At 40.0% G+C, this 144179-nt stretch overlaps 1 protein-coding gene across 1 annotated transcript; it reads left to right on the top strand.

Moving 5' to 3' along the window:
* Nucleotides 1-28525: 28525 nt before the first annotated feature.
* Nucleotides 28526-106299, top strand: vstm2a (V-set and transmembrane domain containing 2A). Its single transcript, XM_058060047.1, has 5 exons — nt 28526-28860; nt 29582-29748; nt 78439-78483; nt 87846-88182; nt 105369-106299. Exons 1-5 carry the CDS (start codon nt 28785-28787, stop codon nt 105443-105445), a joined length of 702 nt encoding a protein of 233 aa, XP_057916030.1. The 5' UTR covers nt 28526-28784; the 3' UTR covers nt 105446-106299.
* The last annotated feature ends 37880 nt before the right edge of the window (nt 106300-144179 follow it).

Raw genomic sequence — 144179 nt, forward strand, 5'->3', positions numbered from 1 at the left:
GACTATGTTATTTCATGTCTAGAGGGCTCTAATAATGTTAAAAAAAACATATTTAGAAGGTTGTCTGTCACATTTATTCATAATTTGTGGTCTTGTTTTGTCTGATTGGTGTATGGAGTGTATATATGTCCTTCTCCAAGTTATGATACTTTGTTGTAAAAGTTTGTCCACCCATCTTGCAATTGAATTAAACGGGCTGCACCAGCCTTGTATGATTCTTAAAACTACCAACTAAGGTACGACACACTTGCAACTCCTTTGACCAAACTACTTCTTCTACATGCTGGCCATGGCCGATAAATTTCCTAAAAATTGCAGAGCTCTTGTGTGTGGTTACATGTATGTCAGGATATAAGTCCCACTTAAGCTATGTGCATGACAAGTTTGGTACCCACAGTGTCAAAATATAGCACCACATGGCTAACAGCACTGCTTCCCATATGATGAAAAAAGTGCTTACATAATGTATGTGGTGAAAGGTCTGGTTTAACTGCACGTGAATTTAAATCTTTGTAGTTAATATATTAAAACGTGAATAGAAAGGCATTGAGTCATTAAGTAATAAATCATTAAGTGCATTTTTTTTTTCACATTGTGCCAAATCTGTTGAAAGCATCGCTCTAATGGCCAGCATGGCTGCCTCACTTGTACCGCTGACAGTCTTCCATCTGTTTATCTAACCCTGTGATAGATGGGCTGTGGAAATGTCCTCTCCCTTGTGAAGCTGCAATCAGTCGGCCCATCACTACTGATAACGCAACATGCCAAAAACACAACCTCACCATGTGGCAGGGCCTCACAACAAACTGGGTTAATGATGCAGGGGGACTGGGGGTCACCCTCTGGACTTGCAAGCGTCCTGTGGTGTTTTTTTTCTATCTATCTGAAGAAATTGTTTTTCTAATCCATTAGTCATTTGGTCTTACAAACGAACATTATAGCTAATCAAAATAAAATGACTGACTTTCCATTGTATAGGTTCATGGTCTACTATCTGGGATATGCACATTATATGTTGCTGTGAGTATTGTTTTGTACCAGTATAAACATATTTAGATGTCCCAAAATCTTAAGACTGTCCCCAGGTAAAAGCTAGTTTGTAATTATGAAGAGAGCTCAAGTCTCTTAATAAAATCTTTCTTTTTGAAAGCATCTCTCAAAGGATAATTTTAGTAGGGAAAAATCAGAATATTTGTTGAAGTAATGAGGTTAATGTCTTCATTAGAACTCGAGAGACTTGTAGAATCTATGTCAAGGAGACCTAATGCTGTTCTATATTTTTGACCTGAGTGCCGCATGAACAAACATACATACAACCCGTGAACAGAAACTCAGTTTGTCAGGTTGATATGAGTTATTTTGTAAATAGTTTTCCGAGTGAGATCCGGGGGACCCTATCAGGGGACGTTCTTTTAATTTTTGGGCAATTATGGTTTATTGCAAGGAGATTTAAAACTCTCCTTCATTCTGTAATTAAAGTGGGTGGACCATGCCGTAAAAGTGATGATTTGGGGTTGTCGGAGGGTGTGTTCCGGGGTTGGCTTAGGGATTTGCTGTAGCTGTTCAAAAATTGATTTAGAATAGCCTATTTGGCAAAGGGCTCCAAATAGGGCTTGGGTGGCCAAATTTTGGGTAGCCAAATTTACACAGGAGTTATGAGAAAACCTGAGATCCCTCAAAATCCATGGTTAGGGTTGAAGCTGAACCTGTACAGAAGGGCATGTGTGTTGGTGGGTTTGTCGGTCGATGTCCATGGTGCCCTTGCTCGGGAAATCAAGTCCCTTACACACTGTAGTGTTCAAGAAGTAGATTTCTTTTCCCCTCAATTTTGACTCCTGACATGGAGGGGTGGGGATCAGTAATTTTTATAAATACAGGTTTGAATAAATCCAGAAGCAAAATCTTTATCCATCCCAGAAAGACCTTGCCATCATTCAGTGCCAGGCTTTTCATGATATTGTGGTCTGGATATTCCTCAGATGGATTTTTCTCAAAGAACTTTGATGTTTTATGGCTAAACCCAATGGGATTTTTGTATATCTACATAAGTGTCTATCTATCTTAAGTGTCCAATAACAGTCTGTGTGTCCTGAATGCAACCAGGGTGACCGGTTGATTTGGTGGTCAGGAAATGGATAAAAACTCTCAACGACCTAATAGCTCTCACAGCTAAAGTCTGGGACTACCGAGCCAACGGATGTTTGGGAAGCGGTGGGAGAGTGTCCACTTCTCATCAAACCTCCAAAATGAAGGGAGAGTCCCCTCACCCACAAGAGTTTTGGGGTGCCCAAATTTTGTTGCAAGTGTATGGCACTTTATGGTACTCATTGTAAGGATTTTTGTTGGGTCCTGTTTTTTTTTTTTGTAAAAGGCAGAGGTGGAAGGAGTACTGAAAAGTTTCACTCAAGTAAAAGTACTTGTACTTTGATTAAATGTAAGTCGAGGACATCAGCCTCTCACAGGCAGACCTGTGTTGAGGTGTTTCCTCTGTCAACAAAGTATCAGAAAAATAATCATAATACAACCCTGTCCCAAAACAGCTCAACTTTTACATTTTATGATATGATTGTATTTGAAGTCATATCCCTAGTTATATTCAAACCGATTGTAATGTTCATTTCCCAATAAAATTTTCATTGAGCAGTTAATTTTATATGACACAGAGCTGAGCCATAGAATTGTATTTTGCTTGTCATACATTTGGTACATAAACACACTGCAAATGTGCTTTTCTGTTTAGCATTATTTTATTGCCCTGATGTATGAAGTATGTAAATTAACTCTGACATGTACTGCAATTAGATGTAGGGATGCTACCTTTTCATCATGTCAGGTATCAGATGTTAGCATGATCAATGATTCATCACATTCATCAACATTCACAGCGGTATGCACCTCGTTAGTGCAAACTCTCTAAATTATGAAAACTTCATGAAACCATCCAAGAATTATTAAACTTATCTTTACTTGTTCAACAGGTTCCATGTGACATTTGTATATGCTGCTTGTTTGGTCTGTCTGGGCAATCTCAAATTCACACTAAAACCAGTCTCTTAGGGTGGCAATTCCTTCTATTCGAGTTTCTGCACAATTCACCAAGTTTGCTATTTTGGTGGGTCAACACTGCTGCTGTCTGACATGTCTGTCTTCATCTTTAATGTCATTTTAATGTCAGGCAGATTCTCCTACCCATCATTCACGGAAAGTGATGGGTTCAGATCATTTTCCCCTTACTATTTTTGCATTGAGATTTTTACTCGGTAACAGATTTGATAGTACAATACTTTACTAAGAAAACATACCGACGTAAAAAAAATAAAAAAATTAAACAAACAGCTACTCAATTACGGTAACGTGACTAAATCTACAGCTTAATCACCTCATGTCTTGGCTGTGCCTTATGCACTTTGGCCCTACTCAGACTAGAAAAAAATGGTGTCTCATCGGGGTTGGTGGTGAAGCAATGGGTGGGGGGGGGGGTCTTGGGAGGTGTTTCCCAGTTTTACAGATAAAGCAATTAAGAAGTTTGATGTTTGCCCTGAAGCGGTCTCGTAATTGGCGTTGATTATCAGGAGCCTGAGGGAACCTGTGGGATGTTGCTGTTAACAGTTCCTGGACTTGCCTTCGGAAATAAGTGGAATTTCCCTGCTTCCTGTCATTCAGCCCAAAGTTAAAGATAACCCTAACCACATTTAGGGACTCAAGGACTTTTCTTCAAAGTGTGGGCATTGATTGATTATGGGTTGTTGTGGTATCAAGGAGCAATTGCTCAGAGTTTGCCAATGGTGTTCATGATGCTACAACAGTGCAGTCTACATTAAGAGTTGTTCCTGGTTGGGTGGGATGGTTTGGGGCTTTTTCAGTCTTCTAGCCTGGGAGGTGGTGTTTTGACAGTCCCATCGATCCTCCTGGTGGAAGGTAAGCCTTCCTTGTCTTTCTTACCCTTCAAAAACCTGGGTTGGGACTGGAATCGGATCGTTCTAGTAGGAAGAAAAGGTCCCAGAGGTTGTCCAGCTCTGGGCGCCTTATGGGGGTTTTGTTTCCAATGCACCTAAAATTGCTGCCGGGGCCCTTGTGATAGTTGGGGCCATATTGGAATCCCTGATGATAACTATGGGCTGTTGTGGTCTGAAGGACTAGTTGTTCAGTTTCCGCCTATGGTGTTCATGGTGCGAAAACAGTGCTGTCTGCACTAAGAGTTGTTCCTGGTTGGAAGGGAGGGTTTAGGGCTCTTTTCAGGTCTTTTGGCCAGGGCAAAAAAAACCTGGTCCTGTTGTCAGCATGTCACCAGCATTACATCACCTGGTGGAAGATTTATTCCTCTTTGTTCCCTTGGATTTGGGGTTAGAATCGGATCATTCAAAAAGGAAGAAAAGGTCCCAGAGGTTGTCCAGCTCTGGGCGCCTTATGGGGGTTTTGTTTCCAATGCACCTAAAATTGCTGCCGGGGCCCTTGTGATAGTTGGGGCGATATTGGAATCCCTGATGATAACTATGGGCCGTTGTGGTCTCAAAGACTAGTTGTTCAGTTTTCGCCTATGGTGTTCATGGTGTGAAAACAGTGCCATCTGCATTAAGAGTTGTTCCTGGTTGGGAGGGAGGGTTTAGGGCTCTTTTCAGGTCTTTTGGTCAGGGCAAAAAAAACCTGGTCCTGTTGTCAGCATGTCACCAGCATTACACCTTCTGGTGGAAGATTTAATCCTCTTTGTTCTCTTGGATTTGGGGTTGGAACCGGATCATTCAAAAAGGAAGAAAATGTCCCAGAGGTTGTTCAACTCTGGGAGCCTATTTGGGGTTTTGTTTTTCCAATGCACATAAAATCACTGCCTCAGCCCTCATGATAGTTGGTAAATCCCGTTTGACTCATTTTCTTGGCCACTTCCCAGGCCCTTCACATGTCTTCTGATTTTGCCAGGCTATTACATTTTGACAGGTCCTTCCTAAGGGCCTTATAATGGTCATGTACTGTATGTTTTCCATGGTGGTTATGTGGAAAAACCCCAGAGTTAGTGCTGCTTTATATGGCTCGGGTTAAAATTAGGGCTAGGGTCATTAGGTTCAGAATCATGGTTAGGTGTTAGGATAGGGTTAAGACGTATGTTAGGTTTAAATTTTAGTAATTTTCCCAATACTAATGATAACCCATTATGAACACATTCAGAGCTATAGGATTGGGTGGAGTTTATTGGTTAAATGGCCGACTTTTGGGTTTCAGAGCACAAAGAATAACACAAGAAACCATTGGTCTCCTGCAAGTGCAAACTAAATTGTGTCGAGGTCAAGAGCCACATGCTGGTCATGTTGTACAGGAAGGAAGAACAAAGAACAACACCTCATTATCCCTGTCTTCCTTCCAGAGTCTGTGATGAGTGTGGTCCTCTATTTTTAAAGAAAATTCTCATTAAAAAATCAGTTATATTGACTTTATTCCAAGAATAACAATAATCTTACATGAAGTATTCACAACAGAAATCTCACCAGTCTGGATTTCAGCTGCATGAGTTAAGACAGTCCTTGGACCAATTGGCTTTTTGTTCCAGCACAGTGCTGCCTAATGACTGAAAGCTGTTTTTCTCTAATTGTATTTCAATCTGGGTGCACTGCGGAATAAGCGCAGGTCTGGTCTCTGACGGACGTGTCCTGTTTTCAGCTGCCAACTGTGTTCCCGCTGCAGAGGCCGCCCCCAGCTGCAGGGGAACGGACTGGTGAGCGGGCCAGCAGCCAGGCTGTTGATGAAGCTACAGCTGGGACACAGATAACACCAATGAAGATGGTGGATTGGCATATAAAATTGTCTTAATGACTATAATTGTCAGTGAAGTGTCTTTAAGTGTTGCGTTCTTCATTGTGACATTTTTTAGCCGTGACATACCCACCACTGTTGTTGGCTAGTAGACAAACAAATATAAATTGCGCCAATATTTAATTCAAATGTACTTCGAGAGAGTGTAAAAATAGTTGCAAAAAAAAAAGATATATTTTTTTGTCTTTCACTGGACAACTCTAATGACTGGATTTTGGGGTCCTAACTGGAAATTGAACATGTGCTGACTGCCCAAAATGTAGCAGTGTGTACCATTACACCACCAGAGCTATTGACAGTATCAATAATTCTGATAAATCACTTGTAGCTGCAGGCAAACGAAAAGAAACCAAATGAAAACAAATGTCCTATCTCCCGCCAACTAACAAGACCTCTCAGAAGTTTTTCAAAAGTAGGTTTTAAGGATGTTGTGGCCAGTTTGAACAAAAAGCAAGACTGCATAGAAAAATCAGCTTTTTAAGATGTTCGTATAGCTATGGTCCAAGAGTTGTCTAGGCTGCATTTGGGAGGAGCACCACCTTATAAGTGCGGAGAACTGTCACAATTAATGACACCAAAACAACACAATTAATTCATAAATGATTGATGTTTAGTGGTTGACTATGGCCTATTATTAGGAAAACAAATATTGAAAGTCAAGTTATATGTAGGGCTGCACAGCGACCGAGTGGTTAGCGCAGGCCACACAGCTAGGACACCCGAGTTCCATTCCACCATCAGGCATATCTGTGTGGAGTTTGCATGTTCTCCCCGTGCATGCGTGGGTTTTCTCCGGGTACTCCGGTTTCCTCCTACATTCCACAAACATGCTAGGCTAATTGTTGACTCCACATTGTCCAAAAAGGTATGAATGTGAGTGTGGTGTGAATGGTTTCTACCGCTTATCCTCACTAGGGTCGTGGGTGTGCTGGTGCCAAGCCCAGCTGTCTTCATGTGAGACACATACACCCTGGACTGGTCGCCAGCCAATCACATATAGACAAACAACCATTCACACCACATTCATACCTATGGTGCCAATTAACATAGCATGCAAACCCACACGTGCACGGGGAAAACATGCAAACTCCACACAGAGTTGGCCCAGGGTGGAATCGAACTTGGGTAGCTGTGTGGCCTGCATGCTAACCACTTGCCCGTCGCGATAGAAAATGAATTTATGATATGAATAAGGAAAAGTTAGGCATCAGTAATGTTATGAGACTAGATTACACTACCTTTCACACTGCATGGCGACATGCCAGTATAGCGGACATGCCATGGCTAAGAGTGAATACAAAAAATAGTTCTCCTCTCATTCTGTGTGGAAGTGGTAAGTTTTTGGCTCCTTTGCTCTTCATCCCTACTCCATTTGAAACACAAGGTGGCTAACTAGTTAGCTTGGTACCTTGCTATGGTAGGGGCGGTCATCTATTATGTGACTGCGTTGATTCTGTAGAACAATGTGATGCAAACAAAGAATAACAAAAATGTATAAGTGACTATTGGAGTGTTATTTCATGTCTACAGGGCTGTTACAATGTTAAAACGCATATTTAGAAAATTATAAACAGGTTTTTGATGCTCTAACTAGGAAAATATTCCACTTATTAACATTGAATCCTAATTCGAGTCTGGAACCAATTAACCACAATGAACAAGGGTTGACTCTATTAGCCAAGATAGCATAGACGTTTTAATGAATTAATTCATCTCTCCGGAAAGGGGAAATAATAAATGAAAGCTTGAAGTTAAACCTTTCATTTTTTTAATTCTCAGTATTCTCGGTGCAATGAAACACATTTGTTGAAAACATGGAAACCATGCTAACCTCTTCACATTTTTCCAAGGTCACCAGCTTATTGTGCATGTATACATTCAAAAGTTCAGACGCATTGAAAAGGTCCGCTCTTGGCATATGCTACATTTATGGGTGCATTATAAGATAATTAGACGGAGATGTTAAAGTTGTGAATGGAGTCCTGCTTCACGGTCTTTCTTGCTTGCTCACTGTTTCTGCAAATAGATGCTTTATGATAAGCTCACATTATTCTCTTTAAATAGAAAGAGAAAAAACACACACAAAAAAAAAAACAATTTCAGTGTAGAATTACTTTTAAATGTAGCACAGCAATGGAAGACATTACAAATTGCTTTCCCATCATATTAAACCATTCCAATCTCAGTCACATGCATTACGGAGTCATGTTCGTGTCACGGCCATGATATTTTCTTTTTTGTTGTAGCTTGTATTGCAGTTTAACGGCCCATACTGTGAAAGAGGCTCAACAAAACCGGGCTTTGTGCTAATTATGCAGCTCAACAAAACCTAAATTCCCCAACTCAACTGCGACATTTACTTTATCAAGTCCAGTTCTCAGCTTTGTGCTAAGTGCATGTTCACATAAAAGCCACTGTTTCATGTCATACTATTACTTTTGCACAAAAAAAAACAAGATAAGACAGTAATTATTATGGAGCGCATTTAAAAAGATTATCACTGCCAAAAATAACATCAGCGAGGGAATACCGATTGCAGAATATTGCGTTTATAGAGTATAAATGTGGGCTCTAATACTGGGCTCTAATTTCGTAGACCTGCCTTGCGCCACGGCGCACCAATAGAGTGTGGCCAGCGCAAATTTCACGAGCAGTGCAGTCTGGTGCAGCACTGCGCACCCACATCTCCGTCCCTCTCATCAGCAAGTGGCAAAAAGGGAGGAAAGAAGGCGTGAGAGGGTTTAAAACAGCCGAGTGTAATCCTAACCAATCAAATGAACGTCTCTCATTGCCTTTAAATGCACCGGCCTGGACTACGCATCAGAGACCACCATGCGTGTCATATGCTACCTTGTGGGACACGTCATCTGTTCCTGACAGTTACATTAAACACAGCATCAGGCTAATCCAAGCATCTTACTTGTTTTCCACCAGCATTCCTGCTCTACATCGCCAAATAGAAGAACCTTTGATTATATAATTGCGGTATCTTTTCATCCTCCTTGAGAAAAAATGAACAGTAAAAAAATATATCATACAGCCAGATTTGAACAGCCAACTTCATATTCATATTTGTTCTTAGTTGTTGTTAATTATTAGTTGTCTAATGGGTCATTTTCTCTGTTTCCACAAAGTTGGCTCATTTCTGATTGGATGGTTATTAAGGGGAGGGGCAATCTGGCGTTCATCCAGCACAACCACAGAGATGAGCGATGAGTGGTGGAGCTATCTTTTGCTGTTTTTTTTCTGGCTGAGTTTTCACTTCTAAAATGTTTATTTCTGGGGACAAGCCATTTATTTAAGCTCTTTCCCCCAATTAAACTAAACACAGTGTACAGTCGGCGCCGGTTGGCATCATACTTTCAGCTGCCATCAGGCTAAGTTCTTATGATGCATTGCGTCTCAGACGTGATGGGATAATTAATCCAATTACATGTTGGTTCAGATGCTTATATTAAATAGTGGTTGCTGTCATAGTTTTTTTCCAATTTACCATTGTACAGGCTGCGCTTCGCCTGCGCCCCCCAATAGACCAGGTCAGAGTTGGCAAGCTTTCTCTGCACCGTTGCCACATTGTTTTGTCACGAAATTGTCACTCCGCCAATCTGAAAATGTGGACTCCTCCCCTGGTGCGCCGCCACACCCATCTCGGCGTAGTCCAGTCTACCAAATTAAATTTACCCCAATTAAACTACATACACAGTGTACAGTCGGCGCTGGTTGGCATCATACTTTCAGTTGCCATCAGGCTAAGTTCTTATAATGCGTTGCGTCTCAGACGTGATGGGACAATTAATCCAATTACATGTTGGTTCAGATGCTTACATTAAATAGTGGTTGCTGTCATAGTTTTTTCCAATTTACCATTGTACAGGCTGCGCTTCGCCTGCGCCCCGCAATAGACTAGGTCAGAGCTGGCAAACTTTCTCCGCACCGTTGGCGCACTGTTTTGTCACAAAATCGTCACTGCGCCAAGCTGAAAATGTGGACTCCTCCCCTGGTGCGCCGCCACGCCCATCTTGACGCAGTCCAGTCTACCAAATTGGCTGCGCACAGTGATGCACTGGACCAAATTACCACTGCGTGGGCTGCACCATGCTTTGCCGCTCTGTGCCACGAATTTCCAGCCCACTGTATTTATAAAATTTACACATAAAAAAAAATAAGCTGGAGCAACATCTTTTTTCATCTTTTAAATGTCTATTTTATATATTCTTTATATTTATTTATTTATATTTATTATATATGTAATTTTTTTATATTGTTTTCATATTTTATATTGTGCTGAATAGTGACCACTGTGTGCCTGTTCCTCCAGCAAATATTGTAATATAAAAAGTAGTCACACAGAAACTGCTATGACATATAATTCTGTTACTTTGGCAGAATTAATATTTCACATTGCATTTTATTCCTGATGCTCAGCTCAAAAAGTGACCAAATCCCACGTATTCCCTTGGCTGAAAACCAATACCTCTTATGCAGAGTAATCACAGAACGCTCAGTGATCTTGAAGTAGCCGCTCCCATCGCAGGGCTACCTGGATTAGTCTTGCTCCCAGGTCCACCGGGTTCCCAATAAATGGTGACAACATCCCCGAATCAGTTACACAGTGAAACAGCGGCATACTGCTATCACCGCAGTACACCCCCTAAATTTTGGCTTAGGATGTTATACTGGCTGTTGTTTCCATGGAATCTTCCTGAATTGCCTTGTTACTCTGTTCCTAGGAAGTGCTTTTCCCTTACTTTCACTGTCTCTTATTCAGTTATTTATTATTCGGCTTCTGCATTTCTCAGTGCTGCTGTCCGTTTTTGTTTTCTGCATTTTTTAAAAAATATTGTTGTAGACTTTTGTAGTTTTTTTTCAATATATATATATATATATATATATTTATATCCTTGACTCCATGGGTCCAAAACCTAATCCGACAAACATATGGCAACTTTTATTGGTCGATCAGTATAGCAGCACCACTGATTGGAAAACTGACTGAGTGTACATGTTAATGATTAAATGCAACAATAATGATCACCACGAGACATGTTCATAGTAGCGCCCAACTAACAAAAAGTATCATTTATATTGAGGAGGACGATGGTGCCCTATAGGTTTTGGACAATTTATTTGAAAGATACAAAACTACAAAAGTCTAAGGAAATATGCAACACAAAAATTTTTATTCATCACTCAGCGTCACTCAATGGATATCTAACTCTCAATTTGGCTACGAAGACTCAACGAGATGTTTGACCTGAGGACTGGAACAAACGTCTTTGTGCCCCATGAGAGCGGACATTGTAAGTGTCATCACTGTTTTTTTTATGTAACAGTATAAAGCAATTTATTCAACAAGGTTGGATTCTAATGACAATGCAAGTCACAACAATATAATGGAAAATATGCAGGCTGATGATTTTTATAACATTTTATAGGATACTATATGATTCTTTCAGGAGACTGCATGATTAGACATTTATTGTACTATTGCACGTATAATTATATGTGTTCCAGGAATGTGAGGCGCTAATGGTGAGACTTCCACAACAGCCTGAACCAGGGGCGCCGTGAAGGGGGTGGAGTTTGGACAGTACTATATTACAGTATACAGTATTTAGTATACATTTAATACATTAATACATTTAGTATTAATTTAGCTATTTGGTTGTTGTTATTTTCTCAAACAGTCAGAAAACGATTAAAACAATTTATTGTAGGGCCACACGGTGGACAAGTGATTAGCATGGTTATCCCAGTATGGTGGAGCCTACTCCAGCGTACCCCCGCAACCCTAATGACGATAAGCGGCATAGAAAATGGATGGATGGACAATCTCCTGTATTTGGTTGGAACAGTAAAATATCCACATTGACCAAAAGTAAACTGCCATTTTGACTGGTCACCCCCATTGTAGCTACATGAAATGGTTTGGTCCACGACTACATTGTAGCCTGTAGCTGCAGCGTGTTGCAATCCAATTCCATCCAATCCATTTTATTTATATAGCACATTTTATAAACACTTCCAAAGTGCTGCACATACTCGTAAAACAATGTACAAGAAGTAAAAGTACAAATTACTACAGTAAAAACTAATAAATGAAATACATTTAAAACATAAAGAGAAGATTGAAACTATGCTGATAGTGCCCATAAAATAAAGTGACATTACAAGGTGATGGACCCAAGGTTATGTTTTTCATGGGGCCCAGAATTCCTGACCGCACCCCCTGGCCTGAAATAGAAGGATCTCATGAGACTCTCAGTTCACAAGATGAGATGATACTCGAGATTAAGTCTACAAGACAAAATTTTATGTATTTTAATTAAAGTTTAAATTAAAAGTGTATTTAAATTTGAGTTATAGCTGCTATTTACAGGCTGTCAATGTGATGACCGTGGCTGAGGTCGAGTGCTAGCTTTAGCCATTTAGCATCAAACTAGCTAGGGAAAGATTTTCAACACCTCAGTAAAACATACATACATTATAGCTATCAGATTGAAATTATTTATTATGTATTGTGTAAAAATATAGCAGGAACAGAGCCACTGTCCTGCTTGGTGGACTTTGTTTTTTCAGGCTGTGTACCATAAATATGCACGTTAGCACTCAAAAAATCATCTAGTCTTACTTTTATGCATTCCCACTTTGTATCACAGCATTGTAGAACTGTAGATGTTGCTTTCAAGGACCGCCAACAAAGTAGGACAAATTGGAATGGAATGGCCTTTATTGTCATTATACAAGATGTACAACGAGATTGGAGAGCTTCTCCTTTCAGTGCAGTCGTCAAGTTTAAAAAAAAGTATATAAAAGTAGAGTAAAAAAGACAATTTATCAAAATATATACAAGATATCCAAAATATACACATAGTATACACATAGTATACACATAGTATTGCACAGGAGCATATTGGCACTCGCATTGAACATTAAAAAACTGGGGGATTTCTAACTAATAGTTAGTGTTGCGATAAAGTAATATTTACTCTAATAATTATTATGAATATCTATGTATTTTAATGACTGTGTTTTAAAAGAGACATTGGTTTGTAATTTACACCAAATGTTTTATTACTGGGCTGCATGTTGTCAAGTGGCTAGCACGCAGACCTCACAGCTAGGAGACCAGGGTTCAATTCCACCCTTGGCCATCTCTGTGTGGAGTTTGTATGTTCTCCCCATGCATGGATGTGTTTTCTCCGGGTACTCCAGTTTCCTCCCACATTCCAAAAACATGCTAGGTTAATTGGTGACTCCAAATTGTCCATAGGTATGAATGTGAGTGTGAATGGTTGTTTGTCAATATGTGCCCTGTGATTGGCTGGCGACCAGTCCAGGGTGTACCCCGCCTCTCGCCCGAAGAACGCTGGGATAGGTTCCTCACCTCCTGTGACCCTCATGAGGAAAAGCAGTAGAAAATGAATGAATGTTTTATTACTATTGTCCTGCTCACTCTGTTCGTCCCGTTGTTCTATGGAACAAATTAAAGTACTGAATCCAATGCACAGAGTGAACTCTCTTCCTGCCTTTTTGGATGTGGGAGACAAGAAAAACACACACACATGCACATAGCAATATATGGAGGTCGACAAAATTATTCGGTTATCCCGTCTAAGGACTAGCGTCCATAAGACAGATTTTTCTCTTTTTTTTGTCAAGTCCAGCCATTGGGACAGATAGTATTATTGATCTAAATACACTACATGCTAAACAGATTTGCTCTGCCAGAAATACCGAAAACCTAATAAAGTGGAGGCAGTGTGACCAACGCAACACAAGCTGTTTTTAACTTGCCAATTGCGGCGTGTATGCGAATGAGGCACCGCTCAGCTCCATCTCGGGGAGGCGGTTGCTGTGTGACTGTCCAATCACAGAGCATGAAGAGTGAATAAATGATGAGCATTTTCTTGCAACACAAATACGGATAATGATGTAATATTCATGTTTCATACTCATATCCGTCAAAAATGCATTATCTGTAACGGATACTCATTTATAACCCTAATATCATCCCTAATATCGAACACGTAAAAACCTAGAAACAATCCATCCTGTGAGACAAGGGACAAGCACACAGCAAACAAGGGAACATGAAAGCTGTGGCAAACAACAGAGCTCAGGAAACCATCCATCCATCTTCTATTGCTTATCCCAAGTCAGGTCACAGGGGCAGCAGCCTAAGCAACTCAGACATTGTCCAGCTCCTCCCGGCAGATCCAAGGCCAGTTGAGGGACATAGTCTCCCCAGCGTGTCCTGTCTTCTCCCAGGTCGGACATGAGCTGAAAACCTCTCCAGGGATGGCCGGATGACAGTTATCTCACCTTCCTAGTATAGATGTAGGGCTTATCAATGACGTTAATTAATTGCTGATTGTCCAAGACCCAGTCCCCGGACCAACTCAAGCAAAACGCCAGAAACAGACAGCAGGAAGTGATCAAATTAGAGGTTTGTTCGGGATGCAGATCATTCAGACTGAAAGTGACAGTAAAGACAGGCTCCAATGTATTTTCCTGCTGCCGCCTTTGAGACACAAATGGAGTTTGGTTTGCAGCAGAAAGATGACATAAATATAAAGGACTTATGGAAATACTCCATGGTGGGGCAGGTAATTATCATTAACAAAGAAACTGTGTTCAGATTGTCATGCTGCTACCATTTTCCTCCTCAAGTCACACACTGCCAACGTATCCCTCCAACTTTTGCTGAAGATGCTGTTTATCATCACGGGTTGTAATTATACCTGAGGTTTGACACATTTAAATTGATTGACTGGGGAGTTGATAGTTTAAATATTTGATTAGACATCTTCATTGATGTGTGACTGGCTTTGCATTATAGCCTGAGAGAGGCTTACAGATTCCTCTCACCGCTGATTGTGTTTGCTTCAGTCATTGTTGATAAGATCAAGGACCGGTCACAGCGAATGTCGCACATCACACTGAGGAAAACAAGTATGTCATTTGTCAAGGGTTTCCAATGTGAAACATGGGGCAAAATATTGACTCTTGAATTTAATACATGAAAACATTTTCATGTCTGGATTCCATGATATTGGTGGTCACTTCCAATAGTTTGGAAGTCATTTTGTTCAGGAGATTCCTAACCCGCTACTTCCACTTACTTTGAAGTTAAGTCAGAAAACTTCAAATGTGGTAAAATGTGCCTGCTACAACTTTGTGGTTGAGTTTTGTGGTGCAAAACATTTGGAATCAGCCTTAAAATTTATATGGAAAGCCTGCCGTGATGTACCGTAAATTATAAGCTGCACTAGTGTGTAAACAACATGTGTCCATGTTGTAAAATTATTGCTTGTGACGCGCACGAGTCCGCTGAGTGCAAAGTATGAAACTCATTCATTAATTCATTTTCTACCGCTTTTCCTCACGAGGGTCACAGGAGTGCTGGAGCCTATCCCAGCCGTCTTCAGGCGAGAGGCGGGGTACACCCTGGACTGGTGGCCAGCCAATCACAGGGCACATATTGACAAACAACCATTCACACTCACATTCATACCTATGGACAATTTGGAGTAACCAAGCATGTTTTTGGAATGTGGGAGGAAACCGGAGTACCCGAAGGGAGAACATGCAAACTCCACACACAGATGGCAGAGGGTGGAATTGAACCCTGGTCTCATAGCTGTGAGGTCTGCGCACTAACCACTGGACCGCCGTTTATCCAAACTCATACAATGAAAATTACAAACAGGGCTCATTAAGCATGTTACTCATGATGGCCGCATTAATGAAAAAAAAAAAAATTAAAGGAAGATGCCTTACACCACCTTTGCATGACCCATGCTTTCATTGCATATTTTTAATCCAACAGAAAAGCTCGGAAATAATTCCAGACCAAGTGACTCAGCATTTTGGGTTTATTGTTTGATCATTTGCCAAATATCATAGGGCATCAAAACAACGGCTGAAATGAAATGGCTGCCTTTTAGATTTGCGTCTGAGACCTGAAGGATATCTGCAAAGCGACTGAACTGTAAACGGAGAGAGATTCACCCCATCAATATCAACCTGAGGGCTTCTTAAATCGGCAATCAATGACGGAATCACCAGCATATCTACCAAAAAAAGACACACCAAAATGGAGTGCAATCATCTGTAATAAACCAAAACTACTGGGAAATCATAGCCCATTAAATACAGTACTTCAATGAAGGGGTCCCCAACAACCGGGCCGATACCAGTCCATGAGCGGGACCAAACTGTACAGCTTTCAGGTGCACAAAACACAAAAAATACTGTAAATAAGTACATTGACATTATGGAAATTCATATACACTTGGGAAATATAGATCATTATTAGATCCTTATTAGATCTAATAATAATGAATAATAATAAGGAAATAATATATCTTTATTAGATCATTATTAAGACTAGTAATATACAGTTTTACTTTCAGTCCCATAATTTTACTTTCTTAGATGGTCCTTGAATGCACAACATATATCGGTCAGAAAAGTGGAAAAAAGTATAATATGCACCCTTTAACACTATACATAATAAAAATAGACACATTCACTATAGACACACTAAACTACACAAATAAAAAAAAAAAGAAAAAAAGTTGAAAAAATTCTGCCCCAAAAAATCAGAAGAATAAGGCTGTAATATTATTCTAGTAGCCCATCATCTTTTTATATGCTGCTTATCCTCACTAGGGTCGCGGGTGTATGCTGGACCCTATCCCAGCCATCTTCGAGAGAGGGGGGACTAATAATAGACCATAGACAACCACCAATTATTATTTTTTTAAATGTGATGTGGTGAGGGAGCAATATTGAAATTGTGATATAGTGAGGAACGATTGTATATATCGATTGTTGATTGTATCTCTGCTTCTTGAGCACAAGATACCCATCAGTTCAGGGGTTGTCGATGTCCAATTCACTGTTGTACACTTATCTAACAATGTGATTGAGCAAAAGGTATAAATACAATCTCGAGGAGGCAGACAATCTCGGTGAAAAGACTCCCTCACATTCTGACTCCCAGATATAGCTGGGCTATGCTCCAACAGGTTAGAGTTATCCTTTGATCTTTCCCCTGGTCTCGGCTCCCGGTGGCAGCTTGACCTCTTTCAATTTGCAGCTTGACCTCATCCATTTCTATCATGTCTGCCTGATTCTTATCTTGAATAAACAAACTTTTTATGGTCCAATGCTTGTAAGATGTACTACCTAAAATATATGGGCTACTTTTCAATTTAGAGGTAGTCATTGGCTTATGTACGAGTTCCGTTGTCGAGTTTTTGATGCAAGTCGGATCTACAAACAAAGTAACAAAATACAAAATCAAACAATAGTAAAAAAATAAAAGCCAAGCACTAGATATTGTTCCACATCAATAGTCATTACTGTTATGTTACGTTGCATCACTGCATCAGACAGATCAGTTTGTGGATGCAAAACAACTTTCTCCAACTAAATTCAGACAAATCTGAAATAATTTCTTTGGCCCACAGAAACAAAGAAACTGTCATTTGTCACCATGAGAATCTTTCTCCAAGACCTAATCATCAGGTTAGAAATCTTGGGGCAGTAATGGACTCAGACATCCACATTAAATCAATAACATCATCAGCTTTTTACCACCTAAAGAAAATTGCCAAAACCAAGGAAATAATGTCTAAGCCAGATTTAGAGAGACTAATCCATGCCAGGATGGACTAATGTAATGGCCTTCTCACCGTGGTCCTTAAGCTGTAAAACAGCTGCAGCACATCCAGAGTCTTCCAGAGTATGACAATACTAAACTTTGGAATTATTTTATCTGCACATATTTTTGTTTGATGGAATGGTTTATGGAGTTTGATGTAATGAATTTAGAATGATTGTATGTTTTAATGTAATGATTTTATGAAGTGATTTTACCATTTTTCCGTAAAGCATTTTGCACACCTTGGTTATGAATTGTGAATTATGTATGAATTGTGCTTCCACTTTCATTGGATCAGTTGCCCGGCAGTTATGTGTAATGATAAAGCGAACCTATTATGCTTTTTCCATTTTTCTGACCGATACATATAGTTAGAATGTTGTATTCTCATGTTAAACGATGCCAAAGTTTCAGGTAATGAGGTTTGCGCGTTTGGAAGTGAGCCCCGAAGAAGTTTGCAATGGCTCAAAACGCTTGATTTCAAAAGGTGTGGTAAAACTGCCCCTTTGTGATGTCACAGAGGGGGGGACTTCCTTATATGTAAACTCTCTGCCCTTCACCAAGCTCTGCTTCCGCTGTTTACTTGCTCGCAATGCCTCACAAGGGAAAGCCACATTTGTGTACAAAACCACAAAATACAGCTGAATAGGTGCAGATTCTGGAAGAACTATCAAGCGTTGTGTTCTGGTTATCGTGTGCAGCTGCCCTATAGGAGTCCACAACTCAATACAAAGGGCTGAAAAATTTGCATAATAGGTCCCCTTCAAAGAGTTGTGTGGTTTCTGAAAAGCTGTGAATGCGCCATGGGTCCAGACTGTGTGTGTGGCTGCGTGCAGAGAAGACAGTTGAGTTTGCCGACAGTGTTGATCGACCAATAGAAGTGAATAAACCAAAACTAAACAACATTCCTTCTAATTGCAAGAAGACGTCTGCCATTTTTTTCAAATAAACTTTGATGTTATTATGCAGCAAGCAGCTTTGGTATCAAGGGTAGTTTGGGAGTTTGTCGATTTGAGGAACGGAAACAAAGTTTAAAAAAAAGGCAAGAATGCTGACTAAAACACAGAAAACTAGACTTCCCTTGTTACTTGGCTTGTCTGTCTCAGTGATCCACAAGAAGACAACACAACTAGGATTGTCAAATTAAAAGATTAATTGTGTAATTGCAATTAATGAATTACAATCAGATTGGCTGGCGACCAGTCCAGGGTGTACCCCGCCTCTCGCCCGCGGACAGCTGGGATAGGCTCCGGCACCCCCCGCGACCCTCGTGAGGAAAAAGCGGTAGAAAATGAATGAATGAATGAATGAATTACAATCATATCTGATGTGTTTTACAAAAATGTCATTGTTAATCTATAACTTTACTGTTTCTGTAATCGAGTTGCTGTTTTAGAAAATAATTTTTTTATACCTTGGGCTTCTTGTACTTGAGTTTTTGGGGTGGAAAACGATGGTCAGCTACAACCTTTAGTGGACATTGATTGATTGATTGAAGTGGACATTGGATCTTGATTGGGATCAGCTGATAGGTTCCGATTGTCATTGGGAGGGCAAGGTGAGTAGCTGGGAGGCAACAAGGGAGAGTTGTTCTAAGAATGGGAAATTTACATTTCAAAAACTCCCCAGTGATTGATAAAGATAAAGTGATATGTCTTTTTTGTAAATGTGTTGCAGCTCAAGTTTAGCCCTCAAAGTCACAAGTGCAGCCACAGCTAATGTCAGCAGGCAAGACATATGAACAAATCTGCACCCGAATGTCTTGACAAGTGGACAGCGATGAACAGCACAGCCAGGAACATATTTAGGGGAGATTAAAAAAGATTAATTAGATCAATTAATTATAGATAATAATTAATTGCTCCCCCTGACAGCACTAATCACAACCACAAAACTTTGGTAGGCACAAGACGATGAGAGTTTGGCGGAAAGCAATATTATTGTGGCAGTCACATTAATGAACATTGCTGAATTGCATGGCAATTAATTATTGCTTGCATCATCACCCTGTAAAAAGTGTTTAATTATTTTTTGTTGCACTCTGTTGCACCCGGCGAGCATCATAGTGTGTGCTCAGGCTTACAAAATGGATGCTGGCAGGGAACCAGCTAAACTGTGGTTTCTCTGCCTAATGGCCATTGTACTGGCAGGCCAGATGGTCTTCATTTTGAGCTAAGATCTGCTGCATCACATCAATGGTGACTCACTATCACCCTCATTTTTATGTCTTAAATTGAAATATCCTGAAAAAGAGGAAGACGAATGTTGTGCATTGAGAGTGGTGCTGTCCTGTTATATCGACCTCAGCGTCGATTTTAAACTTGGGTTAGGTATTAGCAAGCACTTCACAATACAATACAAATCACAATACCTGAGTCACGACATGATAGAGTATTGCGATATAACTGATATATTGTGATGAATGAATAAATTTCGATTTTCAATTCTATGTATATTTTGAAATTGGTAGTCCAGGAGCATCACTCAGTCATTAAGTCATTAAGTCATTTATTGCGGTTAGTAGTAGTTAGCGCATAAAACCTGTTAATGACCTTCTTAATACAAATCGTTACAAACAGTGCAGTGCTTGTTTTTTTTTTTTTTTCCTTATCCATACATAATTAATGTAAGAACTATAACAACTAATATAATTAATGTAAGAACTATAAAAACATACAATTTTGTTACTTGGACACTTGAAACTGTCCATACTTGAATGTTATGATAATAATAAGGGCTGAGCCATGGTAAAATGACAGTATATTCTTTGGGAAATAGATCAGTTGGAAGCAAGTGGAGGTTTGGCAGGACATGGCTGATGTCGTCAAGGGCATGCGTGAGTTAGACTTTTAAATATATTCTACTTTGTACAAGGATTTGGATGAAGAGTCATTGAGGAGACACTTGGAGTGTCAAGGTGATGAATGTCTTACGGAGGGGATAACTACTGAAATAATGAACATGAACAACAGTAATTCAATTATTTGATATATAGTGAGTGACAACACGAGTTGCCTATGTGATAATCTATCCATAATCCCATTTATACTTTATGTCACAGGAGATTAGAGCCCGACTAACAATACACCCCTCATTGCTATCTCATACACATATACACATATTTTCTAGATAAGACACTTGCCTGTCTGGAGAGTGCGCAGCTACCCTACCAAGACTGGTTGGAACCAGATTAAACTATAAGAAACGATGTAAAGCCAATTAATCAATTCCTACACCCAAAACTATTAACAAAAATGCATTTTATTTATAATATTAATAATAATAATTGTAGTATAATTTAACATGCAGAACACAATGCAAAACATATCATTTCATTTGTAAGGAATTTTTTTGTCCTATTGTATTATTGGACGGCTGCACGGCAATCGTGTGGTTAGCGCGCAGACCTCACACAGCTAGGAGACTGGGGTTCAATTCCTCCCTCGGCCATCTCTGTGTGGAGTTTGCATGTTCTCCCCGTGCATGCGTGGGTTTTCTCCGGGTACTCCGGTTTCCTCCCACATTCCAAAAACATGCTAGGTTAATTGGCGACTCCAAATTGTCCATAGGTATGAATGCAAGTGTGAATGGTTGTTTGTATATATGAGCACTGTGATTGGCTGGCGACCAGTCCAGGGTGTGCCCCGCCTCTCGCCGGAAGACGGCTGGCATAGGCTCCGGCACCCTGCGCGACCCTCATGAGGATAAGCAGTATAAAATGAATAAATGAATGAATGTATTATTGGACTCAACCTACTGGAAAATGGCATACTAATTGCCAACTGAAATGATCTCCAAAATATTTGTATGTTCAGAGCTTTTTCCGCCTTCCGTTACGGGGAGGATTTGGTTGCCCTTATCTACTATTGTTTCTCCAGCATCTTCCTGGATTACCTCATTACTCAGTCAGTCAGTTTCTTTGTGCGTGTTGTTTCCTGGCCTTATGCCGAAGTATCTGCCGTTTTGGACACCAATTTTCTCTGTAGCTCATCCTTCCGCTTTTGTTTGCACTTTTGTGTTCTGTATTGTTCACATTGCCGCAGATGTTGGTACCTGTGTTTATCATTCAAATAAATTGGGTCGTACAACACTGTCTGCGTCTGGCTCCAAAACCTAGCTTGACTGTCACACAAGCAGCACAAACTCTCATCTGGATGAATGGAAAAACAACAACACGGACCCGTTCCAAAATTGCTGCAAAAGTTTTCCTAACAGCATGCGTGTTCCATTTTCACTTCATGAAGGTGTAACGTTCAGGTGTCCCATTTCGGAAAAAAAAGTATCCTAATGTGTTGTTTAGATGTAGCTACTGATGGAGGAAGAGTGATCTGTCGGGTACGGGTACAGATGGATGCACTGCATACCTGCAATGCTTTTACTTTAATGTGTTTAATACGGTAGCAAATCAATTAATTTTAAAAACAACTTTTTTGGTCAGTGCCAGTTGACTATAACATCAATAGGTTTAAAATTTGCATTTGAACCTGTAAAGGATGAAAAAATATGACTGGACACACATTCGTAGATTTGTATTTAACCGATTTTGGATCTTTTTTTTCACCTAATTTCTACAACATTACTTTGGAATTGCTGCACCGGTTTGTGTGTATGCTAGCGATCCCATCTCCCCACACAGAGACAAAGCGATTGTAGGACGGACAAGCGGTGTAATTCCATTGTACTATGGACGGCTGTTGTTCTATGACGTGTCTTACTGCTCAAACATTGCGCAGAGTGAATGCTCTTCCTGCATCCTTTTGAAGATGTGGAACAAAGACGTACGTACATGCACATGGCGATATATGGAGGATGGCAAAATTATGGATTATGCATTTTTATTTATTTTCTTTTCTGAACGAGAAATCTTCAGATTTTAATCTTATGACACCCCTAGCCTTAAGTATGAATATTGTGACCACAGTCATAATTTTCTGCTGCCTTACTATTCATTCATTCATTCATTCATTCATTCTCTACCGCTTATCCTTCGGGCGAGAGGCGGGATACACCCTGGACTGGTCACCAGCCAATCACAGGGCACATGTAGACAAACAACCATTCACACTCACATTCATACCTTCAATTTGGACGATTTGGAGTCACCATATAAACCAGCATGTTTTTGGAATATAGCAGGAAACTGGAGTACCCGGATAAAACCGTTTCATACACAGGGAGAACATGCAAACACCACACAAAAATGGCCGAGAGTGGAATTTAATTTGGGTCTCCTAGCTGTGAGGCCTGTGCACTAACCACTCATCCGCTATGTAGCCTGCCTTACTATAGCCGAAAAAATTGCTAAATCTCATTTGAAAACTTTTTGAACATTCTGCTTTTATGTCCTGCCTTTTATTTTGTATTGTTTCCCACTACTGGTTCATTTCCTTTTCCACTTCAACCGCAGGGTAACAAGACCAGAAAACACTTCCCAATTGGTGGTGCTGTGGCAGGAAGACAAAAATTGTGAGCTCTTCCTGTTCTCTTCAAGTTTCTTCTATTATGATTTTGTATTTTTATGCCAATTTTTGTAGCTCTTCCTCCCAGAGATTCCGCATCTTCCTGCCATTCTTGTTGCTCCACTTCTGATGCAGCTTTTTACCAAGCAATTGTTAGTTCTTTCACAGTGTCTGCCATGCACCAGCTGTGCACGTCTGCCCCGACTCAGGGTTTACCCTGTGCTCATCAGCTCTTTATTGTTTCTATACGCAACTCTCTCTCTCACTTCAGAGCCTTGGTACTTGTGCGTTCAGCCTATTGAAGTCCCAGCTTATCATGAGTGGCTCCTCGCTATAGGGTATAGGCTTTGTTAACCCTCGTCCATCTTTTTTGGTGGTGGGCTCAGACTCCATATTTTTGAATCAACCTCTATGTAAAGTAAATAATAATTTGAATTGGTTATTAGTTGTGTCCCTTTTTTATGTTACCCGTCCATTAACCGAGATGACTGCCACAGGAACCATTGCAGTGTCTCACTTTTGGTTATTTCCTGGAACCATCATTTTTCCATTCCTATCTACCTGATTTTTTTCGTGGACTCCTGCACTCTGTTCATTAAAGATTGTACTTTTCCCAATTCTCCCACTGTCTCTGCATCCCAAGGTCCAATACTGCACAATATTACAACTTTTTGTCCAGAAATAAATCTATGAAAGTGTGTGCTCCTGAGGCCCTCCATAAAAACGTACGCTGTCAAAAAAAAACAAAAAAAAACACCTTGGAATCTGCGCCTGTGGACTTCACATGACCACATCTTACAGTCAGTTTTGTTACTAAAGGAATAAAGGTGATTTATCCAGATGGATGCTCCCAGATTGTACTCTGAATAGATTTCCACAAATCGAAGTAGCGGTACAGTGTGTGCATAATGCAAAAGGACGCCGCGTTCTCCGTCTGCCCGTGAGACTAATAACATTCCAGCAGGATCCTTTCTATCCTAATGACTCATGACTTGCTTGCTGCACTTGCCCCTGCTGGTCGAGACCCCATCCCCAGTTAATGCAACAGGGCTGGCTTCAAGAAAGACTTGAACAGTTCAAGTATCCTGAACCATTAAGAACCCAGGCCGAGTTGTGCTTTCATGAAAATGATTGAATTTAACCACAGTGAACACACATAGAAACAAATGTACACAATAACTGAACAGTGAGTTATTGAGTGGATTGTTGCCATTTTTTTTCAATTGTGTCAACCCTTACTGGAAAACTACCGCATTTTGCCCTCCCATTTTAATAATTTTCCCAAAGTTAGCCCAAAGCATAAGTCCCCCATTTCATACAGCTATGAGCTATTAGAATAAGTCGTAATGTTACCAGAATAAAAGTTTGTGACGGGCATTCCCATTAGTGAGCTATGAAAAGGAAAGCCTTGGTCAAGGGTCATGACACCTCCCAAAAAATCTGATCCAGCCAATATAATCACATCATTCCGATTTAATGAAAATATGCATTACATTCTTACATTAATATCTTGATTTGCTTTTTCTATATCGGGGGTCGGCAACCCACGGCTCTAGAGCCACATACGGCTGTTTAGCGCCACCCTAGTGGCTCGCTGGAGCTTTTAGAAAAACGTTTGAAAATGGAAAAAGATGGGGGAGAGAAATATATTTTTTGTTTTAATATGGTTTCTGTAGAAGGACAAACATTCTTAACGTTTTCCAATGCTGAGTAAATATTAAACATTTCTGTCAACGAAGATTTGCGTCATAGCCTGCGACACATGTTTCTATTAGCAGGGCGGGATCACAGAAATAGAAAGACAACATAAGCTCACACCCGGACACAACACACAGAGTGCGGTGTCACCGCTGCACAGTGCTTTAGTTGACACGCGGTCATCTTGTGTAGCACAACTTGGCAGCTCAGCATGCACAGTATAGGCATCTATAGGTAGTTTACAGCCGCACAATAGAGCATTTTAATGCCTTATCGTGTCCAGAATTTCAGAAACCATCAGTAAAAATGTTGAAAGTCGCAAACGAACAAAGGCTGCTCTTACGGACTCGCGGCGACAAAAACGTACGGCTCATGAGTTTTCTACGTCATGTAGTTCTGTGGGCAGGATGCCAGGCAGGTGGCTGTTGCAAACAAACTGGCGGCTGTGTGATGGGCCATGGGCAAAGGGAAAAAAAGAAAAATAACTGAGGAGAACAGAGGATTCAACGTTTCTTGGACCGAATCATTTGCATTCATTGCATTCATCTTACATTCCCGATGTTGAGAAGCTGACCAGTCATGTCAGAAAACAGAAGTCACATTAAACGGGTAAGAGCACAATCCTGTCATAGGCACATATTTAGTAAGTGACTGTTTTTATCAAGTGATTTCTGATGTTTGTCAGTACATATTTGGAATGACACTTAGGGATATTATTGTGTTTTTTGATGGGGTTCGAGTGTTACAGGCATTTGCCTTGGACAGCTATGTAGGGTGAACTTGCATGACCTTTGAACCAGGAAGTTTGTCCGGCGTGAAATGCCTCGGGGCTGGAATGTTAAAATAAAGTTGGTTGGAAGCAACAAGTAACATTTTCCTTCTCTGCTGAAGTTAGGCCGTCCTTACTACGGTTCGGAGCTGAATAATACTGACAAGTTAACACGAGGATAGCTACGTTGGTTGCGTGTCAAAAGAGCAGAGGACAGCTGCTGCGTTTTACCCTTGCACTGACTTGCTTGGCATTTGCACTGAAATCAAACTTAAACTGTATTAATTTGATTTTATATACTTTACCTTCTCAAAAGGCTGCTGTTTTATTTTTATAAATGCAGGCTGTGTTTTATTGCACTCTGTTTGTTGCACGGGCAGGGGCACATTATGCACGTTCAATTTTGCTGTTTGCTGTTTCCTCAAAATAAAAATGATGTCAAAATCGGATTTCTTCAACTCATCAAAGCAATGAAACATTATTTATTAATATTGTAATGAAGTTGAACTTGAGGCGGCATCGTACAACAGAGTAGTCACATGGTGCATCATTCCCTACAGGATGCGCTGCAGGGTGTCAACGATGTGGGCGTTACCCCCTCGTGACACCTCTTTTAGTTCCTTCTTTGCCTCTGTTCCTAGTTCATACCCTTATTTTGTATTAACTTCCTGTGTTGCTCTGTTCTGTTTTCAGTTGATTTCCATTATCTCTCACACCTGTTTCCCATTATTTGTGATTCCTATTTAGTTCAGGTGCACGCTCCTTTCTTTGTCGGGTCATTGCCATGTTTGAGTTGGTCATGCTAGTGCATTGTTCTGCTGCATAGACTCAATAAAGACATTTTTACCTGCAATTGGGTTCTCCTCTCTGCATCCTGGGGTCGAACCATAAAGCTCCTAAGCTGGAACGTGACACAGGGAACATAAACATTTAGTCATGAATGCTCATTATGTATTTGTAGCCAACAGGGCTCGACAATAACGATGTACCGATGGCCCGGGGCAAGTTAAAACAAAATTCGGGCAAGTAAATCTAATCATCGATATTCCCGTCGGGCAAGTGCACTTTAGCATGCCATACTGCCAAGAGTTTTTTTTAAAGCGGTTCTTGTTGGGTGTTGGTAAAACACGGACTGCGTAATTCCGGTGGTAATTTGCAAACCAATCCTTGCAAATCTTGAAATGGACCAATCAGAATCGTTTATTTAGACCGCGGTCCGTAATCCACAGTCCGCGTTTTACCCACACCCGTTGTTCGCGATCAACCAATCAGCGATCGTTTGACCACGAAAACATCCATCATGGCGTCGCTGCCAACATCGTCTATTTCTGAAGGAAAACACCAAAAAGTGATTAAACAGTGCCTCCTAAACAAGTATTTTATTAGCGGCAGCAAATCAAATGATGGCACAGGTGAGTGAATCACATTGCTGTGACAATTTGAAGTGGTCACAATGAAACACCACTGATTAGATCCAATACCAAATGTTGATTTTGCACAAGCTACAAAATCTAGCGCTTCCATTTCTCTGTGTATTTTTCTCACCTTTGCTTCACAAATTATTGTTTGACCATTGAGCATTTTTTCTGGATTAAAAACACTTTACTAGTACACAAATGTGTCTATTCAATAATGTTTCATTGTGGTGCACAACTTATAAATATCACTGCTTACTACGACTACCATGTGTAAGGTATTATTTATTTCATTATTTTATTTATTTGAGATTCTCATGTGATGCCACAAAAAATTACATGATATCATTATGGCAGTCTTTTCATTTTACATGGGGCAGGTTCGGGCAAGTAGTTCTCACCTAAAGGATTCCCTATGGGCAAGTCATTTTGGTTTTTAATGTAGAGCCCTGAGCCAACTTAGTCATTTTGATAGTAGGCTAATATAGCTAATATAGATACATACAGCATGTGTTGCCTTCATTACAAGGCTTATATAAGGCTTTTAATTTTTTGCGGCTCCAGACAAAATGGCTCTTTCAACATTATGGGTTGCCGACCCCTGGTCTATATCATTTGCACTACATTAGGAGTTTAACTACATTTCACGGTAGACTGATGCTAACATGGCTGTTTTCCTTCAATTCTGCTCTGACGTCACTTTAGGGCTTTTAGCACAGTGTAGTACGGGGTGGGCAAACTTTTTGACTCGCGGGTTGCATTGCTTTAACATAATTGATGGGGGGCCCGTCTATATATTTTACACACACACGGGCGGGCCGCATTCAAACACTTAGCCGGCCGGATGTGGCCCCCGGGCCGTAGTTTGCCCACCCCTGGTATAGTAAGTTGATGTCTAATATGTTGTAACATACATTAATATGTTTTTTACTGTTGTATTTTCATGCTTTTGTTCATTTGAACTAATTACTAATTGACACAAACACACAGTCTTGCTAGCTAACACAATATGAATGAACTGGTGTGTCATTGTGACGTAAATAGTAAAGGACACTGCTGCAACAAAATTACTCAGAGAACTCAATGAGTCAATAAATAAATAAATATGCAACGATTTTAACCAACCCCCCCCCCTCCCCCGCATCCCCCCACTCACCTACGGTAGACTCAAAGTTAGCCCCCTCCAACAAAAGGGTGAGGAATTATTGTTTGCTAAAAGAACAACACAAGCTTACCTTTTGAAAGTTCGCTAGCTACGAGTCACATTTTAGCACGTTTAAACATGTTCGAGTTCACCAATATTTCACTTTTATGACATTATTCTCCAGGTGTGCATATTTTTTGCGTCACTGCAGATACCTACGCTCAGCTTTACTGACAACCTTTGCATCTATTAGCAACTTTCTCGTAGTTTCGAGCGCTTCTACACTTCCTGGTTCTCCACCAATCACACCCATGCCAAGGTGCATTCATGAACACCGGAATTACGAAAAAATTAAATGTGCATGACCAGGTCGTTACATTATTGTGCATGGAGGCGAATATATATATTTGTAAAATGTTACATATGATAGTATAGGTATGCAGCTATTTGAATGTTACTTATTCTGATTAAAAACACAGCGGAAAGAGTAGAAGCATCAGTAAAAGGTGCATGAACGCCGCACAGTGATTCACCAGACTGACTGACGTCTCTCCGGCGCTGCACACACTCAAGTCCCCCCAGCCCGCTTCTTATTTTGCAGACTTGAGTCGAGCCAAAGCAGTCGACAGTCTCCGCTGCAGCGGACGCACAGAAAAGACGCACAAGAGGAGGAAAGGAACTTCAGCAACGACTGCTTTTGCGGCATGTTCAACCTGCGGCAGCCGCCGTCTAAACGCACCGACGCAGAAACCGTTTGATTTTTGCTCCCTCCCCCTCCCCCCCAAAGCCATTTGCATGTAAAGAAACCTTCAACATTGCAACCATGTGGACGTCTCATGATACCGCTGGATTTATCGTCTTGGCTGGTTTTTTTGTGCATTTTGGATTCTCCTTTGAAGGTAAGAATTCCGTGAGAAAGTGAAAGAAAAAAGTGCGCAGTGTTTTTTGGCTTTTTTTTAAATACAAAACGGGCGAGGAAAGCTTTAAATCTCACAAGTGAGGTAATATAATAATCACATTAACACGAATAATACAACGCCATTAGGATGAAAAACGCTTTTTTATGGAATAGTACGAAAAATGCAACTGGTGATCACTTGAAGTCGAGCATGTGAACGCACCACGCAGTCTTTAGCTTTATAAGATGATGTGGTCATTCTGAATTTGTTGCTCACAAAACAATTGCGCCTTGTGTTTCAAAAGAGGAGCGTTCAGCACCACTGATGTCACTGTCCGAGGTTCTGGAATGCATCAACATGCAGACTTTCTACTCAGACTGTTTGTGTGTGTGTGAAATCATTTTGTTTGTCATATAGGCTGCTGTAGCAACTATAGGTGCTGCAATTATTTATTGCATGCTGCAGTATGCATGGATTAAATGAACAGTGTGTGATGTGTTTGGATGAATATGAACACTTTTTTTTATTTTATCACGTATTTATTTATGTTTTTAATTGTATTTCTCTATTACATTTCTTAATGAATACAATCACTTTATTCTTGTGTGTATTTGCATGCAAACTATACCCACAAAATGCTTTATTTTTTTACCCTCCCCTTCACTCGTTATCTCCGCAACTCCCACACTCCCCGCTCATCTCCCCTCCATCTTCCCTGCAGGTCGCTTCACCGATCTGCCCTCCAACATGACGGTTAAAGAGGGACAAAACATAGAAATGGCGTGCGCCTTCCAGAGCGGAACCACATCAGTTTATTTGGAAATCCAATGGTGGTTCGTGAAAGCGCCGGAACCCACCGAGACGGCAGAGGATGTCGATGCCGAAGAGGTAAAGAAAACAGGAGATGTTTTGATGAAGCAGACTGTCATGTAGGACTGATGAGGAAAATAAGGGGAAAAAAGAAAGTTTTTGTTGTGATAAATAAATCACAGCAATCGTTAAATGGGTTAACCCAAAAGAATCCAACGCTTTCAATGTGTCCAAAACACTTTTTTGAAGCCCCTAAGTGAGTGGTTATGAGTGGTTGTCATGTGACCATCCCTTCCCTAATATTATTACATATATTTTTGCCATTAATGCCATTAAAAATGTTACAGTCCAATTGTTATTACTAAACTTCTTCAATAAATTAATATAAAACAAGATAGGCAAGAAAATTATGGCTTTTCGCCTTAATATTGCTATGGGAAGCTTGAAAATATCAAAAATGTTAACGAGCCACTCAATGAATATCACTTTTGAATTCATATTTTAGTTTTGGTTCAATGCAAAGTGCTTAAAATTTCCACAGTTCCAAAATATTCATCAATCAATCATGGTGTTTCGTGGTTGAATACAGTCAAAAATATGTATAGTTCAGCACATTTTATATATTTCTTGCCCAAATTAAGTATTTTCACATGTAAAAATTCACTAAAATATAAACAAGGCATTCAGAAAACACATTCAAAGGCATTCTACACTGGTCACTAGGTGTCAGTAATGTTACTTTAATGTTCAATGAGATACACAAGCAGCAGGCATTTATTGTGGGTTTGCTGTGTTATCTCACAGCAGACACAATAATAATCCCTAACATGGGCTACTGTTGCGGTCGTAACCCAAGTTAAGTCAAGTTAAAACTAAACTCTGAACCCCCGATGTCACTCCTTGTCCGCCCCCACACTCAGCTCCCCAAGCACCGGAACACATTTACAGCAACACACACATCATTTTATGTCTTAAATGGCTTATTCTCGCTTATTTTATTGATTACATTGGGTAATATGCGTATAAATATGACTATAGGGGTGTTACGTCATGTCTAGAGGGCTCTTATAATGTTACAAACATATTCAGAAGGTGTAAAACAAGTGTTTGATGCTATAACTACAGAAATATTGGCATACGTTTGCTCATCACGGTCGGATCGGAAACCAATGAACAGCAATAAACGACGGATCACTTTATACACATATTCCTTTAATCAAAAATCAGCTAGATCTCTTTAACACGTATGATCAGATCAGTAGCCCTATTGGCATTGGATATTCAACTCTCATACTGAATGAATTGGCACGAATTGTCTCTCAAACTGATGATAATCCATCTCCACACTGGGCATGATTAAAGCCATGAAGGAAATATACAGGGAAATAATTCATCAAGGACTCAAGTGGCAAAAGAAAAGAAGAAAAAGATCATTCTAGACATTAATTACATGATAACTAAAGAGGATGGATGAAGTGCCAAAGTCAGTCCAGCATGAGGCATATTCTCACGTTTGCCTTGTTAAATTGTGCATTTTGAAACCATTTCCCTGTTTTGTGTTTGCTGCTGGTTGATCTTGAGCCAACAAGCTGCTGCTGAGCGGATGAGAGTGTTTTAAATATGTTAACTGCAAATGGACTGAGATGGCGGCTTACATATTGTATGGCAGGTAGCTTGCGTGTCAAGATTTAGAGCAGTTGGCGTATTGTCGTGACAAACATCAAGCTGAGCTCTTTCAATCTCCATGACTAGAGGGAGTGATATACAGTGTGTGTGTGTGTGTGTGTGTGTGTGTGTGTGTGTGTGACTGTGGTGGAAATCCACAAGGCTTTAATTATTGTTCTATTGTTGCTCAGTTCTTATAGTATCATTGGCCGGGCTTTCATGTGGGTTTGATCCTATATGACTCTTGGGTGTTAGGCTGAAGAGGCCTATTGACGCAGACATTACATTGTTACCCACGTTTATTACTTGGAAGGCTGCCGTGTGAGAGACATGGAGGGGGAAAAAAAACAACCTGGAAGCAAATGTGTGGTTGGACATTCTGGGCAATTACTGCAACGAAAGGTTATTTTGATAGTCCGCTAGACATAGACAGTCGGAATGGTTAATTGACTCTACATTACTGAGGGCCAAAACTCTTATTTAGCCCTCAGTAATGAAGTTCGATAATGTTTTTTGAGGACACACTTCTCCATTGAAAAATAGGCTATTTATTTAACATTGCTGCAAGACACGTGAAATCCAAGGACAGCCATTTGATTCTTATTATATATAATAATATATATAATATTATATATAACTACAAAATAACTCAGAGAGCGCAGATGTTGTGATTTGCACCATAAATATTAGTCCTACATTGATTGTATCTATATATTTAGATTTCTTGACCATGAAAACATACCATTGAAGGGTTTGAATGACTTAAACAATGCTAACAATGCTAACATTACCATGGAAACACCTAACATAATACTGCTGAGTGTTTGTAGAGATTTTAGTATAATTATGTTAGCATGCTAATGTTAGTGTGCTAACACCTTGCATGATATCACAAACTATTTGCTTAAATTCATATTTATGAAGATCTAAAAAAATTATAGTATGCTATCGTTAGCATGCTAGCAATGCTAATGGGCTAATAAAAAGTATAATAGTGTCTACCTTTGAATATCGATAAAATTCTACTATGCTAATGTGGGCATGCTAGTTTAGCAATGCTAACATACTAATGTTAGCATGCTAACATCTAGCATGATAGTGTTAGAAGTCTTTAAATATGTGTTTACCCACGAAAATAGCAAAAAAATTGTATGCTAACATCCAACATAATTTTACAATAATAATTTAAGTAATATGAGGAAAAATAAAAATAGAGTTGAAATATTAAAGAAACAAGATGCTTTTTCAAGTTGTAATATTATGAGAACTAAAAAAAGTTGTAATTTTTTGAAGATTAGGGAAAAAGCTTTCCAGTTGTTCCTTGAAATATTGTAATTCAATTATTGCTCCCTTGCTATACAGTGGCTCGTCAGCAATTAATTAATAAATTATTGCTGTTGTGGTAGATTATTGTCTATTATTAGTCAAAACCTTTGGGAATACAAGTGATATGTAGTATTCATGTCACTAAGCGGCACTGAGACATTACCTTACGTTACATTACCTTAACACTGCATGAAGTCATGAAGTCAGACATGGCATGTCCGAAATGATAGAGTGAAAAAAGTTCTCTCTGTGGAAGTGGTAAGTTTTTGGCTTATTAAGATTAGAAAAAAATATATTTGAGCTTGCTAGTCCGTGCAGCATACAAGTTGCTATGTGGTGTGAACAATTAATAATAGGAGTATAAAGTTGACTATAGGCTACTAATATAGGCTTCATGTCTGCAGGTCGCTAATAATTTTTCTTTAATTTAATTTAATTTAATTTATTTCTTTTCTTTCCAATGATGATATTTCAAAATAACACTTTTTATAGCTGTAATTATGAGACTGTGAAACAGTGATATTTTTATCCTACCATCAGACTCTCATACTGACCCATGTCTACTGCTTAGAGTAACCATTAATCATTTGTGGACTAATGCATTATTTATTTATGAAAAGTTCAAATCTTTAGCATGCTATTCGACTATTTAACAGCAACATGTGTGTCACTACACACGCATATGCAAACCTCCTGCAATGATTCTCTCGCAATGCACATGAAATATGGAAACATAATTCTGCCTTAATGCAGTAGATCTTCGCTATTTGTGAGGGCGGCATGTGAGATTACCCCAATAGCAAAGCATGCTGGGAGGTTACCCAGCATTTGGGTTATTTGGGTTAGTATTATTTTGAGAGTATTTTAAGAGTAAGAGTGTTAATATCAAGCTACCCCCTACCCCCCAAGTGAATATTCTCGTTCATCCATGTCACTAGCCACGTTTACATGAGGAGTTTTTTTCTTTCCGAATGGAGTCTTTCCGAATGACCTTTCCGAAAGCAATGGTATACATGAAAAGGAATATTCTAATCGTGTGTCTACATGCGCCGCTATAATCAACCAGAATAGTCAATGGGGCATGCACAGTAAAACGTAAACACCAACATCACGTGATACCGACTTCCTCCAGTTTTTCTTTCACTTGTTGGAATAACTCCGTATTGCTAGTTTTTCGTTCATCCAGTCTTGAAATTTAGTTTGAATCAAAAACAAACTTTCCTTAGCAGTCCAGTGCCAATTGCTCGTCTCCATTTTTTTAAATCGAAGAACGTCTCGAGCTGCGTGTTACGTCATATCTCAGCATTCGCTGAAAGAACGCACCCGGGAACAGGAAAAGATAAAGTTCAATCTTGCTAATATTTTATAATTAAGCTGGTCACATGTTTTTTTTTAATAAAACTGGACTTGTGAATGGCGTATAGAAGGGTTTAGATTCTGTTCATTCGGATTGGCACTTTTCTTTCGGAATGAGGTGTATACAAAGGTTAGATTCTTTCCGTTTGAGCAAATAACCCAAATGGAATTGGAATATTTGGGTCCATGTAAACATGGCTATTGTCAGGGCATTGAAGATTGTCAAGGGATTCAATCGATCAGAACTGGACCAATCAGGTGTCTTAAGACGTTTTGCCTCTCATCCAATTGGTTCTCAAAGACTAGGTGGGACACACACCAGTCAGACTTGGTGCAAGATTCAATCTATCTAAGTAGGAGGCAGTTCCAGACAGGAACAGTTAGCTCTTTAGTGGTGTCAAATGCCGATTGTTACGATACAGTGTTCGCCAGTGATGGTCATTTGGGTGGTATCACCTTCGTTAGCATCCCATTCCAGTGTAATGATGGTCATGGACCCACATGAAACCAAGGTGGCTGTGTCTTGTTTATTTGTTAGAGACTAAATTACTGAGTCTTTTAGGAAGAGATGAAAGGACGGCATTGTATGTGGGAGAAAGGTGGTGTCGTAGACCTCCCCCTCTGTTCGGCTTTTCAACCTTAATGTAGATGGTTTCGCTCACTCCTCTTTCAAACCATCATTCTTCTCTGTCAAGAATGTGTACATTTTTGTCATCAAAAGAGTCCTCTCTCCCTTTGAGGTACAGAATGACCGGAGAGTCTTGAACTGAAGAGTTAGCCCGTCTTGTTGTTGTGTTGTGCCATGCATAAAATGGCAGCGGTGACAGTGGCGCAGTATGTATGGAGCAGGTCATCCAGGAGGGTTAGCATTTAGATTCTCGCTCCAATGTTGTGTACAATCTGTTCTTTTGAACCACCATTGGTAACATATGCTAGCCACTGGTGGTATTTTTGTTTTGGTTGAAAAATTGTTTATCTTGAGGTAGCTTTCACTCTGTCTCTTTAAATCATAACAGATTGATAAAATTCATTCATTCATTTTCTACCGCTTATCCTCACGAGGGACGTGGGGGTGCTGGAGCCTATCCCAGCTGTCTTCGGGCAAGAGGTACACCCTGGACTGGTCGCCAGCCAATCACAAGGCACATATAGACAAACAACCATTCACACTCACATTCATACCTATGGACAATTTGGAGTCACCAATTAACCTAGCATGTTTTTGGAATGTGGAAGGAAACTGAAGTACCCAGAGAAAACCCATGCATGCACGGGGAAAACATGCAAAGTCCACAAAGAGATGGCAGATAGTGGAACTGAACCCGGGTCTCCCAGCTGTGAGGTCTGCGCGCTAACCACTCGACCGCCATTCAGCCCAGATTGATAAAATTATTACATTTAATTACATTACATGTCAAATAGTCTGGCACTGCTCATGAGAAAACGTTCACGTGTCTGCGTGTGAATACTGAACCGAAATGCTGTACAGAAAATGTACGGGGATGTGGAAAATTGCCATTAATTTCAATGAGAATTTCCAGGCCAGAAAATTCCAGGAAAAGCAAACATTTTGGTTAAGATTATGGGCTAGGGTTTAGTGTGGATGTGGAAAATAGAATGAGCTGAACGTTTTTATGTCGGAATGTTATGAATCTTTGTCCATTCATTTTCAATGGGAATGTTGAAGCATTGGCGATTTTATTTTAGAATGTGTCGATAGATCGGCATCATGTTGCAAATAACCTGAACACTTACAATTATTTTAATGGTTGGGAAATGTGGAATAGTTGAGCATCAAAAAATGCGACGGAATAAGAATAATAGTCATCCCTCTGCACTTTGCGCTTAGCGTTTTGCCGCTACACCCTGATACATTTTTCGAAAAATACTGTATATTCATTTGTAAATCATCAGTATTTTGTGGTTAAAATATGGCATTTTAGTAAAAAAAAGTGCACATTTAAACTAATTGTTTGAATTATTTGCTTCAATTAGGCATTTTCAAGCATTAAAATAGTTAAATAAACTAAAATACAAATTGAAAACATTCAGAAGACTAGAACTGCAACTAATGATTATTTTAATAATAATTAATCAATCCGTGGGCTGCACGGTGCTCCAGTGGTTAGCACGCCGACCTCACAGCTAGGAGACCCGAGTTCAATCCCACCCTCGGCCATCTCTGTGTGGAGTTTGCATGTTCTCCCCGTGCATGTGTGGGTTTTTAGGTATGAATGTGAGTGTGAATGGTTGTTTGTCTATATGTGCCCTGTGATTGGCTGGGGACCAGTCCAGGGTGTACCCCGCCTCTGGCCCGAAGACAGCTGGGATAGGCTCCAGCACCCCCGCAAACCTCATGAGGATAAGCGGTAGAAAATGAATGAATGAATGAATAATCAATCAGTTTTTTTTTTTTTTTTGATTAACACACACATTAATTTCCGCCTTTTAGCAATCCATTTAAGGATGCATGAATGGACTTTTTCCTCCTCCAAAATTCAAAAAAAGAGGGCAAGGAAGAGGAATTTCTTCAACACCAAATTTGAAGTAGAGAAGTATAAACTGACGAACATCACACTCCACACACTTAGTATAGACTGCTACATGTGTATCACTAATAAATGGATAAGGAATAACAAATAAACTTGTGTGTACATACACATCTCTGCAGTGGTTTGCTTTACAAAACATCAGAAAGAGGCATAAATGTGATTACTCTTCTCCAAAGCCAAAGCTGATGTATGTGATTATCTTGTTTTGACTGAAACACAAAGACAATGTCTCCTTTCATGGATGACTACGGAAATTAAAAAGGCTGCAAGTCAGGACAATCAGTTATAGTCAATTTTTAAATGAAATGATTAATCGATTAGCAAAATAGTTGTTGATTAATTGGTTAACTGATTAATCATCAGTTCATTGCAGCTCTACAAAAGACGCATTCAAATTTGTGATGATATATAGTTTTTCACACTGGTCGCCGGGTGTAATTAATCTTACATTGATTAATCAACAGCCACTGCAGAAAGTACTACACAGAAACTGGACATTCCAAAAAAGAACAAGGAACACACCCAATCTGTATTATGTCTTATTGATGTCTAACATTTTATCTTATTATGTCGACTGTATTGGGTAATACGAGTGGAATGGTGACTATAGGGGTGTTATTTCATGTTGAGAGGGCTCTAATAATGTAAAAAAAAATATTAAGGTCATAAACAGATCTAAGCTCCAATTATGAACATATTTCATTTCTAAATAAGGAATCCTACTTTGCAAAAAATCACTGATCACAGTCGGGTCTGGAACCAATTAACTACGATAAAAAAGGGATTACTGTAATAAATAGATGGTTTTAGTGTGGCTACACGTCAGGCTGTCAATAGCTGATGCCCTCGTGCTGTTTAAACAAAATTCCTACTCTGCGATTAAATCTTGGTGACATTTTTGCTGAGCCATGTTGACATTTTTGCTGAGCAATGTGGGCCTGACCCTTTTTAGGAAGGAGTGGCATGTGCTTTTTCTCCTTAAATGTCTTAGTCCATTAGATGTGTTTTTTTAATGCAATGCTACGTGCCCTGCGATTGACTGTCTACCAGTTCAGGGTGTGCCCCGCCCCTTGAAGCCATCAGCTGGGATAGGCTCTAGCTCTCATGTGACCTTGATAAGGACAAGCGGTCTTGAAAAAAGACCTTAGGGACCCCCTGTAGAATAACGGGGAGCCGGTCATTTCTGTATGAGGAGACAACTCATTTGGCACAGCCTTACTGAATGTACACCATTTTGGGCCTGTTTGGGAACGATAACACATCAGAAGAGCGGTTGCTAACCTAAGGGGTTGTGGAAAGGACGGGGACTCATGATAAATAAAATAATATATAATTACCTCTCGAAAAATGAACATATTGTCCTCGACTGTCCGGGACTGTTCCTTTTCAGCCTTTAGATTAAGCCATTTACTTGATGCAGGTCCAGCCACAATCAGCCATGGCATATTGTTTATTTGCAGCTTTGTATGTATTGTATATTATGTATATATTAATACTTGTGTGTTAAAAATGTGACACACAAACATTACCTTTGATATTCTTTTGCTTTTACCTACTTATTTAACACACAAAAACCCACGCACGTACATGTTGGTGTGTTGAGACCGGGAAAATTTCGTTTAATGTATGGCTACTAAAAATGTAGTCATATTATAAATTTAAAAACATATTATTTCGATGTAAAACAAACATTGTTGTTTATGTGGCGAGTTGTTTCGATATTTGGGTTAAATATAAATAGCTAAATTTGTGTCAAAGTGGAAGTTATGCTTGAAATGTACTATATCTTTTTACAAAAAGCTGTTTTTCTGCTTTTTATGTTGGGAACTGATATTTTGCAGAATTTTTGAGTACTAGAATACTTTAATTAGCCATACAGTAATTTCTCGTCCGCCATCAAAGACGTATTTATATGTGTTTTGCAACCTGAACAACCTGTTCCGAAGACGTAGTTATACATCTTTTATGTTTTTTTGTGGAAGAGGCAACACAACTGCAGAAGAGAGCCATAAAAAGGCCTAAAGGTGGTAGACGTGCTTTTTAATAAGCACTAAGTCTTTAATAAGTATTTCTCATGTAATAGAGCTTCACAGCAAGTAGGAAGTCAAAAAGCATGGAGCCGTGTGGCGTGCAAAAGGTTAGGCATCAAAGGGAAATTTTACACAGACTTTAGTTCCAAATGTGAAAATTGTAATTGAAATGTATTGTTTTTTTACTGATCAAAATTTTCATTATTTTCCATGTCACCATATTAGATATAAAAAATAAATACTCACAAGAATGCAAAGCAGCCACCCTGCTGAAGAGATTTTCTCTAACTGTGATGTCATAGAATCAAGTGAAAGATACAAAGAAGAAGGGAACGGGAGAGGTGAGTAAGTGTTACAGAACACACGCTGCTTCATCACTTATGGAATGACAACGGCGGCTATTTTTCAAGCCTACACTAAATCAGTCTACTCACGAGTATATACTCCTTATCCCCCTTTTATTTGAACAGCATGCATATTGATAGAAAGGCCGAAGGGCCATTAAAAAGAATATATAATGTACTGCATTCTGGCCGCTTCCTATATTTTAATGTCTCAGCAATGCGACAGTTAAATGGAGGGTGCATAAGAAAATGCCCTTCATGATAGTAAAGTGCATGGATGAGAAGAGTCAGGAGTCATTTCATTTTAATCAATATAAACACTGATGCTTGCCACTTATTTGTCTTGTAATGTGAAGAACAGATTTAATCAGTGGACCCTGTAGGTGCAATCTGTTAACATTGCATATGTATAAATAATTGATATGCTCTATCATTATATATGCATGTAGCATATAGCATGTTTTTTCACTCTGCTTTAAACACCATGAAACATATGACCTGGTAAGGTACTCAGCGATATATATATTTTTTTAAAAGAGGAATAACACGGAAAATTCTGCTTCTCGGAGTAGAGTTATGGTGCATACTGCAAAAGAACTAACCAAAAGCTCCAAAATTGGCAGGCAACAGAAACAGAGCAACGCGGATGACAGAAAGACGAGTAATCAGTGTGATAATTAAGCTTAGCAAACACAAATACTGGACCATTATAGCAGAATCTGGGGGAGGATGAGAAAGAGATACAAAGCCGACAGTACTTGGCATGGTTATGTTAAGCATGGAAGATGAACAATCCAGCGTCTTGCTAACATAGCTGCTGTGCTTTTGAAGAACATGAATTGACGAGCGGCTGCAACTGAAGGTGTGTTTCGTTGCTCCGCCTCGAACCGAAAGCAAAGGGATTTGCAGAGGAAGGAAGGGGGAAACAATAAAAATGGCCTCTTATTGGGATATTTATAATGGGCTTCTTGGATGATCAACAAGTGTTTTAACAAATACAGTCATCCTCACCATGTGGCGCTTTGATTTTCGTGACTTCACTCTATCAGGTTTTTCAAAAATATATTGATTATTAAATCATGCGGTTTGGTGGTTGAATATAGCCCATTATTAATCAAAAGTATTCATATTTAATTCAGTAAATGTGATTCATTTTTTGGACTAAATTCAATATTTTTCAAGGATTCAAATGAACTTTCAATTCCACCCTCGGCCATCTCTGTGTGGAGTTTGCATGTTCTCCCCGTGCATATGTGGGTTTTCTCCGGGTACTCCGGTTTCCTCCCACATTCCAAAAACATGCTAGGTTAATTGGCGACTCCAAATTGTCCATAGGTATGAATGTGAGTGTGAATGGTTGTTTGTCTATATGTGCCCTGTGATTGGCTGGCGACCAGTCCAGGGTGTACCCTGCCTCTCGCCCGAAGACAGCTGGGATAGGCTCCAGCACCCCCGCGACCCTCGTGAGGAAAAAGCGGTAGAAAATGAATGAATGAATGAATGAATATTGATTATTAAATCATGCGGTTTGGTGGTTGAATATAGCCTATTATTAATCAAAAGTATTCATATTTAATTCAGTAAATGTGATTCATTTTTTGGACTAAATTCAATATTTTTCAAGGATTCAAATGAGCATTCAAGTTCATCTTCGGCCATCTCTGTGTGGAGTTTGCATGTTTTTCCCGTGCATGCGTGGGTTTTCTCCGCCTACTCCGGTTTCCTCCCACATACCAAAAACATGCTAGGTTAATTGGCGACTCCAAATTGTCCATAAGTATGAATGTGAGTGTGAATGGTTGTTTGTCTATATGTGCCCTGTGATTGGCTGGCGACCAGTCCAGGGTGTACCCCGCCTCTCGCCTGAAGACAGCTGGGATAGTTCCAGCACCCCCCGCAACCCTTGTGAGGATAAGCGGTAGAAAATGAATGAATAAATGAATAAAGTGAGTATTCTACACTGGTCACTAGGTGTCAGTAATGTTTCTGTAATGTTCGGTGAAACAGAAGCACCAGTCTTAGTCAGCCGTGGTTACCATGGGGATTGGATGCTGAAAAAGACGTATGCATGTAAAGGCATATTTGAATTTGACTGCATTTATTTCTGGTGCAAAAGATGCACCTGTGTTTGATGCGAGGAGTCCACTGGGTCGGCGCCAGTTGGTGTCAGTTCGCGCCAAAGATTATGTGATTGGCGCATAGTGGCTTGCTGTGTGACAAGTGAACATTTAATCCCCACAGACTAAATTTAGAGAGGAAAACAAGAAGAAACATTCACCTTCACATTCATACATATGGGCAAAATGGAGTCGCCAATTAACCTAGCATGTTTTTGGAATATGGGAGGAAACCGGAGTACCCGGAGAAAACCCATGCATGCACGGGGAGAACATGCAAACTCCACACAGAGATGCCCGAGGGTGGAATCGAACTTGAGTCTCCTAGCTGTGAGGCTGCCGTGCATCCTCATCTTAAATAGAAGGCTAAAATCATCACACAGTCACTTAACACTCACAAGGTAGCTAAGAAATGGCTACCGGGTAAGAAGGAGCTCATGAGCTTGAGAGCTCATGAAATGGCTAAGAAATCGCCCTGGCGGCTGTAACCCATGTCAAGCTAAAAGTAATCTATGAACTCCCAACGTCACTTCCTGTTCGGCCTCCCAGTCTAGCACTGGAACATATTTACAGAAACACACAGAAGCACAAATGTTATTTATTAAGTCTTACATGGCATATTGTTCTCATACTATGTCTACTTTATTGAGTAATATACGTGTAAAGGTAACGATAGGGGTGTTATTTCATGCCTAGACAGCTCTAATAATGTTAAAAACGGCATTTAGAAGGTGTTAAACAGGTTTTGTATGCTCTAACCACAAACATATTCCATTTATAATCCTATTTCAACTTAATTCACTTATCACTGTCGGGTTTGTGAAAGAATTTTGACATTCACTCTTAACAACGTTTTTGTAGGGTTTTGGTAATACGTAGACAGAGATGTTTTGGTTTTTTTTTAATCTCAAAGAGCACAAAAGTTCAGAGGCAACCATACAAAACAGGTAAACTGCAGAAAACTTGGAACGAGGGGGAAAAAAACGTACAGCTTAAATAAAAATCCACAACAAAAAAAGAAAGCTTTGACAAAAGGGCAGCAGGTGTGGAGCAACGAGAATTGTGCGAAGATGAGTATAAAAAGAGAAGCTATGCATGAGACAATGACTACAAAAACATACGAGGCTGTGATAGCGGCTTTCAAAAGGTGCCATCACAAGACTGTGATAGCAGCTCCTGGGGAAGGACGAGGGAGGAATGCAGTACTGGAAGTTCGAGCCGTTGAACAGAGGATTATGGATACCTGAAGAGCATGAGTCTGCTGTTGTCTGCAACCACAACTACTGAGGGAGGAAATGTAACTTATTCGGTACTAAAAAACGTAGTCATACGTTTTGTTCAACCAGAACACTCGATCCCAAATATGTATTTATACGTCCATGTTTTTTTGCGCGAGAGGAAAGAGTTCACAGGATCACACCAATCACAGGACACATATAGACAAACAACCATTCACACTCACATTCATACCTATGGACAATTTGGAGTCACCAATTAACCTAGCATGTTTTTGGAATGTGGGAGGAAACCGGAGTACCCGGAGAAAACCCACGCATGCACTAACATACAAACTCCACACAGTGATGGCCGAGGGTGGAATTGAACTCTCCTAGCTGTGAGGTCTGCGTGCTAACCACTAGACCGCCGTGCAGCAATATTTGAATTAATTAGTGGTATTTTATTTGGAAATAAATTGTTATTTTGATTTAAAACAACCATTGTGGTGTAGTTTTTTAAATATTTGGGCTAAACTGTTGGCAAATTATATTTTGCAGAAACTTACCGATGTTCTACTGCTGTTTACTAAAGAACATTTTTGCTCCAAATGTACATAACAAAAACATCAAATAACGGCAAATAAAATTTCATAGTACAGGGAAGTTGTAGCTTACACCTTTCCTAACACAGAGCAAATCTGTTTAGCATGTCAGGGCATTTAGATGAACAACACTATCTGCCCCAATGGCTGGACGGGACACACAGACACAAAAAAGGAAAGTTTTTGCTGTTTTTCCGTCTGAGTTATAGAGGAAATCCCCCAAAAAGAGTATAAGGCAATAATAAAAAAATGAAAAAGCCATGTAACATTGTGACTTTATTCCTGTGAATTTGCTTTAATTTTTCATTTCAGTTTAGCCTTAATAGTCTTGGTAATAAGACAAATATACAACCTTTTGATTTTCAATGGTCTGTATTCCGGTGGTGTGGATTCACTCGACGCCAAAGTTGATCACCCTTCTTCATGCAGCTAATCTGCCCCTGCTGTTTGCCATGAAGTCGATACACTGAGTAAACCTTTCCAGCCCCCGTCTACAGCTAATTCTATTTGAGTTAGGATTATGCTTGGATGTAAGGCAAAAAAAAGGAGAAAAGCCGAGTTATGTAGGTAGGTAGCAATCCTGATCCTGTCAAATAGTACTTGTAGAGCGTGGAAAGATATATTTAGATTTATTTCCAAGCTTGACAATAAGTACACAATGAAGGGAAAAAAATCAATATAAAGCTTCATGCGTGTGGGGAAAAAAAAATATATTGGTAGAAATAGAATGAAGGCAAGTATACAATAAAGCGGTAGGCCTTACGTAGGGTGTGTATTGAAAAAAACAACAAGATGCAAATGTGCGCATTTTTCATGTTAAATTTGTATTGAATTATTATCCACATTGAGTATACTAACAATTTAAACATACAGTATGCATTTTAACTTTTCAGCATCTTTACATGGACAAAACAGGACTTCAGTTGTGTTTACCCGATGTGGGCTACGTTAAACTACAATAATATTCAAGACATGTAAAAATCTGATCAACTGGGCCCTGTGGTCAAATATACCTATAATGGACGTATTACCGAAAAGATCCACTAGCTGTTGTGCATTTTATGCGAGGGAGTTAGTAAATCCAACGGGTGTAACAATAAGGAATAATTGAATCCACTGAATGCTGTGCTCTCTGAGTAACCTTACTGTCTGCCTCGCCGCGCTAACTGAGATAACGCCACCTGGAGTCATGATGTACTATGCATCATTCTGGTAACTACTGCTATCAGCCTCATAGCCCACACAGGTAATGATTGTAATGGTTTCCAAATGGTTTGCAGTGAACATGAGCTCGCCACAGGATAGCTGCAGTTTGTGTTACTGCACACACACACACACACACACACACACACACACACACACACAGGTGCCTGCTGTTCTCATTTTTGACTATTGGACGGCTTGAAATTCATTGTCGGAGTCTGGCTTAGCCATCAGTCATGGAAGCAATTGTTCTTTTACAATCAATGGCAGCCGCTCTGTCACCACATTGTGTCGCTAATGTGCTTTAGGAGGACAAGGGATGGAAATTTCGGCATCCCATCAACTTCTTAGCTTATTCTTTCACAGCTTCACTCTTAATGGCTTTTCAAAAATATATTAATAAATCATTACCGCTCTTTTGGGTTGACTACTATTAGCCATGAATATTTAAGCAAAGTTTACATATTTTTGGATTAATTTAAGCCCTTTCAAGAAGAAAATGAACTAAAATAAAAATATCAGGCAGTCAAAGACATACAAAGTGTGTATCTAAGTAACATCTTCATAGAAAACATTGCAGTATTTTCACAGGTTAGTGGTTATGTTAAGATAGGTACTTTATTCATCGCCAGGGGAAATTCACAATATGCATTTATAATTTACAAGTACATACTGTGTGAAAAAGTGTTTACCCCCTTCCTGAGTTTCAGCTCATCAACACAACCCCCCCTAAACTATCAACCTAACAGTGTAGAAACTGTTATGAAGCTATTTCTAAAGTTTTGGGACTCCAGTGAACCACAGTGAGAGCCATTATCCACAAATGGTAAAAACATGGTGGTGAACCTTCCAAGGGGTGGCCGGACAACAAAAAGTACAAGCACTGCAACGAGTCATCCAAGAGGTCACAAAAGACCCCACAACAACAGCCAAAGGGCTCCATGCCTAATTTGCTTCAGTAAGGTCAGTGTTCATGACTTCACCAGGAGAAAGACATTGGGCAAAAAAACACTGCTGAACAAAAAGAACATTAAGGTTCATCTGAATTCTTCCAGAAAACTTCTTGATGATCCCTAAGACCTTTGTGGTAGGACAGGCCGAAAGGTGTGTATATCATTGCATCTAGCATCATGTTTCAGAAAAACAGCATCATACCAACAGTAAAATACCCCACAATCCTGAAGTAGAATGTCCAGCAATTTGTTGGTGACCTCAAGCTGAAAGTACCTCAAGCTGCAGTAGGACAACGATCCAAAACACACCAGCAAGCCCACATCTGAATGGCTGAAGAAAAAACAAATTACGACTTTGGAGTGGCCTCGTCAAAGTCCTGACCTGAATCCTATTGAGATGCTGTGGCATGACTTTAAAAAGGCGCTTCATGCTGGAAAACCTTCCAATGTGACTGAATTGCAACAATTCTGCAAAGATTAGTGGGCCAAAATTCATGTAAGAGACTCATTGCAAGTGATCATAAACACTTGATTGCAGTTGTTGCTGAACAACAACTAGGTCTGTACTACAAGTTCAGCTTTCTCCCACATCCCAAAACCATGTTTGGTCAAATGGCATCTTTACATTGTCCATAGACATGAATGAGAGTGTGAATGTTTGTTCAACTGTCTTGTTCAACAACAACTTTATTGTTTCACTGTTTCTTAAAGAACCAAACAACTCGAAAAAAAAATCTGTATTGATGTGTTCTACATTTTCTACAGAAATGATTTGGTTATGCAAACCAATTGTTGCATGAGCTGCCAAGGTTGCTTGTCTCAAATGTCAGCTGAAAGATAATTCCTGGTTCCTGGGCTAAATTTGGTTACATGTGGTTGTGATTGGCTGATTGGATATCCTGCCTAATTCTCTGAAACGCCTTTGGAGTATATGGTTGACAAATGAATATCCAATTTCCCAACAACACCTCTGGTGGACATTTTGGCAGTCAGCATGCCAATTGCACGTTCCTGCAGCACTTCTGTGGTATTGTACCGTGTGATAAAACTGCACATTTCAGAGTGGTCTTTTATTGTCTAATCAGCTTCTTGATAAGCCATGCCTGTGAGGTGGATGGATTATCTCGGCAAAGGAGAAGTGCTCACTAACACAGATTTCTGAACAATATTTGAGAGAAATAGAGAAATACTGTTGAACTGCATATTCTGGAGTGGCTTTTTATTGTGGCCAAACTTCCGGATGGTGCTGGTAGGGCTATGCTATGGACAGGCGTGTTTTACAGACGGGTCTAATGATGGCATTTTGAATGCACAGAGGTGCTGTGATGAGGTCCTGAGGCCCATTGTTATGCCATTCATCATTCATCACCTGATGTTGCAGATTGAAAATGCATGGCCCGGTGTTGCAAGGATCTGTAGACAATTCCTGGAAGCTGAAAACATCCTGGCGGATCAAAAGCATAGGCTATTCTTACAGCTATGAAGAAAATAATTGAGGGCTAAAAGCAAGATAGCCACAACTGGGGGAAAGGAGTCCAATGTTGGGTGCTTGGACAACATGCTGCCAAGAGTCTTGTCAATGGTGTAGTAGTTGTTGTCTAGCCGTTTTAGTCTCCCAGGTATGATCTGTATTCAGTTATGGAGCTGAATAACTGTAAATGTGTCATGTTAACAAACCAGACATGTATTCAGTCTGTTGTTGTGAAGTTGAATAGCTTGTCTTTTCAGATTATATGTCTGTTCTTGGTCATTGCTTTCTCAAGTATTCCACAATAATGTGACATACAGTATGTTTTTGGGGTTATTGACTGATGTGACTCCGAATGAACATCATTTTTCAATCAAGCTAACCAGCCATTAATCCGTTTTCTATATCATTTGTGTTCGGAGTGTCCATGAATGCACCTCGAGAATGTGGAAGCGTTGTTCCCAGGGTGATCGGACGAGACACATGCTTGCGAGTTGGAGATACATATATGGTTTTGGAAGGAGGGGCACACCCATTACAATTTTGTGGCCGATCGCCGATCTTTAAAAAATGCTGATTATGATTTTCCAGGGTACCAAGTTTTTCATTTATACATAGTAGGGGTGTTCTTGCGAGATTGAAACATCCTTGTGGACATTCGGCCTGGGATGATACCAAAAATAAAAGGCACAGTAACCAAAAATGTCATGTCATACAATGCCATGAACCCTGCTAGCTTTAACATTATATTGCCCCTCAACAACCTGGAGAGGGGTCTGCATTGAAAATCCTGTCGTACAAGGAAGACAATCCAAGATGACTTGACGTATATTCACCTTCAGAATTTATTCTTCCTCTCAAAAATAACAACACTTCAGATATCATAAGATGATTATGTCACCAATTACCCATTTGTTTCCAGACACATTTCACATATTTCAATTAGCCTGCTTCATGCTATCAGCTGTACATTAAGGCTTGCTAGCATTAGCCATTTTGCTTATGTTCAAATGCTCAACAACACGTTGTGTAACAAACATTTAGCAGTCAGCTGTTTACTCTAGCAACTTTCTAAACTCTTTGCAGCCGTTAAAATATAAATTATCTCTACTTTGTACTAACCTGTGGTACAGAATAAGGAAAACAATCCAAGATGACCTGACGTATATTCTTCCTCTGTCGTTTTGTCACCTTCTCTATATCACCATCGTTGCTAGCACCGCCTTGTGGACCTTGCGGTATTACACCCAAACGGCAACAATGGAGGTTTGGTTATTTTAGAAACAAACATATGTCTTTTTTCCTTTTACAACTGAATTTTATATGAAGGTCACGAACTATTACTACTCTTAAATGCTCTAAACATATTTATGCATTTCTTTAGTAACAGTTTTTTTTTTAAAACCATATTACCTTATCTTTTATGTACCTTACACTTAGCTTGATTGCTAGCTGTACTGTGGCAGAGCAAAGGGGACGGAGGCTGACTTTCAGACCTTTGCATTGGCAGATAAGACCGGTGGAGAAGTTATGCTGGATGATGGTGCAATTGCCAATCGCCCCCAAATTAAGGAAATCAGAGTCATGTTTAGTTGGAGTTACACTGCAGTTGATGTGTTCAGATCAGAATAGAGTTAGGAAGGAACAGCAGAATCCGCCTCCATCTGCCCTCGTAAGAGGTTTGTCATTAAATAATGTCGTTGCCACTGTTATTTTAATGTGTTATTTTGGACAGCCCTTTTATATATATTGCTTTGTTTTTGACTGCAAATTCTTGAACTCTGTTTCATGTCCAATGTTTGTCCCTGATTACTCAATTATTTAATTGGAAAATGAGAAGCAACATGAAAATATACTGTACATATTCAACCCAGTGCCATTTTGTCATCTCGCTTCCTTCCCTGCTTGATCCACTGCGTGCAGATTGATGTGGCCTCCATGGAATAATAGCCACGGCCCCTTTGCAGAGCAGCAGAGTGGATATCTGCTGCTTCATCTGCAATGCACTGCAGCACTCCTGGTGAAGTCACAATGATTTTCTTGTGTTAGCATGATTGGCACCATGCCCGAGCCGCAGTGTGTCACGGCTTGACCCAGTGGGATCAAAGCTCTATTAGCATCATCATGTCACATTAAGAGCCGGTTACCAAGCATCACTTTTTGATGAGTTGAGAGAAAACTGGTGGTGTCAACTACGCTCGGACATCAGTGCAGGGCTTAGCAATAAGATGACTCTTTGAACAATGAAGTTTGATTGTTGCATATGCATGCATGCATGTATTAACCTTAAAATTTGACTCTAATTCTACCATCCAAACAAAACCCTCATTGAGAACTTTAAATGCCATTCTCGCTGAGCAGAGTATGATTATGTTCATCTGCTTGTGGAGGAATAAGGCGGTAGAGTTGAGGGATGAAGGTCTGGGCAGATGGAAAAAACATATGGGAGGTGTGGTGCAATAGGGATACATGAAGCCCCGAGGGTAATACAGTATGTGGAGGAGATTCATGCGTGCGTGAATTTATGTATGTGAACACAACACAGATGAATCGGACAGATGAATTGAACACATTGGACTGGAAGCATGAACTTTGATGGAGGAGACACAGGGAGTGCATCTGATTTGAAAAACATCTTTGTTGAGGCGCTGACAAAGTAAATAGATCAGTGTTGATTCTACATTAGGGTAATTGGCCAATAAGATCCAATGGGTGGCGCTGTTTTACTCGCAACTGAGTTTTTTTCCCCTCATATTTCACCTTTTAAAAACCGCAGGATACACGTACTTCAAGTACTATTGCTCAATAACAATAAACACATGTCCATGAGCTTTATATCAAGCTCGGACCAATGCATGACGAAGATTGAGACTTGCAACACAGCACATACAGTATATGCTTTCCTTAGAACAGGTGGATGTGAATAAGAGCCAAGTATTTGTAGCAGGAATAAACATATATACATGTGTAGGACTTTTTTCATATATGTCAAGGCATGTTTGTTTGTACCGTGCATTCTGTGTGTAGCTTTCCTGCATAAACAGTCGACTAATGGGACAAACTTGGCCATCCATGAAAGCTAACACTTTCCAACTGTATCATTCCCCTACCACTTAAACTCAATGCAAATATTTATATCTGCAATAGGTATTCTCAGGGCACTAAATCGACTGAACTGAACTGGATTGTTCAGGTTGCCTTAGAAGAAGTTTTGCTTCTCATCCAAGCAGGATGATGACTAGGTCAGACAAATTCTCACACGGTAGGGCAGCTCTCGTCTGAGGATCGTAGTCCTCAGATCTTAGGATCTTAAGATAAGATAAGATATGCCTTTATTCGTCCCTCAGTGGGGAAATTTGCATTGCACAGCAGCAAGAGTTCAGAATCAGTTAAGCAGTACAAAAATACACAATATAAAAAAAATAAACAATATAAACAACCCAGTATTAACAAATCAACAGTTTTACCCAGAGTTATATACAACTACAGTATGCAGATACAGTACACTATCAGATCTTGCTAGTGTGTTAATATGAGGCATACTCAGTTTTAGTACTTAGTACTCAGACTAGTCGTTGAACATGAACTAATGAAGCCTGCCCAGATAAGACAGCAGCAACAGTGTTTTTACAATTGATTCAATTGAATGAGAATATTCACAGGTATGCAGTAAGCATTAACGCCTGCCCTTTATTTCGATAAGGAGATGATCCATGTAGACCTTGTAGATGCAGAGGAAAAATTGGATATATTTCAGATGTGTATTTTTCAGTCAGTTATTCTGTCTTGAAATGTCAATCAGCCTGGGGCTCATAATTACAGAATTATCTTCACGTGAGCCAAGGAGCAAACGACTGAACATCTGTTGATATCGCTCCTACCGCGCTAGTGTTTGTAAGTCTATAAGTGCAATCACATCGAAAGAGAAATTCAAGTGTTTTCATGCAAGTCCAATTCTGGTGTCAAATCACTACGGTCATAGTCTTGTCTTGTCACCCTCGTTTAGGCAGGTTCTTGTTCTTGTTCTAGTGTTTCTTGTTCTGGCTTTGCCCAAAAAACAAACTAAATCACGAGCAGAGTTCATCCTTTGATGATAATGGGACTCTGCTCTTATGAGGTCTTGCCAGATTTTTTTCCACTGACCATTCCAATTTTGAGTTACTGTCCTGGAGTCGGGCGGCACGGCGGTCGAGTGGTTAGCGCACAGACCTCACTGCTAGGAGACCAGGGTTCAATTCCACCCTCGGCCATCTCTGTGTGGAGTTTGCATGTTCTCCCCGTGCATGTGTGGGTTTTCTCCGGGTACTCCGGTTTCCTCCCACATTCCAAAAACATGCTAGGTTAATTGGCATCTCCAAATTGTCCATAGGTATGAATGTGAGTGTGAATGGTTGTTTGTCTATATGTGCGACCAGTCCAGGGCGTACCCCGCCTCTCGCCCAAAGACAGCTGGGATAGGCTCCAGCACCCCCCACGACCCTCGTGATGAAAAGCGGTAGAAAATGAATGAGTGTCTTGGAGTCATCCTGGTATGTACAGTTACCTAAGTTTGTGAAAGAATATGACGGTGGCATTAATTATTGACTAATTACGTCCTCAGTGAATACGGCCAGTGTGATTAAGCGGTTAGGGCGTCTACAGAACATGGAAGGTTATCGGTTCAACCTTCCTTTCCTCCAGAGTCTGTGAATAAGACACAGAGCCACTAATAGGCCCTGATAAGCTAGTTGGCACGCTGCATGGCAAACACCACAACCATGTTGGATTGGATGAAAACAAGGTCCCATTGCAACAAAGGCAATAATAGCATTTGATTAGTCTCTTCAGTTGTGCGCACAATCAGCTAAAAAAAGTATATGATATGTGTCCCAAAGGGTCTTCACAGCATAATCATGTTCAGTGACGTGTCTGGCTTTTTAATAAAGACACTTTCTGTTTAAATCTCTAAATAAGCATGTACATTCACTGTGCATTAGGAGATTGGAATACTTTCAGCTGTGCCCCAAGCCCATGCTTAACACTAATTCAAGCCTCTATTGAGCATGTAATGTGTTAATAATGAAAATGGAGCAGAAAATATACACCTAAGTGGAGAGTGGAGTACAAAAGTTCATTTTATCCTCAGTTGCTCTGTGGTAACATTGCATTTAACCCATAAGAAGCCATGAGGATGTGCATCTAACACACCATTACTTTAAATGTAGTAAAATGGGCCATATATAGCTTTATGCTAGACTTGAACTCATTAGGTCCCTAAGTAATACGTAGGGTGACCTGTTTTCACGTCCTTACATGGCCTTTTTTTATTCATTCAGTAATTTTCTACTGCTTATCCTCACAAGGGGGTGCTGGAGCCTATACCAGCTGTCTTTATGTACACCCTGGACTGGTCGCCAGCCAATCACAGGGCACATATAGACAAACAACCATTCACACTCACATTCATATCTATGGACAATTTGGAGTCGCCAATTAACCTAGTATGTTTTTGGAATGTGGGAGGAAACCGGAGTACCCGGAGAAAACAACATGCAAACTCCACACAGAGAGGGCCGAGGGTGGGATTGAACTCAGGTCTCCTAGCTGTGGGGCCTGCGTGCAAACCACTCGTGCAGCTGGCCTTTTTTTTAATTAATGTAAATGTCCTGTTTTTGGGCCATAGAACCGCATTTGGGGACTCTGCTGCATATGACGTATTCCTTGAGAGGCTGTCATGAGAGCAGCTTTTTGTACTTCTGAAACCTAAAGAAAAAGCAAAACATATGCAGATACATCTGTGGTGCTTGCAGAGTTGAAGTCTTGTGAAATTGGGGACTATTCAAGAAATTCCCACTTTCTTGTGACTTCACACTGCGCATTCCCAAACTTAACATGTTTTTTTCTTTTGCTTTTGGAGCCATTTATGTTTAAAAGTTATTTCTTTGGAATTTGTATCTTCTTTGAGTAAACTGTATTATTTGAGTTCTTGTGAGTGAGTGTCCTGATTTTTGGAAACCAAAATATGGTCAGCCTAGATTGTAAAACCTTTTAGAGTGGTTGTCATGTGACTATCCCAGGATATGGCTACCCCAAAATGTATGTGTGTCGGTAGTCACGGAAAACTTGCTTCCTTTTATGGTAATGGTAATGGTTTTATTTCACTTGAACATGCATCAGATTACAATTGAATGCATCACATAATCAGTTCACAGTTCCACATGTCCAAAAGGAGTAGGAAGAAGCAAAGCTTATTAAATCCTACCCCTCCATCTGGTACTTTTACTATCAGTAACTGCTACATTTGTTCCCTTCCTGCTTTCCATAATACAGTTTAAGGTTTTATTTTTAATGTATTTATGTTTTTATAATGTATCAAAGTACGAGGTGATATGACCATACAATGACATAATGGGTACCATAGTAAGTGTCAATATAGTGATATATATAGCACATCATGACTGGTTGAAGACTCTCCATCCTTGTATTTAGCAAACATCAACTGCTTGTATTGTTTCTTGAATTGGCTCATCGTTGTGCATTGTTTGAGTTCCTTACTCAATCCATTCCATAGTTTGATTCCACATACTGAAATGCTATGGCTTTTTAACGTAGTCCTAGCATATAAGTGTTTCAAATGTAGTTATTCGCTGAGATCATATTTCTCCTCTCTTGTAGAGAAGTATTGGATGACATTTTTAGCTAATTGGTTATTTTTAGAGACCAGGGTTCAATTCCACCCTCGGCCATCTCTGTGTGGAGTTTGCATGTTCTCCCCGTGCATGTGTGGGTTTTCTCCGGGTACTCCGGTTTCCTCCCACATTCCAAAAACATGCTAGGTTAATTGGCGACTCCAAATTGTCCATAGGTATGAATGTGAGTGTGAATGGTTGTTTGTCTATATGTGCCCTGTGATTGGCTGGCGACCAGTCCAGGGTGTACCCCGCCTCTCGCCCGAAGACAAAGCTGTTTGAAGATTAACTATATCAGCAAGTTTACGTATTTGTGATTTTAGAAATAAGGAGTTAGTAAAGTATACTGACTCGAGTGACTCATGTACTTCATTCACTTGAGTCACCAGTCACAAATACAAAACAAGATCCCTCATGTAATCAATCCTTGATAAAGATATCTGGTTTCCATTTTAAACATTGTAACCCTCAAGTAAAAAAAAAAGTTTGCCCACCCTTGATCTTGTCCTAAAGTTGTCGGAGTCTGACTTGTTTGTAATGATGAAATCTAAAATCTCGGTTCCCTGTTTTGACATTCTCCAGCAGACGCTCAATTTTCCCACAGTGCAGTAAAAACCCTTGAATGGTTTTATGGATAAAGCCTTCCCATCGTTATAATACAATGCACACCATGGTACAGATTAAAATAGAGCCATGAAGAATGGCTCTATTTCCACAAGAGCTTCGCAGATTCATTGAAACCTGCTGCCAGCCATCAGACATCAATGCTATGATGTAACCTGTTCTTCATTTTATCCCTCATCGTTCCAACTTATTAACCTGTCCATGGTACTCTGTGTCGACTTATAGCAATGTCAGTAGGGAAGTCCAGACTTCACTGTTTGGTGGGGGGAGGCACCAAAGCGTTCCCTGGTTAGCTATGAAATCCATCCAGGTAGTAGGTCTACCATGGGTCTCCATGGGTCTCCATGGGTCTAGCTCAGGGGTGGGCAAACTACGGCCCGGGGGCCACATGCGGCCCACCAAGCGTTTGAATCCGGCCCGCCAGTTGCTTTTAAGTATTTCAACTTTTAACATACCAGCTGGCAACATAACTTTCAAGTCGGATGTCTTATAAAAAAAGAAAAGAAAAAAAACTGTAAAATTCAATTTTGTAGTTTGATGTGGTGTGATGTTTAAAGTGCTCCTGAAAAAAGGGAAATGAGAACATATAGCCGATAGTATTTACTTAAAATTAGACAAATAATTCAAGGCGGACTGTTAGAATTACAAGTGTAAAATTCATTCATTCATTCATTCATTTTCTACTGCTTATCCTCACGAGGGTCGCGGGGGTGCTGGAGCCTATCCCAGCTGTCTTCGGGCGAGAGGCGGGGTACACCCTGGACTGGTCACCAGCCAGTCACAGGGCACATATAGACAAACAACCATTCACACTCACATTCATACCTATGGACAATTTGGAGTCACCAATTAACCTAGCATGTTTTTGGAATGTGGGAGGAAACCGGAGTACCCGGAGAAAGCCCACGCATGCACGGGGAGAACATGCAAACTCCACACAGAGATGGCCGAGGGTGGAATTGAACCCTGGTCTCCTAGCCGTGAGGTCTGCCCGCCGTGCCGCCAAGTGTAAAATTGTGTGTGTTAAATATATGTTCTGGCCCCCCGCACAATTTCGTTAACTCAATGCGGCCCATGAGTCAAAAAGTTTGCCCACCTCTGGTCTAGCTCGATCTGTAACTCCAGAGCTTTGCCTTCTGGCTCAGCTCTTGTTTCACCACAATGGTCCAGTACTGAGACCACATGGCTCCAGATTTGGTCTCACACTCCAGCCTTGCCTCCATGCTGAGGTACTGGAACTCCTCCACCTGAATCAAGATCTCACTGTTTTTAATTGTGGCATGTTGGTAGACAATTGGTTAAATAGTCGTGTGTTGGGTTCATGCATTTGGCTTTTTGAACTGAAAGTGAAAGGCAAAACGTGTTAAGCTTTGCCAAGGCAGAATGAAAATGTTTACCGAGGTAATAGTCACCCCAGGCTCATTCGGCCCCCCATCAGTCTTCCTCCAAACTGCCCACATTATTTGGCTTTTTTACTTAATTTTGTCTTTCATTAAATTCCATGTCAGTCCATGACATGTCATTCCACTCTGAGACTGATGACTAATTATGAGCATGCACTGTTGGTTTTTTAGCTCTAAACTCATATTAAAAGGATAAAGTGAGCCGTTATTATGTGTTAATGAGTCAATCATCAGACCTGCCAAAAAGTGTTTTAACACAATATTTAATATACAGTGGATCTTCACAGATTTGTGATTTTTGCATATTTGTGATGAAAACATCATTCTTTATATGCAGTGAATCAGTTCGATATTTACATTCTTACTCACACATTACTGATGTGTAGATCGATACTGAACTATTGATGCAGGTCTTTATGCTGTTAAAATTGATTTTCAATGCAAAAATATTTACTTCTGATACTTCAATCATTTGAGATAATGTCTGTCTGTCGAAACAAATACATTGAGCCATGTGTGGATTGTAAATAAAGTTTTCATTTTTATAAGTGGTTTTATTATTTTCAATATTTCATTCTTACTTAAAAATAAATCATTAAAATTAATAATTTGTGTAATTAATACATGATTTAAAGTCAATTGTATTATTTATGCTTTGATATGAAATTAAATTACAATTTACCAGACACAAATTTGCACAGTATTGGTAACGCATCAGTATTACCGATACCAGCCTGAATTTCACTCAGTATGGAATCGGAAACTAAATCAGTGGTATGACACATCTCTATCACACATAAACTAACAGGAAGTCAGCAACCCAAATGCCAACCTAAGTCACAGTTCAACCGAAAATATGTAACTACAAAGTTTGTTGTGCTTTTTTAAAAAGTGTATGAAAGTTGTAACGTCAAAAATAATTGCATTGCGGGAAGTTGAGTATGTCTCTCTTCCTTGTCAATCAATCGCCTTTGTGCCGCCCTGCCATGTGTCTTGTGTCATCGCTGGCTTGCTTTCTAGCTTGCAGTCTTTGTATGTTGTAAGTTTCTCCCTCGACAAAAGATTGGACTTCTGAACATGTTGAAGGAATGTAGTAGTTGTAGGGCGCCATTACGGAATAAATGAATTTTAGTGATATGTTTAACAAGGATACAAAAATGCTACAGACAAAAAGGCCTGGTCAGAGGGGGGTAATCTACGTCACTTAATTTCTTGTGTCCAACCTCATTGGTTGATCATGAAAATTCTGACAAAGGTTAACATTTTGAGAGTGTTTAAAAAACAGAGAAATGTCAGAAAATGTTAATGTCTGTTTTAGAAAAGTGTATAAGGTGCATAGCGAGGTTTTTTTTTATCATTGTATTTGCTACTTTTACTAATTGCGTGCTATTTTGGGAACCTGCAAATTTCATAATATTTGCTTATGCACATATACATTACTACATTACTACATACATAATTTTATATGCATCTATAATCTCAAAGGCATTCTGGGAGGCTCATGGGTCCAGTTTCACAACAAGAAGTAACCAATAAATTAATATTGTTTTGTATGTATATTAGTGTGGAAGTGTTTATTTCGTTACCCGCATAGTCGATGTGGAGCCGATGCAGTCCCGCCTTATGCAACTCAACAAACCGTGCGCATTCAAAGAGAGAAGGCTTTTTTGCCTTTGCCATCAAGAGATCACCACAGTGTGAATATTTGAAAGAAAATCAAATTGAACAACTCCAAATTGCCGTTACATGAATGTGAGTGTGATTGGCTGGGGACCAGTCCAAGGTGTACCCCGCCTCTCGCCTGAAGACAGCTGTGATAGACTCCAGCATCTTGTATCACTCCCATTTCTCCTTTTCGCATTTGCATTTTCCTCTAGATCCAAAAATTCATATCGTAAATTCTTAAAATTGTAATCAGGAGTGTATTTGTATTTACATTATCAACCAGAAGTATAAGTTGGAAGGCAAGATGGTTTCTCAATGTAAGAAGGAGAAAGGTAATTGCCCTTAGATTCTTTATTGCAAGCTGTCCCTTGCCTGAGGAAGTGCAGAGGATGATTTGTTGGCACTTCCAAGAGTCACGGCCCATAATAATGCTTTGCCAGTGGAGGCTAGCTCTAATGTAGAGGGTTTTCATTGGCAATCCAGATTCATTTCTCTAATGATCTGCAGTCTTCTTATTCATTTTTGCATATAATTAAATCACCACTGTTTGATATAAAGTATGAATTTCATTGTATTATTCTGTGCAAATAATTATATTTCGAATTTTCAGAACCTTCTGAAGAATACAACATTTATGTGATTGCAGCAAAATTGACTATGCTGAATAAATTTCCAAGGAAGTAAGTTGGCTGGATTTAATTTTTTTCAAGAAAATGTAAGCAATTTGCTGCGGTAATTTCAGCTCAATTTTAAAAGCAACGAGCAAAATTGGGTTTGACAAAAAAGACACAAGATTAACAATAGACTAGATCTGCAGCCGCTGCTGAGTGATTTTGAGGGAAGCTGAGGACAGAGCTGACGTGACTGATCAGCCTGAAACATCTTTCTCCTTGTGCTCGTCCCCAAAGTCACAACATACTTTTTACACTTTCAACTAACTGTGTCTGATACCAGCTAATCCTCATTATAAGTATGTATGCATTGTAGTAAAATGATGGGGGATGTATCACACCAAGTGGAACACATTTGCGTTTTTTCGAAAAATACTCAACTCATTCAATTCCAGCCATTTTTCAAAAGACGACCACTTTAGTAATGGCCATTTTAGACAATTTTCACTGATCTTTTAAGGCACACAGAATATTGTGTTCTATGGTTATATAAACATGGAACTTACCAAAAGAAAGGTTAGACTCTCGTCTTTCGTCATAAGAAAAAGTTTGTTTCTACCTTTTCCCGTTCTTTAGTAATCAGCAGTGGAACATATATAAGTTTCATGAAAATATCTGTTACTGACTAGAAAAGGGAGAAAAACAGGTTTTTGTGAAAAAAATAATTTCAATTTTTTTGGACGCAAATATTTTTTTTGCTTTTGTGACAGTTCAAAACCACTCTGACAACACAAACAACAAAAATATATGTAATTTTACATCAAAATAACAATTTACCAATATAACACCATGAAGTATTTACAATTTTCACATTTGGAATTGTGTACACGTGCGTCTGCGCTTGTCCATCTGTTTCCCAACAATGCGTAACCTTCTGCACGCTACACTCCTCCACGCTCTCGCACTTCCTCCTTCCTGTCATGTGTGATCCTTCCTTCCACATGATCAAAATTGTCCTTGTTAGCATCCTATTAGCTTGTCACTACAAACAGAAACTGGAACTGTTGATCTAACTGACACAGATATGCTCCAAGTCTCAAAACTCTTAACTTTTTTAAAATACTTTTTAAACTCAAACTTTACATGGAAAAAACAAGTCTAACTGCATAATAAATGAAAAGATAAATGAATAAATAAACCTTCACTGAAGACATGATTTTTGACAAAGGCAGGATGCAGAAGCAAGATCAAGACAAACACAACCTTAGTGTTGAGTTCTGAGTTATTTCTTGAATTCAGTCGTGTTTCTCACCTTTTTCATCAAATGCTGACACTCTCAACTTTGTTTGACTCGATTTGGGTTATTTTGCAGTCTTGGTCTAAAGAAAAGTTAAGCCAACTTGATTTCATATCCCAACAGTGAATTTTAATGCAAGCAATGAGGCTTCTAACTGAGCGATTTGGCAAGTTGTCGTTTTTTTCATTTTCTATATGTACCAGTCTGGTGCGTGCTGACGGCAACTTTGTTTTGTTTTTGTTTGTCTTGCTTTCTGTGTCACTAATTACTGAATTACTATTACCGCCACTGTTGTTGCATACCAACCACGATTATTTGTCTGAGTGTTTTAGACTGTTTCTTTGAGGAGGAAAAAAATCACAAATGAGGTCTGTTAATTTATTGGGATGCCATTAGCACTACTCGCACTACTCTACAACAAACAAAAAACTAAAAAAAGGTTTACTATTAATTGAATATGGACAAAATCCAAGGAATCAGATCAAAAGAAGACAGCTTGAATTTATACAGAGGTGTGAATAAAGTGTATGATTTATTATTTCTTAAATGTTTCAGATCATCAAACATATTTAAATATCCGTCAATGACAACACAACTGAACACCAAATTTTTTATTAAAATGTTTTATTACTGACATGGCCCTGTGGTTGTCCCGCTGTTCAAACATAATTTAACTGACATTAATTGAGATCTATCAGTCTGGAAAAGATTATAAAGTCATTTCTAAAGCTGTGGGACTCTAGCAAACCACAGTGAGAGCCATTATCCACACATGACGATAACCAACCGATATTACCCCAAGAGCACTGCATCCAAGAGGTCACAAAAGACCCCACTGCATCCAAAGAACTGCAAGCCTCACTTACCTCAGTTCAGGTCATTGTTCATGACTCCACCATAAGAAATACACTATGCAAAAACTGCCTGCATGGCAGAGTTCCAAGACCAAAACCACTTCTGAATAAAATGACCACTAAGGCTCATCTCAATTTTGCCAGAAAACATCTTGATGATCCCAAGACATTTGGGAAAAAGGTGAACTTTTGGAAAGTGTGGCGTAAAAGTAACACAGTTTTCTAAGTGAATGATCAAAACAACAGTAAAATGTGGTAGGGGTGGTAGTGTGGTGGTTTGGGGCTATTGTGCAAAGATGAGAGGGCCAAAATTCCTCATAACACTGAGACTCATTGCAAGTTATCGCAAATGCTTGATTGCAATTGTTGGTGCTAAGGGTGGCCCAACCAGTTATTAGCTTTGGTGGTGTTGTCATTGATTAATATTTAAATTATTTTGATGATTTCAAATATTTAAGTGTGACAAAAATGCAAAAAAGTAAATCAGGAAATAGGTCAACACTTTTTGCACTACTGTATATATTGTATAAAAGCTAAGCAGTTTTTTGTTATGCATTTTGTTCCCTTACTGTGGCGAGTCGTTACATCCCATCCATTCAAACAAAGATTATTCTGTGTGCTGCCTTCGTGCACATTCATGTCATTTGAGCGATAAAGAAGAGGTTACATGGACTTCACTTTGGAATTGGACATGTTTGATTTATGATACCTGAGTTAATTGTTTTTATTTAAATAACACTGTTGTGGTTTCAGTTTTGCACCGTGAATTACAATTCTACCTCCCTTCTATAAGTTGTATTGAGGTCATCAAACATTACAATCTTCCTGGTCTGTGCTTGTCAGTGTTTAGCAGCAGTTCAATTAAATTGCATGGAAGCTGCACATCCTGAGATAACCGCTTTTTTCTAGTGAATCTCAGTTTGGCCTGACTTTTGTGCCCTCACCCAATGATAGTATGGATTTGAGTATGAATGGCTGTCAGTCTATGTGTGCCCTGTGATTGACTGGTGACCTGTCCAGGCTGTTTGCTATTCAGCCCAAAGTGAGCTGGGATTGGCCTGCGATCCTGAACAAGATAACTGGAAAATAAAATGGACATATGAATAACGGAACCGGTGACAGGACAGTAATACTGAACAGTCTGAAGAATCTAAGTTGGTAGAAAAAGACCATGTTTTTTTTTTTTTTATTCTAAAACTCTTCTCAACAGAAGCTGGCTCTGAATGAGCATGTTTTATACGATCTCAAACAGAATGATACATAGCCTGTCACAATAACCCATGAGATGGCTTGGAAGTTTGCAGGACTTAATGGAACTGTATCTAATCCTCCCCGAGCGGGTGACATCAAAATGATTTAAAACAAACGAGTCATAAGAGGATGCATCAACTTTGCATTTTCAGGATTCATTTCGTGGTGTGCGATGACATAAATGTCACACGCAGTTTAATATTCCTGGCTAACAGAGCGCAAGGAATGTAAATACTTGACAGGGAACAAAAAACAACAACAGTCATGTAGACTTTATGCATGGAAAGTATCCCCATCAATCAGCAAAGTCTCTTTCCAGCAGGAATGTGGTGGAGGAAAGGTTTAATGGAAACTTTTCCTAATTTCCCATACAGGCCGGCTAGGTTTTTAGAAACAAAAGCTGTCCAAATCAATGTATACATCATCAAGAATACTGTTACTGTAATGTTTCATTGAGACACACAAGCACCAGACTTGATCACCCGAAAAAAAGTTTTTTATTATTAGTTTGAATTATCTCATCACAAGCAGAATAATTCCTACAAGCTACTTTTGCAACTATGACTCAACTCTGAACTCCCCACGTCACTTCCTGTTTGCACCAGTCAGCTTCCCTAGCACCAGAACAAATGAACGCGAGTCTTATTTATGTCTTAAATGGGTTAATTCTTCTTATCATTTTGGGTAATGCAAGTGTAAAGAGGACTATAGGGGTGTTATTTCATGTCAAGAGGGCTCTAATGATGTTTAAAAAACACATTTATAATAATTCTACTTCACTGAAGTTCACTTATCACGATCAGGTCTACAACCAATGAACAGCGATAAACAAGAAATGACTGTAAAGTCATTCAATCAAGCTTATGAAATGGTAACATGTTCATATATGATTAATATATTCGTTCATGGTCCAATACACTAATTCGGTAAATGGGTCACTAAAAATGACTCTCTGTTCGCTGAAGTTTTGGTTGGCTTATTAAGAACGTCACGGTAAATTTAACTCCCAAAATGTGAGCCAGACATCATATAGAGAGGTTTATTTCTTTTCATTTAGAGCCCTGTGTAGCTTCACGAGGTCAATGAAGCAAAGGATTATGTGTCAGAATGAACAAATGCAGGCAAAACCGGATTTTCACCTGTGGTTCCTTGGAGGACGAGATGAGCTGCAGCACATTAAAGAGTGCGATTAGATGAAAGCGCTGTCAAGGCTGATGTGCGCCTGACATTGATGGGCTGGGCTTCAACAGCAAAAGACTGATGCTGACAGACAGGGAGAGGGAAGTAATGAAGGAAATAGTAAGATTGTTGACGAAGGAAGGAAAATGTCCCTGTGATGGCTCAGAGTTATATTTAGTCTGCTGCCATTACTCAAAAATTGATAATACTTCATAATGTGGGGACATCTTAGTTCAAAGACACTCGTCAGCCTCTAATTTGTCATTATTTCAGAAAAAATGTTCTTACAGGAATCAATGTCAATCAACATCAACATAGGCAACTGTCGACATCGTCGAAATCGAAATCGAAACAAATCATTGCTTGCACATTTACTTCTGACGGCAGCTTATTGATAATTTATAATTTCTCTGTATCAGTCCTTCATACAATATCGTGGCAGAGGGGGTGTTATATATTGTTATGTACTGCAATTCCGGCGTTGGGCTATAGGGGGCAGTGATGCACGCCTGTTAGTTAAAGCCTGTGAAAGAGAGAAGAAGAATTATGAAGTGCGTCTTGATGAAATTGAAATCAGTAGGAAACACTTGTCCCTTAAACGTAATGGTCCTATGTTTAGAAACAAATGTCCAATATTGAGCTGAAAAGGGACACACTTTGTCTCGTATTACTGTGAGCATCAGCCAATCGCAAGGGACACGTTAATTATGTCTTGTCCTCAAAACACTAGTTGCATGTGTAGGTAATATAAACACATAATATTGTCATTCATCCAGGTCTTATGTAATGTTTCATCAATGTAACACATGGGTGTGTTACCAAAACTCAAAGCCTACTTTAGGTTGTGGGCTGAACTGGACATTTGGTGTGGTTGTCCACTTCGATAAAATGATTTTTGATGTCTGGGCAAAAACTACAGTATTTTATTTTTTATTTTTATCAACACAAAAACACCACAACCCCTGAGCTGTGGAATTGGCAGATAATGTATTTCCCACCATGCTTTGCTGAAGTTAAAATGAGGACTCTTCAAAGGTGCTATTTTGTAGGGTGCAATAGTTAGAAAGAAGTACAAACACACTTAAGTACCGTATTTTCTGGACTATAAGTCGCACAAGGCAAAAAATGCATAATTAGGTTGAAAAATAAGTTGCACTGGAGTAAAGTCACATCTTTTGCAGGTAATTTATTTTACAAACTGTTTAACCAAAACAGACATTACGTCCTCTTGGAAGGCAAGTTCTAACAATAAAAGAATAGAGAGCAGGCTGAATAGATGTAAGATATGCTAACACAATGCTTATTCAGCTACACAAAAAATAAACATGAACAGAAAAGGTGTGCAGTGTTTATGTAACATAAATAGTTTTTATAAATTTATAAGTCGCTCTGGAGTATAAGTTGCAGGAACAGCCAACCTATGAAAAAAAAGTGTGACTTATAGTTCGGAAAATACAGTAGTAATTAGAGTAATTAAAGTTGTGTACAGTTAAATTATTGACTTGTGGTCTGAATCTGGCACCCTTATCAGAAATGCTTGTGAATTTCATACTATGCATAATATTGGATAACATTTAAAAGTTTGACGTATCTGATGTAATATTTCTAATGCTGGTCACGCTCCGGCTTGACAGCTTTACGGTTCGACCCCAGGATGCAGAGATGAGGACCCAATAGCAGGTAAAAAGGTATTTATTGTTGATACTATACAGCAGACCAACGCACTAGCATGTCCAACAAAAAGAACAACAATGACCCGACAAAGAAAGGAGCGCGCACCTGAACTAAATAGGCATCACAAATAATGAGAAACAGGTGTGGGAGATAATGGAAATCAACTGAAAACAGAACAGAGCAACACAGGAAGTAAATACAAAATAAGGGCATGAACGAGGAAAAAGAGTAAAACTAAGAGAGCTGTCACGAGGGGGTGAAGCCCGATCGTGACATGGTGACCAGAATACTACATATGACTTGTCTTTCAATATTTGTTTTACTAGAACTGGCCAAAGTCAACCAGGAAACAGCAATCATGTATAAAGGTAATTCATTCCAAAATGTTGAAAACCAAAAGCAATTTTTCAAATCGGAGATCCGTTTCCTGACATCCTTGGTTTGAGTAGTATCTGGGATGAGGAGCTACAGTAAATCCTTGGGAAACAAAAGAGTTACAATTGCCTATATTCTCTAGAAAGACAAGATTGTCCATCAGTATGAGGAGGACTTAGAAGACACCCAGAGAGAAACATAACATAATACAGTAAACCTCGGATATATCGGACTCGGATATATCGGAAATTCGCTCACAACGGACAGATAAAAAAGAACCGATTTTTCTGTAATGCATTTCCAATAACAATTCATTGCATATATCAGATTTTTTATAACGGATTTCGCTTATTTCGGACAAAATCTCCAGTCCCGTTCCAATGCATTTCCATTAAATTTCCCTCGCATATATCGGATGGCCGCATCGTGGCGCTCCGATTCGCCGAATCGTGACAGGCCGCTCGCTATACGGCGTCATTTGCAGCGTTGCCTGCGCGTCCAGGTACATTGGAAACATAGTCAAGGAAGTGCCTTTTTATAACGGATAAAATTCTAATTAAGCATATACCGGATATAAATCCGATATATGCGTAAAACGGACATTTTCCGGTATACACATATAATAGATTTCGCTTATATCGGACAAAACCAGTGGGAACAATTGAATCCGATATATCCGAGGTTTACTGTACATTTCACTTGTATTATCATTTATTAAATTAGTACTAATGTATGGTGAATGACATGGTTTTTTTTTTGTTTTTGTTTTTTTTTACCAAAACTCTACAAATGTCTGGTGCGCTGAATGCTGAATCCCAACTGTGCATCCGTCGACATCTGAAAATTGAAGGCCTTTAATTTTATTTGAAGTATATGACAGCTGCACCTAATGCTACAAGTGACATTATGAGATATGCAGGAAGTGTGTGTATGTGTGTGTGTGTGTAGCGACACAGAAAAATGGGGCCCCACAAGGCCTCCTACATCCAGGGATAATGGAGCTGTCACAGTGTTTTGAGTCGGGGTATTGATTCTGCTGTTAATTGCTTTCGGGCCCGCTGGCTGGACAGCAGTCCAAAGATATTAAATGTAATGTATTGTTGCACTCCAACGGTTATAAAACTGATCATACACTGATATGTGCCCACCGACATATTAGATCAATTGGGACCGCCCCCCATGCATCTCACTACATTCAGCTCCCTTCATTGTTCTGATTCAATATGCCGATTTGATTTCTTCTTTCCTATCAGTCCTGCATGCGCTTATTAGACTGATTTCTGAAATACCTAAAATGGGGTCTGTCATTGATTCTGAGTGGGAAGTGAATGCACACCACCTGCACCAAAGTCTGGAGCGTCAATGAAAAAAGTAATTGATGATTTTCAAGCGGGTAGAACACGACGCCGTATGCTGGTACAACTGTTGGCAAAACCTTTGTTCAGATTTCCGCGTTGAGCTTCAAAAGCAGCAATATTTTTACATCCAGGATCTTAGATTATGCTCGCTGTGATCCTTGCTGGGATAACCTCCTGCTGTTATGAACTGAATTTGGGCTGGGAGTAATGTGTAAAATAGTCCCGCATCTAGACAGTGAGGAAATTGCTCATCTCCTTCATTGATATATTATGTTTTTTTTCCTCACCTTTATTTACAAACATCTATCACAACTGTTACACCAGTTCCATCATGAAAGTCTCCTATTTGGGAACACTGGGGCCTTTTTTGTAAAAAACATCAAAAGACAAAGTGGATACGACAAAAGCATTGTGTGGAATGGGGCTACAATCTGTAACTAAGAGATGCTCGCAGAAGTCTCATTTTAGGTTTCTGTTCTGTATTTGATCAGGATATTTGCAATCGAGCAATTTTTCCTGAAGAATGTGTCAAACATGTTTGGAATCATACAGAAAATATGAAAAAATGTCTTCAATTTTGTCATGCTTGAACGATGATGATGCCACCAACTATACTGGTTTGTATAAATAAATGCATTAATATCACATGCTTACAGAAGTATAACCACAGATGTGACATCATTAACTCATCAATCAATAATATTTTAGACAATTTTGACTGACTTTTCAAGGCACACAGAATATTGAAAACACATTATTTACAAATATAACCATTTACTGTTTATGAACTGTTTGTAATTTTCATATTTAGAACTGAATTGTGTGTGTGCACGTGTGCATGCATTAAAATGTAATCTAAATTAACATGCCTGGGTTTTTTCCGGGTACTCCTGTCTCCTCCCACATTCCAAAAACATGCTAGGTTAATTGGCGACTCCAAATTGTCCATAGGTATGAATGTGAGTGTGAATGGTTGTTTGTCTATATGTGCCCTGTGATTGGCTGGCCACCAGTCCAGGGTGTACCCCGCCTCTTGCCCGAAGACAGCTGGGATAGGCTCCAGCAACGTATAAATACATCTTTAGTATTGAACGAGTTAGTGACAACACAATTAATTTACATTTACATACAACACAATGCTTTTACATTTGTCTTTTGGGAGTGAGCATATTTTAAATACTTTTTTACAACATCTAATCCACTCCTCTACGACACCAATTAGTTTTACCTTTTTTTGTTTGTTTACTTTTTCATTATCATTGAACCCTGACAACGGGTTTGTGATTAATGAAATACCTGTGTTGCGATGCCTGCGACACAACCATATAACATTATCAGGGATATAAAAAAAAAATAAACAATGTGAGTGCAGACTGCAGCGGCAGGTGCAAAATTAAAAATGCATGACATCAAATATTCAATTAAGTTTACCGAGCAAAACAAATGTGCAATATGTACAACAACTCACAAATCAAATAAACAACATTGTTGATTATAATTTGGAAGGGCAACAGTGTTCTGATTTTTTGAGTGTTGTTACCACACATCTACCAGTTAAGTTACGTGTATAAATTGGTAGTATTTAGACGGATAGTTCAGTTTTCATTCATTTTACCATGATCTTAAACCTTTCCAAATAACCAACTGAAATACTTTCAGTCAACCAATTGACTGGGACGCAGCAGTAATGTGAAGGCGATACAAAGCAGAGTGGGGGTTCTTGTATGAAGACGATGGGTGGGGAGACAAGCGTTATATGACGAAATTTTGTAGAACGATGATATTTTATTTTTATTTTGATGTTTTCTTACGGTTGTTTTGTTTTTATATTGCTATATTCATGAAATCATGAAAGTGTTTATGCGTTCTGATTTGGAGGTCAAGATGATTTGACCACACAAATCAGTATAGAAAATAGATGGATAGTTGTCATTATAAGAGCATCTATATATTATTTTCTTGTCATACTTGCTGGAAAGTCTAAGAAATCACAACACAGAAGCTTTTTTTTTTTCAACTTTGTATAATTTGGCTAGTTCGTAATCCACCGGTGTCAAGCCAGATTTGGCTTACTCCATATTTCTTTTTTGGAAATAAATGTCAAAAATTTGTTCCATCATTTTTGATTAAAAAATTTTGAGTTGTTTATTTCTTTGGTGGGGTGGTTTGGGTGGAATCACCCTCGTTTCACCAAAATGAGACTAGAGTGAAGAGTGAAAGAGTGAAACCAGTCTTAGAGAATACATGTTTGGATCTTGCATCCTCCTCTCGAACTAGAGCTGTCCTATCTAGTGTTTGAACCCTGCTTGTCTTTAAAACCATTTGTGTTTCACCTTTCAACCACGTTGTCCATGAAATCTAAACTCATGAGAATATAAAACAAACTTCCACTGTGTGTTTCAGTATGAATTTTCTGCAGGTTCTCCAACTCATTCCATCAGATCAAAAACATTACTTCAGGTTAATTGGAGTTCCTGGATTGCCTCCAGGGATGAATATTAAGCTGCATGTGTCAGTCTGTCGCAACCCTTGATATAACCAGAGTCTACCCCCTCTTTTGCAAAGTGTCACATAGGATAACATTCAGCTCACCACAGTATGCACCCATGTGTGAATAGGTGATGTATGCTTGGTTGGATAGATGGAAGGAATGCCTGCCAATTTGAACTTTTTAGTGTCCCAAGCGTGGGGAAGATGGGTCACTTTGATGTCACCACTCTCCACATATGTTTTATAAAATGAAAATAACTGGAAAAAGCAATTTCAGCGGAAATGCAAGTGAAAATGCAAAGCTGAACTGAATTGTACGATTATCCGAGAAATGTGTATCTATTCACTGATTGAGGATTGAACCAGCAAACAGGTTGAGAGATGACCACCCTACGTCTTGAGTCATACCACCGTGCACAGACTTAAGGTCCTTTAAATGTCTTGATTTTTGAAATGCTGATTTTTCAAAGCACACAGTATTATGATCTTGGGCTATGTTCTTCTCAGCTTCTCAATGCTTCCCACCGATTTGAAATATGAGAGAAACTGACAATATTTATTAATTTATCAGTACTGTACAGACTGAACCAAGAAAATGTAACAAAATAGAGGGCATATCAGAATATTCAAGAGTCAAATTGCATGTTGAGTACTATAAATTTGTACATGATGGCAGGTCTGCATTGAAATGAAAGCCTCTCACGCCCGGCCCTGACGATTTCACTTCAATGTGTAACCCTTTTCTGGCTTTAAACTGCATTGAACATGCTCTCTTCCATTGTGGAGTTACATCATCCCTTTTTGTACCGCTCATGAAAAAAAACGTATAAATACATCCTTGGGAGCAAGCATACGGGTTGAAAAAAACATATAAATAGATAGAAAAGACAGATAACAGATGGAAAAAAGACAATGCCATCCATATTTTTAAGAAAATTTTGAGATATGAAGTGGAAAATAACTGGAAAAAGCAATTTCAGTGGAAATGCGAGTGAAAATGCTAAACCTGAACTGAATTGTATGATTATCCTAGAAGACTTAAGGTACTTGAAATGTTTGACAGGCCGGATTGAATAACGTAATGGGCCGCATATGGCCCGCGGGCCGTAGTTCCCCCATGTGAGCAAGCGATGTGAGGCAAACAGACATAAATACCGAGTTAATTTGAAGTAAGACATTGGTGTAATGGTCCAAATATTGACGTAAGTGTAGATTACATGAATCATGATACAAAGCAGGAAAAGGAAAGAGCCTCTCTTTAATTAGAGTGTTGTACTTTTACCCAATTGTCCAATTTAAAAGCTATTCTCTTAGTTGCCTCTGATAAAATTCTTTAATTAACCCTCCTGCAAATACATTTTCTACCAAGCAACGGTTAGTCCATATTCGACTAAGTAAGAGAGCGCTGTTGCTTAGGTCACCTCGAGATCATGAAGTTGTTGACTAATCTTGGCTGAACTGCGACCTCTGTGTCAGGGAATAAAAACACAATTTTACTTTGTATTTTTCAATCAGTTGCAGCCTCCAACTATATATTTCACAATTTTGTATTCTGTTAAAATTCCACCTCTTTGTCCTTATTAGGCATTCCATTTTTAAGGTCTAAATATTCACAGAGTCGATGACTTGAATTGACATTTCACTCAATGTCTCGATTTCAATCAGTATTCTTCTGAAACTGCTTTAACCTCCCCCCCACCCTCATTTCCCGCCATGCCTTTTCACCTTTTTGTACTCCTGGAAATTGATTAGCTAGCCAGGACACAAATTAAGGTGAGCAATCTTTATTGCTTTTCATTGGTTCAGGGTCATTTCATGCTTGTTCATCATGCCCTTTCCAAAGCTCGCCACTTTCCATGCTTTTGATTATTGGCTTTCACTGTTCTTTGTGCAACATGTTGCAGATGGAGACAATAAGGGAGCAGAGTAGATATGGTGCTCATAAATATAAATAATAATGAAATAAATGACCAAAACCTTTTATGCAGGCTATAAAAAACTGTAAAACAGTTTGGGACATATTTTTTTTTTTTTTAGCTCTCATACATTCATATCCTTTCGGAATTCAGACAGGGCTTAAAACTGCACAGGATAATTTCAGTCACCTCAGATGAGCTAAAATGGTTTGCTTTAAAAAAAACAGACAGTGAAAATGTAATTGCTGTAATGGGGTCTTACAGCACTCGTATCCTCTCCTTCAAACATGGGCATATTTACTGATGTGATGTTCTGGCCTTGCTCGCCTTGGACAGATAATTACAAGTTATATTGTCTTTTGTCTCGTACGATAATAAAGCTGCCAGCAGGAGTGAAGTACAAAAAGGCAAGTGCTCTTAAAGAGAGGATATAAGATAAGATAAGATAAGATATCAACAATTTGTTGGGGAATTTTTCCCATTATTTACAGTCCTTATGTGAAACATGAACATGTATTTATTTCCCTTTTCTGTGAATAACGTCAGAAAATTAGTAGGTATAAGCTAGCTAACAATTCACATCATTGGGACACACCTATTTTGACTACAAAGTCCTCTAAAAACAACCTCTAACAGCGTTTTATCATTTTATATACATGCTGTGATCATGCAAGAACAAGTACATTGATGATAAAATGTAACACTTAATTAAGCACCCAAGCATGAGACGTGTGGTCCAGTCTTCAGGCAAAACCGCTGACCGCAAACAAGCATCTTTTTGAGTCTTCATAGCGAAATTGAGAGCTAGGTATCTACTCCACTCTACACTTTACTACTTCGATGTACACAAAAAGCCAATCACGCTCAAATATAGTTAACAAATCGGTCTAAAGTGTATTATTTGGCAAAAACATGCACATTTAAGTGAATGTTGGCCAAAATTAAGCAAAAATACAAATATAAGGCATTCAGATGACGCAATCAAGAATGTCAGATATACTGTAATATTGTACACTGGTCTGTTCACTAGGTGTCAGTAATATTACATTGATGAGAGAATAGCTACTGGGAAGTACACTATTACAGTATACGTATGTATTATATTAGGGAATATGAGTATAAGTTCACTATCAGGTGTTATTTTATGTCATTTTTTTACAATATTCCATTTATAAATAAGGACTCCTACTTTGTAGAAATTCACTCTTCACCGTTGAATGTGGAACCAATTAACCACGATAAACCAGGGATTCTACTCCAGTGTTTATTTAGTCTTCAGGATATTCCAACTGGTTGAACTGGTGATGGCCAATGCTGTGCAGTGACTGATTGATTTCCCATCTTCTCTCAGATTCAAATGTGTTTTTTACTCATAAACAGCCATCTTATTTTCATGTTTTCACCTCTAAATGCAGTATAGTATAGGCATTCAGTTCTATTTACTGATTGAAGAAGCAATATTCTGATGATTATAGTGATGCAGTTATTGTGACTGTTCATTCAAACATTGCAATAAAAGTGTGTTTTTCCGGTGATCAAGTCTGATTCCTTTCTCACCGAACAATTACTGAAACCTACTGACCAATGCAAAATACTACATTCACTATTTGAATTTCCTGTGTTTGTATTTGTATTGGAGTTCACTGTTATGCCATCGTTATGCTTGAAAATGCTTAATTTAGGCAACAAATATGTAACATTTACTTCAATATGCATGTTTTTGGACTAATAATAGGCTCAACTGCGAAATGGCATGAATTATTAATTCACTCAATCCCAGCTTTTTTTCAGCCATTCCTCTTGGTACCAGACATTTTGCAAGATTTTGACTGATTTTTCAAGGCACACGGAGTATTATGATCTCGGGCTATGTTCTTCTCAGCTTCTCAATGCTTCCCAACGATTTGAAATGTAAGATAAACTGATAATATTTATTCATTTATCTGTACTGTACAGACTGAACCAAGAAAATGTAACAAAATGGAGGGCAAACCAGTATATAGTACTATAAATTTGTACACGTTGGCAGGTCTGCATTGAAATGAAAGCCTCCCACGCCCGGCCCATTTCCCTCCAATGTGTGACCTCCTTTGCACAACACTGCGAGATGTGTTTTCTGGCTTAAAACTGCATTGAACATGCTCTCTTCCATTGTGGAGTTGCAGCATCCCTTTTTTGTACCTCTCACGAACAAAAACATCCTTGGGAGCAAGCAGTCGGGTTGAAAAAAAAATGTATAAATCGAAGGAAAAGAAAGATAAAAGATGGAAAAAAGACAATAGCATCCATATCTGAAAGAAAATGTTGAGATATGAAGTGCTCCACTCAATTTGCAAGCCACAATGAACCACTCAACATTTTTGACCAAGGTCCAGAAGTTTTCTCGTCAGACACTACGTGTGCTTGATACTATCGTAAAATGAAATGAACTTCATTCTGTCTCCCAAATAATAAAATATATTTTTGCTTTCAACTCATTCAATCAGAGTCTGGACGTTTTAAAACTGATCAAAGTTGCGCCATCACCTCTTTTTGTCTCGTAAGAGGCTTATAGATAAGTCTTCGGGATCGGGCGTTCGTGTTTATAAAATCCTGCAGGATACAATTTTTGAAAATCCATCAGGTGTCTGCAGGCGCCTAACCCATTGCAGGACTCCATCTTGAATTCTGTAATGGTATTGCATAGGCAGGATGGAATGCTCCGGGCGTGATCTGCTTTATACTGCTGGTCCAAATGCAGAATTGCCAGGATTATGCATGATTACACATTTGACTTGGAAAGTAATATTTAAGTGTCAATATGTGTAGTCACGTCCTACGAGACTTTGAACCATCATGCAGTTCATTCCAAGCCTTGATTTAGTCTTCCCCTAACATTTTACTTGTCAGGGGAACATTTTCCCTTCACTGGATAAAGCAATGGAGCTCTTTCATGTTTTACATGCACAATTGAAGGCTTTACATGTAATTAACATAGCCCTTGTCATAACCCAATGGGCTGTGAAGGGGATTAGTGTTTGCGTGTGAAAGGAACCCATGTCATCTGTGGGATGTAATTAGGGTTAACAACTGTAGTTTAGACCCCAAAACATCTTCACGCAAAAGTCAGCGAGCACTGTAATTAGGAATGTCTTTACAGTTCACTACAACTGTGATTTATGTTCGTTAGAACATCACACTTACTCAAACGCCCATTGTTATGAAAAGGGCTGTGTTTTTTTTTTTTTTGTGCCTGCATTACAAGTTAGGAAAAAGTATATTTGCTGACACGGCAGCGGAATAGAAAACCGCCCTTTATTTACTACTTTTTAAAAAGACCATAGTTTTTACATTACTTTTATTTCACAGAGGGTTTATTCTTACTTTGTTCACAGCCGTCCATAAATGCACCATAATTGTGTTCTCCAAGACAAAGTGAAAGTTACTCCAATGCTGCCACAAATAGACATATTTTCCAGTTCTTGTTACCTCTTCAGTGTTCCCAAATTCTGATGCTGTGTGTGAACGCATAAAAGTGAGTTTTGATGACTTAGTGTGTCTGAGTGCTAATGTTTGTATTTGGTGTCACGTTAATTCCCCACACATCAAACAATGACGTGATAATCTTGTACCAATGTTGCGTTCGGATTCATTAGGTGTACAGTGGTACAGGTGACCCATGGTTTGGTAATGGTAATGGTTTAATTTCATTTGAACATGCATCAGATTACAATTGAATGCATCACATAATCAGTTCACAGTTCCACATGTCCAAAAGGAGAAGGAAGAAGCAAAGCTTATTAAATCCTACCCCTCCATCTGGTACTTTTACAATCAGTAACTAATACATTTGTTCACTTCCTGCTTTCCTAATATAGTCCAAGTTCTTTTTTTTTTGTTTTTGTTTTTGTTTTTTTTTGTCACGTACCGTTTGGGCTACGGTTTTGATCCAGGTCCGGTAGCCTATTTTTATTTATTAAAGAGAGCAACATTTTCTTCCTTTCTGCCTTTTATTTATTTAGTTATGAAGCATGAAAAATGAAATTGCAATCTGACAAATTTCCAAGAAATACAGAGAAATTTCAAATTTTAATCAGTAAAGATACAACTAGATTTTCATGAAATCTAATTATATTGGATTTAGTTATAACAACAAAAAATTGGCAAAAACAAGTCAAATGTTTTGGCAGTACAATGTCATTGATATTGACATAAGAACTTAATTGATTTGGTTATTGTAAAGAACGCCACAGGAATGGTTAGATATCAGTTCCAAACTTTCACGAGCCATTTTTGTCATTATTATCTTTATACAAACAATTGTATCTTTAGTTGCACCAGGCATTAAAATGAACAGGAAACTGTAGAAACAAAGTGGTCTAATAATGTTTTCCATGGCTGCACTTGCTGTGTACAGCACACTGCTTTCACCTTAAGCATTCATCTTTGTTGGTTTACGGAGGTTAAGTGTTCAAAAAACAGGAGCACCGCACCTCAACATCGGGGCCACATAGCTGAGGATATTCTACGAGGTGGAAATAGTTCTCATGCATCGCTGACAGAGACAGGCAAGAGCAAGCTGTTGTTGTTGCCTATACTCTCTGATATATACTATACCAATATTGTCACCAAATTCCTCGTCTTTTGTACCTCTTTTAGGCCAACAGTCGCACACTGTACACTGTACACTGTACGCACACATGTACAGTTTGTGAAATGAGACATTACATTGCGGACAGAGCTTTTCGTCAAGCTGGACACACAAAGTGCAAAATGTATTTAAAAAAAAACAAAAAAAACAACGCGTTTTACCAAATGAAGAAGACATTGATAAATGATACACCATCCCGGTCACTTACTTGTGTCGGATGTTCAGAACTCTAGTGTTTGTGAATGCGCCTCGCTCACGACCAGTGTGATTGATGGATAATGAAATGTTGTGTTGTGTGCAAAAAAATGCGTGCAAGTTGACGTGTTGGACTTGAGCACTGCTGTTGGCATGTTGTGGTCGGCAAATCAGTTTTTAAAAAGCATCAGACGTAATCCTTTGTTCTCACGTTGCATTACTTACAAGTCTTTAATTGCACAATATCAATCACTTGTTGGGGCCCGCTGTGGTGTAGTGGTTAGCTTTCTGGCCTTTGGACCGGACACCTCAGGTTCAAATCTCCACTCGTAAGCACCATTGGTATTCGTCAGGAAGGGAATCCGGAAAATAAAAGGCACTTCAAGCACTTGTTGCAGGTGGTTGAATCTGCATTAATTTAACACCGAATTTAACACTGAGGCACGGATCCCTACTTAGTTTTTCAGTCTGGTTCTGTATAAGGCACTCGTGGTCATGTCACAAGCAACATTAAACTCATGACACAGCAACTTAACACTCAAAAGCTATAACCTCAGAAACACAAAAAGTACCAATATTCATTCATTCATTTTCTACTTATCCTCATGAGGGTTGCAGGGGTGCTGGAGCCTATCCCAGCTGTCTTTGGGCAGGAGTCGGGGTACACCCTGGACTGGTCGCCAGCCAACCACAGGGCACATATAGACAAACAACCATTCACACTCACATTCATACCGATGGACAACTTGGAGTCACCAATTAACCTAGCATGTTTTTGGAATGTGGGAGGAAACCGGAGTACCCGGAGAAAACCCACATATGCACGGGGAGAACATGCAAACTCCGCACAGAAATACCCGAGGGTGGAATCGAGATCGGGTCTCCTAGCTGTGTGGCCTGCGTGCTAACCACTCGCGACGTACCAATATGAATTTAGCAAATTATAATGTTTTCCTATAATTCATTTTGTTTGGAAAAAACATTTCATCAGAGGAGCATAGACAGCATAGAAATTGGTGGAAGGTGCCTCAGTCCACCAGAGGGAGCCCAGAGGGAAGCTGACATCACCGCAGCATCCCAATGATTGCATTGTTCAGACACAATGCCTTATGGGAAAACTTTAAAGGTTTTTTTTTTTCTTTTAAAGTAAAAACACACTGGGACAAGTTTATATATTTATGAAGTATACCTTAGAAGTGTTCAGCTGCTGTGTGTTTTATGTATTGTTGTTAGTAAAGTGTTTTTTGAAAGATGAGACAGTGAGTCAGTCTGTTTTGTTGTAACATCTAATTACCTGTGGTTTGCAATAGGTTGACGAGCCCGTTCCGAGTGCACTGATAGCTCGTAATTGGCTCCTGCCAAAGAAAGAACTATCATTTCCTCACTGACTCGCAAACGGCACAGTATTTAAATAATTAGTAGTAGTTCTGAACTAAAGGAGATGGCAAGATTAGAATTTAGCCATAAATCAGTCACACTGCTGTATAATACACAAGGTGATTTTTTATTTTTATTTTTTTTAAGTAGCGGAAGGTACAGCACTTCACATAGAAATTGTGTTATGAAAGATTTCCAGTCATGCAGCATCCTCATGTTTTGGCAAGTAGAACCAGTGAAAATCTCTCATATTAGCGTTCATCAGGTGACAAATATATGCTGCAGAGCTAGCCAATAAAACCGCTGTGAAGTTTGTAAAAGGGGATCCCGAAATTAATGACATGAAACCAGCAGTTAATTCTGCCTTATCATTGCAGACGGCTCTTCAGCACAACAGAGTATGTCAGGTCCATCTGCAAGATCAAGATGTAAGAGTCACGCATACATGTGGACAGAGACAGCAACGGGTCCAGCAGTAATTCTGCTCATTAATCACCTGTCTGCAGAGTATCCTCCAGAGAAAAGCACTGGTTTCTCCATGCTAATTAGATCTCTTGAAGGAGTGCTCTCTGCAGGAAATGCTCATAAGTAGCCATCTTATCCTTCTATTGCCCTTCTCTTTTTATCTCAGTTATGGAAGCCATTAGCTTGTCCTCATGTCCTCCTCCCAAGCTTGTTCTGCCTCCTCGTTTGCTTTTTCATAGCTCGGAAGACATCCATTTGGTATCCAGTGTCACACAAATAGGAAATTGTAGCCTCTAAAATCAATGTTGAGTCAATGATATGGGCCTATGGCTGGAAGGTGCTATATTTATGCTTTTGTATGTGGTGTTTTCCACCTTCCTTCTATTTTACTATGTCATAATCTATAATGGTAGAAATGCTTTTACTGCAGAAACCAACAGGGGTGGGTTGTTGTTTTTTTGGTCTAGAAGTTTCTTATGGCCTAAGATCCTGCTTTGAAGCAGTTCTTTTGATGTTTCTGCAGTGTGTATATTGCGCTTGTCTTAAATCTGTTGGAGTAATTTGACTGAAATGACATATTTCCATATAGAAAGGTCTATATCAGGGGTGTCAAACTCCTTTTCTCTGTGGGCTGTATCACAATTATGGTTGCCCCTGGAACCTGGAAACCATATGAATGTATCAACTCATGGCATTACACATTTGATTATTAGAATTTCTATTTTGTTTGTATTGTTTTACCAACAAACTTACATTGAAACTGGAAGTCAAGGTGCCATACAGTTGTTTATGAATCATTTTAAATGGAGTTTGACAATAAAAAACACGAAATTTCAACTGCAACAAAAAACATTATTGTGATATCAAAATGCTAAGGATGCGGTCAATTCTGATACCAATTATCCAGGATTGAAAATGTGAATTACAAATTTTATTAAGAATAAATAATTTTCCTGACTAAAAGCACTCATTATAAACAAAGGGGAAAATTCAGGACAATTCCAAGGTCCCTGGACTGCCAGGGGGCCCAAAAAATCTGGTTAGTGGCCGAACTAGCGGAGCATCCTTCAAAAAATACAGTGCCCTTGCAACCGGAAAACATTACACATTTGATTATTAGAATTTCTATTTTGTTTTGTATTGTTTTACCAACAAACGTACATTGAAACTGGAAGTCAAGGTGCCATACGGTTGTTTATGAATCATTTTAAATTGAGTTTGACAATAAAAAATATGAAATATCAACTGCAACCAAAAAGATTATTCTGATATCAAAATGTTACAGATACGGTCAATTCTGATACCGATCATCCAGGACTGAAAATGTCAGTTACAGATACTATTCACATAGCGTAATTATCCATTTATCAATTGATTGTAATGAATTACTAATTTTATTAAGAATTACAGATTTTCTTTTCCTCTTTATCCGGTACCCTGACCAAAAGCACTCATTATAAACAAAGAGGAAAATTCAGGACAATTCCAAGGTCTCTGGACTGCCAGGGGGCCCAAAAAATCTGGTTAGTGGCCGAACTAGCGGAGCATCCCGTCTTTGCAACCGTAAAAGAGCAAATGAAGCTGCTATCAGTGGGTTTTAGTTGTAGAGGAATTATACTTTCAACATTGAAGTGCTTTCAAGTGAACAAATAAACACACAAAAACAAGCAACATGACAACACTGAAGTAGATGGTCAACGCAGTAACACCATGAGGTATAATTTGTGGACATGGGCTCATGCATCAGGCTAATTGCCAATTGCGTCCACCTGCCTCATTGCTCCGCCCCCAGACAACACTGTCTGCAAAACAAAGCATAAACAGGAAAAGGAGGCAGACACACAGCATGGCTGTCATGCACAGCACGACAATAACTGATAATTTGTCTTTCTGTTTTTTCCAGATGGAGATAACGCCAGAGCCCGATGATGAGGGGACAAAAATAAGTGTAAGTCCATTTCATGTCAAGATTATAATTTCTTTCAGAGTGGCAATTGACAGAAAGTTGGAGAGTAATTTAGAAACACTTGGCGTTAAATGGTTGTGAAATTTTTATCACCATTTTACTAGCCATAAATGTATTTGTTTTTATGGCTAAGATGGGATAACTGCTTTTTCAAGAAGCAGTGCAGTTCATTTAGTCGTGTTGTGGCATGGCTTTGACGCTACTGTGGTAAGCTGAGGTTGCGTAGGCAGGATGGTTACATGTCAGCTAACAGAACGCCATGACATGATACCAGCACAACAGTGTAAAGTGCCAATTAATAGAGCACAGACGAATGCAATGCAGTTAACTAAAGGCAGTGTTTTGTTGCTGGCATGTAGTTATTAGAAGCAGAATGTTGTTTCGGGAAAGGCACATTGTGTTCTGCCATTGGCATTGTTGCTGAGAATTAACAGTTCTCTGGTGACCAAACAACGGATTGATGCCTGCTTCCTGCACCACTATAGTTTGTACTGCAACAGACAGTACAAATAATTGGTAGTATTTGGTGTATTTTGGTGTGGCCAACATGCTAACCACGAGGCCACCGTGCTGCCAATTATTAATGATTTTTATAATAACTATATATATTTTTTCATTTAATGAAAAGGCTCAACAATATTAGACAAAGTAGTAAACAATGTTGTGTTCATTCATTCATTTTCTACCGCTTTTCCTCACGAGGGTTGCGGGGGGTGCTGGAGCCTATCCCAGCTGTCTTTGGGCGAGAGGCGGGGTACACCCTGGACTGGTCGCCAGCCAATCACAGGGCACATATAGACAAACAACCATTCACACTCACATTCATACCTATGGACAATTTGGAGTCGCCAATTAACCTAGCATGTTTTTGGAATGTGGGAGGAAACCGGAGTACCCGGAGAAAACCCACGCATGCACGGGGAGAACATGCAAACTCCACACAGAGCTGGCCGAGGGTGGGATTGAACCCTGGTCTCCTAGCTGTGAGGTCTGCGTGCTAACCACTCGGCCGCTGTGCCGCCCCCAATGTTGTGTTATTTGTGCAAATTTGAACCACATGATGTTCCCTAATCGGAAACAAATACCATACCAGCAGGTGCCATGTACTTGAATGTACTGACATTTCAGTTAACATTTGGCATGGATGAATGGGATGACTCCACCATCGGGGAACTGTAAAACATGCAGCAATAGCGTTAATGGCACAACTTTGCTGAGACCAATAAACCTGGGAAGCAGCTTGTGTGACGGCGTTCCAATGACTCCAGTCCTGAGGTGAAGCGCCCAATTTACCAAGAGCATACACCCAATGAGGTAGAATGGTAGAGAATCAAAGTGGATAGAAATTGTCAACCAAATGTAATGTAATATATATTGAAAATAATTCTTCTTGTAATGAAAAAAAAACAGATTTAATATTCAGCAAATCACCTCGAGGCACCGCCCTGAAATGGGCAGGGCTCGACAATAACGATGTACCGATGGCCCGGGGCAAGTTAAAACAAAGTAAATCCAATCATTAATATTCCCGTCGGGCATGCTAAAGTGCACTTTAGCATGCCGTACTGCCAAGAGTTTTTTTTAAAGCGGTTCTTGTTGGGTGTTGGTAAAACACGGACTGCGTAATTCCGGTGGTAATTTGCAAAGCAATCCTTGCAAATCTTGAAATGGACCAATCAGAATCGTTTATTTAGACCGCGGTCCGTAATCCACAATCCGCGTTTTACCCACACCCGTTCTTGTTCGCGATCAACCAATCAGCGATCGTTTTACTAGGAAAACATCTATCATGGCGTCCCTGCCAACATCGTCTAATTCTTCAACAACTTCTGAAGGAAAACACCAAAAAGTGATGAACCAGTGCCTCCTAAACAAGTATTTTATTAGCGGCAGAAAATCTAATGATGGCACAGGTGAGTGAATCACATTGCTGTGACAATTTGAAGTGGTCACAATGAAACACCACCGATTAGATCCAATACCAAGTGCTGATTTTGCACAAGATACAAAATCTAGCGGTTCAATTTCTCTGTGGATTTTTCTCACCTTTGCTTCACAAATTATTGTTTGACCATTGAGCATTTTTTTCTGGATTAAAAACACTTTACTAGTACACAAATGTGTCTATTCAATAATGTTTCATTGTGGTGCACAACTTATAAATATCACTGCTTACTACGACTACCATGTGTAAGGTAGCATGTCTGAAAATTTGTGGAGATTATGTTAAATACATTTCCACAAATTTTCAGACATTCCTCCAAATACAATGCATCAGTACTATTATCTGATGAATTATCAGCATATATTGATATATGATATCATTATGGCACTTTTCATTTTACATGGGGCAAGTTCGGGCAAGTAGTTCTCACCTTAAGGATTCCCCATGGGCAAGTCATTTTTGTTTTTAACGTAGAGCCCTGAATGGGGACTATTCAATTCACCGATTTGTTATATGGTTTCATAAACTTGGAACCTATTGTCCTTTTTCCACTTTTCTGACCTGTAAATATAGATGGAATGTTTTATTTTTGTGTTAAACGATGGCAAAGGTGCAGATAATGAGGTTTTCACATGTGGAAGTGAGCCCTGAAAGAATTTTGGCATGGCTCAAAATGCTCGGTTTCCGAGGGCGTTGCAAAACCATTCTTTTCTGATGTCACAGAGAGGCAATCTTCCTTATGGACATCGCTGTTGACCAGACACTCTCTACCCCCCCCCCCCCCCCACACACACACACACTCTGTTTACAAGGCAAGCTCAGGCTTACGAGGCTTACGTGGAACCAGCAGTGCCTCTGACAAAGTGTGTGCGACAATGTGTGCTCCTCCTCGAGCAGGCGAAGTGGATGCAGTGACATCCCATCCCGGTTCTCCTGAGCTCCACGACACCAGTGGTGGTTCAGACAAAATGTGTGTGACAATGAGTTCCCCTCCTCGGGCAGGCAAGGTTGGAAGAGCACCAGCGGTGCCAGAAGGCTCTAGACAGTAGCTCCTAAACACTTTTCAATTAGCTCTCCAAAGACTTTATTTATTTATTATCAACTCTTATACCCACTAAAATTAAAGATTGTTTGGAGTTACCAGTGACCACCAGTGGAGTGCTTATGGCTGGAGGTGGGTGTGTGTGGAATAAATTAAATCAGACCATTTTGGCGGGAAACACAAATTGTAGGAAATGCGACTGGAATAGGTGCAGATTCTGGCAGATCTAAAAAAAATTCTGTACGGGTCATTGTGTGTAGCTGCTCTATAGGAGTCCACAGGTCAATACAAAGTGTTGAAAAATGTGCATAATAGGTCCCCTTTAACAACATATCATTTTGATAACCCTTTGGAGTCCAGGATAAATTTTAGCGTTTTACGTACTTTTGTGGGGTGGCACGGCGGTCGAGTGGTTAGACCTCACAGCTAGGAGACCAGGGTTCAATTCCACCCTCGGCCATCTCTGTGTGGAGTTTGCATGTTCTCCCCATGCGTGGGTTTTCTCCGGGTACTCTGGTTTCCTCCCACATTCCAAAAACATGCTAGGTTAATTAGCGACTCCAAATTGTCCATAGGTATGAATGTGAGTGTGAATGGTTGTTTGTCTATATGTGCCCTGTGATTGGCTGGCGACCAGTCCAGGGTGTACCCCGTCTCTCGCCCAAAGACAGCTGGGATAGGCCCCAGCACTTCCGCGACCCCTCGTGAAGAAAAGCGGTAGAAAATGAATGAATGAATGAACATACTTTTGTGCTTACCCCTTTATCTCGTGACTGTGCAGTTATTTTATGTTACATTTTAACAGAGTGGACATTATCAACCCAAACCCCCAAACTATAGGGAAAAGCCAGACCTTTCAAAGTCATGATGTGTATCTGTGTGTCAGTTGACCTTTGGAACCGAACTTCGGTTCATGCTTTGATTGACTGATGACAACCTTTGTCACGTTCGCTTTGCTTGTTTACTTTTGCTTTGAAAGCTTTGTGCCGAAAGCGCTTGACAATGATGACATCATGGTGAACATTGTTGATCATAAATCTAATTTTACCTGACCAATTTTCCACATCTGAAGACTTAGCGGTAGTTTGAAGCCACAATCAAGCACATTCAAGTTAGTTTTATTTTACAGAATTTTCCATGCCTGCAACATCACCCATTGCCATTTTGATCTTGATCAGAACAGTCCTCTGAGATGTCTTCCCGCTAAAAAAAAGATTAAGCCTCAACATTATTTACCACACGACCCAGCATGCATCAGCTCCAGAGTCCACCAACATCTATGTGCAAAGAGAGTCCTATTACATAAACTTACTGTACAGAATATCAGTCAATGGCTGTGTGATGTGCAAGGATGAATTTGTAAGGCTTACCAGAATCTTATCCCTACACTAATTCCTCGCTAGGCAATGAGCCATAATATATCTCAAATGGTCAGAGCACATAGAGTCCCCGTCTTGCATGTGTCAATGTTCTGGAGTTAAGCAGGCATAACCTACTTGCATTAGTGCCTCAGCAGAAGGTGGGGCAGGCCGTGGAAGTTTAGATTCACCAGTTAGTGCTATATTTTTGCTATATTTTTGACAAAAGAATTTGAATCTTGAATTGCACTGATATGGTGCCTTCCCTAACATAAAAATCCATTATTCAATGCCACCACAACACTGCACCCCACACTCAACAATGACATGGCACTTTTTAAGAAAGCTGCATTTTTTTATTTTACCCAACATCCACAGTCCTCGTGTGGGACATGAACACACGTCTTTCTCTTTTCTGTGTGTTTTAAAGATGTAAAAAAAAAAAACAATAAACAAAGAGGCAGCTCATTACTGCATGTAATTGGATAGGCCTAATATATACAGTATGCACAGGTACATTCATGATAAGTAATACTTGTTACATACAGTACAGTATTTTATGCAGTATTTTATCATATTTTGGTACTTTTAACTCATTCAGTCCCAGCCATTATTCAGTAGAAAATAGGTAAGTTTCAGGAAAATATAAAAAATAATGAAAAAAGGGAGAAAAACAGTTTTTTTTTTTTTAAAATATACATTTCAAGTTCGACACACATTGTCTGCTTTTGTGACAGCTGTGACACATTACATGCAAATTGAGCGTTCTTGCTGCTTTTTTGAGTTGTTTTTTAGAAGGCTTCTGATTTTTATCTGTTTGTATATCTTTAGAACTCACAGAAAAGATAAATACATATGTGGTTATGTCTCACATAAGGATTGTGGATGATGGGCAAAATTTCAAAAAGAATGCAGAGACATTTGCTGCATGTGGCCACCAAACTGCTAATGGTAAACCTGAAACTTTCTTGCAGGTTAAGAAAGCCAGTTTGTTTAATCCTTTAACTCAGGGTCCATTACACAAAAAGGCAATCAGCAAGGCAAACAAACCAAAATGCCTGAGGCTAAGTCCCAATCACCACAGGATGAATCACGGCGGGCAAGAAGACTCAAGATGAATGTTAGAAGTAAAAAAAAAAAAAAAAAAACAACAAAAAAAAACCAACTTGCAACTTGCGATCTCAAGAGATAATAGGAGGCAAAACAGTGTTTCACTGACAGGAAGAGGAAAGCAGAAGTCAAATTAAAGCGGAGAGGGATAGTTCCAATTTCCCTAGAGGAAAAACCTACCTATGTCTCTCTTCTATTGTTAATTCCCTTTTTTCTTGCCGTTTTTGTAGCAACAAATTCATTTCTTCAATATAATGCTGTTCAGGGCTGCACGGCGGACAAGTGGTTAGCGCGCAGGCCACACAGCTAGGAGACCCAAGTTGGATTCCATCCTCTGACATCTCTGTGTGGAGTTTGTTGTTCTCCCCGTGCATGCGTGGGGAGTCCGGCTTCCTCCCACATTCCAAAAACATGCATGCTGGGTTCATTGGCAACTCCAAATTGTCCATAGGTATGAATGTGAGTGTGAATGGTTGTTTGTCTATATGTGCCCTGTGATTGGCTGGCGCCCAGTCCAGGGTGTACCCCGACTGCAACCCTCGTGAGGATAAGCAGTAGAAAATGAATGAATGAATTATGCTGTTCGACTGATGTTCATGAGGGTATAGTACCACAATGGGTTCTGAACACTATTTTTATGCAGACAGAGGAGGTAGTAAGTACTTCAGAAATCGGAACACCTATAGGAATTAGTATCACCAACTGCCAAGGTTTTAATCAACAGAACAGCTTAAAATTGTTGACTCATTTTTTGGTCCCTGAAACAGGCCTTTTTGTGTAATTCAGAAATACACATTATTTTTCACTCTTGGGTAACCTTACTTTTTTTTAACATCTGGCACTTTACGACTTTACCTTTGACTTGAATGTCAATAGACAACTTGAAAAATTGGGGTATTCTAAAATTTGTATTTGTATTTGTAATTTCCATGTATTTACTGTATCTATTTACTGGAAAAGACAGGAAGCAGAACTAGAGGTAGCAGAGATGCGGATGCCGAGGTTCACATTGGGAGTGACCAGGATGGATAGGATCAGGAACGAGTACATCAGAGGGACATTACATGTTAGAGGCCTTGGAGATAAAGTCAGAGAGGCCAGACTGAGATGGTTGGGACATGTCCAGAGGAGAGATTATATATATATATATATATATATATATATATATAGGTAGAAGGATGTTGCATTTAGAGCTGCCAGGTAGGAGGCGTAGTTGGTTTGAGAGAGACAGATGCAGAAGACAGGGTTGGATGGAGGAGATTGATTTGCTGTGGCGAAGCCAAAAGAGAAGGAATAAAAATATTTAAATTTCTATATACCAGGCCCCCTGTTTCCTGGCCCCAAAGATGAGGTGCAGTGCACTTGATTTTGAACACTTCACCTGAGTAAATGAACAAATATGAAAGCAGAGTGCTCATTTAATATGTTCAATTAATACAAATATTTTGTTTTGCACTATTCTGTGTTATTTTATGTATTCATTTGCTGCTTTTTTGAGCCCAAGTAATATAACTGTGTTCTATTGCAGATGCAAATTTGACCGACAAATAAACTCTGTCTCAATCTAAAACGTGGTTTACGGATGCCAAGAATTTGGTGTGTAGTGTTTGGGAACCAGAAGTGTGGTTGAAATACCGATACCAACACACGGCAGGAAGGAATCAAAGTCATGTCAAACCAATGAAATACTCAGGAAGTGGGATCAACATGGCACAACCGGAAAACAGAAATGATGACGGAAGTGAAGACAAATCAAAATAAAGTATTTACAGTACGTTAATGGTGGGACGCCATTGGATGGTGAATCTATGGTGTGTATATACTGTAGACAAACATTTCCGTCTTGTGGAGAATTAACTGCAGGAGTTACTTTCATGCACAGTCGGAGCGTGTGGGGACCGGGCGGTGTAATGATGCGATGAGGACAATCCCTCATGGCAGTCTGATGCCGAGGTGAAGGAAAGGAGAAAAGACAGGAAATGGGCATCTTCAGCTTTTGTTAACACAAATGAGATGACACAAAATGACAGGTGAAGGGAGTATATTCAAGAAAACAGAATAACATTTGTTGTACGAATAGTGCAGTGAAAATGTACATGTACTTTAAAATAATAACCTTGAATAATAACCATCATAATGTTTTCTCTAAAACAAACTGGGAATTTGTGTTGTACTTCTCATTGGTGTGAGAATCACAGAAACCCAAGGCTGTTGTTGTAGTTATAGTTATTTTTGGTTCTTACCCTTGAACAGAGGATTTTAATCTTGTCCTCAATGCCCTATTGGAGGTTGTAATTTACCTTTGCTGCCTCAAAATGATTTCCCATTTCCCTGGGGAATTGTCACTTTGACCATGGTCTTTCACAATCCTGAAAGCATTCAAGAAAAGCACGGTATGTGGTCCTTAATCACCAGGGGAAGTGAGACGGCCATGAGAGCGCCGTCATTTTTTTTTCTTTTAAATCTGACAGTCCATCTCCATCCTTCAAACAAGAAAGTAAAAAAAAATGTAAGCTGTAATGTAATCCAACCATCTTTAATAGTGAACAGAATGGAAAATACACAATGGAAATCCACATGGTTTTGAATTTCAATGAGATTTAGTGAAATAGCTAACCTATTAACCGTTCTTCTCGCCAACATTCATTCAACGGATTCGGTGTTCTATGCATCTGTGCAGGAAATACTATACAGTAGCAGTATAAGTACCTCAAGATGTCTTTCATGCACGCCGCGAAGACACAATAGCAGCTGATTTCTTGATGCCTTCCTCCTGAGAAGCTAATCAGCAATACAGAGGCAGGGTATTATTTGCATCAAAGGGCCTCCATTCATTCATCCGTTTCTTACTAACTAACAACCTTTTTTTCTAGTAAAGACGACTGTGTCACACAGTCCTCCAAAGAATGGACATATTGGAGGCTAAATATAGTCAAATGTCTACAGTATGTGCAGGAGATACGGTATTCCGTGTATAGGTACAGATGTACAGTACTGTACATGAATATCAGGTGTCACCAACCCGTCAATCGCAATCAACCAGTCAATCTTTTCAATTGTTCGGTCAATCACTGTTGTAATTGTCCTAATTATACATATACGTTATATTTAGTGGAAGCACTGTTCAGGGCGGACTTTTTTATGCAGGGCAGCTACGGTTCCTTCTTCGGACCAATGGCACACTTAAGCCGTCCAGCTGCTGTTGGTGATAAAATATACCAGACCAGGTCTCATGTTACAGTAAGATACACAACAATACAGTAGTTACTCGCCCATCGTGCGGTTAAGGAGTGAACCAAAACACTAAAATAGGGATGTTCCTATCAGAAGCACCAATCTAAAGCTTTTTAAAGCGCCACCCTGGTGAGACATTTCTGGACATCCAGACTACATGCCACTTCAACTGGCTCCTTTTTTCATGTACTGCATGCGTTTGAAAAATTACATTCCTACTGAGCATCTTTCAAAAGCAGAATCTTTGGTGTTTGAAGTATTTTTTTCCCTTTTTTGTGTGTGTAACGATTGTATATTGACATTCTTTGTGGAACTCTAAGCATTGGTTATCGAAGATGAAATTCTAAGTATAGTTCAAATCAGATTTTTTTAAAAATCAAAGCATAAGAAGGTTTTCTTTTTCTTCTTTTCTATCCCCTCTTGCTCCGGTCTGGTCGCCCAAACAACAAAACATAAAATAAAGTCAAATAATAATCTATATACTGTAACAGGGAAGGTGTAGCTTCCAGTTTTTCCCGTCTATTTAGCATGTAAGGACATTTAGAACAATAACAACATCCGCCCCAATGGTTGTACAGGACAAAAAAAGATTCCTGAACTGGACCTTGTGATGGCAATTTTATGACACTGTGGTCTCTTGTTATTCTTCTTACAGACAGTTAAAGTCCAGGGCAACGACATCTCCCACAAGCTACAAATCTCCAGAGTCAGCAAGAGTGATGAGGGTTTGTACGAGTGCCGCGTGACACAAGCTAACTACGGGGAGATTGTGGATTACAAAGCCCAAGCTTGGTTGAGGGTTAACGCCACCGCCAGACCACGACGTCCACTGCAGCCTCCCAAGAAGAGCTCTCCATTACACCTGACGGACAAGAAGCCAAGAAAGTCCACCTCGTCTTTGGGCCAAGACAACATGAGTTCAGACCAAAGGGTGGATTCTTCGTCTACTTCTCACACATCATCGAATACAGCCAAACACAACACCAGCTCAGGTACTGTATATAAATACAACCATTCATGATTAGTTATTGTACACATTGTAGACATCTGAATATGAATGTACATGAAAAATAATTCATACATAAAGGTAAACTAAGGCTTGAAGTATTTTTATTACAGTATTTTTTTGGTCCCATTATTACTGACAATCCCATCTTTCATTAACTGAACACAAACAACCGGAACAATCAAATATTGTTCACAAATCGTTCTAAATCTGTCTTAGGGACTTCTCCTGTGCTGAGATAATCCACCATTATTGCACAGGTATGCCATACGCTGGCCACAATAAAAGGCCACTCAAATGTGCACATGGTCAAAAACCAGTTAGTATCTGGCATGACCACCACTTGTAGGATATTGGCTGGAACTGTAAGGATTTTGGTAAGTGTATCTCTCTGAGGTTCAGGACTGATAATTAAACATCAGGACTGAGTTGAGCTGTAAAATCTGCTTAAAAAATTGTCTAAACTACAATTAAAAATATGAATTGCCCTTTTGGTCACCAGGAGTAGAGTATTATCAGCATAACAGTGAAAATGTATGAAATGTTTCCTGATGCCCTTGCCCAAGTGGCAGCATATACATTACACATTAAAAAGTGCTGGACCTAAAACAGAACCTTGCGGAACACCACACCACAACGCTACATTTAGACTGTATTGTGTGACCTGCATATTAACCACATTGTTATTATTGTTGCTATTAACATTGTTATGCCAAAGAACTGTGTTACTGGCATAGTGACACCTCGACACACCACACCGACTTGTGGGGTTGGGCAGTGTAGACATTTTTTCTAGTAATGCAAAATAGGGCAAAATACTACAGGGATTACATGTTATGTGCCTGTTACTATTGGTTAGAGTATATATATATAAAATCACGAAACTTTATTGGAAGTTTTTGGAGGCGTTTAAATTGCAGGCTTTGTAGTTGGAATAGGTGTGTCCCTTTACGTGAATTTATTACCTGCCTCTTTTTAGCTATTTTCATATGTTTAGAACCCACAGAAAGGAGAACAACATGTGTTTTTGTCTCATTGTAGATGATGATCAAAATTCCAAAAAAGTGTAGCTTTCCTGTAAAGCAGTGCCCGTGAGGCCGATTATGTAGTGATGTCTGTTTGAAAGAATACTACTTCTACTTCAGATGTGACTGCAGCTGGTTTTTCATTGGCACTGGACATTTTGTATTATTACATAAATTTGCTCTGACGCTGATAACACAAAGCTAAAATGTGTATGTTTAGATAGACAGTGGATTGGGTTGAGAATCATTAATGTACAAACTATATAAAAGTGGCACCCACATCCTTAAATTTGATGTGCTTGGTGGAAAAAAAAGTGGGGCGGGGATCTGCCGGTACGACCTCAAAGCGACACTGAGATTCTTCATCAAGCTGAAGGGATAGTTTGCATACGTAGGTGCTGAAAATACGAACAAGGGCAGCTCTGTGTGATCTGATTAATGCAGGTCTCACGCTTGAGTGTGTGGGGATGGATACATTTGCAAAATGATAATGTGTAACTGCTGAGAGATTTCACACTTCAGTGTTCCAAATAAACTCAAGATTATTGCACAATATTGTTGTATATACAGTACAAGAATAAAAATGAACTGAAACACCAATAAAACAATACAGAGATTCTCCACTTTGGGCCATCTTTGTTTAGGGTAAAGACACAAGAATCAATTCCTTGTATTTTCTGAACTATACCTGGCAATAAAACTGATTCTGATCGGTGCATTGTAAACAAACTCCAGATTTAACCCAAAAGAACTAGCAGTGCAACAATACAGAAAATTCACGATCCAATTCAATATTTTTTTCAATGCCAAAATTAAATGTTCATGCCTTTTTTAAACTTGTATTTTATTAAAATTACCAACATTAATTTCAACTCAAGAATAGAGTTCTAAAATTAAATTCAATCGATCTGGTGCAGCTATACCTGCCTCATTTGCTGTTGTGCATGCATAGAAAAAACATCTAAAACAAAAACAAAAATATGAATTGAATATAAAAATAAAAACAAAAAATAATGATAATGTATATTTAAAATGATAGTAGTTAATAGTTAATACTAACTATTGAGCCGCACCCACCACAATTAAAGACGAAAACAAGTGTACATATATATAGGCAACACTTGTCTACAAGTCACAGGCATCCACATGGGTTATTTACACAGAAAGACACACTATAAACCTTGCAATCCCATACACCCTTGGTCTTCCCCAGCTCCGATGACTGAATTCAACAGCTGCCGCAGTCCAAGCAATCCAAACAGAAGCTGTTGTAATTCTAAAGTTGATCAAACTTACTTAATATTTGTATTAAGATCGAAACAAGGTCACTGCATGAGACTACAAAATGTTATATCCAAAACATGACGACCCCAATTCGCTACTTCCTGCACTCTAAGCATCATGTGCTGAGTACATCGTTATTTAAGATGAAGGGTTCAAAGCATATTAAAAGGTATCCATTTATAGTCCGGAATTTACAGATAATTAATCAAAATGTCTGTACATAGATTCTATAGTATTTCATTCAAATGATGTTCCGTTCATTATTTCCACAGATCATCTACACATCCTTTGCTTTTAACTTTTTCACTGCCAAATATGTCGAAAGACTTATTTTCAAAAAATAATGTAAACTATAACACCAAAGATGTCAAGCGACATCTTTTGCTTTTTTTCCCAAGAGAGCCACAAATCAATGTCTTATGCATATTGTGTGTGAATTTCAGACAAGGCAATGTAATTCTGTCCCAGTAGGGGGCAACAGTTATATTTTCATCTGGTCGGCAGCAAGGATATGAATAAAATAGAAAAGTTGGTGAATTGGGTGCTGACAGAGGGAAATGGTGGCTAGAGTTTATCTGGCTGTGGATCTGTCACGATAGCGAAGGATAGGCGTTACGTTCGTGATGCCGTTGTTGTTGTCTGTCTATAGTTGGCACACACACACATAAATAGTAAATAGTTCAAACACATGCAAACATCTGTAAATAGTTGTGGTGTGTGATACCGCTGGATTTGGTATCACTCCTCTTTCCTTTCTGCCATCTTCCTGCTCTCTCCGTGGTATGTCTGGGCTTCCCTGCCTGCCGACCGGGCCTGTCGCTACTGAGTCACTTGATGGTAAATCAAACACAAAAGGGGAAGTGGGGAGCAAAGGGAGCTTTCTCGACGTTGTGACAGACAGCAGAGACACACTGCCACGTTGCATCTTGCAGTCAGACAGGAAATCAACTGAAGCCCAAGTATTGAACCTTTGATTTTGGTATTGATCAATATTGATAACAACATTGGGATTGCTATTGTTGATATTTGGCTCGATCCAACCACCACTACTAAATAGACGATTACTCTGTGTTAAATTTTGTGGTATGCTCTAAATCAGTGATTAATGGAGTTATTTTGCCATCAAAATATGTTTTTTTTTTCATTTTTGTCGTTTCATAGAACTAAACTGTTCACATGTGTGATGTGTCAAAACGTTCTGCTTGTGTTTGCTTCTCTGCAGAAAAAGCTCATTTTCTATGGTTTTATGGTCAAAATCAGGTGCTGAAACCATCATATGTTCTACTGCCGATTCACAGAGACCCAAAAAGACTAGAAACTAGGGATGAGCGACTCCACTATCTGTTGCCCATCTAAATTATCTGTATTAGTATCCATACTCAGACTGGGTGGGTGTGGTTTAACCAGACATGGGCGGAGCTTAAAGCTGTACATTATTTTAAGTCTGCAATTGATTTGGATTGATCAGTAGTTGCTATGTGTATTGTTTATTATTCAGCTATATGTGTACCGTGTATGTGTGTAAGTGATCCTTGAGACTTTATTCTTTAATTATTTATATACATTATAATTATTTAATATTCTGTATCTGTATCTGCCTTTCTGTATGCTGTAGGAGATGATATTATATTGCGGCTTTTAAATGGTGTGACTCATGTAAACTGTGAAGAGGAGGTTGAAAACGGGCAAACAACTTGTGTAGACTCGGGGCAAGATAATCTGTCTCACAATTAGATAGCAACAGTCTGATATGAAAACGTTAGCGTTTCTTATTCAGGGTTCCGGCAACAGAAAGAACCAACACAAGAAACGGCAGCTTCAACCAAGTCGAAGTTTGAATAGTAACATTCAGATTCAGCAAAATAGTTTTCATCAAGTCACATAGTCAGCAGGCGGGTTTTGTGCTGGCATTTAAATTAGCAAAAAGGTTAGCAAGCCTTTCACCGAAGGCCAGTTTTTGAAAGAATGCATGTAAGCTTAGTTGCGTTTGTCATACAGAACAGTGGAGCTGATTGATGAAGATATAGCCAAGGGAAGTCCTTTCAGTTTTGTTCACTAGACAACATAAAAGAAACTGCTCCGCTCTTATTTTTTTTTTGTCAGGGGGATCAACAGCAGTTTTGAGATAACAGAGGACTTTTTGACTCCTGGAGTCTCTGAAAGGAAAAACACAGAAAGAGGACTTGTATTACCGTCTGTCTGCTGTCATTGAGAAAACAAAGCAAACTTAGAGAACTGGATGGATCAAACTGGGGAAAATATTGAACTGCTAAAAAAAAAAGTGAAAGAAAAACCTGGTTGTTCTTTTCTTTGACTGTATAGTTCCTGAGGAATACAAATGGGTGCATTGGAGCTTAATCATGGGGTTGATGTCAGTTTATTATTTCTTATTATTATTAAAAATAAAACATATTTATTTCATTTCTATGGTAGAATAAAGATGCATTAAATAATTTATTTACACAATAATCCTTGAATATTTATACTTTGCTCATGTAAAAGCCCAACCATTTTATGCAATGGTTTATACTATGATGGCCAACTAGGTTTTGGAACTCGACAAAAACACAAGAGTACAAAAAGTTCGATATTATTACACCTATAAATATGTCTAATAGTGTCATGCCTGTCACCTTCTACCCCGCCTTCACCTTGGAGCTCCCGCCCCCTGCCTAATTGCCCTCAGGTGTTCTTCATCACCCGATTTCCTGCTCCCTATTTATTCCGTCTGGTTCCTCCTGCTAGCTGCAAGTTTGTTGTACTCCCATGTCTTGTTCTAGCATTCTAGCGTTATTACCTCGCCTGGTTTTTGATCATCATCTGTTTTTCTCCTTCTGTTACCCCTTCTTCTGCCTGGCGTTCTTGGATACCTTTGCCTTATTGGACTGACTTCTCGTGTACCAACCCTCACTTTCGTGTTGAACCTTACCTTGTGTGGTGCCTGCCAATTCTGCCTTTTTGTCCTCCTTTCCACGTCCCGTCACGACAGAATGAACTTGCCCTTTTTCTTTACAAAAAAGAAACCAGCTCCAGCAGGAGACGAGGAAGGCCTGATAGTCCCTGCTGTGAGCGACTCCTGGATGTACTTATTCATTGCATGACATTCGGGGGGGGTAAGGAAAAGAGTTTTCCCTGTGGGGGTGTAGTTCCTGGCAACAGGTCAATAGCGCAGTCGTGGACCCGACAGGGAGGCAGGACTTTAGGTGCCTCGACCCCCTAACTGCCCTCCAGTTAAGTTGTTTGTTGTGGAAGCCATGACGGGTCCGGTCATTCATTGGGTTCGCACGAATAAGACCTCCTGTTGCCCTGGGGTGAAAAAGACTGGGTTTGTAACCCTGCAACACTTTTGGTGGCCCAACATGACTAAGGATGATTCTGAATATGTTGCTGCCTTTCCTGTTTGGGCTGCTAACAAATCTTCCTCACAGAGACCCGTAGGAGAACTCTTGTCTATTCCCCACCGGCCCTGGTCCCTTATCTCATTGGATTTTGTTTGTGGACTCCCCCCATTGGAGAAGACAGTCATACTCACAGTTGTGGACAGATTTTCTAAGAGGTCAAGGTTCATTCCCTCAATTTGTCTCCTTGAAATTTTGTGGCTTGCTGGAATCCATCGTCAGTCTCTCGTCTGGATTTCACCCCCACTCTAATGGACAAGCAGAGAGGATCAACCAAGTGCTAGAGACAAAGTTGTGGTGCCTCACCTATCAAAACCTATCTTCTTGGGTTAAACAGCTCTTGTCGGTGGAGTTGGCCCACAATACCTTGCCGAGTGCATCTACCGGTATGTCTCTGCGTGGTATTTGGTCACCAACCCTTCGTGTTCCCTTCGCTTGTCAAGGATTCCGCGGTTCACTCCGCCTTGGCCTTGGTGGGGCGTATTAAGAGAGTTTACGAGCGGGATCGCAAAACTCTTCAATGGCAGTCGGATATCTACAAGGTGGCAGCGGACCATAAAATAATTCTTGCTCCTGCCTATAAGATGGGCCAAAGAGTTTGGTTATCCTCCAAGAACATTCCTCTGAGAGTGGACTCTAAGAAGCTTGCCCCCAGGTTCGTGGGCCCATTTCATATTTCCAAAGTTATTGATCCTGTCTCAATTCATCTGAAATTACCTAAGTCCATGCAAGGCTATCCATCTTTTCATGTAAGTCAGATCAAGCCTGCAAAAACCAGCACCCTGGTCCCACCAGCCAGCCACCCGCCACCCGGCCAAATCCTTGATGGGGGTCCTGTTTACACGGTCAGGAAATTGTTGGCTGCTCGATGCTGGGGCCGAGGTTGGCAGTATCTAGTCGACTGGGAGGGGTATAGACCTGAAGAACGCCCTCCCTGGATCCCTCCCTCATCAACGACTTTCACTTAGATCACCCTGAGATTCCTGGGCTGTCAGGAGCCGGTCACTGGGGGGGTTCTGTCATGCCTGTCACCTTCTACCCCGGCTTCACCTTGGAGCGCCCGCCTCCTGCCTGATTGCGCTCAGGTGTTCTGCATCACCTGATTTCCTGCACCCTATTTATTCCCTCTGGTTCCTCCTGCTAGCTGCAAGAGGAGACAAAATGCCGGCACTCGACCGTCAGCTTGGCACCACTTCTGAATTCACGTGTTCCAAGTGTGGCACAAACGCTCACTTATCACAGTCCACATGAGCTGTACTCGGTCATTGGACAGCCGAACTGGGCAAGTGCTGAGTCTGATGTACACCCAACTGTGCTCACGGAGTTGGAAGTCATTGCAGTGGGCACGCGCATCACACATCATCCATAGCTACCTACACACGCATATTACCCAATATAGTACACAAAACAGAGTGTACTAGACACCATTGACAGCACTGATCAATGTAACGATAGCAAGTGACCAGTTTGGACTACTACTATAATGGCCGTTTGTCGTTAAGGAGAGACTCACTATGCACTTTACTCACTTTATTAACAAGAGAACACCTAAAGTATTCAGTGAATATCCACAACTAATACTAATACACACCAGTGTATATATTTTATATGTGTTCCCACCAATGTTTACCACAAATTGAACGTCTTTAAATGTCATTAGATTCACATCAGTTCAAGTCCAGAAACTTTCTGAAAGCTGTGAAGCACAAAAGCCAACCACTCATCGACTGTGCTGCCCTTGTTACTTTAAAGAAATTTCTTCTTTTTTTCACTGTAGTCGTTGGGGGCGTGAAAAGCCTCACCCCCAGCCTTCAAACACCAATGAAAAAGGTGCCCTTGTGTGTCTGAATGAGATGCGGTGAGCTTTTAATTCACACTTACGTAAAATCTATTTGCATCAATGTGATATGCTAAAGGAGAGAGCTCTGAATTGAGAGTTGAGAGCAAAGGCGATCTGTTGTAAGTGAGAAACTTGTGATGGTATACGAGAATTGAAAAGATGTTGAATTATTTTGTGTACGGGCCATTCTCCTGAAAGGGGTACCAAAAGTGTGACATGGCAAGGAAAGATTTCAGTTATTTTGTAGTATTACTTGTTCTGTTGCAGTTTATGATGTAAAGCTTGCAGGAAAATATCACATTTTGGAATATGTATTTTTTTATCGATTTTGTGTGCCCCTCCTGCCTGAGAGTCTGCGCTGGCCAACTGACCCCCATCTTCACCCAGATCTTTAACCATTCACTGGAACTGTGAATCCCAGAGAAAGACCAGTAGCCCTGACATCTGTGCTCATGAAATCCTTTGAGCGACCGGTGTTGAACCGCCTGAAGGACATCACAGCCCCCCCTGTTGGACCTCCTGCAGTCTGCCTACACTGCAAACAGGTCGATGGATGATGTAGCCTTCAATTGACTGCACTACATCCTGCAACACCTCGACTCCCCCCGGGAGCCATGCAAGGATCCTGTTTGTGGACTTCAGCTCGCCATTCAATACCATCATCCTTGAGATCCTCCACCAGAAGCTCCCTAGATCACTGTGCCAGTCTCCAACCTGTCACTTGACAAGAGCCAGCAGGTGAATGAGGCTCTGGGGCATCATATCCAGCACCCGGACCACCAACACTGGCGTCCCCCAAGGGTGTGTTCTCTATCCATTGCTTTTCTCCCTCTATACTAATGACTGCACCTCAGGGGACCCTCCTGAAGTTTGCAGACGACACAACAATCGTCAGTCTCAACACCCACCCCTCCCCCAATAATCTTCAACAGCACAGTGACTAATTTGGACACCATCAGGTTCAGGAAACCGCAATTTCTCTGGACCTGAAGTGATCCTCCCAAATAGTTACTGTACGTAAAAAGGCCCGGCAGAGGTTGTACTTCTTATGACAACTCGGGAAGTTCTGCTGATCCAGTTCTACACTGCAATAACTGCAAACACACCCCAAGGACCATCAGAAAAAAAATGGAGCTGACCTTCCCTGCATATGTGACCTGTATCGGTCCAGGACCAGGAAGTGGGCAGGTAACATCACTGCAGGCCCCTGACATCTCGGACAAAAACTGTTCAAACTCCTTGTGGGCACAACAGAGCACTGAATGCCAAAACTTCCATGCACAGAGGACAGTTTCTTCCCAGGCCGTCACTCTGATCAACACCTGAACATGTCAGTGTAAATTGGAAAAAAAATCATGTAAAAATGGCATTTCAGTTAGTGTGGATTATATAGTTTGTGTAATTGATTGGCAAGTTTTACACTGTCCTGCTATTATGTTTGGACAGTATATGCGGGAATGCTGGTGGAAACACAAACCTATGACCATACTGTAGCTATTAGTTGCAGTTATTTCCAAATTTTAATGATATAATTAACTTTTGACTTATCATGCTTGCCGTAGAAATGTCTTGTTCAGCTTGTACCCGTAGAGTGTACCATAATAGTCTGCATTTTACCCGCAGGTGATTAAATTGTCATTACGTCAGTATTTTTCCTTCATCTCCCTTCCAAAGTAATTTCAATCATAATTTTGCTGGCCCACCTATAAATGCCAATCATTTTCCTAGCGGTCAGACAGTTCAAACATTATGTCAGTCCTGCTCTGGGCTTGGATCACCTGTACCCGAAGCAAAACACGGATAGGTACTATTACGGAATGAGGAGAAGAAAAAATTTTCAGTCAATCCCAAAACTGCAGTGTTGGAGATAATGAGACAAATAACAATTCATGGTGACAGCTATGTTTCAACAAGAAATGAAAAAAGGTTTTGCATACATTCAATCTGAAAAATATAGCAAGAACAAAGTGTAATGGGGAAAATTATTTTGAAACATAGACTGGTTTTAACAGCATGTCTAGAGAAAGAGCACCTATCCTCTTTCAAGTAAAGATAAAATACTACTCTTTTGCAGAATTGTGCTTCTCCATCCCTCTGCATTGTAAACAAACCCCCACTCCTGTTGTTGGTGACAGTTTCGATATCAAAGGGTTTTAATAAAATAATTTGGAAAGATCGGGCATGATGGATCAAAACTTTTCATTCATTCATTTTCTACCGCTTATCCTCACGGGGGGTCCTATCCCAGCTGTCTTCGGGCGAGAGGCGGGGTACCCCTGGTCACCAGCCAATCACAGGGCACATATAGACAAACAACCATTCACACTCACATTCATATCTATGGACAATTTGGAGTCGCCAATTAACCTAGCATGTTTTTGGAATGTGGGAGGAAACTGGAGTACCCGGAGAAAAAGCACGCATGCATGGGGAGAACATGCAAACTCCACACAGAGATGGTTGAGGGTGGAATTGAACTCGGGTCTCCTAGCTGTGTAGCCTGAACGCTAACCACTCGTCCGCCGTGCAGCCCAAAACTTGTCAATATATGGCAATAGCTTGCCCATGCCTGATCTAGTGCAGCCATTTTCAGCCTTAGTTATGCTTGCAGACTTGGCAACTTAAAAACAATATATGAGCATTCCACACTTACAGCAACAACACTTCCTCCTTATACACCAATGACATTCATAGCGAGGTGCATTGTGATAAAATGTGGTGTTATTACATAATGGAGTGAAAATGTATTACAATGTTAGCTACTGGCTAAAAATGCCCCTGGTTTACAATGTTTCTTTTTAAGAAAGTGTAACAATGCGGACAACTGAAACAGTAAAGCCTGAATTATGCTTCAGTGTCGTCACTACGTTGTTCCTTCTGATAGCATCTTGACTTCTAGCTTTTCGGTGGGTACCGTGACTTGCAATTCTCCACCTATTTAGATATTTATTTGCACGCTTCCTTTTTTTCAAGCAATGTGTTCCGTGTGGGAAATCAGTAGACATCTATATCGAAAAGATCTGTGCTAAAAATCTGATTCAGAATACGTAATCAGTGAAATGTCTGATTGTGACATTGCTTATTTTATTTCAGTGGGAAATGCATAATGAAAAGCCTAACATTGTCAAATCATAACCATCTACAAGTGCCCGTGCCTATCTCCTGTCCAAAGTAATAAACCACTTCTGTCTAATTATATTACAACAACAAAATGGAACGATTTCATTGAGGCAACTGGCCTAATTATCTTACAAAACATGCACTTGCCTCAGTCTCAGTAGACACACTAATTTCCTCAGACATGAAATGGGTTTGTGCAGTTTACCTTCAACTTTTTCTAAGCAGCAAAAAATGAAGAAATGACCCAGCCAACGAGACAGACGTCAAACAAACCAGACAACATGTTTTTTCAGGGCGGTGCCCAGGAGGCTTATTTCATTGACAACAATCTTGGGGTCTTGTTCTGGGCTGGGGAGTGAGAGAAGCCTGGGGCGTGAGATCAACAGGCGAATCAGTGCAGTGTCTGCAGTAATGCGGTTGTATATTTCCAGCAGCTGGCCTGGGAGCGTCTCTAGAGGTGGTGGCCGGAGACTAGGAAGTCTGGGCTTCCCTACTGAGAGTGATGCCTCTGCAACCTGGATAAGTGGAAGAAAATGTATAAAAGGATGGATGGCTTGGTTGCAGTTTCCCTGCCAGGAGCACTGTACTTTAAAACACCAGATGCATGCTAATGGACAGCAAAAGTGCTTCACCAATTAATTCTATCATTATAAAAATTAGACGGTTATGTCGGTTGATAAGCAGGTCAGAGTGAAGAGGAGAAAATGTTAGCCCCTGGATGCAGGAGAGCTGAACTTCATTGGCCTCTAAAATAAATCAAATTAAATAATGTGAAAAGGTTAGGAACAAGTGGTTTAGATAATCAGGCTTGGCATGATTCCACCATTTGCCCACATCTAAACCCAAATCCTTTCCTGCAAAGGTTCGATTTTAGTTCATAAAACTTTTACCGTTGCTTCTCTTAAGAGGACGTAAGAGACTTGCTTGAGACAGACATATCTAAAATAAATACAAATGTCATCTGCAACAAGGAGAGGAAGGAAGATTAGCCGCAGCAAGACAGAGTATATGTGTGTGAAACAGAGGGACCTAAGTGGAAGAGTGAGGTTACAGGGAAAAGAGAAACAGAAGGTGGAGGATTTTAAGTACCTGGGGTCAACAGTCCAGACCAATGGAGATTATGAAAAGGAGGTGAAGAAGTGTGTGCAGGCAGGATGGAACAGGTGGAGAAAGTGTCAGGCGTGATGTGTGATAGAAGATTTTCAGCTAAAATGAAAGGAAAGGCATACAAGACTGTGGTGAGACCAGCCATGTTGTTTGGTCTAGAGACAGTACAACTGAGGAAAAGACAGGAAGCAGAACTGGAGGTAGCAGAGATGAGGATGCTGAGGTTCTCATTGGGAGTGACCAGGATGGATAGGATCAGGAACAAGTACATCAGACGGACATTACTTTAGTCACAGACTAATATACCAGACTGATTTAGTTCAGACATGTCCAGAGGAGAGATAGTGAGTACGTTGGTAGAAGGATGTCGTGTTTAGAGCTGCCAGGTAGGAGGAGTAATGGGAGGAGTAATGGAAGGCCAAAGATGTAGTGAAGGAGGACATGAGGGGAGTTGGTGTGAGAGAGACAGATGCAGAAGACAGGATTGGAAGGAGGCGGTTGATTTGTTGTGGCGATTGCCCTCTTATATCCAGTGGTTGTCCATCAAGATTGGTCTGGAAATTTGCAGACTCGCTTACACTTAGGGCAGTGTAGAGGGACCCCCTTGCCCGAATTATATTTTCAAGTCCTTGTCTGGACCACGTCACCTCCAAATTGCTCTGTGTCGGCACAAGTGTGCACAGAGCAGGAGACAATGTGGTCCATGTTCAGCAATGCTGCCAAGTCCAGGGCCTCGTTGCTCTTTTGGTCAAACTTTGACAAGGATAACAACAGTGTGGTGTTGTCACTAATGTCTGCAGCTTTAATGGCCTTGCTGAGAAGGCGTAGCACAAACTGTTGGTCCTGTTGCAGTACGTTGAATTTTGCAGGATTTGCCAGGCTGTTCTTCTGGATAGAAGCCCTCGCCATACCTTTGTCGTCCAATCCCCTGAGAATGCTGATGAATGCTTTCCGGATCATGTTGACCTGGTCAAGATTTGTTTTTTGTAAAATCACATATCTTTGCTATTGGAAAAGACTAAAGTAAGTGGTAGCGGGATGATACCACTTCCATTGGAAGGGCTTTGTTAGCTTTCAAATGGTGCTATGTTGTCACATTACAATTATATTTTGTGAAATTATACAGGACATTGGGAGTTTTGGCCATTTAAGTGTTGGTTTTATGGGTTTTAATTTCTAAAATTGGTTTGGCTGAGCTTTGACTGGACGTTCTTACGAACACATATATAGCATATGTATATTGATACAAGTGTCACATACTAGTTACCAGTAACACAAATGCAGTAACCAGTGGTTGTCGAGATGTAGAACACACCCAGAGAACATGTCCACACTGGAACGGATCACTGGGTGAAAACTATGTAATACAAACACAGAAGAAAGAATACACAGGCACAATATCTTGCAGAAGTAGAAGTACTTGTCCTTGTCTGAATGTGCAATTACTTTGGAGGATATCAGGAGAATGTCGACTGGAAGTCAAGAAAGTGGAAATATTCAGATATTATGTTGGCTTTTTGGCAGCAGTATACAACCGGTCACTTCTGGTCAAGTGACGGTGATGGTGAGGTGACATCATAATTTGGAGAAAGTAGTGGTTTTCTTGTCTATATGTCAACCACAAAGTGGCTTTATTAGAAGAAGCACAAAATACTGTGTCAGGGCACAGAGAAGACCATGTGGTGAGGCAAAACATCTTCTGAAACAACCTGTTAAGTACAGTAGGTGGCTGTCAACTTGACTTGATGGCTCACCATTACTGAAATTAGTGTAAAGGGTAATAATCTTGACCATTTATGTAGGTATGGCTTCAAGAGGTAGCCAGGTAACAGCAAGGACGTTGTGGGCTCAAACTGGCCTTGGAACGTTCTGTATGGAGTTTACATGTTATCTCCACACTTTTTTTTTTTCTCTCAGTGTCCAAAACATTCATGTTAGGTTAATGTTCCACTCTAAATTGGTCAGGGGTGTGAATGCTAGTGAGTTAATGGCCGCCTACAGCATATGTGTCCTGTGATTGACTGCCGACTTTGTACAGTTGTCTGCTGGGCTGGGCTCCAGCTCACCCGTGACCCTGAACAGGATAAGCGATAGAAAATGAAGATAAAGAAATGCTTGTTCAACTCTTTTTTGGCCTTTCATCCGTGGTTCTGATGGCCTTTTTCAATCACTTACTGAAAGACCTCCATATTAACAAAGGTAAAAAACATAATTTGTCCAAATTCCTATTGACAAGATAGAAAAGCTTCTGGGAGACAAGCTTTTTGGCAAGTAACATCAGCTTACTGTTTACAGTAGCAAAAATGAAACATACAGAGAAACGAACACCGCTGCAAAAACATGGAGGAGACTTGATTATCTTCCAAGGGTGCTTGTGAATATTCTCACTCTTTGTATTCTCAGGGCATTGAAACGATCACAACTGGACTCTTCAGGTTGTCTGAGAGGGCTTAATTCGTTTATGCTAAAAACTAGATAGGAGAAGTCTGGTCTGAGGGGATGGTGCAGCATCCAAAGTATGGTAGAGGAACACCCAAACAAAGAACAGTTTCAGTCATTAAAATACGTCTGGAGTGGCTGTCTACCAGTTGAAAATGTCACACTTGAAAACGTTTGAAGGCTGCAACCGAGACAAGGTAGTCTTTAATCTGTGCAGAGTGCAATCAAGTCTCAAGTAGTTGTGGGCAGATTGAGCCAAATATCGATATCATTGATTCCAACGTTCATATCAATGTTGATCGATACCTATGCACAGAATACAGCACAGAGAGGGCACCCGCCAATTAACCTAACATGCTTGGGGAGAACATGCAAACTCAAAACAGAGATGCTCAACAGAGATTCGAACCCAGGTCTTCCCGATCTCCTAACTCGGAGAGTACTTGGTATCGCACACCACTAGTCTCAAGACTATCAAGGCAGTCTGGAGCAAAATGAGTCCGAAAGCTTGGTTTCAGGCCCAAGCCATGGGTCCTCCAACAGGACACTGACCCCAAACCCACAGCCAAAAACACTCAAGAATGACTAGGGGCGTACATTGAACTATTTCTGAAGTGGTCATCAATAAGCCCTGATTTAAATCCATACTGCTGATCCTATAGACTTATTTTCCATAAAGAAAATGGATGGATGAACTGTGCTTTAATTCTTGTAAAAAGAATTGAATTAGAGTACAGTTTTGCAGCAAATGTTTGACGTCTCATTACATCTGTGTTAGACTCTGCCTCCTTGCTGAAGGCAAATTAATTATTCTCTGTGGGAAGGATGTTTTTTTGTGTCTGAGTGTTTGTAGCTCCTCTGTGGCACTCCTGGTTCACAGATCACCTGAAGCAAATCGAAAAGTAGTGTGTGTGTGTGTGTGTGTGTGTGTGTGTGTGTGTACATGTGTGTACGTTTACATACACTAAAACAGCTGCAGTCCTGAAAGTAATTAGTCTATCTATTGTCACATTTCTATGTGCGTTGGTAAACCTCACTACCTGACATTTTATGAGTCACGCTGGATGTTGGGTTTACAGTCCTGGCTTTTAGCTCCACATTCTTGCCGAACCAGGCAGGTCACACATGCGCCTTCTAATTTGGCCATCATGGTGATAGCTTGTTTAGGCCGACAATTTCAAAACAAAATTTACATTATTTAGTGTACTGGTCTAATGTAGGCCATGTTTAATTTGATCTGTACTGTAGAATATGTCAATGGCCATTTTTTAAGTAGCTCCACAGACACATTTTAGACATTGTAGTGGAGATTATCAGTGTGTCAACTGATAAAATCAGAAATTGTTAATGTTACGTGACTACGCAATGTCTGATTTCAGTCATGCCTTGAAATTCTTATGTTTAAATGTCAGGTAACCCAGGTAACACCTAAGTTTTGACTGATATTCTGTGAGTAAAAAAGTACTAACCTACTAATAACATAAATATAGGTCGTAGCCCAATTTACATCCACTTCTAATACTGATTGGTAATATGCTGGTTGATGGGTGGCCTTATCATATAAGCAAGGAACTCCTGCCTAATGGAGCAACTGTATTCCAAGACATGTCCACAAAACTAGTTAGTGAAGACCCTGACCTTGTGTGACCAAGGTTTCCAAATGGCATGCCTGTTAACTTTATAAAAACCTGTGTAATCATTTTTAATCTTTTTTTCAGTTTATGCCTCCATCTTAAAATGGAACCTTGGTCCAACTGGCATGCTTGATGTTAACTTTATAAAAACATGTGTATATCAATTTTTTTTAATCTTTTTTTTTCAGTTTATGCCTCCAGGCTAAAGTGGAACCTTGGTTAGCGTTCTTAATCCCTTCCAGAAGATTTGAATCTAACCAAAAACATTTTTTCAATACGAAATAATGAAAATCCATCTGTTCAGATTCAAATTCAGGCAAATGTGTTTTTATACTTTTACAATTATGGTTTTGCAGGGAAAAAAAATCTAAATTTGTTTAAATACATAAGATTTGAATGAAAAGGATGAATTAATATTTAGGGTTACTTTCACCTTCACTGAAGACGTGTTGTTGGCAGTGAGATCAACATGGACACAACCTTGATGTTTTGCTTCATGTGTTATTTACTGAATTCAATAGTGTTTCTCACCTCCATAACCCAAAATGGAGCCAAAAATAGTTTCAAGTGCCGACATTTTTACAAATAAATAAGTAACATAATGTATTCAAGGGCTGCATGGCGCAGAGTGGTTAGCGCCCAGGCCACACAGCTAGGAGACCCGAGTTTGATTCTACTCTCGGCCATCTCTGTGTGGAGTTTGCATGTTCTCCCCGTGCATGCGTGGGTTTTCTCCGGGTACTCCGGTTTCCTCTCACATTCCAAAAACATGCTAGGTTAATTGGTGACTCCAAATTGTCATACGTATAAATGTGAGTGTGAATGGTTGTTTGTCTATATGTGCCCTGTGATTGGCTGGCGACCAGTCCAGGGTGTACCCTGATTCTCGTTCGAGGACAGCTGGGATAGGCTCCAGCACCAACGCGATCCCAGTAAGGATAAGTGGTAGAAAATGAATGAATGTTTGTGGGGGGAAAAATTGGCTAATATAAAAAATAATAACACAAACTTATTGTGTATTCAAACTCCTATTGTCGGTGTCAGTATCACTTAAACTGGTTCTAGTTGTTGGGGACAAAATACGGCTTGTCAGCTTTCAAAAGGGCATAAATCGATGCCTCAGGAGAAAATGGTTAAATGACATTTACTATGTGCATGACTTTTTTTAGGCATTGCAGCCCCTCAAAAATCCTGGAATTACAAGGGTTTAATGGACTGGGGCTTCTCCAAATACTACTTGAGCTACTCTGTCTTAACCTGAAAACATTCAGAATGTGTGTGAAAGTGTGGGCAATGTAACTTACTTTCCCCTTTCTTCTTTTCAGGTACAAGAATATCAACCTACTATCGATTCGCTATCGTCCTGCTGGCTTGTGGTCTGGTGAGGGAGGCCTTGTTATAATAAGCAGAGGGGATACGGCTGAAGAACTGACTTGGTTTGTCTCTGTTTGCTCTTAAAGTGAACACGAGATTTGCTTGTTTTATGTCCCCCCTCCCCAACCACGACCATGCAGACTGCACAGTATAAGCTTCATTCCCCTGCCAATACTACCGCTCTTGCACCCAGCACATTAGCAAAGTCACCTTAAAATCAGATGGAAACAGCTTTTGTAAAAAAAAAATAAAAAAAAAAGTCCAAGGTGCAATGCTCCGATGTGAAAATGGACTCTGTTGTTAGATAACTCACATGGAGGAATCACTTTCTTATAGTTTTGCTGTTCAAGGTCACGTGTTCATTTGTCAAAATGGACAAGAAAAAAGAATCTATATTTGTGTTATAAATATATAAATATATATTAAATTATCTGTTTTATTTTAAACACCTAGATTTAATGTATGTGCTGTATACATAGCTAACACCATTTTATTGTGAATAGATCAAGACTAAAAAGAGATCATTTCATTTTTGACTGTTAACATGAGACTTCTTTTTGTTTTCATTTGTCTTGAAGCTGTTCAAATGATCCAGTGTGCATACTTTTACATCTCGTTTGTGATACAAATGTGCATGCTTAATGATCAAGGCTTAAAGGAGCGGAGTGTACTACGATATTTGAACAACACGAGTCACCACTTGGAGTTCAGTGTTTTCAGTATTTCAGATTTAGCTTTATTTTCAATGTGCTAGTTTTGATGTGGAGAAAAAAAAAAATGTCCGTGTCATTTTAATTTGTATTGCACCCTCTTAATGAATAAAATGGATGTCACAATTCATGAATAATTCCAATATGTGACAACTGGAGAATCCATTTAATCATTCTGTTTGTATGCCTTTGCTGTTTTGTCTTCTCTCATTAAGAATCATTTGGTTATTTAACCAGAAGGAATAAAAGAGTTGCTATATTTATATTATGCTGACACACATATTGCATAATGTCGACATTTTCATTTTGGGAAGCAACTTTTTAATTGGCCATCTCATACTATTAGACTGAACTTTATTTTCCGACGAGACATTGTTCTACAAATAGAGCATTCACAAACTGGAAAAGACTTTGACAATCTGTAAGAAATAATTAAGACAAAAAATTCATGATGTAGTAAGATCCTTGACAAAGGATGCTCTGATCAGGGATTCTATGCTTTCGATACCAATCATCCATCAGTGAGATCAGCTGATACCGATCACCCTGATTAACCCTTGAGGTGCCGGAGTTTTTTTCAAGGTACACTAGTGTACCTTGAGAAACCGTCAGGTGTGCCGTGAGGAATTATCCAATATCACTTCTTCCAATTAACATTGATTAATCATCATTTGCAAATATTATGTCAATAGCCATTATGTCAATAGTATACATGGACCCAAATATTCCAATTGCATTTGGTTTATTTGCTCAAACGGAAAGAATTGAACAGGGATGGAATATTCCTTTAACCAATCCGATTGAGGTATCTTGTACACGCTCAAACGGAAAGTTGTCAGGGTGCCGCCTTCTTCTGTGGTTTATTGGCGGTTGGCAAGCAGCTTTTGTATGCATTACCGCCATCTGTGAAACAGAATGCTTCCGGGTGCGTTCTTTCAGCGCATGCTCAGATATGACGTAACACGCAGATCCAGACGTTCTTCACTTTTAAAAATGGAGGCCAGCAATCGGCACTGGACTAAGCAAAGTTTGTTTTTGATCCAAACTAAATTTCAAGACTGGACAGACGAAAAACTGACAATACGGAGTTATTCCAACAAGTGAAAGAAAAACTTGGGAAAGCCGGTATCATGTGATGTTGATGTTTACGTTTTACTGGGCATGCCCTATTGACTATTCTGGTTGATTTTCACGGCGCATGTATACAAGAGATTGGAATATTCCTTTCTATGGATATCATTGTTTCCCAAAAGGTCATTCGGAAGAGAAAAACTGGTCATGTAAAAACGTGGCTACTGTGGAGTGTCTGTGGTGTAAAGACTGGCAGAGCAATGGTCCGTGTGGCAACACCTACCTTGTTCCTCCGATAGACTTATTGATGCACGTGTAAGGTTGTGGTGACATTTTGTAACATTTTTGGTTAGTGGTGTGCCACAAGATTTTTCCAATCTAAAAAACGTGCCGTGGCTCAAAAAAGGTTGAAAAACACTGTTTTGTGTTACACTTTCAAAAGGTTGTAGCTCGAAAATGGTTAGAAATAATCTAATAATCATCGTCTAACGTGGATATTGTGATATCACCAGGATCAAAATTTGACAGATTCCTGTCATCTCCACGGTACCAGCTCATCAAAATGTCTGATCAACTTGTGATACTCTTCCTCATCTGTCAAGCAAACCCAGCCATCATCATCATTAGTTACAGTGGAATCTTGAACACCACTGTTGCCATTATAGCCGAGGACTCTCCCATTGGTACTACTAAGAATGCTGCTATTCCCGCAGGTTTTTTGATTTTATTACATGACCTACCTCGCTCACAATCGGCGGTGTTTCATCCACCCACCACGTCCCTTCCTGCCACTCCAAACATGGTTAAGCAAAACAATAGCAAAAGTATATGCTGCTTGTGGACTGTCACAGGCGGACTCGCTGTCGCTTGTAAACAGTGGTTGAAAGTTTATAAACGCCAACACTTTGCATGATGTTGCTCAGATTAGAGTTATATACACTACTCACAAAAAGTTAGGGATATTGGGCTTTCAGGTGAGATTTATGGTAATAATCATGCTACAGTGATATCATATCATGAAAGCAAGACATTTAAGTAAAAGGATGCACTAGTGATTTCCTCATCTCAAAAAATGTACTGAAACAAAAGGTAACAACAATTGTAGTTAGACTGCAACAATAAATTCCAAGGTCTCCATATCTTGTCATGTGACCTTGAGCATCAATTACAGGTTGACAACAACGTCTCATGCTGTTCACAAGGCAATATATTGTCTGCTGAGGCATGGCATCCCACTCTTCTTGAAGGGCAGCGCTCAGGTCTTTGAGGTTCTGGGGTGCAGGGTTTCCAGCCTCCACACGGCGACTCAGCTGGTCCTACAAGTTTTCAATAGGATTCTGGTACACTAGTCTCCAACAGCCGTTCCCTGATGATGCGACCTCGATGAGCAGCAGCATTGTCGCCCCTGCAAATGAAATTAGGCCTGTGTTGTTCATGAAAGGGTACAACCACTGGATACATTTTGTTATTCAGTCAGTATGCTTGTCACAAAGTATAGGCCAGTCCTGTACCAACTGGACAACCCTGCCCACACTGTAACACCGCCACCACCAAAAAAACAGTGGCTGATGCACAGTGATCTCCCTGACATCTCTAATATTGTTGTGGCCATAATTTCTTCTCAGTATGAATCAACTTTCATCAGAGAACAGCACTGAGGCCCACTGGTTCCCCGTCCAGCGTAAATGCTCCCAGGCCCATGCAAGACGATGATGCCTGTGCCTGGTGGTGTGGTCAGGTACCCGTGCAGGTCGTCTAGCGCAGACCATGCTTGGTTTCAAATGGTCTGACGTGAAACCTGAGTGCCTCCCAGCTCCCTTACACGTGCCCGGAGTTGAGTGACTTTCATCATGCGGTTTCTCAGGGCAGTTTTCACAATGTAGCGGTCATCAGCACGGGATGTGGCCAACGGACGTCCACTTCTACGACTTTCTGCGACTATTCCAGTCTCTCGATACCTCTGTTGCAACCTGCTGATGACACTCTGTGACACTTCAAGCTCAGCGGCCACTTCCATCTGAGAACGTCCTGTTTGAAGCATCCCAATGGCAAGGGACTGTTGATCCGTTGTTAGGTGTCGTCTTGGTCTCATGATGACTGTTTAAACACCGGCTCTACTTGAACCAGGACATTTATTGGCCAATTCAAGGATCAAACACTGTGATTTTTGCTGTTAAGCTCTTTGTTAGAGAACAGTAACTTGTGCAAAAAATACTGAAGCATTTAACAGTTGGACATTCACAAGCTTAGAAAAGGTCACATTAAGTTCACCTGTAAAGGTTTGAATGCATTTTAGGCTCGTCCTGAAATTTCACCGAAAAGCTGAATACCCCTAACTTTTTGTGAGTACTGTATGTTTGCCATCTCATCGTGTTAAGTATTAACTACATATGACACCATATTTGCAGGAAAATGGCTTGCTAAATTCATCAATGTTGCTCGTCACAATGATGTGACTTAAAGGGCTATTTGTACATTTTGCAATTTATTTATGAAGACTGGTATTTGTCAGGTCACAAACCTGGATTTAATTTGATGCAGGTTTTAGAGTAATACAAATACATGTGAACTGTTCCAAAATTATTTTTTAGCTCAAGACAAAAAAATTAACACAATGAAATAATGCAAATTTGTTAAATACATTCAGTGTCCAGGTTGCAGGGGTCTCCGGGGTCTATTTGACCTATCAACGATTTGTATTTTGTTTATGACTGGCAACATTTGAATTGAACCCTACTTTATTCACCGAACATGCACTCAAACAGTGTGGCCATTGTCTTTATGCTATTTTGTGGTCATTTGACCATTGTGACTTCAACAATTATGATTTTAAAAAACTATGAAGAGTTGAAACAAATATTGACCATTTGAGCTACACAGAATCAGCTGGTGAGATAGGAGACCCCTGTCCGAGTACTGCCATCATAAGGCTGGACACTCTATGTGTTTATGTTCATTAAAGAACCACACACAAATAGTTGGGAGGACAAGACATAATTAGCATAATGACAACAAGATAGTAAAGATAAAACTAGTATACTGTACATACCCCATGAATGTGGCATCCCAAAAACCAAAAAATAAACCCAAGCCCCGAACTAACCACATTGCCTCTTTGTTTAAAAAACAAAATGGCACTGTGGTAAGTCCCATTTGGAGTCTGAAGACCAGAAGCTAGGTGAATAGGCAAAGTACAGCCAGTGACAGACGGGCAAAAATGTGTAAACAAAGATGCAAGAATAGAGTAGCTGCAATAGGTTTGTTAAGGGAGTGATCAAACATGCTGGCATCGATTCATGGAACCTGTGTCAAGCTCTGTTGGCAACCCATCAGACATTTGCGTTTTGCCCTTTTTGAGGTCAGCTTTGAAAGGCGTTTATGAATCTCATGTTCTTTACGGAAAATGTCCAACACTGATCGGTGGCCGATCAATTGCCGCATCCCTAGTGTAGACCCTTTGCACTCCACTTTTGCTCTGTCTCTTGACAAAGTCTCAGGGCTTAGATATGTTTACTTCCACTATGTGTACAGTAGATGCTGGCTTTCCACTGGGTTTTATCTGGGATCATCACCAAGGAGCTGCGAGTAATTGAGAAGCCTATAAAAATGTCAATTTTTGACACATGGCTCATCTACCTCCAAAACGTCCTGCTCGCGTGCTCGTGCTCCAATGATTTTGGATCAACATTTTCAATAAATGTGACCAGAACCCTCCACATTCTCCATTCTCGGGTGAGGTTAATGGCTAGTGAGGCAAAGACTCCAATGGAGTTTATTTTTAATAATTCAAATTACTTGTTAAAAGAATAACAAAAAACAGTTCTTAAATGGAGGTCATATTTATTGTCAACTAACTTGCTGCCCTCCAGCTGGCGCTTCTGCGGTCAAAAAAATAAACGCTGGGTTTTTCCTCTCTATGGAAGGACGGCAGTGACAAGCACCTTCCAGCCCACGCACGATCCTGCCCCATTCAGGATGAGGCAAGTACTGCAGCGTCTTCCATATGACATTTCTTATATTGTCTGAGAAGCAATAAAAAATTGTGTTCCGCTTACATTGAAGACATTGCACGGGCTGTACATACAAAGTCAAGTACAATAAATGTTTCTGAAACATCACATTATTGGCGGCAAGTTCACAAACACAAAGTGGCACAAGCCATGATCCAACTCAGATGCCAAGAGATGATCTCTGCAGCCTTAAATTGATTTAACTTGTTTAAATTGATCTATTTGTATTAAAGAAAATTTTAAAAACACTAAGTTAAGTTAAACAGAAAATACATGTATAATAGTTAGGTATACAAAACTGTGGTGAGACCAGCCATGTTGTTTGGCCTAGAACTATAAGGAGCAGAAATTAGATTGCTGAGGTTCTCATTGGAAGTGACCAGGATGGATAGGATCAAGAATGAGTCCATCAGAGAGACATTAGATGTTAGAGACCTCGGAGATAAAGTCAGAGAGGCCAGATTGAGATGGTTGGGACATGTCCGGAGGAGAAATAGTGAACATATTGGTGAAGGATGCTGCGTTCACAGTTGCCAGGTAGGAGCTGTAGAGGAAAATGAAAGAGGACATGAGGGTAGTTGGTGTGAGAGAGACAGATACAGGTTTGGATGGAGGCGGTTGATTTGCTGTGGCGACCCCTGAAGGGAAAAACCGAAAGAGAAAGAAGATGCTTTATTTGGATTTTGTTTATCTGGTTTGTTTTGAGGTTTATTGTGGTGACCTATATTTTGTTTGACCACTGGTGGCCGTATGGATTTGCCATACATGCAACCTGACACCATACACCACCACTCTGGACAATAAATCCATTCATGCATCATAGTGCACTAAGCAGAAACATACAAGTACAGTCATCTGTCTGGACACATTGTTTGTGTGAAGCGTATTATGACCTGGAAGCAAAATAACACAATAGGGATAGGTAGTCACTAGAATTTTCCTTATCCGTCCTAAATAAGCATGAAGGCGTGCAAAACTACATCAGTTTGTCAGGCAAGTGTTTGGCAAGTGTGTTGCTCATTTCTTTCTCCTAAATAAAAATGGCAGAATGAGTTGAGCCTACTTCTTGCAATGGAGCCATCTGGCATCACTGATTCGAACAAAGCTTGTCAGATTGACGAGAGCAAACAAGAGCTGGAAAACTTGCTTTCTGAGTCTGAAAGCTCGGCTATGTGCAACAACCAAAAAAAATCTGACAATAGACGGTAAATAAACCACTATTATTGTGATCCTGAGTGCTAATGCTACCAAAGCTGTCGTCATGGAGCTCCATTACCACATGTCTGCACCTTTTTGTCACATTAAACTGACTTACTACTTACTATTGTTATATTTATAGGATTGTTACTTTACTATGTCAGGGTATCAGGAATCACGGTACAGGATTATTGTACACAAACTGAGCCTGGTTAGCAAACCAGTTTGCTAGCAACTCTTTGTTAGCATTCTTCTAGCTCTCAATTGTACTGCGGCATTAAGTTTCGAGCAAATTGTATTTATTGGATATCTCAGTTAGGAGAGTTATATTTCCCCACATTTCACATTTGTTTAAGAAACAAATGAGTACAACGCTCACTATCAAGACCTGAGAAACTGGCGACATGGTGAAAATGACGAGTGACCAACACTCGAAATGTCCTAAAATGTTTCCTATAAAGCTTTGTGCTTGACTTGAACTCATTAAGTCCCTGAGTGACATAAAGGAAACATTTTGGAGCGCTTGTCATTCTACAGTCACGTGACTAGCCCAGGATATGGCTATCCCAAAATGGCTGCCTGTCAGGTAAACATTAGCTAGTTTCCAAAAGCTTTTTTTGCCTTTTTAAAGTCATTTTAAACCCATTTAACGATCCTAATGCTTTAATAGAGTGTCAAATCTTATAATTTAACTGTTTAAATTATATTCCCTGAATTAATAACACAATAATCTATGAAAATTGCTACATGACATACTGTATTTGTCACAGCAGGTTATTTTGGTTAATTTTTAAGGAATGCACAGTATGTTGTTTTGTTCAATTCAAATTGCTTTTGGCCAGAAAGAGGCAGATGTGGCCTGGTTATAGATGTCTAAAAATGTGTTATGAATTCAATTATTTTGTTATTCATTTCTGAAACCAACACCTTATTTAGATGAACACAACATTGTGAGATAAGCCCATATAGGTGCTCAACTCCTCCTTCGGTGTGTGGTTAACATCCACACTGAGCATACGAAAACTGATATTGACTGAAAACACTTCACTGAGTTTTTACTCCACTTGGACTCACAAAGCAAACGTTTGAATTGCACTCTTGGAGAAGAGGAGCGGGACATGAACTTGTTTCAGCACTGTGGTTCAAAGGCTGGCAGTGTGTCATGCTTGAAGATAACATCAGACATGACTTTTCACCGAGATCCCCGGAAAGCCTGGGAGCATAATGTGTGGGGACTGAAGGGCAAACACGTTTCATTCCTCAAATTCCAAACAGCTTCAGGGAGTATTTGTACAGTTACTGCAAAATCTCTGTCGAAATGCACAGGTGGTCCTTGGGTTATGAACATAGTTCCTGTTACTGTTAGGAATGGAATATTTTCTACAAACATTTTGTATGAGTACTACGTAACACTTTATAATAAGGTACAGAAATTTACGGTAGTTAATGAGGAACGAACCTAACCCCTATATGTGAGTTCCTCATTTGTTCTTCATGAGTTCCTCAGTAACTACTGTATTTTTGTGTACCTTTTTGTAAAACTGAGACAGATTACTTGCTTATCTACAAAAGACACATAACCAGTGATGGGAATAAAGGCGTTTAAAATAACGGCGTTACAAACGCTGTAACTTTTTTCAGTAACAGGTAATCTAACTAATTACTCTGTCAGCATAACGCCGTTACCATTTTCGACACCCCGTTACTGCACGTTACTGAAGCCGCTTCAAAATATATCACCGACTTCAAAACTAGAATGAGTGAGAGTGTTGCAGAGTGACAAGGAAGGGGGTGAGATAACCACATAAGCCATGAGGATTAGCTCAGGTTTTAGTAAAATTGCGTCTTCGGCCAATTAGAGAACTTGAGTGGGCAGGTATTTAGAGCACATAAGCAATGAGGATTGGCTAAGGTTTAGTAAAATTGCGTCTTCGGCCAATCAGAGAACTTGGGTGGGCGGGTGTTTAGAGCACGTCCAAAGTGCGATACGGCGTAGCAAGAGATGGCTAGTGAGGAGGACTCTAGTGAGAAGATAGCGTTTGCCAAATGGAAGTACAGACACGACTTTAATCTTGTTGATGTCGAAGATAAAATGTATATTATGTCCCCGAAAAAAAACAACTTTGTCGACTGCAATAAATGCAAACCTCTGTAATGGTACCCGGCTTTGCTGGGGAGGGGGGCAACAGTTACTTTTACTGGTAACTAGTTACTTTTGTAGTGGAGTAACACAGTTACTATTTTTGAGAAGTAACTAGTAACTATAAGTAATTACTTTTTTTAAAGTAACGTGCCCAACACGAGACATAACACACTCACAAGAGCTTTCACTTGGAACAAAAAAACTGATATTTCTATTTAATCTCTCTCTCAAACACACACACACACACACACAAACACACACACACAGACTTTTCAATATAAATCAGTTTCACTTTAGAGACCTTGGCTGGGGGCTGACTGTTCTCTCCAGTGTTGGCGTTATGTCTCCTCCTTTTAATATGAAATTGTAAACCTTATTTGAGACTTTTAGCATTATTGCACAGGTGGTAGAACACAAGATAACTTATATCCATATCGACTCCTAAGTCACTCACAGTACACAGAACAATTATTTATGGGCGTGCCTCCTATTGCTGAGCTTTTTATGATGTTAATTTTTATTCCATGGTGAGGAATGTCCTTTTGTTTGGAGCACTGCAGCTTGGGATGCATAAAGAAGTGTCAACTGATGCAATGTTGTCGCTGAGCAGGCACACACTGTATTCTTGCTGCATGCGGTGTGTATTCTTCCGGCAAGTACACTGTAACTACTTATTAAACTAAATCACGTCTAGGGACCAAAATTACTTTTTTCATTAATTTATAGGTTCTAATCACAGAATATTGTAAGTCCAGGACCAACTACAGTATATGACGCTGTGAAAAAATTGCAAACATTGGGAAATATTAGGGGTACATGTTGGTAAACAAATATTGGCAACAATGTGGTACCAAAGGAAATACAGGGCAAGTGTTGCTAGTACGAATACTGACTACTTTTTACATGACATTTTTCAACCTCAACTGATTTTTTCTTCAACTGATTTTGGATTTTTTTTTTTTTTTTTTACTGTATTTGTTGGTTCTATTAATAATCCGAAAAAAAAACATGGCTCGACTTTTTTTTTTTAATCAAAAATTTAATGGACAATTTGAGAATATACTGTATGAATACATCAATTTAGACAGTGTAACAGTATAAACAAAATACCATTATTCACTTTTATTTAGGGCTGTCAAAAATAGCGCATTAACCGTGGTCACCACTGAGCGCATGCGCATCATGCGTTAATTACACTAAATTAATCATAATTAAAGAATTAATAATTAATGTAATCAATTGAATTGATTGAAACCAGTGTAGAATACTCCTCTACTGCCACTGTTTATGGTTGAGGAGAGACTTTGCACTTCAATCGCTTCATCAACAAGCAGAGAACTCGTGCAGTGAACATTCACACAGGAGCTGCTGTCAGCCATTCCCTACAATGCTAACCTGCTGCTAGCACTCAGCTAACAGTCAACTCTACAAACTGACGTCACACACATCACTTCCCATGCTTCTTAAAACTGAAAATGCTTAATTTTGGCCATGAATACGTACAGTTTGCTTAAATATGAATAATAGATGAAATTCAACCACAAAACTTCATTAAAAAAATATTTATCAAAATTTTTAAGACTGTGAACAATGGCAATTGAAGAGAGTTGGCTAATTATAGACATCTTTTTTTTGCCAATGTAAATCGGAGGAGAACATCAATCGGTAGGCATGGAGCATGTGTTAAAATAGTTAATCTTATGGGCATATCCCACTCACAGAATTTAGCCGCTTCTCGAGACTTGGAATTTAATCCTTGTGAAAAGTCTACTGCGTAACTCTATCAACACAACACAAAATAAAATATTGATTTCTTCACGCTGTTCGGATACTGATACAACCCCTGGCATTGATGCAGCCGATACCCGGTACAGCGCAATTTGAGGTTTAGGAAAACATGTTTCAGATTGGATTGGGATTTGAAGACTAACATCTGTATAGCTTGAAATGAAATTATTAGCATGTTTTTACATGTTATTTTCCGTTTGAAAAAACAGCTACCACTGGTTTTGTGTACTTGAAACGACTGTGTCATGTACATCCATGTGTTAAAAATGAAAAGTGGGTTCAAATCAGGCTAAAATGTATTGCAAATATAACATTGCATTGTTTACTGATCTATAATAACTTGCTTGACAATTTTGTGGAGGTTTTTTGTAACCTTTGGGTGTAAATAAGGAAATATGAGTGTTAGGGGGACAAAAAGACAGATATGGGTTTTGATGACCTCAAGCAGCAGCAGGGTCTTCATTACCAAAGATGGGAGGAGTAGGCAATAACAGATAAGGACTTGTAACTGTTTGAAAGGCCACACTGCTTATCAACAGTAGATGTGTTGTTTCTTCTAATGTGTTCTACCATCTGTGTGGTCTTGTGTGAAGTTAAAGTTCTAATTATTCTCTTTAATTTGGTGTTGTGTAAGACATCTGTTCTGGGATTTTGCAACATTTTGTTCATAATGAGATCTGAAATATTTCAATAAACCATTTCCACAGGTAAAATCTGTTCACCAATAACTTCCTAGCACACATTTTTACCCACTTGGTAAAATGAATATTCATTCATTCATTCTTTTTCTACCGCTTTTTCATCATGAGGGTCGCGGGGGTGCTGGAGCCTATCCCAGCTGTCTTCGGGCGAGAGGCGGGGTACACCCTGGACTGGTCGCCAGCCAATCACAGGGCACATATAGACAAACAACCATTCACACTCACATTCATACCTATGGACAATTTGGAGTTGCCAATTAACCTAGCATGTTTTTGGAATGTGGGAGGAAACCGGAGTACCCGGAGAAAACCCACGCATGCACGGGGAGAACATGCAAACTCCACACAGGGTGGAATTGAACCCTGGTCTCCTAGCTGTGAGGTCTGCGCGCTAACCACTCGACCGTCGTGCGTAAAATGAATATGTTGATGCATATTTTTGTCAAGCACTCTTTAACTTGAATTATATCATCGGATATATTTGTAAATGGTAAGCTCATGTATGACACACGGTACAGCATCACATCTGGAGGTTAAGAGGAAAAGTGGAAATCCCCCGCCAACGGGCCCTCAAAGAACCCTCCTTCTTCTGAGAAGGGCAGGACTTATTCTATATCTGCCCTGGGAGGCAGGAGAGGGGCAGAGGTTACATATGTGGACAGTTCTATCACCGTGGTTGAGGTATTTGGAGTGGTCAAAATGCCCCTCAGTGGCAAAGCTCGGGGGTGGACTAGTTCGCCCTGAATTATTCAAGGCTCTGGAGGTTGAGGGACTGTATTTGCTGACACGTCTCTTCAACATTGCATGGAAGTCAGGAACAGTACCTTTGGAGTAGAAGATCGGTGTCCCCATTTTAAGAAGGGAGACCGGAGGGTGTGTTCCAAGTATAGGGGGGTTACACCTCTCAGCCTCCCTGGGAAAGTATATTCCAAGGTGCTGGAGAGAAGGCTACAACCGATGGTCGAACTTTGGCTACAAAGGATCAGTGCTGTTTTTGTCCCGGTCACGGAACACTGGACCAGCACTACATCCTTGCGAGGATGCATGGGAATTTGCTGAACCAGTTTACATGTGCTTTGTGAAGTTGGAAAAGGCATTCGACCGGGTCCCTCGTGGCACCCTTTAGGGGGTGCTCTGGGAGTACAGGATGGGTTTTTCTAGGCACAGTCAAGGCATGGAGGGAGTCCAGTTTGGGGGCCTCAGGATCTCATCTCTGCTATTTGGGGACCATGTTGTCCTGATGCCCTCTTCGGGCTGTGACAGTTTGCATCTGATTTTGAAGCTGCTAGGATGAGACTCAGCACCTCCAAATCAGGGGCCTTGGTTCTCAGTCTCAGTGGGTTGGGAATGAGGTCCTCAGGTGGAGGAGCCTGCAGTAATGTGGTTGTGGTCATGGTGACCTTTCTGATCTTTCTTTGGGTAAGTTCCATGTCTATGTAGCCTGAGAACACAGTATTCTGTGTGCTTTGCAAAATCAGTCAAAATCGTCCAAAATGGCCAGAACTGTGAGGGATGTTGAAAAATGGCTGGGATTGAATGAGTTAATACAATATGAAAACCTTACAAATTGTGTGATCCATGACTGCCACTCAGGTAACAGTGTCATCCCAAGCACCAGCAGGAAAAGTGAAAGAAAAGAAATAGCTTTCACACTTCAATCACACTGTAAAATAAATCTAAAACAGTCAATCTGGAATTGACAGCCGCTTGGTGACATTTTTTTCACGATAAAAATCATATGAGATCATTAAATTATTGTGCTTACATGAATTGCTTTGAGTCTGTTTTTACATTATATTGAGTATCACAGAATATTATAATAATAATTTGTTATTAGTATTTGTTGTAACCCGCCCTTGATATGAAGTACAAGTGATCTTTCTGTCTTGTTGCAGCAGAACTAATTTACTGTACATAACGTGTGTCTGGAACCCTGTTCTGTTGTTATTGTGTTGTATTTTATTGGATTTATTCGTAATACCACCGGACAGTATATCGTTTGAGAGGAGACACACAGGGGAAATAGACAGACAATATCATTAAGAATAGCATCAACAGTCACTGGAAGCCAGCTGGAGAATCTGAGGATAGACAGAGACAAAAGATGTCCAAAAAAAAGTGCAAAAAGGAACTACATGAACCAATAACAACATTAACATTGTACTTGTTTGGAACCTGCATCTACAGGAAGTCTGCATCAACAATAACCTCCATGCTGGAGCCTATCCCAGATGTCTTTGGGCGAGAAGCGGGGTACACCCTGGACTGGTCATAAAACTATAATTATTCTCTATAAAATGTTTTGTTGGTGTCTAGAATTGGATTTACATAATTTCTCAAGGGAAAAAACATTTAATATATTTTGGTCATTGGACCTTTAAGAATGAATTAATGACAAAAAACAAGGTTTGTATTGTATTACCTCCTACCTCCTACTTGTATTACTCCAACTAAACCCAAATTCCAAAGGAAGAATGTTCAAAAACCGGCATGGAAATGATTCCAAAAACACTTTGTTACTTTTGGAGTGTAATCAATCAATCTAATTCAACTCAGCAAGCATCAGAAGATTAACTCTGTGCATATGTTTTGATTTTCCTTCAGCTTTTTGGCACCAATCGTTCACAAAGCCGCCCACACGGCAGCCTTTCAAGGATTACATCACATGCAACAGAGTGCCGCTCAATTTAATGGCCCAATGAAAAAAACAATGAAAAGCAGGACATTTTCATCACTTTTCAAAAAAAAGGACGAACAGGAGAGGACACAGGACAAGTTCTGACACATCCAAAAAACTTTACAACTGAGAGGATCCAAAAGACTTCAGAGTTCCTTGGAATTTCCAATTGTTCTGCATATGGGTGGATCCAATGAGTGCTGTTGAACCAATGACTGCATATTATGCTGACAAAGAGAAATCAGCTGCAATCAATCATGATCACAAATGAGAAGTTAATGGGCCTTGGTATTATCAAGGTAAAAAACATTCTGGGACCTTCAGTAGCATTCATGACATTTAGGTGAGTTTGTGATACAGGAATACCTCGCCGTTGCACACAGATTTTGTAGCTTTTTAAAATGTATTAATTAATCAATCGTTGTTTTATGCTTGCATGCAGCCACTTTCATAAAACATGCATATTTAAGCAAACTTTATGGATTTTTGCCCAAGCTGGCGACCAGTCCAGGGTGTACCCCACCTCTCACCCTAAGTCAGTTGGGATAGACTCCAGCATACCCCCCGCGACGCTAATGAGGACGTGAAGTGGCAGAGAAAATTATTCCTCACCAGGGTAGCTGGAGCCTATCCCAGCTGTCTTGGGGCGAAAGGCGGGGTACGCCCTGGACTGGTCGCCAGCCAATCACAGGGCACATATAGACAAACAACCATTCACACTCACATTCATACCTATGGACAATTTGGAGTCGCCAATTAACCTAGCATGTTTTTGGAATGTGGGAGGAAACCGGAGTACCCGGAAAAAACCCACGCATGCACGGGGAGAACATGCAAACATGGAATTGAACCCTGCTCTCCTCGCTGTGAGGTCTGCACGCTAACCACTCGACCGCCGTGCAAGCATAGAAAATGGATGGATGGAAATTAGAGAGCCCCTCCATGTGTTCCATAGACTGGGACATTCACACCACTCCAAAACGTTTTGCGAAACATCGCATAGGGTCTTAATGAGTTAAAGAAAAAACAAAACAAAAACAGAAGGCGTTCATCTCAAAGGGGAGTTTGAAACGCAAAAGACAAGAATATTCCCATTCATGAAACATGAAAATCCAATACGCAGTCACTCAATATGAACAATATGTTCATCTTTTAGGCTTTAACCTCAAAGGAGTTTGCAACATACACCAAAGTCTAAATTGGAATGGAGTAAAGTGTGTATTTGTGTGTGTGTGTATGTGTGTGTGCCTGCACATGCTGCATTATTCATTTGCACTCATTAAAAGTAATCAATTGGAACTGGCATTGATAAAAGGGTCTTTATTGGCCTTTCCAGAATCCATCACTGTAATGTACTTGGTGACTTTCTCGCCCGGCTTGATTGTTTTGTTCCACAGAAGGCCCAAAGGAAAGGGATTGTGTTTGTGTGGACACATCAATGCTAAGTATCCCTCAGTGCTTGGGGATTTAGGAACCCCAAATGCATTGGAAGAAAACTGTATTGGCTCATCAGCCAAAAATACAGTTGACTGTCATGGGGCCGTGCATGATATGCCAATGCGTGAATACAGAGTTGTGTGTTTCCCCAGCATTAGGAACACAATGTGCAGCAGCAAGGTAGAAACGAAGTGTGTGTCTGAGAGTTAACAAAATGTCAAGCCGGATTAATTTAGATGTTCTGTGTTTTCACTTTCACTATTTATTTAGTTATCTTTTTCATTATGATATTATTTTAATCCCTGGAAGTAAATTGAACAATCACCGCATTGCTGCATTAGCAATAAAACATCATCAATAACAACAATACACAAAGCAAACCTTCACCCAAAATGGTTAAAATAATGCCTAGTAGATAGGAAGTGGCATTTGTTTCTTTTGACCAGTGCTTGTCTGAAGCCGTTTCCAGAGGGCAGTGATTCCGAGTGCAAGGGGTGAAAGCTATTCTTTTCCCTTTCTAAATGTTTTTGCTGAGTACACACAGTTTTTCTGCCAATAAAATCTGCAAAGCTGCACATAAATGTGAAAGGTAAAACAAGTCTCAATAAAATATTTATAAAATGGCTATCCATCAAACTGAAGCACGGGTAGTTAGCTCCCTGTGAGAGAAAAGTTGTTGCAGTTGCATCCTAACAAAATCTTAAATTGGTAGGTTTTTTATTTGTTGTTTTCGTTCTTCTGCTCTGGATCTGGAGGCAACTGGATCTGGTGACTGGGTAGGAGCGACAAGATAGGTGGATGCAAATGGAAACTAACATCATTCATACATCCTGCATCTACCCCAGGTTGATTGGAGCTCTAAAGGACGGCGTTCTCACCCGGAAAGGGATGGGTTACCATCACTGGGTCAGGGATGTGATCCTGCCCTCAAGTGGAGGAGTACCTCAGGGCCTTGTTTACGAGGAAGGGAAGGATGGAACGCAAGATCGACAGGCAGATGGGTGCGTTGGATTGGTCCGTTGTGTGAAGCTTCCCCCCCGGTGTTTTGGACACTGGCCTGTGTCAAATGTCAGCTTATTGTCAACTTGTCACCCTCCTGTACACAAATTCTGGTGTATACAAGGAGCAGTGTGTGATTTCAGATCAGAGTCATTTGTAGCCATGGTTCCTTAACTTTACAGTCACGTACCCCTTCAATTGTTTTTCATTTTAACCCATAAGGCAATTAATGTACCCCACTTTGGGAGCCACTGTTCTAAACTATATTGCAAAGAAAAGTTACTGTAAAAATTGTTATATTCTATCATTGATCCGGTTCAGCACCAGGGAGAGCTCCCACCTGGGCATTCTCCCCCCCAATTATGTAGAGAAAATATGCATTTTAACTTTTACTTTTAATCTTACTCTAATATTTAATTGGGGGAAAAGTAGTATAAATTACCTATTACAGAGGAGTATTAGACCAGATCTTTAAAATGTTTGTTTCATGCTGCAAACGTAAAAACAAGGCACCCCAGAAGTAAAGATTTAAGAAAAATGAAATAAAATAAAATAAAATTCATTTTCTACTGTTTTACCTCACTGGTCGCCAGCCAATCACAGGGCATAAAATAAAATAAAATAAAATAAAAGAAAAGGTCGGGCAGAACTGACATCAATTCCTGACTCACGTTTGCCTCAGTGGGGGTGTCGTGCCATGCTTGTGCTGGTTTATGGAAGTAGGGGTGGCTGAAGAGGAGGCAGATGCCTTTTGTGTTGCTGATTGCATCGATAGTGCGAGGTGATCTCTGAAGCAAAGGCTACTGCAGCGGGTAGAGGTTAAGGTTCAAAAGAGAGGGTTATGGTTGGGTGTGGTGGGGGTAGGATTAAAGTTAGAGTCAGGGTTAGGGAATAGCGATTGGGGTTGGGATTGGTTGGGATTATTGGTCACTTTGTCAAGATCCATGAGCCCTCATAGGTTATTGTTACTTACCTGTCCTCCGCAGTGCTTTATTACTCTGTCCTGGCTATCCTAGTGAATAGTTGAGTAATTGATTTTTTGTGTGTGTGTTTTGTCTTTCGTTTAAATCGAGGACAGTCTAGTGACCTACAATACAAATGGGAACACAACATCTTGAAATGAAAAACAACAAGTGACAACAACAAGCCCACCACAATAATACAAACCTTTGGATGGTTTCAGCTGGTATTCAGCTGACTGAATACTAATATTATTGACTTCCATTTGGATAGGCTTTAGTGAGGATAAGCGGCCTAGAAAAAGGATGGATGGATGGACTTCCATTGTGGCTGAAACATAACACAAAATAACACATTCAAATTTAATCAATGTGCTAAAAAATATTATTGGGAAATAGTTGTTTTTGTGTAATCTGAGTGTTACTGTGATTGCCCCCCCTTTAGGCAAGCAAAGTAAGCTAAAAGATGCACCTCCCGACCTAGTTATACACTACTATGCCATTCAATTAAAAATGTAGCATAAAAAACAATACTTCAATAATTCCACTCGCATTATAACAGCATGAAAACAACATAATACAGCTTTATATTATATATTTAGGCTGAAACAAATACAGTACACTGTGAATGTGCTTGTATAAACTCCAGAAAATTAGGCAAGAGAGTACCAATTCAAAGATGAAGACAATTTCCAGCTTTTAGTCAGCCCTGTCTGTTCTACCTGGAGAATACCCTGTGGTTTAAGCTGTTTGACTCTCCATTCCATGTTCTAAAACAAGAGCAGTCTTGGTGGATCTGAAAGCTTTTTGGCCCTTCTGTTATGTAACATAACGGAAGTGAATTACAGGACACATCCCTAGTGGTATATCTGCCACTGTCTTTTGGGATCTGGACTATGGATTATTAACAAGGTCTATATGCCTGTATGAACACTCTCTCTATATAGCCTGTATACTATACAGTACAATATCAGGCATTTTAGACAATGCCATTAAAAAGAATTGCCAGTGTAGTGAGACGTGTTTTCAAAGAAAGTCATCCCAATATATTTAATGGACTCTAAGAGAGTACCCTTTACTTCTTAGTTTAAGCAAAATACACACTCATTTTTTTTCCATGTCTCTGTGGAGCACTCTAACCACTAGAGTCAAAGCAGATGACATTTAAACACACATTAAAACATTACAGACCGCACGTTAGAGCTGTTAAAAGCTATGTTATCCATTTTACCAGATGGTGTCAGCCCGTAAAGCCACCCCGACGCCTTGAATTTTGGTCCGGCAGTACTATGCAATTTTGTGAGTCAATGAGTAAATTTGTCCTAAACAGGTATGAAGCATAGGTAGTATACTGTGCAGGGCTGCATGCCACTGTGCAAAAGACATTTTTGAAATATGTTCTGGCATTCATAATTTTCTCATTGTATTTGTGCAATGACAGCTTCTTCTCTGGAGTTCAATATTTGTAGGTACCTTGCAAATTGAGGATGACTGCTATAGTGTGGCGTCACATGAGACAAGGCGGGGCCAAATAATGGTTTGGCTGCTTTATGGATGCAGGAGGTCTCATTCTGTGTGGAAGTGGTAAGTTTTCCCCACTTTCTTAACTCTTTCGACGATGAGGTTACTATTTCAAAAGGTTGTACCTCGAAAATGGTTAGAGATAAGGGCATACTGTTAATGAGAAAAATTAAAATCATCAGTCTGTCTCAAAGTTGGTCATACGAGTAAATTCACTCCTCTAATTTGCATATGATGACATCAGGCTCAGGTTCACAATTTGTCAGATCCCTGTCTCCACAATACCCAACAAGGTCATCAAAATGTCTGATCTCTCAAGCAAACCCAGCCACCATCATCATCACTTACAGCTGTATCTTGAACGCCACAGCTGTTATATACTGCTATTATCACATAGATAAAGTACCTATCTATCTATTATGCCTGTGACTAGTCTCATTCATCCAGGTCATTGTATTCTCAGATTTAATCCATCAATTTACAGTGCATTTTTATGGTCGAGGACCCTCCTACCGATACTTGCAGGACCCATAGGTGACTATAGGGGTGTTATTTTATGTCTACAGTACCCTAATAATGGTAAAAAACATATTTAGAAACAGGTTTTTTATGCAAATAACTATGAAAGGATTCACTTTAATAACATTGAATCCTACTTTGTGGAAATTATCTTATCCCAGTCAGGTCTTGAACCAATTATATGAGGGACAACTGTGCTTGACTTCGGTGTAAATCGTGCTGGAGCGTGGCATTTTGAGGCAATGCACACCAGTTTCATTCAGAAATTGTGTGCCTTGCATGCAAACAGAACACAAACAGGGCACAAATTAGGTTTCTGGTTTTTCAGGAAGTAGTTCTAAAGCAGCAGTGATTGAGCCACTTATATTCCAAAAAACAAACAAGATGCAACAAGGTCTCAGTTGAAAAATTATCTGTGAAATTGAGAACTGTTCACATTTGTCACCTGTGGTTGTTCAGCAGGGCTGTAAAATACATCATGTCTTCTTCTTACTCATTGGGAGAGTGACATTTTTGCAGGTAGCGCTCTAGAGTGCATCAGAAGAAAGGCTAAAACAGAATCCCATGAGTCTGTTCCAGACATGGCTTTCAGACTTAATAATACCATGTGCTAATTCAAATGTAAACCCTTGCTATGGATAGGTAAAATAACTGTAGTGAGTCATGTTATCACCAGGAATGTTCTGATAAAAATGTTGGCACAAAATCACTTTTGCTTCTGTTAAACATATATCCCAGAAATAAGAAGCCTTTCCTCTCAAAGTAAATGTATTCCTTATTTGAAAATGTCTATTCTCTCCCTCCAAACCCTCCTGTAGCTTGATGCTGACATTCTTGTCTGATTTTGGATCAACATTTGCAATAAGCAATAACCCTTCAGTACTCTCTTCAATATACCACAACATGCATTTTAAAATTATGAAATGTATAGGTACTCAACATCAAGAAGTGATTAACAGACGGGTAAACTACGGCCCGGGGGCCACATCCGGCCAGCCAAACATTAGAATCAGGTCCACCAGTTGCTTCCAAAATACTTATCGTGTTTTATTTATCATTCATATTTATGTACATTCTGGGTCCCTTATCTGCTTAGCCACCTTGACTTTTGTGGCTGTGTGTTGGGGTTTGGAGCATGACATCATCTCTGAGAGGAAACCACAACTGTCCGGCTTAATTTCCATGTTGCCACAGCTCGAGGTTTTTTGGGAGGTGTACATCACACAACACTTGTTGCTTGCGGGGTGGCATAGAAGGGTCAAAATGAATGCATGTTAGCATGTATGTTGGCCCCTCTATGTGAGGGGTGAGCACTGATGTGACAATGCATTTATTTTTACTAAAAAATGTTTACTTTCCGGGATCGGCTGGGAAAGTCCCACCAATCGACAGGTTGGGTTGGTGACCCCTGCTTTAGCAGATGATTTTTATTCTGCGATGCCAAAGCTGGGCTGCAAGGTGCGCTAGTGGTTATCAAGTTGGCGTCACAGTCAGGAGATCGGGGGTTTGAATTCCCGTTGGGGCATCTATGTGTGGAGTTTACATCCTCTATGTGGCCAAACCAAAATGGAGCTTGGAATCAACTCAAACTGTAACCGATGGCAGACCTATAAAAAGTCGTTAAAGAGATCTTAAATAAAGAGTACATGCAGTATAGGTATGTCAATAGGTGGTAGCAATCGCTGTCAAGACCACCTCATCAACTCTTTGTTTAGATACGCATCCTTTCTCTCTCTCATTATTGAGTTCCTTTAAGGAGGAGTTCTGCTATGTCTGAAAATAACAGAGAACTATGCTGCTAAATCCCTCTAGATTAGACTCCTGCTATGCTGTTGGATTTACATCCTATGTTGGTAGACTGCTCAGTCACTAGCTGTTTGAGTACACCATCTCCTGTTCTCATTTAAATCAAAGGTTTGATTAGCATTCATGAGGGGCGTTTAGAACTATATACAACACTGGAAAATGCCTTACCTATTCAGTGTGTTTCCTAGCATGTTATGGCCCCTCTGCATATTCTAAAAACAGAATTATTAATTATTAATGAGTTATATGATTAGATGTTACAGTCATGGCCCTACAAAAAACCATAAAGCTGTTTACACAAAAGCTAAGCAGTTTTATATTTGTGTTGCCTTACTGACTTCACCTTATGACTGACAGAAAAAAGATGACTCACAGTATGAGGTCTTTGCCAGATTTAAAGATAAGATATGGTGAAACTTGCCAGCAGAAGATGAACTGCAGCTGGATGAAAAGTGTCTTTCACTCATGCCAAGTGAGAATAAAATCCTGCTCAGGCTGCTGCACAGTGCAGTGGCAGCCTCCCAAAGCAAGACAAGGCCTCTAACTGTGCTTGCAGCGTGGATGTGAAGAATGTCTGGAAAGGAGCTGCAACACAGGCAGAATAACCCCCCTGCTCCCTCCGGTAAAAAAGTGTAGAGATCACATTATGAAAAGCTGACATCACCCTAGGCTATGATAATAATACTAAGTGCTTCCCCTGAGCTATCGGAGATGGTGCCAATCTTGCATTGATTGCAACTAAATTCTTTTCATTGCTGATGGCGGCGTCCTCCAGGAAACACACTATGACACCAAATCAGACCATTTCCACTCTCCTCAACAGGCCTTCCTTTGACTTTCATGACCAACATTGCAGATGAAAATCTTCACTTGTACTCCTGCTGCCTGTTTAATGGGTCTGACCCATCTTAGTCATACAACCTTCATCTGTAGGGCAAAATGACAACGAGAAGAATGAAACATACGATGTTTGATATTGGCTTTTTTTTGCCGGTAACTGATATGCCAATATTGTCCAACTCTCAATTTCCAATCCCGATAAGTGTAACATGACATATCTCCTGTGGATATGTGGATAGAGCATCGGCAATTAGCTTGTCAAGGTGGCTGTAAACAACAATTTTACATTGTACAACATGTTAAAACGTCTGAGAAATACGTGCCTGTAGTGTTTTCAACAGGGAACCACAAACGAAGACGCTGGAGTTCCACTGCAAAGTTTAATTGTCTTCCTTCACAGATATGTCTGTGTGTGTGGTGAAAACTGCAACAGAAAAGGGGCATCTCAACATCTTGAGAGGCTGCTACATTATCAAATGCCCCAAGCCCAATCAATCACAAAAAACAATATCCAAATATATCAAAATAAACCACAATACAGTCAAACTCACGGCATTCCTGCGTGATAACTCAACGTGGGTGGCATCCACCACATTCCCGTGCAGTCTCCATGAGCGATCTCCTCCCCCGCGACATCCGAAAGTGAACCGGAAGTGCATCTCCGAAAACCGGAAGTGGACATTTTTTAATATGTATATGTATAGTTTATGTATAGTTTATATATGTATAAACTATGAATTACTTATCTAAACAACTTTTAATCACTTCTAGCAAAATACACACCCTTAGCATTGCTTATTTAAACCCATTAACTTATTTATTCAGAAAATTGAATTGAGGGCTCTGATATTTGTTTTAAAAGTCAACAGATCATCAAAAAGTCCAAAGAAGAAAGTCAAGTTTCTTAAATTTCTTGTAAGCTGAGCACTCGGACCCGCGGTCACACTGGATCGGCCATACAAGAAGACTGAAAGAATCCGTTCAGGTTCTAACTTTTTTTGGGGGGGGGGATTTAACAATAATAAACATGAAAAAACTTACTTGTTGTATGAAGTCAAACGTGTCAGTTTGGTCTGCCTCCTGACCAAACAAACTGGACGTTTGAGCTCACTGGGTCTCATTATTCATCACTGACAATCACCGTGCAAAAAGTGTACAACCACATACGGGAACATACTGTCCGTCACTTTTTAGACGCCCGTGTCAAACCGGAAACTCATGCCAATCGTGATCAGGCAAATACAACCATTGTTTAGAAGAACTTCCTGTGAACATCTACTCTTGCAAGCGCAGTTTTCGCAGCCAGATCTGACATTCCTCGCAGTGCCCACCAGTTTCTATCTGAGTGACACTTTGGCAGGAAGACAGACAGAAGGACCAGGACCAGGACCAGCAATGGCGGAGCCAGAAATGTTTCATTATGGTGGCAGTAATTTGATATCTGAAATGTGTAGATGGCCAGGGGGGTGGTCACGGCCACCCCATAGCTCCACCACTGCAGCAGCACATTGTATTGGTTTCTACGTCACACTACAAATTGCATGTACACAAGTAATTCCGGGCCAAAATTTACACATTTGACACAATCTGATTTGAATGGAATTTCATCTACAAATAGATATGCTCAAGATGATATGTCTTTACAAAGAATGTCGCTGGGATAAGGTCAAATAACAAATTGAAATCTTGGCCCAATATCAGATGTAGAATGGAAAATGAAAAATAGCAAGAAAGTGTAGCTGAAGAATGGTGTGTATGTGTACACAAGCAGTGCGGGCGGCCAGGCAGTATAATTCAAAGTGCGTATTGAAAATCCTGGAGTGCTGGAAAATGTTGTCTGTGTTATGAGATTGCTCTCAAATGGTACGTTCCTGAAGGAAAAGAATCTCATTTTGTATGCATAACTTCAAAAAGGTCACAAGAAGAGCAGACAGGCATGAGAGAACTTAGGAACCAACAGGACACAAGAGGTCTGAAGAGGAAGCAGTAATGCCGCTCTGATATTCTCTTACCACCTAAAGTGCCTGGAGACATTGCTCCATGGTGTGTGTCACTGTGTGCTTGTGGATGAGATGACTAGAGCGAGAAATTAATGTACTGCTGTGCCTCATAAATGGCATTACTTTATATTTTTTCTTTTCATTCCATATGACCAGTGCTCAATAGTGCCCCCAGTACCGATCTCAAGACCAGATAAGTGACTCACTGTGACGACACTTGATGGGAGATTCAGATTGAGATTATTAGCTTCCTTTGTGGTGCCAACAATGGCAACTGAAGAGAGACAGAGGGCTGAAACTGACTACATAATTACAACGGTCGCTTTTGAAATGTTGACTGAGAACATCAACGTCAAACTAACGGGAGGGTTTGGAGGGGTAGCAGTGAAGTCTGGCACCATTGATTCAGCAGCATAATCCGGGCTTTATTAATGTGTATGAAAAATAGACATGTTTATACTTGTGGTCTTAGGTGTAAGCCCATGAAGAGCAGGGATCAACTGTGATATTATTTAATGTCAAAGATGCCTGATGTTAAACATACATTATTCATGGTAAATGTATTCCTTATTTGAACTCAACTTGACACTTTTTTGTCTGCACACCATTCAAAAAGGGCTGCGGAATGTTAAGTCTGTTAACGATCGTCATCTGTACATCTGGAAAATGTATTTCTGTCATGCTGTGGGTATCTAAAAGCAGATAAACCCAAGCAAATTCAGCTTGATGAAAGTAAGCGCATATGAACTAAGATGCCATCTCTTATAAACTGGAACTGAGAAGATATGTTTTTTTTTGTATTTAATCTAAGACTGTGTGTCTTATTTATATTATATTCTTATATTATTATAATACATCCCACGCCCATCTGCCATCAGAACCAAATGAAAGTGTTACATCCCGAAAGACAAAAGATTGTCATAAAGAATGTACGGGTCTATCACAATTTATTTTGCCTCAACAATAAAAAAGAAGAAGAATGGTAGTCAGTGAAATATACGTCTGTACAAAATAAGACAATTTGTAAAATGCATTTGTATCAAATATTCCTTACTTGACCCTCGTACATCCTGTATGTAATCTGCCAAGTAAACACTTAATTTGCCTTGGTCAGAGAGCCATGATTTCATGAGTACTTATACTCTTATGGAACAGATCAGCTGCAGTAATTTCGTTCTTTGTCTTGACAATGTTAGATATTATTATTACGACTATTATTACGATAGCTCAGCACATAAAATGTCTAACAGCTTCTCATATAAAAATTAAAAATTAAAAATTAAAAATTAAAAATTAAAAATTAAAAATTAAAAATTAAAAATTAAAAATTAAAAATTAAAAATTAAAAAGGTTAGGGTTAAGGTTAGACACACGCAATCAGAGTTGCACAAGACTCACAGTGCATATGACTGATGGAAAAATACTGAAAAACACACAATAGACCACATTGGTCTCATTCGCACAAGCTTAATTCTCACAAACTACAATTTACAATAATGATTCTGTGTACTTTCATGATGAAATGTACTTATGTGATTCATACTTTTATCCAACAAAAATGCATTATCAGTAAGGGATACTAGTTCATAACGAACATCCGGCTCATTCCTAATCACACATAGGTCGCTGCTCCTGCACAACCCGAAGCTCAATTCTTTTATTGAACAAAAAAGCACCACAGATAATTATGATGGACTTTCCCACTATGCTGTGTGGAAAACCATCTCAGATGGGTTCTCCTTGTCATGCCAGTAAACGTGAGAAGCCATCAGGACAGTCAAGGAATAAAACTTTCTTCCACCTTTCAATTCTAAACTTCCAACTGTGGTGTTGACAGAGACAGTTTTTTCTTCTGAAAACGTTGCTCTCACAGATGTCAGCGATGATTATTGGACAGTACTTGCGACCAAGTCAGCTGTGGGAGCTTTTTCAGGTTTCTGATTGGCCAAAATGCATATGGCCGTCGGTGAATGTGTTTTTATGTAAACAGGCATTAAAAACTCCATTCATGTGGTCTGAGGTATTTTTAACCCTGCAGTTAATGTGGCTACAGGATACACCAAAATCTGGACATCATTGAGTGAAGGCCAAGAAATGACATCATGACAAATCAACAAAGGTTGTCACATCTTTTTCCTCTCCTCATACGCTCCTCATTGTTCTCCAAATATGCTCTCTCCATGCAATTGACAAAATCCTCTCAATGGAAGCTCAGGTTCAGGGAAACATGTCTGCTCTGACAGAACATTCCCTGCTGGTTGCATGGTGCACAGTTGGGGGAAGTGTTGGGTCATGTGCCTGGCGATTCTTTCCTTTGAGGACATTGAAGGAATCTACCTATTCGAAAACATGACCAGCGTTGGAACACTTCCACCCAACCCTTTCCCCTGGTGCAAGTCTTTGAGTTCTTAAGTTGTATAGTGTGCTTATTTGTGCCTCTCCTCTTGTTTTCTCTTTTCGTCTGTCCCTTTTATTGCCCACTCATTGTGTCCTGTTTACCCGTCTGTCATATTGTATAGCATGATGTATATTCACAGACAGGTGATTTAACTGTCTTGTACCTCTGTGTAAGTGACAAATTAAGGCAATTCTTCTACTTTTGGCCCACATTGTACAAAATAAAGTGTGAAATCCAAAATCTGGACAAAAAAGAGCTTTGCTATATATATTGAGTATTAAGAAGTATACGAGTCACTATTGGGCCAGAAGCAGTGTGTATGTTGGTGACAAAAAGCCACACAAGCGTTGCAACAAGCACGATGACAAGTGTGTTGACGAGGATCTGACAAGGCTCATCGGGAGTGTGAAGTAAATACTCTCCGACTAGTGAACAGATGAGACACAGCTGTGTAGAACACGGGAACAGGCTGGGAGCAGGGCGGGGCCGAGGACAGAAAGAAATATGACAAGCCAGGTGAAACTAATCCGACCAGACTGGAGGGAACGCCACAGACAGAAGGGGGGAATATTAAAAACTCCCACAGCTTTCATCTCAGCCATTATGAGAGGCTCTTTTAGGGTTGGACTCCTGCTAGCTTCAATATAATACAGTAGACTACCACATCGGATAAATCTTATGTGTCTATCTATAATATGTGCACCTCTAAGTCTGGGCGGAAAACAAGATACTGTCATATTTGCGACGAGTCAATGCCATCTAGCCAGCGGCAATGGCGCCCAGCATTACTCCATCTCCATCCAACTCATCAGACAACTTGGACTAGATGGACTCCTTAAAGATTTGTTGACCAATGGTGCCAGTGTGTATTTATTGCTAATAGTTTTGCTAATAGTTTTTAATTTGGAAAAATTGTCTGTTTCAGTTTTTGTCTGACCATTTTGTAAATTATTGAGGAAAGCTGAGGTGAAGTGTTTCTTTGGAAAGTTGTGGGATTTTACAACATTTGTGAAAAACAATATCTGCAGTGACACTCACATTATAAGGGATTTATTTGTGCTATTTCACATTGTTTGAAAAGTTCTCATTCACATAGATCGAAATGAATGAACAACAAACGATCTGATGAACAAGTTTTGGGCGACACGGTGGTGAGTGGTTAGCGCGCAGGCCTCACAGTTTGGAGACTCAAGTTCAATTCCACCCTCGGCCATCTCTGTGTGGAGTTTGCATGTTCTCTGTGTGCATGTGTGGGTTTTCTCAGGGTACCCCGGCTTCCTCCCACATTCCAAAAAACATGTCCAGGGTGTACCCCGCCTCTTGCCTGAAGACAGCTGAGATAGGCTCCAGCACCCCCTGCGAACCTTGTGAGGATAAGCGGTAGAAAATGAATGAATGAATGAACAGTTTTTGGCAATTTTTCATGATTAAGAAGCCCAACACTGTTGTTACGATGACATATTCCAGTGCGATTTTGATGGGATCAAACCAAGAATTTAAAAATATCGAAATGGGCAGAGAGCAAAACATCAATGTGTAAAATATGAAGGTGATTTTCACTGAAAACTCAGAAATGAAACTGAACACAAGTTATCAGATATGGAGGCTACAAACAAAAGAAAAACCTACAACCGCTATAGCAACAACAAAATGATGATGTATGATGGCTATATGTTGGCTTTGAGTGTGTGAGAGTGTCCGTGTAAACAGGCAACTCTTCTCTTAGCTTACTTATTCTGAGGAAAATGTGCAGTTGTATAACCTCAAAGCCCAAGCTGATGTTACCTGAATGCAAATGTGTGGGCTGTGAGGGTTGTGCCATTGGAAGTAAAACACATGAAGTCCACATTAAAAGGAGTATGATATTACCTTCATCCAGCACAATGTTGTTATGTTCCAAATGTGTTAAGTTAAATTTGAACTAAACTGTTTTGGCCAATCGGAATTGGAAAGAGGAAAGTTGAACAAACATGATAAACCAGTAACCAAAGTTTGAAAATACAGTGGAAGTTCAGGAAAAACGTTGTAGTACACCAAACAGTCTCTCTTGCCCCTTTTCGACTGTAACTGGTTTAGAGCGTTTTTGGAACCGGTTCTGTGGTGCTTTGCTTTTCCATTGTCATGGGTACACAATTTGTTTGAATTTCAGGGTCTTTTATGGTTCAACTCAGGCTACAAAAGCTTATCTAAAAAAAAAAAAAGGCAGCAAATTACCTCCATTGCAACTCTAACAATGGAAAACGCTAAGAAACCACAAGTGGAAAAGTGGAAAAGGGGTATATGAAGACTGGAGAATGGTTATTTTACAGTTGGAACACACCAGACAGACTCCAGCCAGGGAATCCTTTAATATGTGTGTAGTTTATTTGTTCACACAACACACACAAATGGACTGGACGATACTAATCTATAACTGTCTCCTTTCTTCCTCTTAATAAGCACTGTGCACCCAGTCCTGTTGAGTTATTCAAGTACACTGTCCATTTCTTAATGTCAGTGTGCAGGGGAGAAGGTTTAAGGAAGACACATTACAGAACATTCAGAAGACCCTTATGGAGACTGCAAAGAGGAGAGACCACACCTCACCCGGATGTGGGATACCGGGGACCTCACCCTGGAGCCAGGACAGGGGGAGGGGCTCGAAGGTGAGTGCCTGGTGGTCAGGCCTTCACCTGTGGGGCCGGCCCGGTCCCAGCCCGAAAAAGTCACACGCGATCAGCCCCTTGTGGACCCACCACCTGCGGGGGCAAGCATTAGGGTTCATTGTGTGTTGGGTGGCGGTCAAGGGCGGGTGCCTGGGCGAGCTGGTCTTCGAGCTGAGCTGCAAGGCAAAGCTCTTAATTAATCGGTCGATGTTCCCACCCTCACCTATGGTCATGGGCTTTGGGTTGTGACCAAAAGAAAGAGATTGCGGATACAGGCGGCTGAAATGAGTTTCCTCCGTAGGGTAGCTGGACTCACCCTAAGAGATAGGGTGAGGAGCTCAGTCATCCAGGAGGGGCTCGCAGTAGAGCTTCTCCTTCACATTGAGAGAAGCCAGTTGAGGTGGCTCAGGCATCTAGTCCGGATGCCTCCCTGGTGTGGTGTTTCGGACATTCCCAGCCGGGAAAAGGCCCCGGGGCAGACCTAGGATATGCTGGAGGGATTATGTCTCACATCTGGCCTGGGAACGCCTTGGTGTCCTCCCGGTGGAGCTGCAGGAGGTGGCCAGTCTGGACTTCCCTACTGAGACTGCTGCCCCCGTGACCCGGATATGCCGAGGAAAATGGATGGATGGACAGATGGACATTATGAAAAATGAACCGGGCCAGTGTTTGTGTTTGTTTTTGTCGTAATGATGGCTGTACCAGCTGCTGAAGTTTACAATAAAGTTCAAGTGAGCAAGTATAGAGTCATCCACTCTCCAAAGTTTGTTAGACATCACAGTGAAACAGCATCTGTGTGGGTCTTCCATCCCACTCCCCCTTCCTCCACTAATATCTGCGATCATTAACAAGAGTAGTCAATAAAAAATAATGATTCATTTATCCATTTAATTAGTCATTTATATTTTGCTTAGTTTTCTGAATGCAATATTATAATTCTTTTCTATAAAGAAATGTGTTTTCATAATATGTGTGGGCGTCTGGAACAGATTAATTGGATTATCATTATTTGCTATGGAAACAATTTATTTGGTGTTCATATGTTTCGGTTTTCATCTGACCTTTTGGAATGGATTAATACCAATAAAGCTTCAATTTTCTCCTCATTTCTCTCATAAGCACACAAAGTAACAGGTTTACACTGCCATGCAGTGCAGGGATTGGACCATACCTACATACTTTTGACTACTCTTGACTTACAGGTTTGGCTGCACGGTGGTTAGCGACCAGACCTCGCAGCTAGGAAATCTGGGTTCGATTCCCTGCTCGGGAATCTGTGTGGAGTTTGCATGTTTTTCCTGTACGTGGATTTTCTCCGGGTACTTTCCTCCCACATTCCAAAAACATGCTAGGTTAATTGGCGACTCCAAATTTTCCATAGGTATGAATGTGAGTGTGAATGGTTGTTTGTCTATATGTGCCCTGTGATTGGCTGGCGACCAGTACAGGATGTACCCTGCCAGCTGGGATAGGCTCCAGCATACCCGTGACCCTAGTGAGGATAAGCGGTAAAGAAAATGGATGGATGTTATGAACCCATGAAGACAATCTGCTTTATCCTTCTGCAACATTCCTTATTTGTGTTATGTTTTGTCTAAGACTGGACCACAAAGGCATGTGGTTTAATGTGGCTCCAACAGAGAAGCAAACACACAAAGTACAAAATAAAGAGAAAATGAAAACTAAGGAGTAATGATGCAAGTTAAGAAAACTAAAAGCAACTCCAATAAGAAAGAACTAAACTTAGCAACAAAGCATAGAGCTATTGGGAAAACTGGCTGGTAAAAATGATAACAAATAAGCCCAAAACATGAACACTACCGTGATGGGACATCAAGTGAATGAAGAAAACTTGGCCATAGGAATAACTGGAAAGGGGGAAAAGAGGAGAAAGCCAACCAACCTGAGGATTGAAGTGGTACACAGAAGAAACGAACCACCATCTCACAGCTGAGTTAATCAGCTTAATTATCTGCAGGTGTTCATTCGTCCTGCCTCTAACCTGAAGTCAGCCATCTGGGAAGGAAACACAAGGAAGACATAGGAAGCGGACATGTGCAACATGACAGAAACCACTTCACTTAACCAATGATGCCTCACAGCCTAGCTGGCTTCTCCGGGTAATGCTTATAGACATCAGAAAGGATAGTGGTGTCAATGTAGTAGTATTTTAGGAAAAAAAATATATTTCCTTCACTTTCAATCGCCTCCATCCAATCTGTCTTCTGCATTTGTCTCTCTCACACTAACTACACCCATGTCCTCCTTCACTACATCCATAAACCTCCTCTTTGGCCTTCCTCTACGTCTCCTACCTGGCAGCTCTAAACGCAGCATCCTTCTACCAATATATTCACTATCTCTTCTCCGAACCATCTCAGTCTGGCCTCTCTGACTTTATCTCCAAGGCCTCTAACATGTAATGTCCCTCTGATGTACTCGTTCCTGATCCTATCCATCATGGTCACTCCATCAGCATCCTCATTTTTGGTGCCTCCAGTTCTGCTTCCTGTCTTTCCTCAGTGGCACTGTCTGTAGACCAAACACCATCGCTGGTCTCACCAGACATTAAAACATGTTCTGGTATATCCCTCATCTTTTTACCTGAAACACAAACGGGTCTCCTTTGTTTATGCTTTATACAATGATTCAGCTATTAGAACGTGTCAGTCCTCATCAGTGCCAAGCAAATCCAACAGATGAATGGTACAATTAAATACCTCAAGACTGTCAATGAATACTGGTTGTATAGTAGAGAACAATCCAAATTCGTCACAAGAGACAGAACAGACATTTGTGAAGTAGCTCGATTTGAATGGTGAGACGAACTCAGATGGATGAGGGCAGTTACAATTAATGGGATCCAAAGGGCCAGAGATCTTTTGAAGTCTTGTCTCTTCTGAGCTATCTGACTATGGCTCACCTTCCAACGTCTGCTCTCTCTCAGTAAGGATAAGCAAAATAATTAGCTCCAAATTACAGTGATTTAACAAGTTAGATGGTCAAAAAAGAGTATGGTACTCAGTGCTCGAACGGACAGAAACAATCAAATCAAAACATTAGAGGATAAATCGTTAAAAATGCGATACATGTGGCTTCATGCAATTAAAATCAAACATGGTGACACAATTTAATGATTGGGCACACCCTGTTGCAATGTAAAACGGGAAATCTGTGAATACAGACCGATACTTATTGTTCTTACAAGGAGCATAACACTGGCCATGCTAACCCGACTATAGCTAGCATTCTAAATTAAATGGTTTGAGAAAATATTACATTTATTATCCTGTTCACAATTTGTGCTACACAATCCAGCGATGGTGTTCATGTTTCAATGAGACACAGTTCACTTTAGTAAGACACATTTTTATTCTTTTCTATTAGGCTATATAGGCTAAACAGTTCTGGTGCCAGTATTGAGCCCTGAGGTACACCGCAAACAAGAGCTTCACATATTGCTTCTGTTTGTCAAGTAGCTTTTCACCCTGTTTAACACCACACCTCTGATGTCATACCGTTCTAATTTATAATTCATTCATTCATTTTCTACCGCTTATCCTCACGAGGGTCACCAGAATGCTGGAGCCTATCCCAGCTGTCTTCGGGCGAGAGGCCGGGTACACCATTCACACTCTCATTCATACCTATGGACAATTTGGAGTCGCCAATTAACCTAGCATGTTTTTGGAATGTGGGAGGAAACCGGAGTACCCGGAGAAAACCCACGCATGCACGGGGAGAACATGCAAACTCCACACAGAGATAGCCGAGGGTGGGAATGAACTTGGGTCTCCTCTCGACCGCCTTGCAGCCTAATTTATTAAGTTATTGTGATTTAATTGAACAAAATATTTTTTTATACAATTTTAAAGTATTCTCTGAGTAAAGGGAAGCCAGTGCAGACTTGAGCGCTGGACTAAAATGGTTGAATTTATTGGTTTAGTTGGAACTTGAGCAGCAGCATTCTGGATGCACTGCAGATGTGTTACAGCTCATTTCTAAAGATCAGTTAGCAGGCTGTTAGCGTTAATTGAACCACAGTATTGTGAAGGACTGTATGACTTATGTAAAGGATGCCAGCCAGTGAGTTCACCTCAATCCCTTAGCGTTAAAAGCTGTGCTGAACGCTTGGTCAGCGCTCTCGTCTCCCAGTATGAAGCTCCTGTGTTTGAGATGTCGGACAGGCAGAGTGAAGCAGGCGGGTTACACATGCACTGGTTATATTTCTGGGTATGCCTGCCTATGCCAGTACCACCTAACCACCAATCACTGCTAAAATACTAACATCCAGGAAAACTGGGTTAGGGTGGGTGTGAAAAGTACACATATTCAACAGGTGCCAGTCAATTTGGCTTTGCGGAATGTAAGGTGGTCGCACTGGACGTACCTGACCTTGGGCGGAATGCATGTCTGGCTGAACCAGGCGACTAACTTGCATTTCACACAGACCCCAGGAAATGATATTACCATAAGTGTATGCAAGTATAAATGCAGACACCTGCCGTACTGCCCACAAAAAACAGGCCTTTCAGATATAGAAAGGTTAAGTTGTCTATCAGAATCAACACCAAATTAGATGCAATAGTAGCTATTAGCCTGAAGCATTTCCACTGCATTGACACATAACTGTACAAAAGAGACTCGACAGACCCAATTTCATTAGCGGCATTTCCCATCAGAGCAGTTTCTATGCGTTATAATTACTAGGCGATTTAGTGAGGGCGCTGAAAATGAAATTGATGTTCAAACAAGAGAGCAGCTGTCAGGAAAAGCAACCTGGGGTGTAATCCATATAGTCAGCTTGGGACAGCAGGTTCTCTATTGATGAAGGCCTCACTGCAGCAGGCATGACTTGGAACTTTAGTGCTTTAGTTGGAGTTTATAAAGATGCCAACTGTCTACTTCAGGACACTCCAACAAGCAAGATGAAGTGCAGGCTTGTTGTTAGGTTGGAGGTTGAGTAGAGCATCGCCCTGATTTATACGGAATGGAACTGAAAAAACAACAACATTCTCTCCTTCTACAAGGGCCTACAATTTGGGAGTTAAAATAAAGGGGAAACGTTCATATTTACTGGAGATGTGTAAATGTCAATATCTTTGCTACTTGCTAAAAGTAATGATGCTTAATCAGTGAGTTTTAGCGCTAGAAAAAACTAGGCCAAGTTTGTCACATTAGTGTTTTGACATGTGACCTGTTGGTCTCCGACTGTGTGCTTGTTTTAACATTTATGCTTATGGTTTGAATCATTTTTTGTCTTCCTAAAATCGGTTGTATTTAACTTTTGGCTGACGTTCTTGTAGTTATGTGGACATATGTTAAGTTAACAAAATTGGTCATATTTTGTTTGGTATGAATAACTTCCATCAATTCATGCTACATTTGGTACAGCATTATGAATATAATATATTATGTATGAGTCACTTTGACCGAGATCATATCATAAACTCACATTTCGCACTTTCGCACAAAATTATCAATGTTTCAATTAAGTCTTGTGCAAAAATCTAATTCATTTCAATGGGCAATTCAAAATTACCTAGTCATTTGGACACATATCAAAAAGTAACATAAAGCACACACACAAAAAAGAAAACTAACGAACAAAGGGTTATTTTAAACACAATTTAGTTCAGCAACCTGTTCAGCTGTAAAATAAACTTTCATGATAGGTCAGTTTGTAAAATACGGCCATGAAATGAGTCACACCAACCGCGGTTGCCGCTGTGGCCGATTTGCCATTAACTTAATACAACCCTTGAACGGCATGATTCACAGTGCAGCCACTTGTAGACCGGTGTAATCAAAATAGTTCATATTATAATTATATTTAATATTGTATGAAATATAATTACACACAATTCCACTATAGTAGTGTACATAACCTGAGTATGTCAGTCCAAACAGCTTGTGGCGTTCACTAGGACACCCAGTTCAGTCAGCATTTGCTATTAAACATTATTGGTATCCATTCATTCATTTTCTACCGCTTTTCCTCACGAGGGTCACGGGGGGTGCTGGAGCCTATCCCAGCTGTCTTCGGGCGAGAGGCGGGGTACACCCTGGACTGGTCGACCAATCTGGTCAGCCAATCACAAGGCACATATAGACAAACAACCATTCACACTCACATTCATACCTATGGACAATTTGGAGTCGCCAATTAACCTAGCATGTTTTTGGAATGTGGGAGGAAACCCACGCATGCACGGGGAGAACATGCAAACTCCACACAGAGATGCCCGAGGGTGGGATTGAACCCTGGTCTCCTAGCTGTGAGGTCTGTGTGCTAACCCCTAGACCCCCTAGACCCATTATTGGTATCCAACAAATTAAAATGATCATGCAAAAAATAATGCTGTCAAAGTCAAGGCAACATATTCAGAAGGTTTCGGCAATGGGCCCATGTTCCAATTCATCATGAACTAATAGTTGAATAAACGGAAGTATATAAAACATGCAATCGTGTTTATGACACAAAAGCAAAGCCATCAAATAACAGACTTTTTTTCAGAACTAGCCGCTACAGGTGAATGGATACAACTCGGAGGCAAGTAGAGGTGATGATGCAACTGCACAATAGTAGAGATCATATTTGGTGCGGTCTTAAAACAAAAATGCATTTCATAAGAGCTTGGCATGCATCTTTCCCATATAATTACATGCTCCTCAGTAACCAAGAAGTGAAAAGGCATGGAGCTGCATAGCGTCAACTAAGGGAAATTTTAACAACTACACATGCGTGCATGTGTGTGCAAACATGTGTACATGCAAATGCTTGCACACAAAATGTGAAAACTGCAAATAGTTCATATTTGTAAATACATTTTATTTATACTACCATTTTTGTGTTGTTTATGTTGTGGCATTGTTATTTAGATGTATTGGCTAAGTATTGTCTTTTATTACACACAGTATAATTGTAAAAAGACAGTCCAAAAATATGCATTTCTTTTAAATAATATGTTGATATACACATTTAAAATCCAAACTACACAACAACAACAACAAAAACCCACAGAGCTTTGTAACTGAAAACTATCAATCAATTCATGGTGGTATGGATACTATTGATATTTGGATCAATATGCTCACCCTAATTTAACAGGAAGGATGTGGTAAGATGTCAGAGAAATAAGTTATTCATTCATTTTCTACCGCTTGTCCTCACAAGGGTCGTGGGGGAGCTGGAGCCTATCCCAGCTGTCGTCGGGTGAGAGGCAGGGTACACCCTGGACTGGTCGCCAGCCAATCACAGGGCACATATAGACAAACAACCATTCACAGTCACATTCATACCTATGGACAATTTGGAGTCGCCAATTAACCTAGCATGTTTTTGGAATGTGGGAGTAAACCGGAGTAGTCGGAGAAAACCCACGCATGCACGGGGAGAACATGCAAACTCCACACAGAGATGGCCAAGGGTGAAATTGAACGATGGTCTCCAAGCTGTGAGGTCTGCGCGCTAACCACTTGACCACCGTGCAGCCCCGAAATAAGTTATATGAGTCAAAAATAATAAAGTGCTTTCTTTCAGCAGTAAAGGCTTAACTGCCTTATCTGTCTCTCTGGTATCAACGACCCTCATCTTTTTGACGATCTTTCTTCTTCCTGTATCGCTATCTTCCACCCAGTCTGTAGGGATTGATTTATGACTCCAGCTTAACTCTTGGCCACAGTAAATGCCCTGCTGATAGTTATTGTGTAATATTGCTGTAGAGTCTGTCTGGCCAGTCACAGCAGGTACTTTTGGAAGACAAGTGCATATGAAGAACACCCAGAGGTGTGCATATGTCAAACAGGTGAAAGATGACAGGCAGTTTTTATTCCGGGCACAGATCGTCTTGCTTGGCTTGAGCTGAACAGCAGGTACAGACACAGTGGCACTTCACCTAAATTAATCGCTGACCCTCTCACCACGAGGCAGACTGAAGAGTTATGGAAGACGTGCCATGCTAGGACAGACAGCAAACGTGGGTAACAGTAGGACGGTGGAATGTTTGATGAGGGGAATCAAAGCAGAGGCCAGGAGGTTAAAATGGATGGATTAGCTGTGTTATCGCTGGGGCCACTGAGGTGTAGCACAAGCCATCCTTTCCGCCTTAATGTCACATCTAACTGGCTGCTTCGCTACTGTTCTTCAGTACGTTCCTGTGAGAACTGCAATGTTGCATTAGAGGGGCGACGTTCAATAAAAATGACCCAGTTTTACACTAGGTCAAACTCTTTGTCCCGGGACATTAATTGACACACATTTTGTTTGTAGCAAAATACAATTCTACAGGGTGTATCAAAATAGTAGACTCTCCAAAAAGTAGTCACTGATGTTAATTTTTTTTGTTTGTTTGGTTCTTCTACGCTCTGATACCCTGATTAATCCCTCGCGCAACGCCATTTGCACTAGGGTAATGGATGTAAGTTTGTGTCAACTTCGTTCTCAACATGACCTCCATTTCTTTAGATACACAGTTGTATCCTGCACTGTTCGCCTGATCATTCCCCTGTCCCTCCGAAGGATGTTAACCTTTCGTGTTCAATGTCGTTGAGGTCATTAACCACGTTTACATGGACCCAAATATTCCAATTCCATTCGGGTTATTTGCTCAAATGGAAAGAATGTAACCTTTGTATACACCTCATTCCGAAAGAAAAGTGCCAATCAGAATGAATATATAATCAGATTCCCAGGGGTGGAATATTCCTTTCCCCAATCCGATTGAGGTATCTTGTACCCGCTCAAACGGAAAGTTGTCAGGGTGCGTTCTTCTTCGTGGTGTTTTTCTTCTTTGGCGGTTTATTGCCAGTTTATGGCAAGCAGCTTTCGTGTGAATTAGCGCCATCTGTGGAACAGAATCTAAACCCTTCTATACGCCATTCAGTGTAAGTCCAGTTTTATTAAAAAAGAAAATACATATCTATATAAAACATGTGCCGAGCTCAATTATAAAATATTAGCAAGATTGAACTTTATCTTTTCCTGTTCCCGGGTGCGTTCTTTCAGCGAATGCTGAGATATGACGTAACACGCAGCTCCAGACGTTCTTCGATTTAAAAAAATGGAGACGAGCAATCGGCACTGGATTGCTAAGGAAAGTTTGTTTTTGATCCAAACTAAATTTCAAGACTGGATGAACGAAAAACTGGCAATACGGAGTTATTCCAACAAGTGAAAGAAAAACTGGAGGAAGTCGGTATCACGTGATGTTGGTGTTTACGCCCCATTGACATTCATTGCAATAACATGGTCACCAAAAAGATCTGTAAACCGATCAGTTACCGTTCTCCTGCGGTGTGTTGAGCACCATCTTGGCCCCACCAAGCAGATGCCAACCGAC

Source organism: Doryrhamphus excisus, chromosome 21, assembly GCF_030265055.1.
Source record: "Doryrhamphus excisus isolate RoL2022-K1 chromosome 21, RoL_Dexc_1.0, whole genome shotgun sequence".
NCBI classification, from domain to species: domain Eukaryota; kingdom Metazoa; phylum Chordata; class Actinopteri; order Syngnathiformes; family Syngnathidae; genus Doryrhamphus; species Doryrhamphus excisus.

Excerpts from the sequence above, each read along its gene's own strand:
- vstm2a (XM_058060047.1), top strand. The coding sequence starts at position 28,785 with ATGTGGACGTCTCATGATACCGCTGGATTTATCGTCTTGGCTGGTTTT. Across the intron at positions 78,484-87,845 it reads ATGAGGGGACAAAAATAAGT|ACAGTTAAAGTCCAGGGCAA; the intron begins GTAAGTCCATTT and ends TTCTTCTTACAG. Across the intron at positions 88,183-105,368 it reads CAAACACAACACCAGCTCAG|GTACAAGAATATCAACCTAC; the intron begins GTACTGTATATA and ends TCTTCTTTTCAG.